At 37.1% G+C, this 138,999-nt stretch overlaps 1 protein-coding gene across 1 annotated transcript; it reads right to left on the bottom strand.

The window, feature by feature from the left end:
- Positions 1-18,242: 18,242 nt before the first annotated feature.
- NETO1 (neuropilin and tolloid like 1) lies at positions 18,243-120,424 on the bottom strand. The gene is made up of 10 exons (XM_046672320.1): positions 120,397-120,424; positions 118,300-118,353; positions 117,931-118,068; positions 111,612-111,860; positions 56,182-56,223; positions 55,936-56,063; positions 45,808-46,036; positions 25,193-25,306; positions 19,276-19,834; positions 18,243-18,303 (listed from the first exon to the last, which is right to left on the bottom strand). Exons 1-10 carry the CDS (start codon positions 120,422-120,424, stop codon positions 18,243-18,245), a joined length of 1,602 nt encoding a protein of 533 aa, XP_046528276.1.
- Between the last annotated feature and the right edge of the window lie 18,575 nt (positions 120,425-138,999).

The raw sequence follows: 138,999 nt of genomic DNA, 5'->3' as shown, positions 1-138,999 counted from the left end.
AATTTAAATTATATTATGTATTTATATTTCTGTATGGTTGAATCTATGGTACTATAATTAAATATTTATTTGTCTTTCTCTTGAGAACATGAATGTTCATATTTACATTTCTGGATCTCAATATAAATGTCTGGCACAGATCCTGCACTTTATAAATGTTACTTTAATGTGTGAAGCCATGATTGAAGAATTAAATAAACATATATTTTTTGAAACATAAAAATGAGAAGGCTTTTACATGAGCATAATTAAATTACTTTATGGCAAAACTTTATTATAAAGTACAATAGCTACATATATCATTATGTATACATTATAACACTTCAAATATTTACCATAAAATTTATTTTTTGTTGTTGCTAGTCAAAAGTCAGACTAATAAACACTCTTAATTTCTACGAAAAGCCTGAGAACCACACAGCTAACCGTCAAATTGTCGCGAAGCTAGGTAAAGCCTATGTATTCAGCGTTAGTTCTATTTGTTAATTTAAGTTTCATATTTTGATTTTAGTTTAGATTCGTTTCAGAAGCAATCTGTCAAATTATTTCAGGTTGGAAGATGGCACACACAGACACTTTATTCTGAGATGCTTTGAAAGACTGTGGGTGGAAGAGAGGGGAGATTTTTCTTCAAGAAGGAAATTGAAAAGTTGAATTTCTTGCTGCTGGTAATTACACTCTTATATAAGTTTCTCAATACTTTTCTTATGAAGAAGGATATAGGGAAATACTGAAGGAATGACAGAGACCTAGCTGATCTCTAGAGTTAAAAAGGAAAAACAAAACCACTCCTTTATTTGTTTCTAATATTGTAGGTTGGAAGAATAGATTGCCTGAAGGAAGACAGAGAAAGCAGCTGAAGCCCCAGGACCTGGAGGTGGAGAACAAATCCCAGCTTTCAATATCAATGCCAGTTGGTGATAAGTTAGCTAAGGTGTTAAAATGATAGGAGAAAGATTTCACAGAGTCAAAAGTTACCGTGCAAAGCGATGAAACTAAGTGTTCATTCCAGCATAAAGATATTCAAGAGAAAGGAGCGGGAGGAAGAAAGAGACAGAGCAAGAGCTTCTCTAAGTCTGGAGCTGTGCTTGGTACTTTTTTACATGTTATCATACCATTTCCACAAAAACTTTCTAAGGTGGGTATTTTAGCTCAATTTTTTGCATATACTGACGCTAAGATTTAGGGAGGGCAGGTAACCATGAATCTTAGAAAGACCACAGATATTTTAATTGTAGGGCTCAAATTAAATGTGTTGGATGCCAAAGACCTTTCGGATTTCTACCATTGTAATTAACAAATTCTGGTCCCTGAATGTCATACTTAAAATGGAAGTACCTTTCTGAAAGATACCTCCTTTACAGGATCAATTTTATGGAGAGGTGAGCTGGATTGTATTATTGTCTCGAACTGTTTGCTCCCCCTTTCTTTATAAGACAATTTTACACCCCTCCCCACTGATTCTGGGTTCGGCCATGTTACAGGTTTGGCAAATGTGGCGTAAGCCGAGACTAAGCAGAAGCTTCAGAAATATCACTTGAGTTTCCTCTAACTCTTGTTTTTTCCTCCCCGATGGGAATAGCATGTCGTCAATAAGGTCTTCTCCTTCAGACTAGCTTCCGTAATAAGAAACATGGGGAGCAGAGCTGTTGGAGCCCCTGACATGTAAGGAGAGTGAGAAATAAATGTTTGTACGTATGAGCCTTTGAATCCAGGGGTCACATCTTACTGCTGCCAAGCTCACAACTATACAATAAAAATGCACTGGTGTTGGAAACCACAGACTAAAGTTAAATATCTTGAAGTCTTCCTAGAATATTCAAAATGCATGCTGATCTCTCGACATGAAAAACAAAAAAAAGAAACTGAACATAAATTATTATTTTTAAGCGTATTTTCTCTAAATCACCTATATATTCATTACCAAATACACACTGAAAGCCTGCTGTATTCCTGGAGCTATATTAGACACAGTATATGGAGCCAGAATTAAAAGGTATAAAGCGGGGCCAGCCCTGTGGCCAAGTAGTTAAGTTTGCGCACTCTGCTTCGGCAGCCCAGGGTTTTGCCATTTCGGATCCTGGGCGTGTACATAGCACCACTCATCAAGCCATGCTGAGGTGGCGTCCCACACAGCAGAGCCAGGAGGACCTACAACTAGAATGTACAACTATGTACCGGGGGCCTTTAGAGAGAAGAAGGAAAAAGCAAGAAGGTTGCAAACAGATGTTAGTTTGGGTGCCAATCTTTAAAACAATAATGAAAGAAAAAAAAAGGTATAATGCATGGTGCCTGCCCTCTATGGAGTTTTCGGTCTAGCAGGATGGCTATTTTCTATCCTAATTGCTGGCTCATTGGACTAATGTTTAGCTCAGTAGGGCGGTGGACTGAGGAATGCAGGAGTGAGAACCACCCAACAGGAATACACGCAACGGGGTACTGAGAGTGACTGGAGAGCAGAGACAGATAGTGTCTTAGCCAAAATGAAGGTTGAATAACACGATAAGCAGGAAAAGTGGATATTATAGAAGCTTTAAATTATAAAATTAAGTAACCAAGATAGAGTCTCCCAAGAACACAACAACAACTTTTTTGAGACAATTGTTTTATTTTCTGGGTTTATACATTAAAACTTGGCATAACCTTGTTGAACATACATGGAGGCAAACACCACTAGGTAGGTTTCCTCCTGGGCATCTGTGCAGTTCATCCCCACTCCTTGTGATGGTGTAAGAGCTTCAGCATTTCAAGTAAAAGAGGCAGAAATTAGGTACTTTGTTGTCATTGTAAGTGATAGTCTCGATTGTCATAGGCCCCAGACATGTTCTCTGTGACACAGTGCGGGAAAAGTTCACTACACATTTACCATATTATACATCTAGTTCTTTTTCATGCTGTTCTTGGAGCATGTATTATGCTTAATAAAGTAGATTTTGAATTCACAAATCAGTATTCACTCATGTTCACAAAACATTGTCTAAAATCTGTGTTATTCACAGATTGGCAGCATGGCATGTAACTGTTTTGATCAAATTATTAAAAGTCAAATAAAATATTTGTAGATATATCGATAGTAATGCCATTCAATAACAAATTCACAGCAGTCCCATGAACAAAGATTCTTTATCCTTATCCCTCAGAGACACAGAGAGAATAGAAGTGAGTAACACCTGTAACAGAGAGCAGGCTGTTAATCTTGATTTAGTGGATACTGATGGATGGGGCTAGATCTCATAATGGTAATTGCATCGAGCACTTAATAGCAGGACTTGTTTTCAAAGGACTTCTTCTGCATTAATCTTTATGACAGCATCCGTGACAGTCCTATCATTTTATATGTTTAGGTTCGTATACTGTGCACACAAGTTGTTTTTTTCCACCGTATATAATTTAATATGCTGCCACTTGGTGCATAGTTAGATCTTATCTTATGATCTATGATCAAAAACTCCAGGCTTTTAAAATATATGCTTACCTGAAAATGTTGTTTTCTTAATCTTGCCCTACATTACCTATCACAAAAAATGTTATATATTTTTTATATATAAGAAATTATATTTCTTATAAACTTGATTGGCTCAAACTTTGTATATACTCAATAAATGGTAGCCATATTAATAATAAAAAGTGAAATACATTTTCTAGAGTACAAACTTTTAAAATATAGTCAATATTTAATATACCAATATCATTATGCATATCAATAGCACATGAAATCCTTAGTCTCATTCCTATATAGTAAGACTACTTACTATTACTATAATAAGACTACTGTTACTATTTCTGTTTTTATGATCTCAAAATCCTTTTTCACATGCGTGTGTGATCCACCTCATGTCAAAGCCAACACACATCATTACTCTTCTCTCGACAGCACCACTTGGCCTGTAAAAGCAATTAGGGTCATGCATTCACCTTATCATTTCCACAGGCTTCTTGGTACATGTTGATTATTTCTCTGATGCCTTCTATCTTTTTTTCCCCCACAATCAACCAGGTAGAATTAAGGAAACATTGCGATATATTTAATTTTTTAAAATTTCAAGTGTGTTCCACCAAGGACAACTCTTTTTCTTTCAGGAAAGAATCACTGCCCCTATGATGGCAACACCACAATCTGGAAGAGGCCATGGGATATCTTCCACTGTATTATTCTGTGCTCAGTCAGGAAAGCAGAATAGCATCACAAGAATAAGGAATTTAATATAAGACTTGGGGATTCCATGGAGAGAAAAGTCTGGAAGACAGCAGCTGAAGGATTGGAGAAGCGGTCCAGAAGGACTTAAGACTGGAGCATGGGGACTGGAAAAAAGCCACAGCTCACTGAGGTGCTTGGAGTCTCCACGTCCGGTCACCGCAGTGGAGAACTGTGAGCTTGTGGAGGCGGCCAAGAAGCTGCTGCATCCGCCCACCGTGACTTCCTGAGAAGAATGACTTCCACTCCATTCCTCCTTCCAAATCCTGTCTGAGTGCCCTTCATTGACAAACTCTAACCCAGAGCCAGAGAGGGAAGGAACACCACAAAGCCTAGTTTCTGGTCCTGGTAAAGAGTGTTGGTGGTGCTTCATTAAAAACAGACAATCCAAGAAAATTCCCATAAAGAGAAACCAAATAAATAACTCACTGTTGATGAGAAAAATAGTTTTTATAGAGATGAGGATGCTTGCATATTATCATTGTTGGTTTTTTACCCTCCAAATGGTTTTAAATCCTAATTAAATTAGTCATTTAAAGTCACTGAACATCAGTTCCCTCAGGAAAAGCATGAGGTTGCTTATACCAACCTGATAATGTGGTTATGAGGACTGAATTAGATAGTATTATCAGTATTAGCACATCTCAGGGGTTCAATATGTGAAGTCATCCTTTTGGCAGAAAATGAGTTTGTCATCGGGAAACCTAGATTAAAGCCTGGGAGTCCCTCCATTTATTGGCTCTGGGAATTGGATAAATCAGTTGACTCCTTTAAGACTCAGTTTACTTACCTGTAAAATTGAGAATGTCATAATATCTTCCTTCAGAATTACAACGAGGATACAATTAAGCAAAACAACATGTGTCCAAGAATCTTCGTTACAGTCAACCCGATTTTATTTTGTAGAAACGTGTCATTTTCACGATGGACACTTACTCTGAGACATGAGAGAACTAGGTGTCCATTGTTGAAAAACCAGACCCTTCTAACAGATGTGTGTGTTGTCTGCCTTTGCTGTGACTCCAGCTGCTGCTGTGCTCTCACCTTCCTGGGACCATGAGGTAAACTGAGACTGCTCCATGGAGAACAATGGCATCAAACCCAGTTTGAAAAGGGTTTTGTTGTGTTTGCACTGTTGTGTTTTAATAAGTACAATTTCCAAAATATTTTATAGTCTTTAGATCTATCCTTTCAAAACTTGACAAGAAGATTTAGCTGTCTATCTATAACATATTGCAGCAAGAAATGTAATGGTATCTGAAAAAAAATACAAGCATATCAATTCAATTATACTTGGTAAGCCTTGAGGAGCCTATATATCTTGAATCATTTTTTTCCCAAGTCTATCATGAATATTTGAAAGATTCCCCTGATAAAAAAAATACTAATAGAAAAAATAAAATTGTCTATTGAAAATGTTTTGTAGCTGTTTTAAGCCTGGCTGTGCTCTGCACACATTTTTACAAAAAATTCCTGCTGCTCTTTCTGCTATTTTTCTGCTCTTCATGTCCTGCCCGTAATGTCCAGGACTTCCTCCACAAACTCTCTCAAATTCAAATCATAATTTTACGTGGATCATTTCTCTCAGTGTAGATCACTTTACTATATGCCTTTCTACTTGCTCATTGTGATTCTCTTAGCATATTAGCATTTAATTTGCCCTATGATGAATCTTCTTATTATGGAAAGGTTTTTCATTCAACCAAAAATTGTTTATCATGCATCCAATATATTTCAGGAAAGACTCTATATTCTGGCGATACAAAAATGAAAAGGATTTCTACTTCCCTCAAGAAGCTGGTACACTAGTAGGAAAGAAAGATACAAAAATAAACAATTTAATTATTTAATTAGTTATGTACATTGGGGTAGACTTCTACTTCCAGAGGATAGACTATGACCATATATTTAGCTTCCCTCTCTACCAAGCCACTGAGAAATGAATGACATATAAAAAGATTACACTGAAAGCAATGCTACAAACAGGTAACGATTCTGATTTAGGGAATTGTAGAAAATATAAATTAGGGATAGAATTTGTCAGTGATAAGCACTCATGTAAGATTTGGCAGACGGAAGAGGTGGAGAGGGCATTGTTCTCTACAGGCACATACAGCCAGAAGCATGGGCACATATGACATTCACATATGTGTAGGCATGTTCTTCAGAACTACCCTCCCCACTCCGTTTCTGTAGACTCAAATAGTTCTGTGGAGTTTTCCAGAGAATCTTGAGAATTGCAGAATCTTCTAGGCATCAGACCTACTTCAGCCTGATCCTTCGCAAAGCTTCTCTGGACCTTTGCTCCTTCAGGTTTGCAAAGCTTATTTAAGCCCTGAATTCCTAGATATCTTTCCACTGCCCTGATATTTAGAGTGGCTTGGATTTTTCTGACTGCCCCTGACAGGTGTGCCACACTTCCCTCATCTCTCACCTGCACTATTATCACTCTCGTTGTTCTCTCTGATGTCACTCTCTCTCCTTTATACACTGTTCTCAACCACAGCAGACAGGGAAAACCAGGTGAAGCACAGCCATACCCTGTCACCGCCCTATTAAAACCCTTCAGTGGCTTACCATTTCCGTCAGAATAAATTTTATTTTTTTAGCACTGCTTGATGATCCCGACCACATCTCCTCCCCATCTACTTCTCCCTTTATCTCCTACAGCTATCACTCTCTCAGTCCATTCCTACCACTCTGTCTTCTCAAACACATCAGGCAGACTCCTTTTGCCAGGAAATCCTTCCCTGAGATAAAACACATGTCTCAGTACTTTCCTTCATTAAACTTCTGGTCAAACATCACACTATCAGAGATGCTGCTCTTTTCCACATAAAATACCAATTCTGTATCTCATCACTCTCTATTCCCCTAATATGCCTCATTTTTTTTAATCAAGGCACATTCATAACATGACATACGATTTTTCCCAACTCTCCAGGTCCTTTATAGCTGCAGTAGCAACCCTGCCCCCACTGCTTCCCCTCACCCTAACAGTTTAAATCTAGGAGCTCTCTAAGTGGTGTGTGTCGGGTATTACTTATACAAAGAGAGATATTTCAGTGATGAAACATTGTCATTTATTACTTATTCACATGCTGACTCTAATAGTTTTAAATAGGCCTTATACCATAAATCCATGACTTCTAAATTTATTTACCATAAGCAACCTAGACAGACTAGGTACATCATGCTAAAATCGTTCCATAGACAAAGATTCTCCATTATTTTTCTCCAGTAATTCCCAGCAGGAATTCCTAAAGCATGTTTTCAAGGAGAATTGACTGTCTTTTGTTCCTTGTCTCTCTCCTCTGTCTCCCTGTGTGCTCAGCAGTTTAGGAAGCGTGGGTTTCCAATCAGTGGCTAAGATTTTCCTTCCCATTTATTAATTTTAATAAGTGGGTAGTCAACTAGAAGCGGTATGATGCTTGGTTAAGTCTATAGATCCTGTACCCAAACTTGCGAAGTTTACGCCCAGGGCTTACAGTTGATTAGTTACATGATCTTGGGAATGTTATTTAATATCTTTGGGTCTCATTTTCTCACCTGTAAAATAAAGCTAATAATAATTACCTTATAAGATTGTCATGAGGGTTAATTGGGTAAATACCCATAAAATACTAAGAACAGTGTCTTAACAAAAACTGAACATTCAACAGTGGTTACTTATTTTTAATACTTCAATGCAGAGCTACTGTCTCTCAGGTTATCTCTGTTTTGAAATGAAGCCCATTCTTCTTTTCGTCCCTTCAGAAATGGCAAAATTTGTTAGATGTACTAGGAAAACAGGAATATACATGTGAATGTTCTGGTAAAAGTCCAAATTTAAGTAGTGTCAAGAATATTTTTTTGTATGAAATGATTCTATCTTAACAAGCTAAGCTTTCATCTGATTAAGGCAAAAAAAAAAAAAAAACAGATCTTTCCCCTTGTAAAATCACAAACTGGAGGGAGTTAGTTACAATTTGAACAGAACACAGACTGAGTCAAAATCACTCAGTTCACCTATCAGCCTCATTTAGTTGTCTCCCTGTTCCCTTGAGATAAAAGTTTGATGATGGTTGACTTTAGAGATATTAAAGTTCTTTTCACCAGTGATTAGATCTGAAGTCATTCCCTGTAAAATTAAAGTTATAAAAATTTAACTTCCCAAGCTCTGTGGCTGATTAGGCAGAATTTAAGTCATTAACCCTCCTAGGAAACGCTCTGAAACTTCTAATAGGCCGGGTCGGGGTGCCTAGGCTCTCCTGAAGGCATCAGCAGGCTCATACTGGACAACCATTTGAAAAGAACTTTATTTCTAGAGAATAAAGTAAAACTTAGAGACATGCAAGAATTAATTGTGGTCCTCATAAATGAATTATGAAGTTGCCTAGAGCTGGCTAGGTCAGACACGTAAATTGGAAAGAGGATCCACGATGCTTTTTCATTTGAATATAAATGATATTCCCCCCTTTTAAATCCTCATGAGAATTGAGAAATACCCACCCCACAAAAGTGAACACCTGCTCACTAAAGTTATGTATTATAGTCATACAAAATTTAATGTCTCATGCTATAGAACTAATATCCAAGAAATAATTTAGCCAAATATTTCTTTCTAGTATGAAACTTAATTAGGCAAAGGTGTCAGAAGTTAAGCAAGAGTCTCAGGGAGGAATTTTAAAATGCTCTTAATGAGGAAAAAAATTCCAGTTAAAGTCCATCATAATCTTCTGGTCAGTAAAACAGAAAACAGACTCGATCCGTCAACAGAGGGACCATGATAAAGGGAGTCTATTACACGGGTTGGAAGGCTGACAAACCAAAAGGGGATTAGGAGGCAGCATGTAGATAATCAGCTTTACAGAGCCTGACCAGCCTTGAGACTGAGGAAAAACTTGGAATAAATTGGGGTTTTCAGAATCTAGAACCTAGAAAGTGTCCATTAGTGGCAAATCTGGGAGCTTCAAGGAGGACACAGCTGGCTGGTGCAGATACCTCTGAGGGGTGGTAGGAGGCTTGGTCTCCAAGTGCTAAAGGAAGCTGCAGGCTACTTGAATCCAAGTGCCCTTTCTTGGACGATGCTGACAAGAACAGGAAGCGAACGAAAAAGCAAGTCCTTTATGTCCCCTCTGTCTTTCCGTCTTCCTCTACTCCCCTCTGTTAGGAAATCTGAAGAGGGATCAGCTGGCAAAGGAAATGATTAGTTTGCAGAGTCCCAGCCATAGTAATTCAGAGCACAATCGATTAGAAAGTGAGATACAATACCTTACCAACTCACACAGTCCTTAAAAAAATGATGCTTATTTACAAGTGACCAAAGGAGAAGCATGTAGTCAGAATATAGCTGTATATTTTATGAAAGTCTCCAAATAGTTGGGAGGAAAAGCTCTGCTAGAGCAAAGGAGTAGAGAGAGAAAGTGTTCTCCCCCAAGATCATTAACATTTTATAAAACATTTTAACATTATATGACTATTTTACTATCACCAATTTAATATTATCAATTAATAAGAATTAATTCATCTTTTTAACACATAAAGACTATCCTTTCAGAAAATTGGGTAAGTATATTATATGAAATGTGTTCATAGGATGCATCTTAACAATAGTGATCTACTTGGAAAAGCTGCTTTTTAGAGTGATATTTAAAAACGACACTTTTATTCATAAAGTTAGCAAATGAGAAAAGCTAAAACTCTGGAAGGATCGATAGTTCCTAAGTATACTAAATTGATATTTACTTCAAGTAATTCTATTTAAATGTTATTCTAAGCATTTGTGCTTTAAACTTAATATTTTGTGCTTGTTTATTTTGAAAATACAACCTGAGAATTAATTTTTTTTAAAAAAAATGAGAAAGATAATGTTCCCATAACAATGATTGTTAAATGGTACTTATTCAGGCTTACTTTAGAATCTGGCTTAGTTCTGTAGTTTCTAGAAGGAAGGACTAATACATATAAGCCAGGTGTCAGGTCAGGACAGTGCTTCTGTGACAAATAAAGGAATTTATTTACTTGTTTAAATAAAATTCTTCTGCTCATTTCCTCATTTAACAGACCCATATTGACTCTGCATTTAGTTATTTTGAAGGATACGGAAATTGGTCATTCGGATACCCAAACTGTCTTCAAATACTTAGGTTCTAGAGATTAGCAATTCTCACTGACACATTATTAATAGCATATCTCTGTTGGTGCCTCTTCCAGTATCGCTCTCATTGATGCCAAATGGTGGCCCATTAAGATCTAATAGTTAGTGTCTGACCCCTATTCTTCCACACCTAACACCTACATTCCTTCCATTTGGTCCTGTGGTAAGAATCCCTCATACACTGATGTCAGCTGACTCGTGCCTATGAAAGGTGAGGTCTTTTCCTGGGTTGTCTAGACCCATGGGGATCACAGAGATGGCATGCTCCACTTTTGTCAGCAATGCCTGGTTCACAGATATAAAAGCATGGCATATAGGAGACACTATTCCCTCTCCGAAGCAAAAACTGGTAAAATACAAATGTAAAAATTAGAGCCCCCAGGTTGGCATCACCGATTTCTTGCTGTTTGTTTATGGACACAATCTCTCACTGTCACACAACTTTCTTCATCAGGTATAGGCTCTCTATTCTACAGATAAAGAAAGTGAAGCTCACAGGAGCCAAACAACTATTTTAAGAGCACATAAGCAGTATCAAGTGAAATTAAATTTGAATTTGTCTTGTTGAACAGCTCTTTTTTACTGCATTGCACCACATTTTTACGTCATACTTACAGTTCTGAGATTACGGTTATCTGGATAACTATAGACATACTTGCTTATCCAATATTATGACATCATGTGAATTTGTACCAAACAATTGTCTGGGATTGAAAAACAAGACTTTCTTTCCAGTGTTGGTATTTCTGTGTACACCTGATGGCTAGGGCTTTTGGGGTCACCCAGGAGCATTGGAGTTCAACGTTGTTCAATAAGATGATGAAATAAAATAAGCATTGGTGAAAATGTCATTCATTTGAAACAAGAATTAGTAGGTTCTGGAAGTCATACATTTCACTGTGGACAAGAGAAGGCTGGAAGTTATTCTTCATTACTGCTCTTTGTAGACGATGTGTTTGCTCCATATCGATTATAAAATGAAGTTTACACAGGACTTAGGAAAAATTGTTTATTTATAATGTATTATAGGGTATAAAAAATAACTTCCAATGCATTGTCATTTGATCCTCAAATGCCATAGGGTGGAGAGAAGTTGCTATAATACATATTTTTACAGATGAGAAACACAAAACCATGGGGTTACTATGAGCAAGTATCAGCTTCTTTCAGTGAAACACACTATGTTGCGTAGTCAAGGGTTGTACTGCACGTCAGTGAGGCTGCTGGCTGACTCTGGGGTTAATCGGCTTGGGTTCAGAGCAAGATTTGTCACACCCTATTGTGCAGTCTTAGAAAAGCTAATAAAACTCTCTTCCGTTTTCTCATGTGTACAATGGAATAACAACAACAACAGCCATAACAACTAGTATTATTATTATTAGCCACAGAATTGCTAAGATGACTAAGGAATTATTTACATGTAAAACACTCCGACTGGTGTTGAGTGTGTAGCACTCAACATGTTCACTAGTTAGCCAACCATAATCTTGAAATAATAAAACATGATAGAAAATAAATAGAAAAGCAAGACAGATATTTCTGGATATCTAACAAACCATCAGTTATTCTTTCTTAATGTCTTTTTTCTGTATTGTATTGATTTCTTTTATTTATTCCAGTCTCATTCAATTTAGCAAACACACTGCTGTCAGAGGATTCTACTTAAAGTATAATTTTTGAGCCATACTCTGCTAAGAGACATGAAAATACGCTCCTTTGAATAAAGTGTGAACTCTTTTGGATGGCATTACATGCACTCAGAAATCATGATGTAACTGCCAACCTATTCTTCCAACTACATTTACTATCACTCCTTTTGTCTACTCCTGTGCTCCAGCCAACTCAAATACATGGTCTTCCGAGACTGCCCCTGCTCCAGGTTCTCAGGGTGGCAATGCTTCCCTGAGCCACTATTTGACAATGGTCTCCAAACTTCCAGACCTGCTTAGAAGGGTAAGTGTTCATTAAGCCTCTCTTGAGCTACTTGAGAATATATTTTTATCCACATATTTCTGCTTCTAACTTCTTTATTATAAAACATCATCTGTATTATACTCTATTGAAAGTTGAATATATTTTATCTTCCATACAAGTTTGTGAAGGAGGTAACTAATTAGCTTTTCAAGATGGAAAGCTTAGCAAATAATTTTGGACTTTATATTCCTTATTTAGGGCCTTCTAAGTGCCCTTCCTTCTGCGAGGATCCAGGATTAAGCTCCCCACTGGACTGCTGCCTTTTCTTTTTCATCCCCAAAGCACTTAGGAAGAAGCCTGTTATATATAGAGATTGAACAGGCTCAAAAAAGGCTGGCTATGCTGCTATTAAACTTAACTCATGGGAAAGTGAACAAAGAGTACAAATGTTATAAGGTGATATAATAAGAATGTTTTCTTTTAAATAATTTACACATCGTGTTTTCAGGTCACATTTACATTTTGTGTTTATATCTGTGACTACTAAGAGGAGGGCAAAAAACTTCATAATTTTTCAAAGAATGAAGTACTGTAAAGTGACTTGACTCAGAGTCCAGAGAGGTGGTAGATGTTGGGGAGAAACAAGAACATGTTGACGGTACAATTATCATGGATATAAAAAGGTGGTTTAACTGTATGATCATATTGGTTCAGGAATAAGAACCTTCTGGAAATCAGCCCTAGTAAATGCCAGAAGTCTGAACCAGGTTGAGTTTACTATTCCTACTTCTGAGGAATTAAAGGCAAATTAAGGGGACTTTTACTTCTTTAGTCACACACAAGGAAGTACAGAACCAGAAGCCACAATAAAAAATGATGAGATGTTATGAGCGACACCTGACATCGGTCGCCTATATTTACTATTTTATTTATTTTATTTTTTTAAAGATTGGCACCTGCGCTAACAACTGTTGCCAATTTTTTTTGTCCTTCTTTTTCGCCGCAAATCCCCTCAGTACATAGTTGTATGCTTTAGTTGCGGGTCCTTCTAGTTGTGGCATGTGGGTCGCCACCTCAGCATGGCCTGATGAGTGGTGCCATGTCCACACCCAGGATCCAAACCAGCGAAACCCTGGGCCTCTGACGGAGCACGTGAACTTAACCTCTTGGCCATGGGGCCGGCCCCAATATTTGTTGTTTTTATTATACTGTTGGATTTACTTGAATGGTATAATTCAGTTAAAGAAATTTGCAGTACAATTTAAAAAGATTCATTAATAAAATTAATCAGGATAATTCTACATTAACAAAGGGCATCATACTTACTGAACAGGATTATTTATAAAAACATGTCTGGTGATTTAACATTATACTTTATTTTGCTAATTTATTCAATCTTTATGAGAGAAATGGGAAATATGAATTAAATGGATGAGATTAATAATTATTTCAAGTCCTATTTATTTTATTCTTTTGTATATTTAACAATTTCTTGGCTGACCATCTGTAATAATAGAAGTGAGCACAGGGAGGAAAGAATTCATAGGTTGACATGATATAGAAAGTAACTCGCTTCAATGAAGTTGGACAGAACTGAAACTCACTCTTCAGATCAGATGCATTTAGGATCCAGAGGATTTTAAAGATTTTATTTAATCTGCCTCCAGAGTTGGAAACTGACAGGACTCATTTTCGTCATTGAAATATACAAACTTCATAATAAGATAAAATGCTATTATTTATTCTATCACCAAAACATCAATAAATTATTTGCCATTATTTTGATTAAGGTAACAGGAACCAGTATCATATTTTGCAATTTATTATGATATTCTGAGGTCAAGGAAAATCCATTCAAGGAATTTTTTTAAAAAGCTATCAAATTAGAGGAAAACCCAAATTCTTAAGGGACAAGTGTAGAAAAAGTTGATGCAATAGCTTAAGTGAATAATCAAGTAATGTCGAAGACCTAACTTTATTAAATATCGGGAATAACAGCTTATGGAGTCGGTTAGACTCAGTGAAATCATTTTCACAGAAAAAAATAATGTGAAACAGAAAAACCAGCATCTCTACAATGTGGATTATCCTCCTTTAAAAGCCCAAAGACATTGATCTCCAATTAGATTTATAGCCACATTTTAATTATCTAATCAAGTGGAAGTTAATTATGTCAAATCAAACATTATATATGTCTATTTTGTAATATGATGTGTAAAATGGCATGTATATAAAATCAGGCACAAAAACTCCTATTTCCAAATCAGCACACCAACCTTGAATTTGGCGGGTAAACTGCACTTGGACAGAAGTAAAAAATTTAATTCAGATTTCATAGGTGTTGCCCATAATCATGATACGTCTCCCAGACTTGCAAAGTGAATTCAAACAGAGAGAAATGAAATGAAAAGAGCTATTTTCAAATTAACTTACATAGTCTGTAATTATGCCATTGGAAAACATCTTATGGAATTAATAAAGCACTTGTGTCAGTAAGATTTGAATTCACTTTATCAAAAATATATTTATTTATTAAAATAACTTGATTTGAAAGTCTTGAAGCATCTCATTCCTTATCTACATGTATCGCCCCGTGTGAACGTAAATCAAAGACTGATAGTCAGGTGATATGATCTGACGTAACCAGTAGATAGAAGTTTTTAATATATTGATAGATTTCCACACTGGCTGTTAAAGAGCCTCCTCCAGGGGCCTCCCAGGTATGGTGGAGCCCCACGTTCCCAAGATCCAGCACCCAGAGTTACTGCCAGGGACGACAGATGCCTCCCGGTCCCTTCCCCGGCATCAGCACTGTCTTCTTTTCTGATGAGTCAATGCCCATTTTTACATATTTTTGGTATTGCCACTGAGGAGGCCTATTTCTATTTGAAATATTTTTGTTTACCCATGGAGCTGTTGTCTATTAAATACATGTAAGCAATCCGTCTTTATCATTATACTTAGTGAAGTTGGATTTGGTTTTAAAAGTCTCCATTAATGGATCTCTGGTGCAAATATCTTTTAAGCAGTGAACCAGCAGATCAGAAGCACTCTATATATTTAGGAAGAGCTGGAAGAGATGGAAGGCTGTGGACAGCTACAGGACAATAAGCGGTTCACCTAATTTATTTTCCTGTCATAAATAAAATGTCTTGACATAAATATCATACTTTTTTGAGATTATTCCTTCAAAGTGTAAGGAGTCCTGTGAAGATTTCTAAATAGAGACAGTAGTATAAAACATAACTAGCACTTCAAAAAAAAATCTCTGGATGCATTAACTTTGAATTAAAGGGCATAAAAGTAGGCATGGCAATAAATAAATCAGTCAAGTCAAACAAAAAAGGCTAAATTTTAACATAAGCAATGTGTATAAAAATATACAGCAAAACAGTAAAAATACCATTTCTTTATCGTGTTCAATATATTTTTTCTGTTCACCAGTTTATCAAATTCATGCAAGCAATTCCTTCTGTAGATTAATATTTTTTCAATATATATTATTCAGAATTGCTATGGTAATTCTTTAATTTTGTATCATAAAATTTTCTTTCTCATTTATTTGTTTTTGTAACGTGTATGAAATTGAATTCCTAACAGAGGTGTATGTGAGCAATTCACCTATTGGATTCGTGAAGCCTGCTGGAGTTACGAGGTTTGGATTGTGATAGACCAGACTGCTTTGCTATCTAAAGGACAGAACCTCAGAGAATTCAGCAGTTTTGGAAATGCTGGTAAGCAGATTTATACTAATTCTGATTTTTCAAATTTATTTTCTAAGAATACACATTCAATATTTTAAAAGTGCCCACCCACTAAATCAAACTTTATAGAGTGTATATATAATTCAACAGCAATTAAACATATTATATCATTTTACTTTATTTATATTAAACACACCATAATTAGTAAGCTTTCAGGTATTGTATGTGTGCCTGAGTATGAGAACAACTCAGAATGGTATAATTTGGGTCATAAATTGGCCTGGTTTTTTAAAGCATTTAAAAAGGACTTTCCTATTCTAAAAGGAGAACATATTCCATAAAATTTTAGAAATCAAATTTTGGAGAAGTAAGCCTCCATACCAAAGGACATCCTGTAGCCTAAAATATGGAAACAGTTGATATAAAGTGTGTATTTATGTGAGTGAGTTTTTTATCACTCTAATAGAAGAAAACATTTCTCTTAACTCAAGTTAGGAAATTATTATACATTTTTATATATCTTTATATAAAAAGTTACAAGTAGCAAGCATGTGACACAAAGAAATGGAAGAGTTAACAGCAGTATTCAAGAATGCATGCTTTTTACAATGTGTCTAATAAAAAGGATATTTTTCCAACTCAAATATCCAGTACTGACATGCAATTCAATCCTATTGCTAAGTATTTAATCAAAAAACATTTCTATTCAAGGGTATGAATGGTAAAATACCTAATTTCAAAAACTACTTCTGAAACTCGGTATCTTCCTTTGATATAAAACAAAAAAGAAATCGGGGGTATATAGGAAAGGCCAAAAAAAGAGATTTTTCTTATTGCAATCTAGCAGTTTTACTCATTACTTTTGGCTGCGTTTAATCATAACACAACAATAGATGCTTCTAGTCCATGAAACCTCTAGCTGGTGTCTCCATGGTCCATGTTTTCATTTTTCACTGGAGCATGTTCAAAATCACTCAGGAACGCACTATTCTCAATCAGTCTATATAATGAAAACAATGTACAAGTAACATAAAGTTCATCCCAAATTGTGTTTTTTCACATATCACACAATGTACAATTATCTAACAAAGACATAAAACAACATAGAAACAAAGTGAAATTGACAGTAAAAATAAAGTTGGGAGAGTCTTAATCAGGAACTAATTTCTTCTTCAAGTTTCCAGTAAATCTCAAAATGTATTTAAAAACTAAGGAGCACTTGGTGGCCAGCAACCAAATTACGAAATGAACATATCATTGTGCAGCGGGGATGTCTTGCCGAAGAAATAACAAATGTCTGTAATTCTTAAGTTTGGATAAAGGCAGTGGAATGAATTTAGAAATATGTCCACTTTTCACAATTCACTATAGAATTTTCTTTTCACAGTCCCCATGTTTGTATAAATAGTTCTTCTCTGAAAATAAAACACAGTTAAAACATTTTCTCCCAATGAAAAATGCATACAAATACACCAATTTATCAAGGTAATATAGAGCACGGAAATGCATTCACCTAATTCAAGAATAGTTGGTAGGCTTGAAGAGTTTTGAAGAGATTAGCTGTCAAGCAAATTTAATTGGAGACGAATTAGTCTAATATAGATATAGACTTATCAAGTGGTAAAAGTAAAGCCATTATGATACCCGATGACAAAATAGATGTACACATAGACAACTGGTATTTATGGAACATTGTACATTATCAAGCATTCAAATTTTATCTCATAAAATTTGACATAACATGCTGCATTTAATTTTGATGAAATAAGCTACATATTCATGCAAAAATAAGAGTGCGCAAATTGTAAAAGTACCACCAAATACTTAGTGTATGAGTTTTGAGTAAAATATTGCCAAGTTAAATCAATAAAATTATTACCGGTTTTATATATTGACTCCAGTTATATTGAGACAACATTCAGATTTTTTATTATGAAAACCTTGGGTTTATTCTGGTATTTCTTTGAAGAGTTCACTAATTTTTTTCCTTAAAACACATAAAATTTAACTTGTTAATTGAACATCCCTTTTAATGACCTTGCAGTACAAGGCCTGATGGTAAGAATATTAACATTTATTTTAAAGATACATCTACTAAAAGGCATCTCTCCATCAGCATTAAATCCATTATATTTCTAATTATAAAATGTTATGAAACACACATCTCAAGAAATGAATAAATAGCACATTCCCTAAAAAACTACAAGACATTGCAACAAAACAAAACATAACAGAATACAACAAAGGGAGAGAAGGAACCGAGGGCATTGGCTTACCTTGAATTTTCTTTTTAGACCCTAGTTGTGTTGTATTCAGATTCATGTTTGCTTAGAGACCCAATGAGGCAGAACCTGGAATGTTATGGCTATTTCATTCAACAAAGTAATATTTGCACAAAAAATAAATATGCATACAAACATTTACTTAAAAGCATTCTTAAAAATTCATAGAACTGAGGAGATAGATTTTTTTCCATCAGCATGCAAAAGTACTAAATCAACTAAAAATAGTTTAGGCTTGGAAGATGTAGAATGAATTGAGAAAGTATGGACATTTATAAAACAAACTAAATGCTAGGAAACATGCAAAACAAAACACAAGTAGATTGGATTGGGAGATTTAAAATAAATTTTTTCTAAAATTAAATTTTCTTTCCTCAAAAGTTTATTAATTTTAGGGCTAATAATACAATACAGATAACATTGTCTTTATATTAAAAGGAAAACATTTCTACTAATTCTTGCTACGTTTAAATATAAATGTTTAGTATTTTAGCATACTATGTTGTCAAATGCAATTTGTAATGTAAGTATTATGTGATATGTGGAAAAAAAGTTTTTCACTTTCATACCAAAAATATAATACATTATATTGCAAAATATGTTATTTTTACATTAAAATTATTCAACAAGATGGCTTAACCATCTTGGTAAGGCATTTATGTCCAAATATCATTTCATATCTTAAAATATATAAATATTGATTAGAGCAACATTCATGACCATGTGGAAGCAAATTAGCAATATAAATTTGTGATATAAATTAAAGCCATGATTTCTGAATAAATGTTATATATATAGAAATAAATGAACTATCTTTGGTCTGTGTGTGCTCACAGACATACACATATATACATATATGGGATTTAGGAAGAGTATGGATAGCACTGAGAAGGAAAAAGAAGAGGAAAAAGTTGAGACACTATGGTTTAAATCATTAATAAAAAGAGAAACTGAAATATGAAGACAAAATACAACACAATATTCTGGAAGCATTTCAGTCCTCAGGTTATAGTTGTCATCAAAAAATCGATTGATACTGACCGCTGGACGGCTTTATCATGTCGGGACAGCCTGTGACTTGTGGTGGGCACCTCCTCAATCTCATCGATGTCACAGGCATCTGCAGCATCTTGTGAGTAGTTGTGTTTCATGACGAGGATATTTCTTCTGTTCATGGGCGGGATGAGGGGTTTGACGGGCTGCGGGGGCATCTCTGTCAAGACAGAAGCATCTCTTGTGCTGAGGTTACTGCGGCTGCCTTTCGCACTGGACAGTTGTGATCCACAGTGATGGTCATGAACGCATTTGGAAGAGGACCTCCGCAGTTTATGGTAGTTTTCAAAGTCATCTGCCACATCTGCAAAGTCAGCTGTAGCTCCTGTCCCTCTCAGTGTGCATAACTCATAATGAGGAGGTTCAAACACCTCCTGGAAAACTGTCTGGTCAAAGTCCGATTTCCTTTGGACATATTTTTTACGAGGCTGTTTGATCTGCACAATGACAGAAATGATAATAAGGATGATCACAATGCAGGAAGTCACTCCAATGACAGTCCCACTGGTGTTGGTCAGCTGGTCCAGCAGGCTGGCTTTCCTCTTTTCTACAGGTCGAGGAGAGTGAAAACAACAAACAAAACAAGAAACAACCCACCACGTATTAATATGGCAGTCAAAGTGTATAACGAGAACTTTAAAATGAAATAGGCTGAGCACAAAATTTTTATAGGCTTAAAGTAACATAAAAATAATCTTTAAAAATATACAAAAATTTTCACTTTTCACAAAGGCTTATCTTCTAGCCTTAGAAACAGCCCTCCCATTGCCCAGCATCCCTATTTTAAATGTAAACATATGTTTGGAGAAGATCTTGTAAGACCTTTAGCATGACATTTGGGAAGCAACCGGCAATGTTAAAAACAGTAAATTCTTTCTTCTCATAGGTGTAAGAAAACCTCCAAACTCCACTATTGAGGGTGCTAATATACCTATATTGTTCTGATTTTCTTCCTGATGCAGATAAGTCAAAGTAGCAACAATATCCTGATACCAAAAGATAATCAAACTTTATGACAGACACTTCTGGAATGGTGGCCCGAGGGCTTCTGTGGGCCTTTCCCCCAACGAAACAACCATAACTAGTAAAAAGCATTTACAAAAAAAAAAACCCAACCATTTAAAGTTTCTGGAAATTGTCCTAATGGCATACAGCTAATAGAGGTACAAGAAAATCTACTAAATTTTTTTAAGAATAGTGAGAGTTTGTGGCTTTTGAGCTCCCCCAACTCCAGTTTATCATGATGGAATGTCTACTCAGGGAAGTTTCACACAACACAGGCCTCCTCTCCCTGCAGCTCCCAGCCTAGAGTTACAGTATCTCCCCAGGAGGACCAAGCCGCCAGCAGTTCTCAATGCCCACCAAGCCCAGATCCATACCGCAGATGCTCTATTCCAGACAAGAGTGGCTGAGATGTCAGGGGCTCCCTTCCTCCTCCCAGCCCCCACTGGTAGGGCAGAACGTCTACACCAGGCACAGTAGGCTGAGAATGCTTGGCCGCAATCACACTTGCCCCAGCTCACTCAGAGAGCAGAACTGCCTGGAGAGGCAAGCTGAGCAAACCAGATGTTGCCACCTTCACCCAGTGCCCTATTCACAAAGCAAGGGTGTTACTCTGAGAAACTGAGTCACTTCCCTGCCCCCTCTTCACCCAAAGCAGTAATGCAGACATTATGCCCATGAAGAGAGGCAGGTCACAAAAACAGAGAGCACTATAGCTTTCCCTAAACAAAGTTACTTTACTTGGAACAGAGTGTAGAGAAGTTCAAGCCTAAGGAAATCTCAAAACAATGGAAATTTTCTGGTAAGCAATTAGGAGGAGGTTATTAGCTCCTTAGTAGCCACAAGCCAAACCTCAGAACAGCTAGAAGGTTAACATAATAAACCAAGAAAGTAACAGCCAAGAAGAACCCTCTTGGTTTGGAACAAACCAAAAGTTTGGACTCAAAAACTACCCCTGCAAAGAAACTGAATCTAACTGGATCAGATCATAGAACAATTTATGTTTCTGGGCATTGTCAAAACAAGACAGCAATCATCCAGCAACTAGTGGAGAGTAATAGCTGGGTGTGATACCAACAGAGGCAGACAGCTAAAGAGAGAGAACAGGGAGAGTCTTGTTAAACCATGGTCACCTGAGGGTGAGAGTAAGGTGCTCAGGGCCATGGTCTTCACGGAGCAACATCAGGGACAGAGTCACCAAAATAGGCCAGCCAAGTCTACACTTATAAACAAGTAAATAAGAAAACAATGATAAGGAGCCCTGGGGAGGGAGGAATCAGTATCCAGAGTTGTTACAATATATTATCCATGTCCAGTTTTCAACAAAATGTTACAAGGCATGTAAAGAAACAGGAAAATACAAGCCTTTGAGACTTTGCAGACAAAGATTTCAAAGCAGCCGTTATAAAATAAGTTCAAGGATCTAAAGGAAAGTATGATCAAAGAAGTAAAGAAAAATATGAGGATAATGCCTCATCAAGTAGAGAATATCAATAAAAATAGAAATTATAAAAAAGAAAAATGGAAAATCTAGAGTTGAACAGTACAATCACTAAAATGAAAATTTCACTAGAATGAGGATATTTCAGCTGGAGGAAGAAAGTATCAGCAAACTCGAAACAAGATAAATGAAAACTATGCAATCAGAAAAAGAGCAAAAAGCCTCAGAAAAATGAGGCAAAGTATCAGATGCACCAACATAAGGTAATGGAGTATAAGGAGAGGAGAATGAGAAAGCAACAGGAAAAATACTACAAAAATAATAATAAAGGATGAAAACGTCCCAAGTTTGATGAACAAATTCACATCCAAGAATTTCAACTAACTCCAAGTAAGATAAAGGCAGAGATCCACACTTTAACATATAGTTGGAATGTTGGAAGACAAGGAGAAAATCTTAAAAGAAACGAGAAAAATAATCACGTAGACAGGAACCCCAATCAGATTAACAGCTGATTTATCATCAGAAATTACAGAAGACAGAAGGCAGAGGATGACATACTCAAAATTCTGCAGGCAAAAACAAACCGAAAACTGTCAACCAAAAATCTAATATTCAGCATACCTAACTTTCAAAAATGAGAATGGAATAAAGATATTTCCAATAAACAAAAATAACATAATTTAATGCTGAAAGACTTGCCTTAAAAGAAATATCAAAACAAATTTTAGGGATTGAAAGCAAATAACTGCAGACAGTAATCCAAATCCACATGAAAAATTTAAAATGACAATAAATTAAGCAGGAAAATAAATGTTGCCAATAAAGGCAATTATGTAAATAATGACAAAGGGCAGTATAGTTGCATATTCTTCTGCATTCTTCCCTTAATTTTTTAAAAAATCAATATTATATGTATAAAATCATATTGTTGTGCTTATAGGTTATAGAAATGTAATATAACAGTACAAATGAGATGGGTGGGAGGAAAACTCCCAGAGTAAGGAAATGACATTGGATGGTAATGTGAATCCACCAAAACAAATGAAAAGAATCAGAAATGGTAAATAATAAGGGTTATATAATGAATTATATTAATATATATACTTGCTCTCCTTTCTTCTCTCACCTTCTTTTAAAGACATAAGTTTACATAAAATAATAATTATAGCAATGTATTCTTGGATTTGTAACACACATGGATATAAGATGTAGAAAGTAATAGGTAAAAAAAGAAGAGATAATAGAGCTATTAGAATAATGTTTTTATATCTCACTGGAATTAAGTTAGTATAAATCTGAAATATATTTTGAGAAGTTAGGCTCTCGCCGTAAAGCAACTACTCAGGAAATAACTAAAAAGATACACTGAAAAATCACTGAAGGAATTAAAATGTTACACTAAAACATATTCACTTAATGCAGAAGAGACCAATAAAGGAAGAAAAGAGAAACAAAAAGTACATGAAACATATAGGAAACAGAAAGTAAAATGACTGACGTAAACTCAACTCTCTCAATACCAGCATTAAATACAAAAGGGTTAAACACTCCAAAGAAAAGGCAAGGATTTTCAGAATGGATCAAAAAATAAGATCCAACTAATGCTACATACAGGAGACACACTTTATATTCAAAGAGACAGATAGACTGAAAGCAAAAGGATGGAAAAAGATTGACCATACAACTCACAATCATAAGGAAGCTGGAGTGGACAGGCTAACATCAAAGTATACCTTAAGACAACAAAAATTTACTAAAAATAAGGAGATAGTTTTATAACAATCAATAGAAGAGTCAATCCATCAGGAAGATGGAACATTTTAAAATATATATGGATCCTAACAAAAGCTTATGCAATTGAAGAAAGAGTCAAACAATTCAGCCAGAATAGTTGGAGAATACAATAGGCACATTTAATAATGGATAAAACATGGTGGAAAATAAAAATAGAAATAGAAGATCTGAACAATCTCATAAACCTACTTCTAGAACAATTCACCTAACAACAACAAAATGCATTTTTTTCAAGGGGACGTTTTTTAGGATACGCCATGCTGGGCCATACCTATGCTAGGCCATAAAACTAATTCCAATAAATTCAACATGACTGAAATCATGAAAGGTATGTTCTCCCATCACAAGACAATGAATTAGAAATCAGAATAGTGGTTGTGCCACCTGGAACAGATGAACATGGGAGTTCATCATGCACCTCCATTCATATCTTCTTGATTACTGTCTCACGTCAAATGTTCCTGATACGTGTGGGAACAAAGCCACATTAGCAAACAAAGCTGCTTGCGACTACTAAGCATTAGTAGTGCTGTATTAAGATGCTGCACAAAATATTTAATTTCCATCCACTCCAAAGGGTTTCCTTGGACACAAACTGATCATTGCCCATATCCCACCATCAAGATAGTTGATCCAGGATCTGCCTTTCTTATTGACTGTATGAACCAGGGCTACTGTGGCAATGCCTTTCATCTTCTATCCACAGAAGACATTTTAGTAGATAATATTAGACTTGCATGAAAGAGTTATTTGCCTGTTTCTTTTCCTTTGCAAATTGGCTAATATTGGATCTGAATAAAAGAGTATATTGGCATTTTCAACTTAACTAAAAGATGCAACGTTTATAAGCAAGCCAAGGATTGCTGTCTACATAAAGAAACCTTTGTGTACAGTCTACCTAAGGGACTGAGGGGCGCTGGAAGCTATTTTCATTGGAAAGGAAGAAATGCATTTTGGTAACAAAATTTAAGTCAAGTTCAGTGGCTGGAAGTACTTGAAAGCACAAATGTTCCTTCAATCTGCTTTATCTCTAGAGTATGTGCACAATGTCCAATGAAGACAAACCAGAATAAGTGAGAGGTGCAGCCACAGATTAAGGGGCACCGGGTCTGAGAGGAAACAATGCACTACACTGAAAGATGCGACTCCCTTTCCATGGTTCTGCAGGCTCGAATAAGGAGATGTCTGGGTTTTTTTTTTCTTGGAAGACGGTTTACGTTTTTTTTTTAAGACATAACAGCAGTTTATTTATTTATTCATTCATTTTATTGAGGTCACATTGGTTTATAGTATTGCGTAAATTTCAGGTATACATCATCATATTTCAGCTTCTGTATAGACTGCATCGTGTCCACCACCAACAGTCTAGTTTCCAGCCATCGCCATATATATGTGCTCCTTTACCCCTTTTGCCCACTCTCCATCCCCTAGGAGATGTCTTTAATGAGCATTCAAGTGTTAAGGATAGTCCACTGTGTATTAACGAATGAGGAAACAGCACAAACAAAAGCAAAGAAAAAAGCTTATAAATGGATGATAAAACATGCATGAAGTTCATAAAAGCCACTCTACAGTCTGACTGTCTGATACATATAAACATTGGAATCAACTTCTTCCCACCCAACAGGCAGAGGGATTTTTAAAATTTCAAGGACTCATCATTACCTTTACAATGATTTTCATCCCAAGGATATACACAGTTCTGGAGTCCATTGCAGACCAACGTATTGTTAATACACATGTTACTATGGCAGAAGAATGTATTGCCTTCACAGGGAGCTAAAACAAGAAGAAAAAGACAAAGAAACAGTGTTGCAACTGAGGCGCAGTAGTAAATCACTCATATTACAAATCGAAAAACAAAAAGATTACAATGATAATTTGCTGTCAAATCAAATGATCCGACATCCCATTCTCAGAAGTGCTGCTGTAGTGGTAATTACTTCTTGTGTTACTAATAGAGCTGGCATTCCTCTGGCTGTGCTCAGCTTATAAAATTGGCACGGGGATGTTTTCAATTGTAAAAATGAAGTATGTCACCCATATGGGTTTTTTTTCACTTGGTGCACTCATTCAGCAAAACTTCCGTGCCCACCACATGCATAACAGTATGCTTTACACTGAAATTCCATGTGTATAAATTTAGTTGTACTGTGCAAACATACTTAATTGAAATACTGAAATAATTTTGAAAAGTATATGCTTACAAAATACTAATGAAGAAGATATATATGAAAGGAAACTCTATAACATTATTTAAGCGTATGAAAAAAACAAAGAATGCCATAGAAATTCAGAACGGGGGAAATTAATCCTGAACAACCTAAGAAAAACACATATCATTTTTGTCAACATTTAACATATTTGTGGTGATGAAATTAGCCTACTTTGTATATATTTCACACATTATGGTAACTTTAGGTATGATGATCCATAATCTCCAGATTATGATGCACATTTAGGGCACTGGGAGGTAAAATAAGAACTCCAAGAAGGTGCACAATTTGGCTACACGAATATGAGAAATAGTGAAGAGTTCAAGATAGCAAAGTACGATGTTAGATATGACTTCAATATTAGGAAAAAGATTTCTTTCCTTATCAGAGTAAGAGGATACTTAGAATAATCAGTCTTAGAGCAATACTGCATTAGGATTAGAGTTTCTGACAGTGCTTTAAAGCTAAGCTTTGTTTTTACCTTTGTAATCACCCCACATATCTCATAAAATGTAATTTTAGTGTTTATTTTTTTCAATAATAGTTCTGTGAGCCTTTTAAGGATAGGCATTCTAGAAAAACATGTTAGACACAAAACAAAATTTACAGTGGTTAATCAATCAGTAAAGGTTTATTAATGATCAATATTATCTAAATACAGCAGTCACAGTATAAAGGATTTTTCACTTTCAAAACCATATATGGTAGACATTTTAGAAAGCTCCCTTCTTTAAATGTATATGCGATATTAACCAAGATTGTCAGGAAAATGCTTTGCATAAGGCAACTTAGTTTATTTTAACACACCTACAGGAATCCCCAACAAAAACCCCCAAACACTCAAGTTTTGAAAATCAAGGTACGGTAAAGATGTAGCTAACTCAAGCAAAGTGAGTCTTGCCGGCTCTCTACACCCGTCTCCTCCGCCCACCTTCCCGAAAGAACAGAATTTCTTCTTCCCTTCACTTGGTTTGACTTTAGGTCCCTGGTTAAAGAGTGAAAAAGTTCTAACAGTCATTTTGGGAAAAAAAAAAAATGCATTGAAGAGTAGAAAAGGGGGCCGGCCCGGTGGCGCAGCGGTTAAGTTCCCTCACTCCGCTTCTCCGCAGCCCAGGGCTTGCCGATTCAGATCCCAGGTGCAGACATGGCACCGCTTGGCAAAAGCCATGCTGTGGTAGGCGTCCCACGTATAAAGTAGAGGAAGATGGGCATGGATGTTAGCTCAGGGCCAGTCTTCCTCAGCAAAAAGAGGAAGGTTGGCAGCAGTTAGCTCAGGGCTAATCTTCCTACAAAAAATAGAGTAGAAAATATACAGTAGTCATTTTGAAATGGATAATGCTTAGCATTTTATTGGGCTAGTGATTTGTTAAGCATTGTACAAAACTTCCATAACGTAAAATTTAATTATTTGATAAATTATTGAGAAAATCTGCTTTTTAGTAAGGAAGTAAATTCAAATTTCTGTAGCCCACCATAATGGCTTTTGCGGAATTGATATGGTCTGTTAAACAGATAAAAACTGTTGTCAAAATGTGTACACAGAACAAAAACGTGTTTTCTGCAAATAGATTAGAATGACTGCAACATGCTTTAGTAAAAAATTCAAAAAACATTTAATACCTAATAAATTGTGGTGGCTTTGAAGTTACAGTTAACCATCAAGTACAGAATATGTTTAAAAGAGCATATTTAAAAGAGCAATATTGACTTTCCAGAATGAATTGGAAAAGTTATTATAATTACTATTCAATAGGATGGGTTAGTTAAAAAAAATTAAGGTGGTTAAAGTTTTGCACGCTCCGCTTCAGCAGCCCAGCTTTGTGGGTCCAGATCCCAGGTATAGATCTACTCCACTCACCAGCCATGCTGTGGAGGTGTCTCACATACAAAAAAAAGAGGAGGACTGGCAGTGGATGTTAGCTCAGGGCAAATCTTCCTCAGCAAAAAATAAATAAATCAATATGTAAGTAAAAATAAAATTGCACTCTGCAGTTGAGTGAAGTACAATAATATGTTGCTAAAAGCACTGAGATTTGAATTCCAAGTTCTCCAAATGTGATTTTGTTTCTTATTCTGCTGCTTAGTAGTCATGAAAACGTCTTATAAACTATCAGCCAATGTGCCAGAATCAGTTATCATTAAATATTGGTGGTCTGGGTAGGAATGTACCCAATAATCCAGGACTGTCAATAAATCACATTCCTGAAACCTCGTGACACTAAATAATCATGCAAATGTGCCAGTTAACTGAAATGATTCTTGCTTTTTAAAAAAATTATTCCTGGTACTATTCTGCATCTCTTCTCCCTTACTTTCCTTAATATTTATAGACTTGCTAGGCAAACGTCAACAACAACTAAATAAACAAGCAAATCTTGCAATGGCTAAGAAACAAATGTATAACGACTTACATTCTTTGAACAAGAACACATTTTGTTGCATAGATGCTAAAAATGAAATCTATTGTATTCTGAATTTTCTTGGTATGGTACGTCTTTAACCTGTTAGCATTTCTAGGCTTGTAGTAAATATTCAACAGGTATTTTTAATTGATTAGTATTACTGAGCAAAAGTTTAACTCTGGCCAGGCTGCATACCTGAGTACCCCGGAGAACGGAAGACTCGACAGGTGTGTTTATTGATGGAGAATGCACCTGCAATGCCAGAGTCTTCAAACACAGTACATATTGTGATACTCCCAGAAAAGAAAGCTCAGCAGCATTTTTTTTGGCTCTCTTACTTTTGCTGAGAAAGCACATATTCCACCAATTTATAGAGGACTTACTCTGCTCAGAAGTTCGTATGCATTGTCAAAAGCCATTGCCTCTTAAAAAGCAGCTGCCTTATTTACTAAGGTTATCTAGAAGCAGCCCAAAGTTGAGGTTTACTTATAATAAGGTTGCAGCTAATGAAGCAATACTCAAAATTCAGAGTACCTCACACGGGCAGTTTCCATGATCAGAAGAATCTACTTATTTCTGAAACTAGGTCTTCTGTTGCTTTCAGAATAGCAAATATAGCTTCACATTGATGTTAAAAAATTAAGCACACAGAAGAAACTACATATTTGTCACTGCTTTTCGTCTCCGAACAATTTTAAAGCATATTTAGACATGATGACCACAGCTATTGCAACTTCTCTTCATTGGAGGTTTATCAAACATCACTATTTTATTATCCATATCTAATGCCAAGTGTTTCTTTTTAAGAAAAAAAATGAAAATTGAAGGTAGTGAAATATTCTAGTCAGCCAAAAGAATGTCATATGTGCAAGCACAGCCTTGCTCTGGATTTAAATCTTTCAGGGAATATACGAGATGGAAATGATAACAGCAAAGTGAGTCTTGCCTGACTGTCCCTTCCTCCCTCGTCACCAATACAAACGCTTTTGGCCAAAGCATTCTTTTCTGGCTGTGTAAGAGACTGGACGTGAAAATGAAGCTTAGAGAGGGCTTCTGCAGACCCTTTGTCCCAGGATGGTAGAGTCCTGACAACTCTATGGAGGGCGGAGCTGCATCTAGGCCGGTAAGAGGGATAATCCTCAAGGACAGATCTCGACTTCCATGAACACATACTCAGTTACAACATGTGTAAAATAGGGATAAAAGTAATACTTACCTAAATGATTTAATTATGCAAAGACTGTAGGATAGTGCCAGCCGTACCATGCAGCTGTAATTGTAAACTGTTCTAGAAGGAGAGTATTGCACAGGGGTTTCGGAGTCAAAATGTCTGAGATTGAAACCTTTGTCCGCCACTTCTAAATTGCGTGACCTTGAGCAAGTTTTACTTAAATTTTTCCAGTTTCCGCTTGCCTCTAGATATTGGGGATAATCTTAACTACTACATAGAGTTGTCATGAGAATTAAATGTGATAAACTTTAAAAAACCGTAACAGATATTGTCATATGGTTTATGATAAATACACATAAACTGGTTTTGAACTACTACAGTTACAAAAAATCTTACAATGTTTGAGAGATATGAGATATAAAACTTAAGTGACTTACTATTAAATTTCCTAATTTATAAAGTAAGGATTGTCATTCACAGAGCTCTTGCGAAAACTAAATGAGAACGCAAATTTGAAAGAACAGAGTAGACACTTCATACATAGTAGTGTGCAATAAATGCTGTCTAAAAAGATGAGTTATACATAGAAGCGTTTACTCTCTCATGTAACAAAAAAGCATAGCTGTTCTCTAGCTAGCACAATATTGTAATAAAAATATAATTAAATGGGTTTCAATACATAGATCTATTAACTATTATGTCTAGCGGTAATATTTAAAATATTTAACGATCAGCACTTCACCAAAACCCAGCAATCAGAACAGATAGACGCTAGCCAACATGCCATCCAGCATATTGCACCACACCTGAATGCACCAGCTCTAGAACGTCCCACGTTACAGCCACTTGGAAGAAATTGGAAAATAAAGGAATCTGTAATGACACATCTTTTTTCTCAAAAATGTCTGGAGGAATATTTACTTTAAATTTCCCTAGGATGTATTTCTCCAAGCCCTTATGCTAGAACACCAGGCATTCATTTCACAGAGCTTCAATCCGAAGTGCTAAGCTGATAAATCCCTTCTCTGATTTGAAAATGGTTTTAAATTAATTCTGATATTACGTGAAGTAACACAATGAAAGGCAATACAAATAGTTAACCTTACAACTTGCAGAAATTGAAGTTTTTACCCCTTCTCTCTTCTGAAAGTAATTATATGAATTTGTAATATATTTAATGTGAAAAAACAAAATATATTTAATGTGTAATGTATTTAATGTGAAAACCGGAGAGCTGCAGCTCCAAGCTCTTTGCTTCTGTTTTGCTGTATTATTTACATGTAGAAGGAAAAAACCAAGTCAATAACCAGTCTCCATTTTTTATAGCCAAGTACACAATAAACACACCTTTCTAAGAAATGTCCAGAACTTTCCTGAAACTAAGATGTCCTGACTAAGTTATTTTAATATCTTGGGGAGTATATTCCTTTGCTACAGCCATGCTCAGTGTACAGTATCATTAAAAATCAATTCTAAAAAAGAAACAGAAAACAGAATTTATTAACGTTAAATACAATGGCAAATGCAGATTTTAAAGTGCTTATACTAGTTTATAGAAGCACAGCTTAGATGTATATGATAGTTGTGATATTCCTTTATTCACAGGATAACAAGACCATCAAGGTAACATGCATTTTCTAACAACAAGTTGTAAAAAGAGATATTCAGTTTCCATCCTGGAAAGTCAAAACAAACAGTGTGTACAAGAGAACAGATCTTAACCTTTTGGCTACAATATAAAGTCCACGAAAGCTTTTCTGAAGGTTTTAGTGATCCTATAAAATTGAGATTTGGCCGAAAGTGACAGCATTGTCCTACAACTGTAGTAACAAAATTTTCAGAACAGAGAAACACAATACACAGATGCAGATTTTGAGATTATCTACCGGTACTTTAAGCTCAATTTTAAAATTCCAATTTAATGCCTTAAGTGAATACTTATCCAAGTATTTTATAATAAATTTTTTTGAAACACAAATTTAATATAACATTTTGTTCTAGCAAGGAAGAAGTGTACTGTGTACTAGCGAGACTGAGAAATCCCGTGTGCTCCTACATGTCACCATTCTGGTAATTTTCAGGGTGTTGTCCAGAGAAGTTGCATGCCAAAGAAGCCTGTTTAACTTTGCTTAATCCAAACATCTCCAATTTTATTTGTTTACCACTTAGACAAAACAAAAACAAAAGCTTGGGAAGTATTGCCCCAGTGTTCAAAAATCATTATAGGGGAAGAATTGCTAATTCTTAAGGTATCATACAATACTGTGGGAAATTATAAAGTTGGGTGAAAAATTAGGGTACAAATTATTTTACATTATAAAATCTCACACACAAAGACACACATGGAAAATTTTACCAGAAATACTAAGCCAGCATGTTAGTGACGGCTATTTCTAGGATATTTAAAAGTTATATTTAAATTTTATTGAGAAATTTTCCATGTATACACATACACGTAAAAGTATGGCTATAGACATATGTGTCTATATATATACGCATACACACACAGTTGCTGTTTATAATTGGGGAAAATATAACTTTTCATGAAGAAAACCAAATATTAATCTAAAAAGAGTTTATTTTCTCTTTCATATTTTAACCAGTAAAAGAATAGCTTTTACATAGCATTTGTATTTTATTTAAAAATAATTAACGAACTTAGTATGTCACTGAGTTCATTGCCTTCTTTGGAGTTCCATTTTTAAATCCTCATATATTCCCATTCTTACCACTAGGTGGCAAGCATGCACCATACTCCTGTGAAACAGTGTTTCAATCCATCACGATGAATGCATCTGAGACAAACAAACCTTTACACCTATATTGCTGATTCTTAAGAAATCACATCAGCAGAAGATAAGCATAACAATTTTGAGCATAGCTGAATTAGATAAGGGAGGACAAGAGAAAGAACAGCAGCCACAACATAAAGGAAGTTTTATTTAAAATTTTAATAAAGAATCATAAAACATATGTTATAATCTTAAAAGTTTAATCATAGATATATCATCATTTTTCAGTACTGTGTTACGTTTATAAATATTGCTGCAATTCTGTAATTAAAAGGTTTTTAATTTATAATTGCTTTTTAATGCTAGTCACTAGCTCATTCTATTAGGGTTATTATCACCCCCCCCAACCCACCCCTCGTCCCCCGTGCCCTGCCCCCTTTCTTTTTAAATCCAGAAATCTTCTAAATACCTCTCAGGAAATATTAAAACAAAATGGAACTAAAACTGGCACCTCTCTGAAACACTGATATTTCAAATACTTGAGCTTTGTGGTTAGTAAAACTAACATGGGTAGATTAGTTCAAAGTCAAAGAACATTCGTGCTTTATCAAGAAAATTTGGAAATAGAAGTGATGTTTGATCTTATTTTCCTTTAAAAATCCTTATATTATCTAAATAACAGCTTGGGGCTTAAGATCAGATGCTTCCCTTCAAGTCTCTCAGCCTCCAGCCCAAATCTTGTTCTTTCTCACACATTCTCCTTGCTGCCCTCAAATTCTTTCCTTTTAACTTTAATTTGATGTTTATCAAAAGCTCCCCGGCTCTGTGCTGGCCTGTGTGGGCACAGCCTCACACACACGCACACACACACACACACTCTTTCACTCACATCTTTGGTTCTTCTCCAGCTCTTTTTTATTCTCCATTTTTCCTCCCATCTTAAATTGGAATGGTCACAGAAATGTGTGGAGAAGCAGCAGGAGGAGGAAATCGCTTGGAGCACATTTACATGTCCTTGCTTCATTTTCTGAATTCAACTTTCATCAGCCTTGAAGACACTGATTTATTAAACCTTTCTGACACTCAAGATGCTCTAGAGTCTATCACTTCCTTGCCTGAGAGATGGAAATAAAGCTTAAATTTATTGTAAATACGTAAATATGATAGATATTTACATTATATATTTAGGTAAAGAATTCATACTAAATAGCAAAATCCAGCATACTTAAAAACTCAGATGCTTTTTTTCAATAATACTTTTAATCAATTCAGGTGACAAAGCCAATAATTTTCCCCTGACTTCTCAGACACCGCCCCCCCCCCCCCCCCCCCGCCCCCGGGTCCGGTTCCTGGGGCCGTGGGAGGTCCTTCTCTTCTCTATCCACAACCTTTTCCTGGGGGATCTCGATCAGACTTAGAGCCTCTGACATTGTTTCCTTGTGGGCTCACACTTCCCTCTCTGACTCCTGTCTGACATCCGGATCTATCCCGCACTTTCAAATTCCTCTATAACATCTCCACGTGGACTTCTAATTACCATCCCAAATAGAATATGCTTGATGGGCTCACAGAAAATCACCCTACTCATCTTAATCACTCCTTCACCCCACCTCAACGCTCCCCCGACACACCTTCCTGATGTTAATATGAGGCACGACTATCCCCATCCTTTCAGCTGTTCAGGCTAAAGGCTCAGGATCATCCTTGAGTCCTTTCTCCTCGACACCCATATCAAACTGGCCTTCAGTTTTGTCAGCTCTATCTCAACTCTGAGCTCTTGGGAACGTCTCCATTGGTATGAATGAGCCAAAACTACCTTTCACCTACTGGTCTCCTACATGGATCCAAGGACACGGCGGCCAGAGGAACCGCGCTCATTTTTAAGTGTGAATCAGACTTTGTTTCACTCCTGTTTAAAATACTCCAAAACCTTCCTGGGTAAAGTTAGACTAAATCCCCAGCTTTTTAGTATCCTTTCTGCTTGCCCAAAATCTTTACCCAGCTTCCTCCTGAACTCCAGTATCACCCACCACAACCCCAGGGCACTCATATCTGCATCCTTTTCCGCCACACTAGCCCATGTTGGGTTTTTTTCCCAATACACTTATTAAGACTTGAGTGCGTCCTCTTTAATTAACTAACCTGTAAATCGTTTGCCTCCTCTTATAAGAATGTGAGGCAAGGGAGTTGTTCTATCCCCGACTTTATCACTAGGGCTTAGAATAACACATGCCATTTTGTAGGTGCTTAATAAGTGTCCACTGACTAGACATCAGAACAAAAATACTTTAAGCAGTAAAAGGAATATGACACGCCATCTTCTCATTAAATTCTGACAACGATTTTAATTTCTAAGGAATAGATAAACTTTTCTCAATGAATTTGATGGAAGAAAATATGCAAAACATCAGAGATCTTGGTTATGAGTAAGCATCTCAGTAAGGTTTCAAAGACTTTAAAAACTAGATTCAAAAATGGATAGCTTTTGCTGCTAAGTATCATTTTTAATCATAGTATTCTAACTACAGAAAAAGAAAATGTAAAAAAAATTAAATATATTTGGCCATCAGAATTGCCCCCAAAACAAATGTTTTGTTTTGTTTTTCCCAAAATAAATGGAAAATGTTCCCCTACCACCAAACTTTAAACTTAAAATGGCCCTTGGGCTATGCAATTAGAGAAAATGTCATTTTATTTGAAAAGTGCTGACCAGATTTGAGGCCAGAAATAGATTTGTGTCTCTTCTCTTCATCGCCTTTATCATCTTCATATATGTTTGCAAAGATCAATATCTGCTTCAAAAACTCTATGTTCCAATGTTACTTAGTTATCAGTCAAAATATCCAGTATTATTGAGTAAGACATATTTTAACCTTTTTTAATACAAGAAATTCTTGTTCACAAATTTCTATTTAATCCCATTCACATTTATTGGATTCTCCTCTTTCTGCTAAAATTGCACATTCTACTATTCCAAAAGACATCATATTAAGCAAAGAGACACATCTTCATGAGAAAATTATATTCCATAGATAGACCATTTCTTTCTGCACAAAGAGTATGAACCACATCATGATTTATGCATTCGATTTGATTCTAAGAAACTATCACACATTTTTATACTATGATTATGTCTGCCTTGGGTCAGCTACACAATGATTTATTCATTGTATGCAATTAGACAGGACGCCAATTACAATAAGGTGGAGATGACGCTTCTTTGGGGTCTGCACTCTGATCATTAATAGGACTTGGACGTGTGGCCCGGGGTTTGCTTTCATGACTGATGTACACATATCTGCAAGAGTTGGTTAGTTTAGACACTCTGTTCTATTAAAGTTACTATATTTGGTTTCATTGTTGAACATGCCAAGTCCCAAAAGGGAGAATTGCAGTAAATAAAGATTAGAGTTGAGAATAAATTGAACACCGTAACCTCAAGCTTGTGATTCAGCTAGTTCAAATGCTAACTATTCAGAATAATAATTTTCTGTCTCCATGCAACAAACATATACTGCCTACTTTCAGTGACAGACATTAACTACAGGAGCTATAAAGTCAAAATCAAAGAGATTAATATACATTATCCCCAAGGATCCTACCAAAAATTACAAGGACTTTGCTGCCTTTCTTCTTGTCCACAGGATCCCTGGAAGACCCACACTTTAACTAAAGACACTGTTGATCTAAAAAGTTCAATGAAAATCCCGCAAAATTTTCTAAGTAATTCAACAAACACACATAAAAGTCAAAATTATTTAAGACAATTGTTTTAGTCTAAAAATTTACCTGAGGAAACTAATTTTATATCTTAATTATTCCACTAAACTATATGTCTATATGCATAAATTTTTTCAATGTTTTGAGTTAAACGACCAAGTCAGTAATCAATGTCCATCACCTTCAATATTAAGATATTTCTGACTGTTGTTTTCTTTATGGTGCAATTGGACTCAATCAAATGCTTAAAAAGAAAGAAGGAGGAGTGAGTCCCTGGCAGATTATACAATTTTGTATCACTGTCCTTTGCTCAAAAACTGTCATTATATTTGAAAGTGAGAAACAACTGACTAAAAAGTTTCTGTATGTTGCTTTCCCATTAATAGACACAACAGTAGCCATCACTTGCTCTGTTCCAGACACATGCATTTAAAACTTACAGCTGCCATGTAGTGTCTCCTCCATTTTCTGGGAAAGGAATTGAGGCTTAACGTCAAGGTGTTACAGGTAAGAAAGTGGCAGAATTAATTGACCAGCACCAAATGGGTACTCTTACATATTTTCTCACTCTATTTCAATTTTTTTTAACAACAAAACAATTTTTTCAAGTGACTTATTTGTGGTTTCATTTCTGAAAATGTTTAACACGAATTTTAAAATTCTAAACACAGATATACTTGCCAAAAATTATATATTTATGTTTCTTTGTTACATTCCCTTTCTGTGTTTTTTCTATCGTAATAAAAATATTTTATTTTTAAGTAATTTCTTTATATAGAAGCTATTTATTCAATAGCAAGGTCTATGTTATAATTGGTAACATTTCTCCCTCTAGCACATACAATTTTCTTTTCTTGGCAAAATTCACAGTGAATACAATGTCTTTTGATCTTAGCATTTACCCCAAAATTGTAAATGTGTTTGGCCTTGCTTTTTCCAGAGGGAAAACTAAATTTATTGCGAGTTTATTATTATCAATATTTTTTAGTGTATATTCTCAGCATTAGTGAACTCTGAGCACTTTTATATTAATCATCAAATTACAATCTATTTTTTCCCCTTAGGATCCATCAAGTTTACTTTATTAAGGTGACAGATATGACAATTTTACTTGTGTATTACAAAATAAGGAATTTGCACTCTCCAGGACAGAAGGCATACTGTATACACAAGAGGCAGATGGCAGGCCAAAGCATGTTCCAGACAAGACCAGATTACAAAACTTAAGAGTGAAATAACAATCACTGTGCTCTTCTTGCGGAAGAGCAAAGATCCTATTAATATAAACAAATGATAGAGGAAAAAAAAACTCTACAAGAGAATTGGGCTCCTTAAAATACAGCATTTCAGTGGATAATTTACTAATGCAAATGAGAAAGTTTGTGATGGCAGTGTGGGACACAGTGCCAGATAGAAATGAACATCTTCTGAAGTGAGAAACACACTTGAATTTAATTTGAATGAGTGTAGTAGCACCTTACGAGGAGCAGCCATCTTACTCATCCTTGTGCTGTTAGAGCCTGGCTGCTTACATGTTTACTGAAGGACCAGAAGCATGAACGGAGGACTACAAATAAGTCTCAAAATGAAAACTTATTGATGACTAGGTTAATAAAACATTAGTAGATACTCAACGTTTAGGGTCAAGCTGAGGTTTGGAGGTTTTTCCTATGTTGCCTACAATTATTTCTTGCCACATCTCCTAAACTACCAAATTTAGGAATAGTAATTAAAATATTAATAAATAATACTGTATTAATTAATATATTTTAGTGATATCTTAAGTAATCCATTGCACTAAAAATCACAAATCATCACCACAGAAATATGTTTTAGCTTTCTATCGCTGAATAACAAATGACTACAAACCGACTGGCTTAGGACAACACCCATTTATCATTTCACAGTTATGTAGATCGGAAGTCTGGGTCAAGTGGGTTCTCTCCTTAGGGTCTCACAAGGCTAAAATCAAGGAGGCAGCTGGATTGAGTTCTCATTTAGAGAATGGAGGCCTTTTCTGAGCTCATTCAGGTTGTTAGAAGAATTCAGAACCTTGAGGTTGCAGGACTGAAGTTCCTGCTTTCTTGCTGGCTGTCAGCTGGGGAACATTCTCAGCTCCTAAAGGTCACCCACCATTCTCTGCCACATGGCCCTCCTGATAGCATGGCAGTGTGTTCCTTTAAGGCCAGCAGGAGTATCTGCCACAGCTTAGAATATCTGACTTCTTCCACCCCTGACCTTTAGACCTTCTTTGAAAGGGCATAAAGATTATTATCAATATTTGTTGATAATAACTACAATTCTATCTACTGCATCTTATGTCTGCATATTATGCTTACATGCTATAATCATACAGTATACCACTTTCACATGACTACAAGTATTAGAATAAAGTAAAATTATAATGAGGTTCTTCTGTTCTGGAACATACTAATCTGGGGACTAATGATACAAATAGGAATATATTTTCAAATCATCATATTTTTACATTTGTATCTGAATAAGTTACAGAAAAGGGAAAGAATGAATATACATGAGAGGCACAGAAATTCTTATTACAAATGTCACCGGACTTTTAGGTTTCATATGTATGTTAGAAGCATTTTGTAAAGTCTGAATTAAATGCCAACATTTGCGGGGCCGGCTCCGTGGCCCAGTGGTTAAGCTCTTGCGCTCCGCTGTGGCAGCCCAGGGTTCGGATCCTGGGCGCAGACATGGCACCGCTCGTCAGGCCACGTTGAGGCAGCGCCCCACATCCCACAACTAGAAGGACATGCAACTAAGACATACAGCTGTGTACAGGGGGCATTTGGGGAGATAAAGCAGAAAAAAAAAAAAAAGATTGGCAACAGTTGTTGGCTCAGGTACCAATCTTTAAAAAAAAAAATGCCAACATTTGCAACAACAAAATATATTCTATAATACTGATAATAGGAAGAATATAAGATCACTGAATAGAAGTATTTCCCTTCAACTGAGACTTGAGGAAGGCGTCCTCCCACTATTGCTCCCATAAATATCATACTTCTGCCTCCTACCCTTGCTAACTCTTCCCCTCAGCTTTGTCTGAGCTCTGCCAGAGATCGCTGCCCTGATTAATGATATCATACTGTCTGTCGTTGGCTGCTGCTAAAAAATGTTTGCTTCAGGCGAATAATATCCAGACTGCATCTTATAGAGAAATTTTGAAACCTAGGGACAAGGGAGAAAAATCACTATTACCACCAAAGGGGCACTGTCTTATTTAATTAGGTTATAGTCTTTTTAATTTCCTAAATGGCACTGTGCATTTGGATTATTCAAAATGCTCAGTTCACTCTTAAACAATTTATCCAATGGAGATGAACTCACATATATGGGTACCCCAAGAAAGACTTCACAAATTAAGTATTAATTTTGGCTTATATACTCTAAGAAAGATGACATTTAACATCCAAATATATTTTTAGACTAATGGCAAAATTTATTAACCACTGTAACTAATTTGCTTTCTTGGAGCAAAAATCAACAAATATTAGGGAAAATCAGGTTAAAAACATACTTGCAGATAAAGAAGAATAAATCCAACTTGAGAAAGATAAGTGATACATTGAATAATTCCTACACTGATTATAGGAAGTGTGCTGTATTTTATCTTAGTTACTCAATCTGAGTGACTATAATATAGTTTTACTTATTTGCATCACTTTTTATAAAGTCGTTGATCTTGCTCTAAAGAATTACCCAAATTTTAAAAAATTTTGATTATTTTTAAATTGATTATATTTAGTTTAAATTTGACTATATTTAGTATAATTTCAATTTTGAGTATACTTATTATATATGAAAATCCACAATCAATTATGATAGAACTGAACATGGAAGTATTGAATATACAGAATGAAGACATTAGTGAAACGTGCTGTTCACATTGAGTCTTCTGCCAAATTCCTGCCAAATCTTTTTTTGGGTTACAGGAATTTGCAGTACCTAGATGGATGAATAACGTGAGTAATATCTAGTTTTGACTTCTGAAGTCATACCTTCAGCTGCTCTTCTGCTCTCATTTAGAGCTTTTGCACAATAAAGTCTTGATCACTTAATATCTGATTAATGAGCAGCAGACATGCAAATAAACGGAGACGAAAAGTAAATTGTCCACTTTAAGGTTGTGGGGAAATTGTCTACAATAATTTGCTAAAATGAGATAATTTATTTAGTTTCATATTAATTTGTAACCAAAGCCTATTTATAATATAGAAATACACACACAGTAACATTTAAGTTCAAAGAGGAATTGAGTTGGAGGATTCTGAGGAAGGGAGAATTCTGAGATGAATCAAGATTCCTGCCTCTTGGTGTGGAAGTCTCTTAAAACCCTCTCCCCTGGAGATAAGCAGAACCTGTGACTAGCTTGGGATATCATTCAGTGATTAAATTACGTTATATGGCACAAGTTATTTTGCAGATGTAAATAAGGCCTTTAATCAATTGACTTTGAGTTAACTATAAGAGAGATTATCTTGGGTGGACTTGACCTAATCAGATGAGCTCTCTAAAATAAAGTGAAGCATGAGTCAGAGAGACTGCAGGCCGGGAGGAAGAAAGCAAACAGGTAGGTTGTGAACTGCCTGCCTGTTAGAAAGGTGGACTCCTTGAGCTGAGAGCATCCCTGGCCGACAGCTAACTAGAAAGTGGGACCTCAGTCCTCCAACTGAAAGGAACGGAATTCCACCAACAGCCTGAATAAGCTAGGAAGAGAACCCTGAGTACCAGATGGAAACCAGAGGCCCAATTAACACCTTGATTGCACCTGGTTAGATCCTAGCAGAGGATTCACTGCTTGGGCTTCTGAAATTGTGTGATAATAAATGCGTGTTGTTTTAGGATACTAAATTTGTGGTGATTTGTTACACAGCAATAGAAAACGACCACAGATTTTGGTACTGAAAGTGAGGTGCTGCTGTAACACCCAAAATGTGGAAGGACCTTTGGCATCAGGCAGTGGCACAGGTTTGTTGAATTTTGAGAAGCATGGTAGGAAAAGCCTAAATTTCTTCGAACAGATGGTTAGTAGAAATCTGGACTTGGAGGGCTGCTGGTGAGGGCTCAGCTAGAAGTGAGGAACATGTTATGAGAAACTGGAGGAAGGGAGATCTTTGTTTTACAGTGGCAGAAAGCTTACCAAAATTGTGTCCTGCCAAGATATGGCAAGCTGACTTGTAAGGGACAAGCATTGGCTTTATAGCTAACTAAATTACTGAGAAAGCGTTGAAGGTGTAGCCTGGTTTCTCTGGCTGCTTAAAGTAACATGTGGGAGGGAAGAAATAGTTAAAGGAAGAACTATTTAACAAAAAGGAATTAGAACCAGATGATTTTGAAAGTTCTCAGCCTCTCCGGGTGGCAAAGATGTTAAAAATCAGAAATGAGTGCTGAAAGGGTGGCAGAGAGGAAAGGCTGAATGTGTGACTGTACAACCTTTGGTAAACCATCAGAGCATCAAAGGATCATAATGTCGGTAACTAGAAGGCCCTTTCAAGAGGTTAAAGAAAGTTGTGACTTACAGACCCTCTGAGTCAAACGAGAGGTCCTTTAGGAAGGTTAAGGGCAATGATGTTCAGCCATCTCAGGAGGAGCCAAAAAGAAAGAAAGGATTATCCTAAAGAGATTTATGGTTGTGGCATTTGTCTAAGGGAGCAAAAACCAGTGAATTTCAAACCAGGGCCACAAGGTTCTTGAGAAAATCGTTTCAGCAGAAAAATGGTCAGCTTGGACTGAAAGGAACAGAGAGTACCGAATGAAGAGAAGTTGTTGGAACCCCAAAACTCTAATGGCATGAAGCAAACTGATAAAACTACTCAGCTGCAAGCATATGCTGTCTTCCATGAGAAAGGAAAGATGACTCAGAGAGCAGAACCAAGAGCCTAGAGGGCGAAGTCTGTAGCTACAGAGGATTATTCCTAGAACTGGAAATATAATCAAGAAAAATCCAACATTTGCCCTGCTGGATTTCAAAACTGTTATGGACCAGGACTCCTGTTTACTCTCCATTGTCCTGTTTTTGTTTTTGTTTTTGCTTTTTTTGATGAGGAAGATTGGCCTTGAGCTAACATCTGTTGCCAATCTTCCTCTTTTTTTTTTCTCCCCAAAGCCCCAGTCTATAGTTGTGTATCCTAGTTGTAAGTAATTCTGGTTCTTCTATGTGGGATGCTGCTACAGCATGGCTTGATTAACGGTGTGTAGGTCTGCACCCAAGATCCAAACTGACAAACCCTGGGCTGTGAAAGCAGAGCATGTGAACTTAACCACTCAGCCATAGGGCCAGCTCCCCATTCTCCCGTTTTTGAACCAGAATCTCTGTAACTGTTATCCTATGCCTGTCCCACCATTGTGTGTTGAGAGTGTTGGGGCAGGCAACTTGTCTCTTTGATTTGATGGATCCACACACAGAAAGGAATTGTACCCAAGGGGCCAAAGTTCAGAGTCTTTCAAGGACTCACCTAGGAGCTTCATCTGCACCACATTCAGAAGGTTAGAATTTGGACTTTGAGTCAATGCTGTAATGGGATGCTCTTGGGAGCTTTGGGAAATGATGAAAGTGTTTTGCATCTGCAGGGGAAGTGAAGCATTGGGGGTCACCAAGTGGACTATGATAGGCAGAATTTTGTGATGACCCCAATATTTTCACCCCCTGGTATACAAGCCTTGTATATATTTTTCCCCTTGAGTGCAGGAAGAATCTGTGAATATCACAGAATATCACTCCATGATCATGTTACATTATATGACAAAAGGGATTTTGCATAAGCAGTTAAGGTCTTTAATCAATTAACCAAAGGGAAATTATTCTGGTTAGTCTTATTATCAACAAATATTTTGTAAAGTATGTAAAACAATGCTGACATATATGAGCTATATGAGTGATGCATAAGGTCTACCTATTGTTATCATCATCATCATCATCATCATCACCTTTAGAAAATGCGAGCTCTGTCCCTAACTCAAAAGTGGCAAAGTTATCCACAAGAGACTTTATGAGGCTGGAAGTCAGGCCTTACATTCTTGCCTCAGTGCTGTCAACAAATCATTAAGCACAGGGTTGAGGGTGTGCAGGAAAAGCCAGTTAACTTCCCTGGATCTTTTGCTTTTCTGTTTGAATTCTGTTTGAAGCCCAAAATGTTTGGGATTGAAATAGATGGCCTCTAAGCTCTCCTCTAACCCCTAAAAATATCTGATGGTCCCAACCTTAGATTTTTACTCATATTAGAATATTGTCGAATATGCTCTAAGCATTTCTCAACAATGCAGTGGAGATACTATCTTATAAATGTAGGAACCAAGAAAAATATCAAGGTGGTTTCTTATTACTTGAGTAAGACAAAGCTGGTCATTGCTTTCACATCTGTAATCTTTACTCTATATGTGTGTGGGTGTGTATGCAGTAAAGATTAGAACCACCCATTTCTGAGTAGTAGCATTGATTGAAGTCTATTTCTTGTTTTGAAATTTTCATCTCATATCTGAATATCTTGATTTCAATGCAAAAGAAATTGGTCTACACCCACATACTTCATCACAGGATGACTTTGATCTTAGGCATATAATGGTAGAATTCTGCACAGTTGTAGCCAATGCAGAAAAAAGCCATAACAAAACTGCATAGGAACCGTGACACAGAGGATAAATCTGTTTCAATCATAAATGTAAATTTGTAAATTTGTGAGATAATCACAGAGAATGCCATTGTAATACTCATCATTCAAATGAGAATGATAATCCATCCACTGTGTAGGAGCATAAAGGGTAGGGTGCTTTCTTCCTACGGAGGAAGAATGCCCTATTTCTTCTTCTGGATTAGTCATTGACAAGTCCACCCATGTGAATGACTTAATCAATTAATTAGTTACATGGCAACTTTATCTTTCGGCTCAAATAGAAATATTTCTAATGATATGTGCACAGTACGCTATACGACATTTCTTGTATAAATAGAATTTTAAAGACTCACAGCACTCAATCAATCTTAGAGTTGAAAAGGATCTTAGAGGTTAGCCAGTCCTTTCCCCTACCCAACATAGACATTTTCCCTATGCCATTCATGCTAGATGATAGTCCATTTTTGAACCGAATCACCCCTCTATCCAGAGTCAATATCCTTGATGGGAATCTATTCACTTTTGGAATATCACAGCTCCCATGAGCTAGACATTTTTTCCTAAATTGCACTTAAATGTATCCCTACAATTAATTTAACAAACATTGCCCTTTTTTCATGATTCTAGAAGCTTCTGCATCCTGGTCAGCCTCTTCCAACTGATTCCTCTCCTCCTCATTAATAATACCCAGAAAAGAACAGACTATGCAATATGCATTTGACTAGTGCAGCTTCCCATGAGATTACCTTCTTTGAGCTGTTTATTGCACTTTCCTTAATATAAGCTAATATCGCATAAGAAATTTTTCGTCACTTGTACAGAAAGTATTGGCTCATATTGAGTTTGAATGAAATAAAAGTTTAAGAAGTCCTAAGAGTCAGGGTTCCTCTATACTATTGCTGTTTACTTGATATTTGAAACATAAGAATATATATTATAATTTAGCCCTACTATATTTTATGGTGTAGCTTGGATAAAAATTGCAGATTTTTGTGATATTTTTAAAAATGTGATTATATCACCTAACATACTAGATTGTTGTTAGTGCTGTCAAGTTAATTCCGACTCCTAGTGACCCCACATTAGCCCATATTAGCTAGCCCTTCCATTTTTGTGTCATTTAAATTAGATAGAAGTTCTCAATATATTATTATCCAAGGCTGATAAGAATATTTAATAAAGTACACTCCAACCCCTCACCAAAGGCACGATCTGTTGGAAACAGTAGAGCAATCAGCAGTGAAAACACCAAATGTGCTATCCTACAGGCTGAATCTCTTCATATTCTAGTCAAGAAAATGACAAGAATTTTGGGGGACAAATACCTTGCTGAAATAAAGACACACTTCCTCTAACACTTTGATCAACTACTGGAATAGAGACATAGATAGCAACATGCTGTTTAAATCCGCAATAATGCTGGGAGAATATTTAACACAGTCTATGATGGTATCAAGATTGAGAAAGACTGAGTGACGTTCAGTACTTCTGTGCCCTAGAATTCTCCAACTGCATAATTAGAAAGGAATTTAAAGACAAAACTTTCTATTCACTATATATGTAAAAGAATTGTCTAATACATTTAACATTTATGAATTGAAAAAATATTGGCTACTATGCCCATCATTGAGAAATCCTTGAAATTCTAAAATATTTTGTCTTTTCTATTTAACAAATGTATAGTTTCAAATTACAAGGTGCTGATTCCTTAAAGATGCATTTCTCAGGATTATTTTTCATTTGTATAAATTTATTAGACATGAATTATTCAAGGTTTCTAAAGAACACTCCAAATATACATCCATTAACATGACTCATTATTTGTTAGAACACAATTTTTGAAAAAGTGCTGTGCTTTGCACATAATCCTGAGTATAACCCATTGTGCCATTTTAAATATTTTCTGAAGCTTTTTCTATTTACTCTCTTCCCAAGCAATTCTCTCTCTTTGCCGACTTTAATTGGAACTCTGCAGCCACAGACCTACTTCAAATCAATGGGACTGCAAGAGAAGCCTACTAAAGAGAACCCACCAAATATTTTTAGGCAGGTTTTTAAGATTCAAACTCAAACTTCATCACAAGCTGCTGCATCAGTTCCATATGCTTTGTAAGAGTGAAACCAAAGACAAACAGAAGTCATCCTGTCCCAGTTGAAGGATGTGATCGGTCTTTAGCAAGGCTGTGATGCATGTGCTGAAATCAGGAATCAAAATGTAACATGGAACTCCCTCCCGTCAATGGATCAGAATGAAGGACAGAAGCTCTCAGTGATTTTAACCACTTATTAAGGCACACCTTGCTGTGCTCAAACGACATAAAGAAAACACCAGGAGCAACAGCTTATGAAGACTTATATCCTATGACACATTTGAAGGACAAATAGTCAAATGCAGAGAATCTTACGTTCTTGAAAGGATGTGAAGAGCATCTGAAATCGGCTGTTTCGACTGCCCTCATCTGCCCACAGGCGGATTACCCCAAGCCCTGTGCGGAGCATGACATCGTTAGCCACCGTGCTACAGAACTTAGCTTTCAGATCCTCCACAGAACTGCTTCCATCATACACGGCCACAAAATTCCTTTTGCATTCATTGGAATTCTGCATCTCATAGTCCAAGAATCGTAGGTAGATCTGCAAAACAACAACAAAGATATTGTAATTTCCCAGAATCAAAATATGAAAGAGTTCAGTAAGTACCAGAATGTCCTTTCTCTTTCTCACTGTCACAAGACAGTCTTGATTGCAATCAGTCTTATTATTTTTCCCCTGTGGTTAGTAAGAAGTAAAGATGTAAGACTAAAATCAAATTGTGCTTAATATTTTTTCAAATGTTATTATTCTTTCTTTATTTCAATATACCATTTCCCATAGTGGAGCACTTTTACTCAAATGATCCTTATTCCTTCTCATAACTTAGTTTTCCTTAGTTTGTTTAAGTGAAATAATGTAATGTGAAATCAGAGACTATCTTTTGATACTATTTGTATTAATACAAATTATTTATTTCCATACATTTTGGAAATAAATTAGTAAATAACTACACTGCTTCATTTTTGAGGCAGAGTACATAAAAAAACAAACAAAACAAAGCTAATCCATCATCATTCTCACTATAACATAGTCAAGACATTTAGCTAAGTCCACATAAATGACATTAAATTGACATTTAATGAATAAAAAGTACTGTGCAACTTACTTTATAGATTATTTTTAATTACTCCCAACAACACTATATGCTTCTATTGTCATATTGAGATGAAGAAATTCAGACTATGATGGTATAAGTTGGAAATGAGAAACGAGGCCCATCTGACTCTCTAGTCCATAATCCTCCCACACTATGATACTGCTTCTGACATACTGTTTCACGATCAGCAGATGTTATTTGACTTTGTTCCAGTGTGCATTAAAAAGTCACAAGCAATTAATTCAAACAAATAGTATTTCAAGCAAATAATAAAATGTCAATTGTGGTAAATTATATGCAATAATTCACAAAACAGGGTATTCATAATATAAATCTGAACTATGGCATAAAAACATAACACAGTATGTTGCAGACTTACAAGGAAACGAAAATAAAATGTGAAGTCCCAAGTCAGGAAATCTTCATTTAACTTTGAGAAAGAACAAAAACAGAGAAATGTCGGGAAATAGACAAAACTGAGAAACAATATTAAGTGCTTGAGTTTCATTATGCTTCATGGGTGAGAAGGTTTTCATTGTAGGCAATCTGCAACATTTCAGATGGAAGTGTGGACAGCAATAACAAAATGGAGTAGCATACGTCAAGGCTTCTAAAATGGAGCTGGGAGGCCAGTAAGCAAGTGGGCTTATGCGTGTCTCCACCTAGAGGGAAGGTAACTTTTGAACTGTGCTTCACTGCTGTCACCTTGACCTTCTGTCAAGAAATATGCTTACTCCCATAGATAAGAACCTTTTCTCTTAGAGATGGCCGGAGCGACCAATCATGTAGAGCCGAGAAGTAACAATTGTTGCCTGCACCAATCGCAGATCTTGTAGAACAATCTACTTGATTTCTCTGTTTTTGCCTTTATAAACGCTCATCTCCTTTGTCTTCCTCAGAGCACATTTTGGGTTTCTACAAGAATCCGTGTTTCCCAAATTGCAATTCTGATTGCCCAAATAAATATCCACTGTTTAAATTGTAGTGGATTTTCCTTGGTCGACAGAAGCTGTCCTAAAATTTCCAGATACTTTGATGCTGACTTTAAATTAACGGCCATTACTATAGCCTTATACAACAACACACTAGGAAAGCCTGCATTTTATTTATTCCCAAGTTATTACTTTAGTTTACTATATTTTTTCATAGAAAAAATATTTTATTTTATATCATACAATTTTTAAAATTTAAAATATTTAAAATTTATATATTATTGTATATTTATTCTATCAAACGTTCAAATGTTACTCACATAGTCCATCTGTGATCTACCCTTCCCAAGCAATATTACATTCCTGAACAGTATCCAGAAAATTCCAAAAATAACCACTTTACAAGGCACATCTGAAAATATTAAATCTTTCATGTTTTTACTAAGTAGTTTGATTTTCCAGTTTTCACATGGATTTGTAAACAGAGATTGGGTCTTTCAGATGACCTTTACCAGGAATCTGGAGCAAAGGAGCCCAAATGACCTGCTTAAGGATAGTAAGCCAAGGAATGTGGGAGCCTTAAATTGGATTAAAACCTGTTAAGTCTTGTTTTAAGGCTCTTTTCACTACACCCCATCGCCCCATCCTGACTAAAAGTAAACAAATTGAAAACACTATAAAAATATAAATATGTGTAAAACCTATGTACTCATAAGGTAATAAACTTGTTAAATGCAACAAAAATGAAATAAAGTACATTCTATATCAAATAAAGAAGTATACTCTCAAATACTATCAATAAGTCTAACCTACTTTATTAGCCCTCAAAACAATATGCAATTTCAATTGTAAATATATAAAGTTACCAAAAGGAGAAAACGCTGACTAGGGGAAGTGAGACGCTTCCTTTTGAGTGTCATGTAAAGTAACCCCTCCCTCCGATGTTCTTACAACCAAGACCAAACACTTATAAAAACCAAATGCTATGCCCACAGGAAGAAAAACAATTCCTTAAAGTAATCATTTGACTAATTCAAGAAAGAAAGATATTTGAAGGCCTCATGTTTTCAGGTTGAAATGTTTCAGTGGCCTAATGTGTCTGAAGAATTATTTCAAGTTTCTTTCTTACGCTGCATGTGGCAAACAACTGAAAGTACTTATCTGTTATTTGGTTCCTATTGGCAATAACGTAAGTCTTTGTGCTAAGGCATTATTTCACTCAAATCTCTCAACAAGAGACACTTCTAATAACCACTTTAAGATGAAAACACTGAGGTTTGGGAAAACCAAATAACTTTCCCAAAGTGACATAGGTCGTGAAGTAACGGATTGGTATTGAACTCAGATCTGCCTGACACGTTGCTCCTTATTATCACGCTATGCAGCCTCACATAAAGTTAAAAAATATTCTCTGACTCATAGTCCAGAAAGAAAGTTAAAATCTTAAGAAAACAAACTAAAACAAAATAAATAAGCAAGCCAAGCAAAACCATTTCCATTTTCCTAAGGCAGCTAGGAAACATGTTGAGTTATCAAGATACAAATGAGATTCATAGAAAATGTGTGTCCCTCTGAAAGAAATGATTGCCTTAAATTTTCGTAAAAAAATAGGATTATTTTATAGAGGAATATTGCCATAGTTAGAAGGGCCATTTGCTTATTTAGCCCATGTTTTTTCATTTGACAGTTCTAGAGAGTGTCCATATTTTCCATGTGAGGTGAGGGATTTACGTTCTTCCATGAAGCACAATGACCGAAGTCTAAGGACCTCCTGTATTTAAAGGCCATTCTTATTAGAAAGAATACCATTTATAGAGGAAGTGAACAATTACAGTCACTAGATTTTATATATTCACTTCTGAAGCATTCAATTATTTTTTTAACTTCATTTTTTTTAATCCTTCAAGAAAAGAAATAAAATATTCCAGTGGGTCTTAGCTTTGCTGAGTGCAGAGCTGCTACTGCAAAACTTACACGTCATTAGCCAGAAAAGTGGTCTCCCACACCAGCTCTAGTACACATCATAGATCCATGATCATAGCAAAGCCCTCCCAATACCATGATGTAAATGATACTGTCTCATCAGTTAAAGCTTCTGCCATAATATCACCAAGGGGAAGAGTGCCATATGACAGGGTTTTTATTTAAGGTAGGAAACTGCAGAAAACTCTTTAGTTTCTCTGCTGAAGAAAAGGGAAAATGATAAACAGAATAATATATAACTCCAGTAAAATAGTCAGATTGCAATCTCTTCTCAGTGAATCACTTTGATGCATTCTTCTTTCTAATCAATCACAAAGAGTTTGAGCCGACACAATGATTTACTGAGCAGGACATAGGAAGCTTCAGAATACATAAGCAATTTCTAGTAATATCTGTCTTCCAAATCACACTAAAATGGAGAGCAGAATCCCTTTTGTATACTTAGAGCAAGTAAATCTAGCTAAGTAATATATTTACAAACATTTAATACCAACCATTCAACCTGGTTCCTCCCCTTATGTCACAATGATACGCAGATAACAGATATTTTGGGGGGCAATTATTTAGGACTTGCCAGAACAGGTTTCTCCATGATAAATAAAAATTACACCTACCACAACCCGAGAAAAACTGCCCATGGTTTCAATACTACTTTACACTTTTATAAATAAAGCCACATTCTAAAATGTGTGTAGTCCAGGACTTCCGTGGTTGCTGCTTTATTTGTGACCAGACATGCCAGGCCCTATAATTTTAGCTAGGCTATCCCATGAATTTGGAGGGTTGCAGCATCCTCTTTATTTGGAGGAGAAAACCAGAATATTATATTCTTTCCTGAGATGTTTATAAAACACACACTCTATGACAAATCTGAAATAACAATATAAAATGATTTTCTCTTACACATAAAGTATCAAAGTATTTAAAGTCCATCTGAGTAACCCTTCCACATCTGGAGACTGGTGAGAAACTGAGATTTTACTAAAAATACAAAAGTGGAACCATAACATTTTTATTGGTAATTACCTGGCCAGTTAAAATTTTCCTTTTGTTTACCCAATTTTATTCTCATTTTTGGAGATAATGAGGGCAGACTCGATCTTTAGAATCCTAAAATTCATGTTGTAATCAATTATAGTTTCTGCGCTTCATCTATTCACTGGTTTTCTCCTTGCTCCATAACCAAGTCCCACAAATTTAGCAGCTTTAAACACCCATTTATTATCTGCAAGTTCTGAAGGTCAAAAGTGCTTGTGGACTGGCTAACGGTGTTCTCTGCTAAAGGTGTATGAGGCTGAAAACCCAGCTCCTTCAGTTCTGGGACTAAGATCCCTGTTTTCTTGATGACCATTCACCAGGGATCACTTTTATCTCCTGGGAAACCTTCTTAGTTCCTCTGACTCTCTCACTTCACTTTTGCCCACAGCCAGAGAAAACTCCGCTTTTAAAGGGCTACTGTGATTAGATTAGGCTCATCTGGATAAACTCCCTTTTGATTCACTAAAAGTTGACTGATTGGTAACCTTAATTGCATCAGCCAAACCCTCTTTGGCCAGGTCACTTCGCATATTCAGGTGTGTGATGTTTTATCATAGTCACAGTCCCAGGGATTGGGCTGGAAATCTTGGGTGTCATCTCAAGATTCTGCCTACAACAATTAACTTCATCATATACCTTTAGCAAAACCTCATTGCAAAACATTGACATTATACTTGTCAAGTTTTCATGTTTATTTTATTCTAATTTTATTCAAAACATTTTTGAATTAACAACATATTAACTAATTTGAAATTTTAAATGGTAGGTAATTATTAAAAGCTAGAGTTTTATTCTCCCAAGAGCTTAATCATTAAATTAATTATCTTCACTTGTACTTTTATAAGCCTTTTGACTTATCTCTTTTCCTCTCTTAACAAATTTGACAATATCTCCAAATAGTGTGGTTCTAACATCACACTGGACAGGAAGTCAGGAGATGATCTTGCCTCAGCTCTGTTAGTAACCAGCCAAATATTTGGACAAGTCACTTATCATAGAGTCATTGAGTTTTTGTCTTAAAAGGAGTTTAATATTATCTATGCCAAAAAAATTACTTGATTTTTAAAATTATTATACGAAATCTCTGCCAAACTTTACTTGGATTCCTCCTGTGGAATCACATTTGATCTTTGGGTAGCTCATTATTAAAACAAAAACAAAAACCTTCTCTATATTGAACCAAAATGGTATTTCTCTAGAGAGGTTCAAGCATTCAAATAAATTGCAGTACTTAAAACCATGCAGATTAAGCCTTAGTCTCTTATTCCTCTGTCACATGACAGGGCTTCGCATGTTTGAGGATTGGTACCTGGTCCATTTTTCTATGTACTTAGCAGTTTATTTTTTCCATGAGTTTTAACTGAATGGCAGACATTTTGCTTGGCACTGAAAATCCAGAGAGAAATAAAGCCCAGCCTGCATGGATTGACATGCAGAGGGTCACCAGGATTTCATCACCCAACTGTCTTTTCTGGTAGTTCTTTTCTGGGCCATATAATCCAGAACTGGACCATAATACTCTTCTACCATCCTTGCTCAAGAATCTGTATAAATACTGAATAGAGGCATATTTCAGAGGCATATTTCTACATCCCATTGTTAACACATATAGAAACTCATTATCCTGACTCAGCTTATTCATCTGTTAAATGAACTAGTCAGTAACAAGTTTTTAATGTTCTTTCTGGCTTTGCTGTTCCAAACTCTAAGAAATCTGGATTAATCACTTTCTAATTAAAGGCAATTATCTATATCACTATTCTCAAACAAAAGAGAGACCAAATACTATATTTTCTATTTGTCAAAAGGCTAAGAAGCAATATATACTTGATATAAATTTTAATAGAACCCAAGTAAACTATTTAGCACTTTCATTGTGCAATATGTTTCAATTATCAGTTATCATTCAAATATTCACCACGAGCATTTCAAATGTAACCTGTGCTTTGATAGTCTATTCTCATAAGCTTCTAGGAACTCCATAAAAATAGAAAGCCCACATAGGCAGTCAGCTCCAGTTCTTGCTTTTCTTCCCAGTTATTCAAAGCCACTTCCTATCCTCTAACCTTTAATTTAGCAGAGAAACCCTGTCACAATAGAGCCATCTTTGTCCAGCTCTGCAGGCAGCTTCCCCTTTGGGTCATAGAATGCCAAATTCTGTAACAGACAGGTACACCGGGTATTGTTGGGTCTGGCATGGTACAAAAGACAGCCTATTTACCAGCTGGAAAAAAATGGTGTGTGTTTGCACTCTCATAAAAGCCCTGTCTTTAACACTGCAGTGACAAGGATGCTGGTTACGACAGTGCAGTGGGGCTTGAATGTTTCCTGTCGAAAAAAATGTAAAAAAATCTTTCATTCATACAGTTTAAGAAAAATGAAGAGCACTTGCCCATGAACCCAGAGATTATGTAAGAAAGCATAATAAACTGCAGTCTAGCTCCCTTATAATCTATGTAGTGGGTTGGGTTTTATGTCACTGATAGTGCTTGATTTTTTAAAAATTTTTTTTCTTTTTTCTCTCTTTTTTTTTTTTTTTGTGAGGAAGATTGGCCCTGAGCTAACATCTGGTCCCATTTTCCTCTATTCTGTACGTGGGACGCTACCACAGCATGGCTTGACAAAGGGTGCCTCAGTCCGTGTCTGGGATTTGAAGCAGCAAACGCTGGGCCACCAAAGCTGAGTGTGCCAACCTACCTACTATGCCACCAGGCCAGCCCCTGATAGCCTCTGATTTTTTTTAAAGGAAGAATCACTGTGTCTTTCTTCATAATAATTCATTTTTTCAAAGATTTGTTCAGATGTAAAGAGACCTGCAAGTGGCAAAGCTGGAACCTGTACCATGGTCTCTGAATTCCAGGAACTGGGAGTTTGGGGAATGTGTGGCACACTTCCAAATTATATGCAAACCCCAGAGACATATTCATGGGAAACCCAAGTGAAGAAAGACAAAAATATTTCCTGACATACCAACTTCCTCAAGGATAGCTCTGATTTTTCCCTCTTCCTGAATATTCAGCCACCAAATTCTACTGTATCTATCTTGAATAGTTCCTTCGTCTGTCTACCATCATGGCCTGGCCTCAGTCACAGTGTCACTGCTACAACTTCCTGGTGAGTCTGCTGTTTGCCGTGTTAACCCTTCTCTCCTTACATCACAGGCAAAAACTATTTTTCCAGGATGCAGATCTGATCACATCACCTTCCTGCTTCACACTCTTCCGTATGATGAAGATAATAAGAATAATAAGACGTTTTCACATTTTGAGGTAGACGGGGAAGCCATTCTGGTTTAAACCTGATTTGGCCTAAAACTTGTTTTTCCCAGAGCAGCCTGATTTATGGTCCATTGAACACGTATTGTATGTCCACTTCAAACATTTTCCCAAAGCAGAGATCGCACTCCTTAAACACAGGGATGAACGTCACCCTTCCTCTGATGCCAATACCAATACTTCTTTGAAGAAAAGCTTTTCTTCCCAGAAAACCGAGGTCAAGTTGACCTGCTGTCTATGTGGTAAACTGCAGCAAAACATCTTGTGACATTGAGAAGAAAAAATTGTAGTCCTCTCACGTATGTTCTTTGTTCTGAAACAGAATGTAACCACGCTGCAAACCACGCTTCTCTGGACTGCTTTCTTCCCTGGTGGAGACTGCACTTCCGGGCTAGTCCTCAGCTTGACTCAGATAAATATTACCGTATCTTTCCAATCTATAGATTGGTTATTGATTATTTTCATGGACATATATATCACTAATGCTCTCAGGATGAATCCAGGCTCTTTAACGGGGACCTACAGAGCCCTTTGGCTTAATGACTCATCATCCACTTCTATACTCATACTCTTACTTGGTCACATGCAATTACTTCAATGCCTGAGAAAGCATAGTGTCTACTCCATGACTTTATAGATGCCACTGGCTCTACCTTAAGAGGCCTTCCCACCTTGTCTACGTGATACAAGACTAGTTCTCATTAAGATTCACCCTGACTGCTGTCCGATTCTCCCTTCGGCTTACCTTACCAGGTGTATGTGGTCATTTCCCTCTCTCTACGACACCTTATAAACACATCAATGATCTTGTCTTAGTCCTTCAATTATTTTGTTACAGATCTATCTAAGAATTAAACTGGAAACATGAGGACAAGGGCAAGTATGCTTTTTCATTTCTCCAGCAGGAGGATTGAGACTTTATGGGGTCACTAAATCTATTAATTAACTAACTAACTGTTTCAACCTCAATAAATAGTCAACTACAAATCTAACAAATCAGTAATGCGTGGTTGTAACTATGCTCAATAACTGAGGAATGACAATAAAGGGAGAGGGATAAGCAGAGAATCAACACTCCATATCTATGACAGCTACCAGTACAAAACTATTCATCCCCAGTATTGCTTAAGATACATCCATAAGAGGATGAATATGGTTGTTCTAAAGAAGTCTTTGCAAAGTAATGGCCTGAGTCTGGTCCATAATATATTTCATTTAATACATATATTTTCAATTTTCAAAATTTGTTGCTAGCATTTTTTTTTTTTTTTTTTTTTTGCTGAGGAAGATTCACCCTGAGCTATCATCCATTGGCAAGCCTCCTCTGTTTTTGCTTGAAGAAGACCAGCCCTGAGCTAACATCTGTGCCACTATTCTTCTATTTTGTATGTAGGACACCTCCACAGCATGGCTAGTGACTGGCATAGGTCTGCACCCAGGATCTGAACCCATGAACCCAGGCTGCTAAAGCGGAACACTTGGACCCTTAACTGCTCGGCCATGGGGCCAGGCCCTGAAAGCATTTAAAAGTAAAGGATCAACACAAAATCTGGATTCTGAGCATGTTATTAAAAAATAATAGAGGACTCAGTTATGCTGGACTGACACTTTCTCCTGATTACAATCAAAAGGAGCTTGATAGGCTGTGAAGCACTGGCTGGCCCCTTTGCACGGGCACTGGCTGTCCTAGGTCCTGCCCAGCACTGTCTCACAGGTTTATTTTATATTCCAGAGATACGTTATTTTGTAAGTCCTGGACAATTTCATCTGTAAATATGATTTTAGGTTAAAAAGCAAACACACTGCAGATGCTGACAACAAGGGCGTAAGTATAATTATACTTAGAACCCATTTCAGTCCATTTTTCAGAGAGGTAGTTACATTAGAGTCTCTCGTCCAGGTTATCAAATGATCTCTTCAGCCCTCTCCGTATTATCCATCACGCTGAAAGTTACATTGGACAAGGGAAGACAAGTTGCATTTCAAAACCAAAATAAAATGATAGCTTATGTACTAGTGTACTAAAACATGTCCAGTTGGCTCAAAGCAGCGCACGCCATAGGCTATAGACACTTCCCAAGTCAATCGCGAAATTTGTTTCACCTGAAGACTGACCTTGGATCGTGGAGGCGCTCGGATGTACCACTTGCAATCAACGGCCTCGCTAGCAGAAGCTTTGCCTTCCTTCATAATTTGTATAGACTCCACAATTCCTTCAGGACCGCCCATCTCAAACTCACACGCTAAATAACAAAACGCCAAACAAACATACAAAAATGGAGCTTGAATAATAAACCAAAAGTATATTTCGTAGCAGAAAACAAAGGCCTCTGAACATTATTAAATATCTATTTTACCAACCTGGTAATGGTTTCAAAACTCCGAGGTCCTTAAAGTCAGGATCTTAAAAAGTGAGAAGAAGACAGTTAGTCTTATTCTGCATTGATGTCTTAAAATGATGCTGAGTGATGTACCATTAAATTATTCAGGAATCTGCCTAAAAAACTGCATGAGGGGAAAGTAAGTGGTTAAATAGAAACTGTGTGATAATGTTAAGACTGAAATGTTAATTTACAAAACATGTTATCATTACTACAGGGGTTTTATCAATACAGAAGAAGCTATTTTTAAAACTTTCCAATCTCATTCCTTCATCTAATCATCAAATAAAAATCTTACTCATTATCTCTAACTCCAGAATCAGACAATAGAAGTTTTTGTAAAATGTATCCATAGGTAATTCAAGGTTTGGGTAAACTTTTATCTATTCTAGATACAATTATTTTGTCTGATTTCAAAGATCCTGTAAATTGCTGAAACAATTTTCAATGGAAATATTGGAAGCACGAGGTTAAGACATAAAATCTAGCGTTCCTCTCCCCTGGCAGACTGCACTGTCCTGTTTTCATCGAATCTTCTTTCCTAACTTTTCATGCCACGCTAGCCTTCACAGTATTCCTCAGTATTTTGTGTCCACTCAACAACCACTCTCCTCCTGGTCTTCCTCTCACTCTCCCCCAGGTCCAGCTATCTGACATTCTCCACTCAAGTACGCACTTTGGGGGAAACTTGATTTTTGAGCCTCAGACGTGTCCTCACTGCTATAAGCCAAAAATGGTGGACCCATTTCCATTTCTGGAAATGATGTTGAGATAGGTATACAGCCAGTGAAATAAGAAGGGGGCCCTGTTGGAGGGCTTCTGAGAAAGTTTTTCCCGATAATAAAGACAGGCAAATCATGTCTAGTTTTCCCGGCTCATGTCATGGTCATGTTTGTACTGGACCCTTTGGGATCGTGTGCAGTGGCCAACTTGTGATGTTGACAGGTGCTAATCTGAGAAAATGGAACTCTTATGATGAGCAGAATGGAAACACGAACTGAGTCCTTACCTATATCACTGGGCACCTTATTAACCTAATCTGGAGTTGCACTTCTCTTGGCTTTTTGCTTTTTGAAATAATGCACATCCTTATAGTCTCAGTTACATTGCATTGGATTTTCTTTTATTTGTGGGCAAAGGCATCAGAGGCTATGATTTATCTTGGAGACACATGTATCCAATTTAAAAGATGATTGTGAAATTTAATTTCTTTTCACTATTATGGTATTAGCTATAAATTAACAACCTTATAAAGTTAGAAATATTTTGTGAGACTGAGCAACAGTGATCTAGGACTGAAATATAAAAGGGCAGCGCTTTTTCTGGAGGGAGTTAGTTCTGGACGTTAAGACTGTGTGCATGTGCGTCTGTATGTATCCAAGTGTGCCTCTTCACACGCCTGTGTGCGTGGATGCACTGAGCCCATAACTGCAGGCTGACTGGATTAGTGTACTTATCTTCATTACAGTTCTTTTATTTTTAAATTTTGTTAAACAGTAATGTGTACTGATCTGTTGAAACTGAAAGGCCTGGACCAGCCGTGCTACCGTTTAGTTCTACCAGCCGTGCAGATTCACTTTGCTATAGGACACAATCAGAATGTGGTGATACATTTTGAATCAAGATACAAATTCCTTTGCATAATTGTTTTGAAAACAATTTTTTTACCTTTTTGGAAAAATAGAAAGAAGGAAGTACCTGTATGCACTTTCCATGAAAGAAGCAGAAGTGAGGACAACATAGCCAATTTGGAGGAGGATATCCCCTCGTAGGGGTTCTCTCCTTCATCTATCACTCAGATTGGTTTTCACCATGAAGCAGCTTTATTGGTATTGAAGAGACCCATCCATATTTTCCTTCTTTTTGCATCAAGCTTGTCCACTTCAGTTATCAGGGTTCTTTATTATTCATTATATCATTTTTACTACTTTGCATAATGCTTGATAGGTATTATTGCTACTCACTATTTCCTTTTGGATTAGAATGTTTCAGCCTTGCATGGCTGTTCCCATGATTCTTGTGGAAATGTAGCTGGTATTCTGTTTTCTAGTTTGAAGGCCAACATTTGTTATTTTTATAACTCATGCGAGACAAAGTTGAGAGAATTGTCAGTTCTAGGAATTGAAAATGCATTTTTGACTGTGCATTATTGGTGAGAGCACTGATGCCTTAAAGAAAACTAGGAAAAATTGGTTTCTGCAAGTCTGTTTGAATTAGCTGCCTGTAATATCACAACCACAAATATAGATGGCTGACATGACCTGAAAAAATAAACAACACAAAACAATAATTTCCCAAAACAGCCTTCATTGAATTTAAGAATATTAAGATCGATCTATTGCCCCAGGTTACTTGGCAGAAGCACAATGAACTTGGACTTAGTAAGCTATCTTCTACTCCAGATCTCCCCAAATCGATTCTCCATCAAGCAACCTGGATCAACTTTAAAAGACATAAATCCAATCATGATACTCACCCGCCTTTCCATTGCCCTGAGAATAAAACCATGACTCTTAATGGACTCTAATGCCCTGCATGTTCTTGGGCCTGACCACTTCTCCTCTCAAAATGTGCTGACCCTTTCTGTTTCTCCAATGCTCAAGGCTATTTCCATCCTCTGCACTTGGAGCTTGCTCTTTTCTCTGTCTGCCATAGCTGTCCCCCAGCTGTTTGCATAGCTGGATCTTTCTCATTCTTCAGTTCTTGGCTCAAATATTATCTTCGCAGAAAGCCCTTCCTGGATGACCCTCTCTAACACAGAATTGTGTCCCACTTTCTTCTCTCCGTTCATGGTTTTTTAAATCACAATTCACTATTATTTTGCTATTCGTTTACTTTTTTTACTGACTGTACTCACCCTAGACTATAACGTAGTATGCTCTCTAAGAGACGTTATGTCTACTGTTCCTCTCTCTATCTGGGACCTAGAATACTGCTTGGACATGGTAGATGCACAATAAATGTTATTGAATTTAACATATTTCTCTGTATATAAAAAAATACAGTTATTTTGCACCAAGTCAATTTTCTTATATTGTTGATGCATTTGCATTTATACCTGTGGCTTTCCAATCCAGAGGTTCTGACGGTAAATGTATCAAATGAGATGCTCTATTAGAGACTGCCCTCCTGTTTACCAAACCCAAATATTTTTCTTCCTGGGCACACAGTGACTAGGTTTCCCAGGCACCCTTGCAAGTGTGGGTAGCGGTGTAACTGAGTTCTGCCCAATGAAATGAGGAAAAAATGGTTGAGCTTTACTTGAAGGCTGGGCTCATAAAAAATTCTCCACTTCCTTTTTCTCTCTTCCATGGGCAACCTCATAAGCCATAGTTCGAAGATGGTGGACTCCATCAGCTTCAATTCCTAAATGAATATGTGGAACACGGTCTCCTCCTTGACTGATTAAACTACATGAGCAAGAAACAAACTTTATGTGAAATGAATGAAGTGCTAGATTTCGTATGTTATTATAACTATGACTCCCATTACTCAGAGGTGTTCAAGACTCAGGGTGTGGTCAGGGGCCCTAGGGTCAATGAGACCCTTTCATGAGATCCAAAGGTCAAACTGTTTTCATACTACCACTAAAATGTTGTCTTTTTGCATCCTCATTTTCTCAAGAATGTATGGCAGAGTTTTCCAGATCCTACAGGACGTTTGATGACATCATCACTATTATGTTTAATAAAGTGTTTGTTTTTGTTTTCAAGAATATTCTAAGGTAATAAGCTTAGGATATAAATGATATATATTTTTCAGAAATTAACTTAGTTTATTCTCAATGATTTTATTGGGCACTTCCTGGCTATCTTCAATTTTCTCTGCTATAATCCTTGTAACTCCATTTGTGTCCAATACATTCTTATTTTGAAATCTTGACTTTTATCTTGAGCCTACATGGAAGCACAATTAGAATTAAATACATTTGCTGTCTTATTTTATAATTATATGTATATTTTTCAATTTTAAAACTTTTCTAATTTTTAAAATTTTATCTAAAAATATAAGTATTATGAACTTTAATAATATTTCTCCTGAAATAAAAAATATATATTTATAATATATTTTTCTTACTGTGAAGGATGGACATTTGTCAAAGATGAAGGAGACGGAAAGACTTGCTTTCTCCACCACATTACACTGTCTATGTCTAAAGTTGTAGAAAAGGATGAAAGTGATATTTTAAAGGGGTCCCTTCCATACCAAAAGGATAAATCTACTTCCAATAAAATGGGAAAGCTGTACATAAAAAGTGAAAACATGACAAAAGCTATCTTTCCTTCAGCTTTATAGATGTTAATAACTTACCTTATTGTGATTTGGGCAGAAAAATATGTTCTAGTAGTTTTATTGTGAGAGTTTGACAAATTATTTTGAAACAAACTGTTTAAAAAGTATCGAATATTTTAAATGTAGACGTAATTTGCTCTTTAAAAACTGAAAATTGTTACACTTTTCACACTAAAAATAAAGTCACCGAAACATCTTACAAAGTAAGCTAATGTATTGCATTAACTGGAGAAGCACACACGGAACAGAGACTAATAACGCAGACACGGCTGGCATCGCTACTGTCTACCGGATGAAAAGTTGGTAAAAATCAGGATACTCCTGCTTTCCAACCAGACGGTAACTTGCTGATTGAAAGTCTGAGCTTTAAACAAGAGGACAGAGTTAATATTTTATCTGCAGAACTTTACTTTTGTCTAACAAACAGACAGATGTATAGACGTGGCTCAGCTTGCTTAGTTTGCTTGAATTCGCCCAGTGTCAGCATGGCCCAATCATCAAAAATCTGCTTTTATGTTAATTCTTGGCAACAAGTGCAACTAGTGCTGAAATATTCAAATTGTTGGATAACTTTTGAGTCATATGACATACTGGAACATCTGTGTTGACATTTGTGTTGATGGTGCAAAAGCAACGGTGAATAAAACTGCTTGTGCCTTAGCACGAACCGAGACAATGGCACCAAACCTGAGCCGTTAGTATTCATTGTATAATTCATCCCCATCTGTTTCTGGGGGTAAAAAACCATTTTACTTAAAAATCTCCTTGACGAAGCAGTAAAAATTACTAATTTTTTTAAAATCTAAAATTTTGAGTACATGTCTTTTCTGCAGGAAGAACAGAGTGAATCTGTTGACTTTAAGGAAAACAACTGATGCTATTTGTTGCCAATGCTAAAACTCAAGATTCAAGCAAAGGACAATGCGTCCATCACTGTGTGTCTGACAGCTTCTCAATACTTAATGCATTTTTAAATGTGAATTGTTGATGATGTGAGCAAATATGATTTTTGCTATTGAAAAATGAAATGCGTCAGCATCTGGAAGATCTGCATAAAGTGATCCAGTAACTGCCACATAGTAAAGTCTGACGTGAAACAATCATGGCTCGGTAAAAGAGCCAATCGGAGAGCGAGACACAGTGATAGACGCCAATGTAACAGAACACAAAAAATCACTGATACAGTTTCACCTTCCCCATTGCAGCTAACCTTTAAGAAACGACCACCATTTGAGGTTTGGGGTAGTATTCCTCTAAAAAGGCCATGAAAAGACTCCTCCCTTTTCCAACTACTATCTCTGTGAGGCTGAGTTCTCTTCATATACTTCAACCATAAGAATCTACCGCAACAGGTCAGTGCAGAAGCACATGTGAGAATCTAGTTATCTTCCAATAAGCCAGACGTTAAATAGATTTACAAAAAGTGAGGCAGTGTGATTCTCCTAATTATTATTTTAATATTAATTAATATTTTAATGTTAATCAATGTTTTTAAAATTTGCTTTTTATGTAATATATAATTGGTTTATTAGTGTAATTTTTCTATGAATTAATAAACAGCTATTTAAAATTTTATGTTTAAATTTCTAATATGATAAATATTGAATGATATTGCTATAGAAGCCAAAGCACTTTGAGGTCTTCAGTATTTTTTGAGGGAGGATGGGGTTCTGAGACCAAGATATTTCAGAAATTTTGCCCTAACCAACCCCATCTTTGTATCATGGACAAGTGCCTTCTCCCAACAACACTCTAAGTTACAATTTATCAACTTGGGAGTACACAATGCATTTATTTCATATCCCAAATAAATGTCCACAATGCTAGCCATTTTGTAGACGGGCTTGCAGTAAATTATGGTTTATCTGGTTAGACTATGACGGAATCAAATCAGAGGCATTTTCCTTTTATAAATGAGCAAAATGGGAGTTCAACAACTTACGAAAAATGCAACTTGTTTTGACCTAAAACTTAAATAGCTTTATAGCTACCTCTGTAACTGTGAACAAATCATTAAATATTTCGGAACCTTATTTTTCATTATCTGCAATGAGGACATTGTTGGTTTAGACTTTTACAGCTCAAGTATGCCGATATACTACAGAACGCTGAGAGATTCCTAGAACAGTAGTTTATGGGAAAATGTAATTGCTTGACCTCGCCATGTAACTATATCTACAAAACCCGCTGATTCTAGGAATCAAGTCTGATACTTAGATACGTTTGCAATGCACAGCTCAACTACCTGACAGGCTAATCTTAGAGCAAGTTAATCAATATTTTCCTCAAATTTCCACAATCTCACACATCCTGAATTATGCCATGAGCTCCATAAAGTCTCCACTTCTTATCTCTACTTACTTTTGAAAGCCATGTAATGTCTGTGGGCATATCTTTATTAAATCAGCTCTTACATTGAAACTAAGTGCCCACTTCAATGGCCACTTTCCTAGTCCCATCCTTTGTTCCCTTTGTTACCTCCCATCACAGTGCGGACACCTTGCTTTCTACTCAAGATTGAAAACCTCTGCATTCGTAGTTTTTGAAATCAGTTAACTGAATTTAAGATGCTGTTTTAGAAATGAATTGTAAAAAAATCTTGACAGTACAGTACTAAAATAGCTTGCATCATCATATTATTTTAATAATCTGACTTCTTTCACTCTTTGTCTAGAAGCAACATCATTCTAGTATAAAATTCATAGCACACTATTTTAAACTTCTTTCTGAGGTTCACTGTTATCTATAAGTATGAGGTTGGCAATTATAGCTTCACACTGAGCTTTCCTTCCTAAGGGTCTTAACATCCGCACAGAGTTTACATATCATGACTTCTTTTTGCTAGTTTAGCATAAAACTAACTCATACATGAATTTTAGAAATCAAAACTTACCAGAATTTCAGGAAAGAAATTTGCAAGCCCTTTAAAATATTATTGATGTTTGCACAGCTTGTACCAATGTTTTGCTTCCTTAATTAATTACTTAATTAACTTTTTTTTTGAGGGAGATTAACCCTGAGCTAACATCTGCCACCAATCCTCCTCTTTTTGCTGAGGAAGACTGGCCCTGAGCTAACATCCATGCCCATCTTCCTCTACTTTATATGTGGGACGCCTGCCACAGCATGGCTTGATAAAGGTTACATTGGACAGCACTGGGGATCCAAACCAGTGAACCCCAGGCTGCCAAAGCAGAACGTGCAAACTTAACCTCTGTGCCACTGAGCTGGCCCCCTTCTTTTATTTATTTATCTGTAATATATGAAGTTTCCTCATGATGCTTTTATTCATATTTTTAAATAAATTGAGAAAATGTAACTTTCTTTAAAAATGAATGCACAGAAGTTGCATTTTGCTTGTGTTCACAGTAAATAGGCTTTTACAATGGTTGTTTTTGCTATATAGTCACAAGGCAATCATATTGTTCTATGGGGAAAATATGCATTTACTATACAGAATAAAGGAAAAATTTGAGGGAAGGAGGGAAGAAGAAAACATCACAAGACCAAAAGAACAAAAAAGACAATAAAAAAAGCCCCTAAATTGTGTAGGGGCTGGCCCCGTGGCCGAGTGGTTAAGTTCGCGTGCTCCGCTGCAGGCGGTCCAGTGTTTCGTCGGTTCAAATCCTGGGCGCGGACATGGCACTGCTTGTCGAGCCACACTGAAGCAGCATCCCCCATGCCACAACTAGAAGGACCCACAACTAAGAATATACAGCTATGTACTGGTGGGCTTTGGGGAGAAAAAGGAAAAAATAAAATCTTTAAAAAAAAAGAACCTAAATTGCGTAAAACTGGGGTTTGGTGTTTGGGTATTTGAATTAGCTATCATAGAACATATTTTTTTTCTGTTCAAGGGAAATCAAGGAAGTTCTTGATTGATTATTAGCAAACCAGCCCCACCCCTGCAATGCTCTCAGAACTTCACTCATGTGGTAAGTACAACCTAAATCACACAAAACCTAAAATAAAGTCCATCTTCTCAACCAACTTTTCCACCAGACTTGGCTTAATAGGACATTTCTTGCTGATACAACTGTGGTGCCAACACTGTTGGTGAATAAAATACCTCCAGTGCCCTCCTCTTTCTCTCAAATACTTCACATTCATTCCTTTCCCAATATCCTTTAATGTTTATTGATATGCACAAAAAGTGTTGTTTAGTAACCAGGAAGAAGAGAAGAATTGTTGACCATAGAAGAGTTGTTTGTTTGTTTTTTTTTTTTGAGGAACATTAGCCCTGAGCTAACATCTGCTGTCAATCCTCTTCTTTTTGCTGGGGAAGACTAGTCCTGCGTTAACATCCATGCCCATCTTCCTCTACTTTACACATGGGACTCCTGCCACAGCATGGCTTGCCAAGCAGTGCCATGTCTGCACCCGGGATCCTAACTGGCAAACCCTGGGCCACGAAAGCGGAACGTGAGCACTTAACGGCTGCGCCACCGGGCCAGCCCCCATAGAAGAGGTTTGAGCAAATACCTGGCAGGTAGAGTGGGACTTGACCTGAGGTTTTATGCCTAGAAGAATGAAAAAAAAAAATGACTTTTCATGAGAGTGATGTGAGAGTCTAGGAACAATTAATGGCATCGCTTTGGGACCTGTGTGTGTGGCAAATGGCTACAGAGAGTAGAATGCTCATGGGCCTGACATGCCAAGAATCGAAGGTAGGGGTGGCCCCAATTTGTGTGTGTGCAGCTTGTGTGCGCGTGGTGAGGGATGGCATTATCTTCACATTAGCCTCTTTCATCCCAATTATGTCACTCTATACTAAATAAATTATATCACTGAAATGAGAAAATAAAATTTTTTATAAGAAAACGTTATATTGTCCTAATTTTATTTAAAAATACAAACGCAAGTATCCTGAGGAAGCCCTATAAGTTACAGCTAAATAAATAGACCATGGACGAAATAAAGCTGCACAAGCCATGCAAGCGTAGCTTCAAGATGAGATCTTTTGTGCTTCCAGTGAATTTGATGGCCCTTAGCCCCTTCTAAATAAAGCTGGAACAGCCTCTAATTGGAAACTTTAGGAACGTCCTCTGTTGGTGCCCTTGGAAAGGACACTAGAGTTTTCATGCCAGGTATTAGCAGTGCACATGGGCAGGAGCCATCATGGGACTGGAAAGGAAGAGCAAATGCAAAATGCCAAGTGCTGCCCTGCCTACAGATTGGGCGGGAGCATGCACAAAGTTCCTTGATAAATCTTGGAGAAGCCCATGGAATGATGTGAACAGGATTAAGTTGTGCCAAACTGGACAAGGGGCTGAAGTTAACATATTCTGTCTTTAAAAATAACTGTGTTCTTGGGGCTGGCCTGGTGGCGTAGTGCTTAAGTTCATGCACTCCACTTCAGCAGCCCAGGCTTTACGGGTTCAGATCCTGGGCACAGACCCACACACCACTCATCAAGCCATTCTGTGGTGGCATCCCACGCATAAAATAGAGGAAGACTGGCACAGATGTTAGCTCAGGGACAATCTTCCTCAAGCAAAATGAGGAAGATTGCCAACAGACATTAGCTCAGGGACAATCTTCCTTACCAGAAAAAGCAAGTGTGTTCTTACTTCTAAGTCCCAAATCTCATCTCCTTTCACCAAGGTCAGAATCTTTGAGTTCTAGCCATCCTTCTTCTCTTCAAATCCATAAAATCCAACCACACACTTTTTTATAAAAGCCACGTGCAATGTGTAGTGATGTGGAAAGATTAAGATTAAAAGAACGCAAAATGATATGCTAATCAAGTTATAAAAAAAGGAAAAAAACTCCATGATATTATGTTAAAGATACAATCAAAAAGCAGGCAAAATATTAATTTCATAAAAAAGAATTCACCAGAAAGATTTAATGCTGCTGGATATGTATTATGGTAACAACAATTATTGACAAAATTTCACCTGTAATTTCATCAATTGCCTCCTTTTTAAATGATTAAGATAAAATTATCAACTGGGCTTGGTACAAAGCAGAGGCCTTGAGAATATCAACCACATAATGGATAGGATACAGATTTCCTGAAATATAAAGTGGTACGCAAATGTAAGGTATCCCATCCTTGTACAATTCAAAATTTTAGCTTTAATTTTAGATTAATTTTAGATTAAAAAAACACACCTAAAATATTAACTTTAAAATATTACTCTTGCTCTAAAATTGTTATTTACAAATCAAATCCCATTGTTGCAGCCTCACTGTCTGTTCTTCACACTGCTCTTACTTTCACTAGACGGCATTTAACTTTGGGGTTAATGAGGAGGAGTTCTCACTTTGTCAAATGCCTGAGCTCGGCTGGAGAATTCCCACAGAAAATTCATACCATAGTACTGACTGCATTCTTACAAATGTCCAAGTAGTGCTAGATATGTGGTAAACGTTCATATATCCACTTTTCTCTCACTATATAAAAACATAGACTAGGTAGAAAAAGCCCTTTTATGTGTATTTAGCTCAAAGATTATACCCAAATTTTAGATAATGGTAAAATTGAGCTAACTTAAATATATATGAAGCTATTTTAAAAAAGCCTTGTGTCTAACATCACAACTGGCAATGTCAGAGGTCTTCTCCTAGATGTTTGCAACTATCTGACAACCAAAAGGATCCTCGTTTATTTGTTTTCTCCACTAGCAAGTCACCTTGCCTCATTTTAAGTATAGGGGGATTAATTACAAAAACATTCAGAATCCTTCCATCTCCAATTGTCACATCTCTTTTCATCCCGCTGGTACTCATTTCCCCAATATCACAATGTTCAGAAGGTTTGAATGGGTGTCTGCAACTGGCGCTTCTAATGAGTATTCCACTTGAGAATACAAGTGATCAGATTCAGGTATCTCCTTTTGAACCACACGTTAAGAAAGTTAGACTAGAGCTCCTTGAACCCCTCTGCCTCTGAGAAAGAATTATTTCTAAACAGTGTAACCTCCATCTTGGGGGCTTGGGGAGAATTATAGATGCTGGAGCTCCAGCCAGAGCTGGACTATCAGTGTCCACCTGGCCCCCAAATCTATCATCTCCCAAGGATTGTAAGACTCACACACATTCCCAACCTGTATCAAGCACAACTCGAAGTGTTCACTGAAATGTAAGCTATAGTTTTTAATGCATTATAGTCACATTTATTTCTGTTGGAATTTAAAAATATTTGTGAAATTGTGAAAATGGTGTTGCATTATAAAAACCTTGAAAATGCCCTTGCGCTGCAGTTTAAGACACAGCCGTTTGAGACATTGTTAAACCTGGACTCCCTTTGCTCATTTTCCTGTCATTCAAATAGAAAAGCACCTAAACCTATTTCATTAAAAGGTGGGAAAATAATCCAAGGTTTCCCCAAGGTAATGATCTAAGCAATATAAATCAATATCATAACTTTTAGGTTGAAAGGAGAGAATTAGGTCTCTCTTGTTTAGTCAGAGAGTATGATTGATGAGATCCCATCAATTTTATTCCCTTAGACTTCATTTTTATCAATCATTAGGCTTCTCCTGATTCCCTGTGCTGAAAACTCCAAAAACAAAATCAATCTGACTCCTTCCTACTTTCTTTTCATCAGAAAGATACCAAGAGCTTTCAATTATTTGACATATATTCAATTATGGAATTGAGATGTAATATACTCAATGATAAAATCTCTCACTGCCAACTCCCTTTCCCGTCTACCATGGCCTTCTTAGCACCAGCCTTCATCACGTTGGGGCATCAGAATCCTAAGTGTCTCTTTGCCTTAGTCCCTCCTTCCTCCAGTGCTTTGTATATAATTTTTGAGCTAAATTGACATAAAACGTAGAAATAAATCTTCTCATATATGGTCAAATGATTTTTGACAAGAGTGCCAAGACATTTGATGGCAATAGGACAGTCTTTTCAATAAATAATGCTGGGAAAACTAGATGTCTACATGTAAAATAACAAATTTGAACCCTTACCTAATATCATATACAAAATAGATCAAAGACCTAAATGTAAGACCTAAAACTATAGAACTCTTAGAAGGAAACATAGGTGAAAAAGTTCATGACGTTGGCTTTGGCAGTGATTTCTTGGATATGACACTAAAGGCACAGGTGACAGAAAAAAGTAGACAAATTGAATTTAATGAAACAAAAAATTTTATGCATCAAAAGATAGTATTAACAGAGTAAAAAAACCCATAGAATGGGAGGGAATATTCGTAAATCATATATCTGATAAGGGATTAATACCCAGAATATATAGAAAACAACAAAAAAACAAACAACACAATTCATGGGCTGGCCCTGTGGCCTAGTGGTTAAGTTCAGAGTGCTCTGCTACAGCGGCCCAGGTTCCATTCCCAGGCATGGACCCACACCACTTGTCAGCAGCCATGCTGTGGCGGCAACCCACATACAAAATGGAGGACGACTGGCACAGATGTTAGCTCAGGGCGAATCTTCCTCAAGAGAAAAGAGGAAGATCAGCAACAGATGTTAGCTCAGGGTGACTCTCCCTCAGCAAAAATGAACAAAAAACCAAATAATGCAATTCAAAAATGAACAAAAGACTTGAATAGACACTTTTGCAAAGAAGGTACACAAATGACCAATAAGCACATGAGAAGATGCTCGATATCACTGATCATTAGAGAAATGCAAATCACAACTGTAATGAAATACCACTTCAAAACCATTAGGATGGCTACTACCCAAAAAACAGAAAATAACAAGTGTTGTCGAGGATGTGAACAAATTGGAACCCTTGTGCACTGTTGGCGGGAATGTGAAATGGTACAGCCCCTATGAAAAACAATATGGCAATTCCTCAAAATATTAAAAATAGAATTAACATATGATCCAGCAATTCCACTTCTGAGTTTATATCCAAAAGAACTGAAAGCAAGGTCTTAAAGATATTTGTACACCCTGTTTATAGTAACATTACTCACAATAGCTACAACGTGGAAGCTACTCAGGTGTCCATCAACAGATGAATGGATAAGAAAAATGTAGTATATATATACAATGGAATATTCTTCAGTCCTAGCAAGCAAATTCTTCAATGTGCTATAACAAGGATGAATGTTGAGGACTATGTTCTAGGGGAAATAAGCCAGTCACAAAAAGACAAATACTGTATGATTCCACTTATACCAGATACATAAAGTAGTCAAAATCATAGAAACAGAGAGTAGAATGATGGTTTCAGTGGCTGGGGAAAAGGGGAAATAGGGACATATTGTTTAACGGGTATAGAATTCTAGTTTTACAATTTGAAAAGAGCTATAGAAAGGGGGTGGTGGTGATGGTTGCACAACATTATGAATGTTTTTAATACCATGTATTTAAAAATAGTTAATATGGTAAATTTTATGTGTTTTACTCCAATAAAAAAAATTGAGGGGCGAGCCTGTTAGTGCAGCAGTTAAGTTTGCACGTTCTGCTTCAGCGGCCTGGGGTTCCCCAGTTCGGATCCCAGGCACAGACCAATGCACCACTTATCAAGCCATGCTGTGGCAGGTGTCCCACATATAAAGTAGAGGGCCAGTCTTCCTTAGCAAAAAAAAGGAGGATTGGCAGAAGATGTTAGCTTAGGGCTAATCTTCCTCAAAAAAAAAATTTGAAAAAATAATTAGGTAAAAAAGAGTACACTCCACAGACAGGCTTCCAGGGCTGGAATTTGATTCTAGCTCTTCCAGCTGCAACCTGTGAGACCCTGGGCAAGTCCCAAACTCTTCTGTGGCACCATTTCTTTACCTTGAAACAGGACTAATGATTACACTTCTGTCATGGCATTGTTATGGAAGTAAATGAATTAATAGTTGTAGAAAAGAATTTAGAACAATGCCTAGTAATGTTTATAAAATGGAAAATGTATTTAAACAGGTGATAAATTAGCTAACATATGTATTGTGTGTCTATGTGTGCGTGTGCATGCTAGATAATGCCAAAATGCATGAAATGATTACATAACTTGACAGCATCCTTGGAAGTAAGCCTGCTTAAATCCACATTTGCACACAAGGAATCTGAGAATTAGAAAGATCAGCTGAGTTACCAAAGTCACAGAGCATAAAAGAGAATCCATTTCATTCAAAATGACTCCCAAGCCCAATTTCTCCATACCCCCTACATGTTATCATGATTTATCCACATAGCGACTTAAGAAACTATGCTTTGTGCTTGAAAAGTAGAATATAACTCAGCAATTTATTCTGAATTCCAAGCAACAATAAGTCCTCCAAATAATATCTCTCTTCTTAAGTTTCTCAAAATTTTGAGAATCCTCACACACTTAAAGATAGGCTGAAAAGCTCATTGAATTGATTTCATCTCTACTGCTTTTTAAAAGATAGGCAGAACGAATATGAAGGCACATACATATGTATATATACATATACGTATTTGTATAAAATATACATTTATATATACATATTTTATCTACATATATGCATACATATATATGTATATAAAATAAAACTTGGACTTTATTTTTTCTAGTTCTACTAATTTTTTATAAAATCAAATTTAAATACAAATGAAAGTAACAGGTATCTAGTATTACAGGCCTTAATTTGTTATATAAAAACTAAAACATAAATTCCACTATTAATAATATCAAATATAACAAATCATCACTTTCTCAGCTTTCACTGAAGTAAGAGAAGTTCAGATTTGATAAAGATGACAAAAATGAATATAAAATGAATCCAAATTTTTCCATATGAAACAAACTCAGGGAACATGAATATAAAATTTTCCATGAAATTATCAGTGTATAGTACACTTTCAACTCAAATTGTCCACCATGAGTTAATCTGAAGAAAACAGCTGCTGCTATAATTAACCCCCCTTGTTGTTATAACCTGTGTGGTCTGAGCCACAGGAAGTCTTGAACGTGGAGGGGGACCAGGAGGTAAGGAGAATAAAGAGAGAGCAGAGCTAGCTCTATGGATCCGCTTAATGCGTGGCTGTCACCCAAGGGGCCTACCCCAGGGCGTGTGAATTAAACGGAGGTATAGCATGTTGAGAAGCCCCAGAATTCCCACTCCATGATACGGATACCATGTATCACCAGTAATGCCACTGAGCAAGGCTTCTTCCCTGGTGTACACATCCACAGCTGAGCCACTGCTTGCCATTTGGTTACCACACCACAGGGAAAAGTCAAAGGAACTAGGAAAAGAATTCAAAGAAAGTACAAAAATGAAAAAGAAATAAGCACGGGAAGGTTTCTTTATGAAGATGTATACATAAAAAGGATAATTGAGTTTGAGAAAAGTGATGAGGATGAGGGGATGTCCTGGCAATGGCACAATGAATAACATAAAGATGATAAATATGTTCTGGGTTGACAGTTATCAGGATGTAAGGACTAGAGTACGTGCCTGGAAAAATAAGAGGCAGAGATATAGCTGGTGAATACCAATGTTTAATAACAAGAAATTCAAGCAGTGTGTAGATAAAACGATGAAAATATATTCACATTGGATTCATAGGCAAATCGATCCCTTTAATTTATAATCCACCTTATTTTCCTCCCCATCAAAAAGGGGTCTGAGGTTCCTATGAAAGGAAACAAGAAACTGGACTAGATATATCATAGCACCCAACTGAATGTAAGTGTCTTCCAATTCAAATCTTCTGCCCAAAGTAAACACCGTAATATATATAAAAGTTGATTTTATATATCCAAATGTGCTGAATTCAACATCCAGACAATCAACCCTATACTACGTTTCCTCCACATATTACCATTGCATATCCTTTGTAATTAAAAATCTTAATTTTGTCTTGCCACAGTCATCTTCATTTGTCTTGTGTGTTTGTGTGTGTGTGTGTGTGTGTGTGTGCACATGTGTTTGCAGATGTGAGGAAAAATATATTAAGAACTTCAGTTTTAAAGCACTTCCGGAATTTGTAAATTCCAAAAACAGCAGCATCTGATCTGAGGACGTAAGGTAAAGTGAGAAAAAGTTAACTGTCTTCCATCCTAATTAAGACACTTGGATGGAGAACTAGCTTTTTCAATGGGAAAAACAAAACAGAAATTCAAGTAGTTCAAATTTCTAACTCACATTATGAGGCAAAAACGGGGAAAATTATAATATGTATGGAAAATAAAGAGTTATCTTTTCTAATGGCTAAAGCATTATACGTGCTACCAGCAAATAAAAACTTCAATAGAAGAATAAGCAGAGGGTATGAAAGGTGATATAAATTGACAAACACCTAGAATATTGCATATCCTCCTGCGGAATCTATTCAACAAAATCACTAAACTAATTAATTACCACTTTTTGTATTAAATTAGCAATTGAAAAAATAAATACCAAGAATTAGAGCTAGGAAAATGGACTGTTATACAAAATTGGGAGAAGTAACAATTTGGCGGAAGTAAATTTTGATGTTTACTCTCTGCAAAGCAACTGGCAACAAAGGTATAGAAATGTGTTTAACCTTTGTTCCATCAATTCAATTTCGAGGATTTATCTTAATGGAATGAACTAAAAACATGGACAAGTTATTTAAGTAACTTTTTTTATAATCATTGTTTTTAGGACCTCACAAGTCATGTGGCAGAAGACAAAGTCTAGGACCCACGCAAGGTTGGCGATCTGGTGAGAGACCCACGCTCCACAGAGCAAGAAATGGGCAATACACCACTGTTTAGGTCAGATGAACAAGGGACGTCCAGCTCATTCTAACTCCCATCCCAGCCCTAGAGGGGGAAATAAAACAGAAAAAGGGCCTAGGCCTTGCTGCTGATCCGAGTGAGAGAGAAAAATACGCATAAGAAGTTTTAACAAAAACTTGCCATTCCAGTAGAAATACAGCTCAAATACAAATTACTTGGATTACCCAAATACTTTAAACCATACATTTAATTTACCAGGGAAGTGGATGTGCTGGTCACTCAGGCTGAAGCAAATACAGCTGCTTGCTGTAGAAATATAGCTTATCATAGGCATCAATTTTCACAAATAATTTTCCAAGGAAAATGAGCTGTTGATAGTAAAAGTTAACAACATGAAGTCAAGACCTGAGTGAGAAACACTGCAAATAAAGATAGCAAAAATAGAACTTCAAAGACTTCAGAAAATGGAATTATAATACACAGACTGTAAAGGACTATACTGATCATGGGGAAAGAAACTACAAACACTACTGAAAATACCTGCAGGAATAGCTAACTATCAAAAAGAATGCAATATTTTCGAAAAATAACCAAATAGATTTAGAAATGAAAATCACAATAACTGAAATTAAAAACCCAATAGACATATTTAACAGCAGACTAGAATTAATGCATTGAAAGATGCTAATCATATCAGATTTCCAGAAAGAGATAAGAAAATGGAGGGCGTGGAATATTTAGAGAGATCATGATTCACCGTTTTCAAAACTATTGAGAGAAGAAAAATCTTGAAAACTTCCAGAGGAAAAGAAAAGCAGTTTCCTTAAAGAAGTCAATTATATTGATACTTGAGTTCAATGGAATCCAGAAGACATTGGTATGATGTATCTGGCATGCTCAAAGAAAGTGCTAAACTGAGTCACACCTTGCAAGAAGATATTATCAACACACATAACTTTCAAATCACTACTATCCAGAATATCTACAGACTGATGGCATGTGAGAAACAACGCAATATAAAGTGAGCAAAAGTCCCAAACAGGTATTTCACACAAGCAGTCCAAGTGTCCAGGAAATATAACACTGGCTATTGAATCTTATATATAATCAATAAAAGGCAAATTAAAACAACACTGTGATCCAATCACACAGCCAACAGACCAGAGAGAAAAGAAAAAAACTGATAATATCAAGTTCCGGGAGTGTGTGGGGCAATGAGAACTCTCATCCACTGCTGGCCATAGTGGGCATTGCTATGACTCTAAAAAGAATTTCATCCTCTGCTTTGGGACTGGGTAGGGATTGGAAGCCAGAAAACTGTTGAGAAAACTATCAGTGGTGCCTGGAGAAGAGTCAAGAAAATCTTACTGGATATAACACAGGCAGCTGTGCTATTTAGAGGTGGAAAGTCAGGCAACACTATTGCCTGCACAACACGGAAGACATGAAATATATTAATGAACTTGGGGATTTTTCTGTGACTTCCAGGCAGAATGTTGAAAGCACCAAACGGTTTCTCTTGGGTGCATATGGTAGGGTACAGATAGAGGTCAACCTAATCAGACTTTTTAGTCAGAAGCAAGGGGAAACTTTTCCAATTTAGGAGTCTCTGTTTTTGGTTTATTTCCTACTTCTTCAGCCTGAAAATTATTCTAAGAGTAGAATAAAATCTGGGGGCAAAAATCAAATCAGATCATTGGCAGTGAACGCTGGCTTTAGGAGGAAGACCAGACCAGCTATAATACTCTTGGTTAAAACTGTGGAAAGATGTAAAGAAGCACCATAGACAACTTCTCAGCTCTGCAGTAGGCTTGAAGAATTTTAGGGGCTTCGACCCAAAGCATGCTGGAAGGTGCCTAATGGAGTGGATCATGTTGTGCCACACAGTAAACCACAAAGTTCTGATGACTTTTATAGCAGCTTTGATTCAAAGAGACAGAGATAATTTAAAATGAAAAGAAGTCCCTAAGGTGCCAATTCCCTATAGTCAGGAAGAAGGCTGAGAAACCTACTTACCCACAGACATGGGCCAAGGGACGGATGACTCAGAGAGCAGAGCTTAGAGTCTAGAGGGCAGGGCCAACAGCAGCAGAGAACCACAACAGGCACAGAAAAGGCCCAAAACAAGGAAAATTCCCTGCTGCCAGTCAAAGGAAATGGCAACTTATGTCAGACTGGATTGTAGAATGACCATGGACAGTCATTACAAGGAGCTTCCTGTTTATCCTCTTTCTAATGGATGAGAGCATTATGGTTATCCTTTCCCTGTCTTGCCATCACAGGTTGGGTGGGTGGGGGCAGATAACTTGCTCTTGTAGTTCACAGCTCTTGCCATACAGGGAACCACACTTGAAAAGTTGCCCCAATGGGGTGCTGCCATGTAGTCCCATTTGCACTTGGACCCAAGATAGATGACGAGATACTGGACATCAACCTGTGACATAACAGGATGACATTTTGAGTATCTTGGAAGAGGGTCAGCACCTGTAGCTTGTGGGAGGTATATGGATTGTTACAGCCAAGGGCACACTGAGGTAGCCGATCTTCAAAGATACTCTCCAGCATCATGTCTGCCTCTCCCTTTAGAGGGATGACATTTCCGTATCAAGAGGTAGAGGTTGAATCTCTACCTGAGCTGTTCCCAGGACTGCTTTAACCAATAGAAAGAAGTGCTGTCCTGGACTTCTGAGGCTAGACATTAAGCATCTGGCAGTGTCTGCTTCCTTCCCTCTGGAGCACTCCTTCATGGTGTGCTCTCTCTTATAGAACCCAGCAAACATACCAAGAGGAAATTCAGTTGACCACATGAAGAAGCCATGTGGAAGAGAACCAAGTCTCCCCAGCCAACAGCCCCTGCTGAATTCCCAGCTTATGGCCAACACCAGCTTCATATCATGGGAGTGAGGGCACTGCACAATGCCAGCGCTCATCATCAAATGAAACAAAACCAACTAGTCAGTCAACAAAAATGGGAGAAATATGAATAGTTATTGTTTTAATCCACTAAAATTTAGATAGTTTTTCTTTTACCCAACAAATGTTGATATAAATACCAAAAGATTGTTGATATTCACAAACCTATATACAGAGAATGAAATACTACGTAATAAGTATCCGCGAAGAAGGCCCTCAACGTTCCTCACTTCCTAGTATCTGTGCCCTCATGTCATTGCTTCCACTGGAGTGTGAGCCAGACCTAGTGACTCACTTCTAATAGTGACTTACTTCCAGCAATAGAGATGGAATGTTATTTCTAAGATATCTTAACAGAAATGGTGACTTCAACCTTGTTCTTTCTCTGTCTCTCCCTGTCTCTCTCTCTCTCTTTCATTTGCTCTAAGGAAAGTCAATTCTCATACTGTGAACCACCCAATAGAAAAACACACATAGCAAGAAATCAATGGCTGGTCTCAGACCAACAGCCAGTGAGGACTGAGCCAGGGTAAAGCCATCCGAGTGAGCTTCTGCATCCTCACCCAGCTGAGCCTGTACACTGTTATCCTGTACACTGAGCTATCACTCTTTTTTTCCTTAACATCAGTCTTGGGTTAGTATAGAGTATGAAAATCTAATTCTTATACCTGTTAATTTTGAGTAGTTATTACTGGTCAAAAATCCCATAAAATTATGAAAAATTAAACTAAACAGATACCTACACATTTAGCAGTAATTGTTTGGAAATTAGCAGGAACACTACATAAAATAAATTTAACCATGCCATCTATTCACTTTTAGAAGACCTGTGAAGTCAATAAAATTTTCAAGTGGAAATACAAAGTTCACTCATGCACTTGCCTCTTACAGTTTCAAGATATTAAGTACAATATTGACAATATCATATACGATGCATTCTGCCTCTGGCAATGTTTCTCCATACTTAAGAAACAGCATTAGGGCATGATGAACAGTTTGTGACATTTCACCAGGGGGTGTTCAAATCCTTAGGCCTCACAAGCATGGTGGAAAGAGTGTAGAAGTTTCTCATGTACCTCCTCCTCAAAATAAAAATACATATTTCCGTAATAATTAGTGATGTTGACCATCATTTCATGTGTCTGTTGGCCATCCGTATATCTTCCTTGGAAAAATGTCTGTTCATATCCTCTGCCCATTTTTTGATCTGGTTGTTTTTTGTTGTTGTTGAATTTTATGTGCTCTTTATATATTTTGGAGATCAACCCCTTGTCTGATAAATGATTTGCAAATATTTTCTCCCAGTTGGTGGGTTGTCTTTCCATGTTGTTCATGGTTTGCTTTGCTTTGCAGAACCTTTTTAATCTGATGTAGCCCCAGGTGTTAACTCTTTCTTCTGTTTCCCTTGCCCAAGTAGACATGGTATTTGAAAAGATGTTGCTAAGACCAATGAGACATCACCTCACACTGGCCAGAATAGCTATAATTACCAAGACAAAAAACAACAAATGTGGGAGAGGATGTGGAGAAAAGGGAACGCTCATACACTGCTGGTGAGAGTGCAAACTGGTGCAGCCACTGTGCAAAACAGTATGGACACTCCTCAAAAAATTATGAATAGAACTACCATATGATCCAGCTATTCTACTGCTAGGTATTTATCCAAGGAACATGCAAACAAAAACGTGTGAATATATATGCACCCCTATGTTCATTGCAGTGTTATTCACAATAGGCAAGACTTAGAAACAACCTAAATGCCCATCAAGGGACGAATGAATAAAGAAGATGTGCTGTATATGTACAGTGGAATACTACTCAGCCATAAAAAAGACAAAATTGTCTCATTTGCAACAACATGGATGGAGCTTGAGGGTATGATGCTAAGCAAAATAAGCCAGACAGATAAAGACAAATACTGCATGTTTTCATTCATATGTGGAACATAACAAATTCATGGATAAAGAGAACAGATTAGTGGTTACCAGAGGGGAATGGGGTTGGGGGGGTGGGTGAAAGGGACAAAGGGGCACATATGTATGGTGACGGGTAAGAATTAGACTACTGGGGGTGAGCACGATGAAGTGAATTCAGAAACTGATAAACAATAATATACACCTGAAGTTACACCATGTTATAAACCATTATAATCCCAACAAAATTACTTAAAAAATTTAAAAAATAAAAGCAAAAAATAAAAATACACAGTTTCATTTTCAGAACAAAACACTCCCTTTACCATTTTAAGCCTATTCTTTACAAAACAATACTTTATTCAGCCTACTATTTTCAGATTTTAAGATTAAACGTGACATTTTTTATCCTAGAGGATCCGTTGCTCATTGAGATGTTATGATGACAATGATAAAAAGGTTTATATTCCAATAATACTACTTATAATATTTCTTTGGGAAAATCCAATACCATAAAATGTTACGTTAATTATAACTTTATAAAAAGATTTTCTTGTTTATCTGTAAGTCACATAAAGCAAATAAGCAATATATTCTTTTGAAACTCCCATGATAGTCATTGTAATTTTATTATATGTGTAATTTTCTAATATTAACCGCACAGAAAATTAAAAATTAGCTAAAAATATAAAAATGGAAATGTACTTAATGCATATATATATTCTATTCCTAAAACACACACACATACCTCTATAATTAATTGTACTTTTCCACTGATTTAGATGAAAACGTTTTTGCATAAACTCCATAGAGTTGGCCTTTCTTTCATTTATTTCTTTTATCTGCCATTGTCTTCAAAGTCATGGTGAATCTAAATTATTGCTCCCTTTTCTCCCTCTGTCCGTCTCAACTTCCTTCCTCTTACTTTCTCCCTTTCTTTGTTTCTCAGCTTTCTCTGCTGAGAATTATTCTGGAAAACCTGGACATAAAGCCACAGAAAATGTGTGGCAATCACGTCCAGTGCAGCAGGGATAAGAGAGGTCTGCCCATAAAATTGTGCCACAGGAAAACAGTGACATGGTTCATTCCAATGATGTATACACACTTACAGTAAGCCCCAGTTTATTTATACATTTGATATCACTTCTTTTATAGAAAATGGTGAGCTTCTAAAGAGCTGTATGATTGCTGAAATTCTGAGAATTGATTAACCTTTTACAATGAAATAATGCTAGGATTTCAAAAATATTTGACATCACTACAGGATTTATTTTAAATAAAATATTTTCATAACATTCCTAAGTTTTGTTCTCATAATAAAGCCTTTAATTAATCTTTAGAATGCCAACACTAAAATACATATCAAAATCTGTATTTAAAGAAACTAACTTGAAATATTTAAAATTCTTAATAAAATTGCAGTTTAATTTCTTAATTTGCATGCTTAATTGTATATTTTAGCTGTGGGTCGTTCTAGTTGTGGCATGTCAGACGCTGCATCAGTGTGGCCTGGTGAATGGTGCCATGTCCATGCCCAGGATCCGAACTGGCAAAACCCTGTGCCTCCAAAGTGGAGGGCGTGAACTTAACCACTTAGCCACAAGGCCGGTCCCTGAAATTTCTTATTGTCATGAAAATTTACAGATGGTGAGACATATAGCAAAAATAAAATAATATTAATCATAAAAGGCAATGTTAAATGTAGAGAAATTTCTAAATGAAATATACTGAAAGTAAAAAGGTATACATTTTTAGTTACATAAAATTAGTTTTGAATTATATTTGATATGAAAATATTGTAATTTCAGATAACTTTAGTATTAAATTTAAATATTATATCAAAACCTGGTTTCTCTTAGCTCATTCTATCTAATGAAACCATTCTCCATTTCTATTTCAAAATTTATTTTATTGGTGAGAGATGCATGCAATGAAAACTCAAACTTACAGGTGGCACTATTCTGGCAACAGAAAGAACAGGTTTCTGACTTTGTTTTTGTACTAGAAAGAACTGCATATGTTTTACATTCGAGCTACATAAGTGGAAAAATTCAAATTTGTGAGCTACTCAAAAAAAATTTAGAGATGTCTTTTGACACATGGATGATTCATTAAGGTTCCTTAATCTTATATATAGACAATGAGAGAAGGTTAATTGATCTTTGTTTTTCATGTTTCAGGAAATACCAACAATCAGTGTGTGAAGATTAGATTTTATAAGCACCTGTTTCTCAAGCTTCAACTTATTACAGTGTACCTCGATGGCGAGCAGTTAAACAAGGAGATTAACACGTTGGAACCCACGCAGATTGGAAAACCAAACCAATTACAGAAGGTGCAGCCTTCCGTCTCCTTTGCCACATTTATCAACTACACAACAGAACTCTGCCCCTCCCCAGGCCGTTCCCTTTCCTACTATCACTGCTGTTTGTTCATCAGACATCTGATCTCTGTGAGGCAGCACTGAAAACATATATGATGGTGTGACGGTAAATTTTAGGTGCCAACTTGACTGGGCCGTGGGGTGCCCAGACATTTCCGCAGACATTGTGTCCATGAGGATGTTTCTGGATGAGATTAATCTTTGAATTGGTAAATAGAGTAAAGAAGATTGCCCTCCCTAATGTGAGTGGGCTTCATCAAAGGATTAATTGAAGACCCAAATAGCACAAAAAGGGGACTCGAGTAAGGGAGAAGTCCTCCCACCCAGCCCCCTGAGCTGAGACATCAGTCTTTTCCTGGGTTTGGACTCAACGTGAAGAAGTGGCTCTTCTTGGGTCTCCAACCTGCCTGTGTTCAGACTATATCTACACTATTGACTGTCCTGGTCCTCAAGCCTTTGGCTGCAGTTTGGAAGTGTCCCCATCAGCTCTCCTCGGTCTCCAGCTGGCTGACTGTAGATCTCTGGCCTTCTCAGCCTCCATAACCACGTGAGCCAATTCCTTATAATAAGTCTCATATATACAATTGATTCTGTTTCTCTGAAGAACCCTGACTAACACAGATGGCGCAAAGCCCCTTCATGATGTGCCCTTGTCTCTATCTCCCGCCCATCTCTTGCTTTGGAAACAGCCCTAAATCCCCTTGAGCTTTGCAAGCCTAAAGCAGCTTGCTCTGGCTGCCACACTACATGTTGTCATTTCTTTAGCTTCCGATGTTTTGTCTCCTGGAGCTGAGGCTTCTGTGTCCTCTCTGTCTTCCTCTTTATAAAAATACATCAAAGTGTGGAATCAGCCCAGAAGAATCATACAATATGTAGTGAGCCCCTCCGGTATGCCAGGTCCTGTGTAGAAACTTTAACAGTGATGGTCTCATTAGTCCTCAAAGCAATACCTGTCTCCTAGGCTGGTTATCATCCCAATTTTTAAAGTTGAAGAAAGTGAGATTTTGGGCGACTGAGACAATTGGTGAAGGTCATAGAGTGAACAGGTGTCAAAGCTGGAATTTGAATGCAGGGAATCTTATCCTAGAGCCCACCCTCCTAACTGTTACACGATTACAGTCTCCTAAGATTTAATGTGAAGGAATTGTAATGGAAAAGGCATGAAACATTAATAGGACACGTCGCTCACGTTCACTGCTCATCTAGGCGACACACAGAACATTCGCTGCTGGCTTCCTGTGAGTCTCCTAAATTGTCCCCAGGAAGGTGGCGAGGGGAGGGGGGGGCTTTGAGGAGCAGAGCAGGTAATATTTCACTCCCTGTTGGGGTCTGAGGGTTGAGGAGCGTGGCCCAGTCACCTCTGTCCCCACAGTTGCCGGGACCAGACCCAGCGAGGGAAGATTCTGTGAGAGGAGAACAGCAGAGGTCTCGTACTCATCCTTGACTTGTCCTCACAGCTAGAGGGGAGTTTGTGTGTGATCCACAGTACAGGGAGGATGACAGAAGTTACCTGGGAGCTTGACCGGGGATCCAGTTTTGAGAGGCTGGAGGTGGCAGGGTGCCAGAGAGCTAGCTGGCCATGAGGTGGGCAGGTGGACTGGGCAAGGGAGCCTGACTCCTATGGGCGCACAATGCCAGGAAGCGGCAGCCTGTCCAACCCGCCATGTAGGAGAGTGAGCACTGGGCACAACCCAGGCCACCAGTCAGACTGCAAAGACAGCATCAGCGATGTTATGACACAGATAACAAAGAAAACGAGGTCAGCAACAGTGCCCCCCTCGTACTCCCTTGCAGGCCTTGGGGAAGTGGAGCAGAGAGCAGGACCCATTTGCAGAGGAGGCATCAAAAGAACCGGGTTGAATCTTGAATACGACTTAAAAAAAAAAAAGAAAAGTCACTGGATATGACTAAGTTGTCTATTGCCAAGCAAAACCATGAGCTCAGAATCAAGAAAATAATTTTAGTTATGAAACAGAGTGACATTTTTCTATCCCTGAGTTTTGTGCATCTTGCAACTGTAAAATAGATAATAATTGTGCTACTATTATCAAAACAGCATAAATTGTTATAGGAATAGAAGCTGAAGACATCTGATGGCAAACACTGTTCTGTAAGCTTTTTTATAAATTATTAAAATCATATATATAATCACATTTCTAGAAAAATGAGAACAATGACAGCAGCAGTGGCAATAAATTCTCCAACCTCCCTCTTTCCAAAAAACAAAAATGATATTCAAAAAAACTTACTGTCCGCTAATAAGTTCTATTGGAACACATCCACATCCACTCATCTATGCATTGTCGGAGGCTGCTTTCTTGCAGAGCTGAGTAAAAGCCACAGAGACAGCGTGGCCTCAAAATATTTACTATCTGGCCATTTACCCAAGGTGAAGCTTGGCAGTGGAAGGACTCTGATGGAAAAGAAGATGGTTGTGTGGAGGAGTGAACCTGACTATCTTTTTAAAAGATCAATCTGGCTGTTACGTGGAAAATACTCTGTTGGGAACAAGGGCTTGACTTTATCATACAATTTTATGTGTCTTTTATAACATTTTGCTCTACAGTAATAATGCTTACTCATCCAAGACTCCTGATGGATTAGATATGCACTCTGAGAGTAGGTAGAATTGTTTTGGTTTGTTTTAATCTCAGTAAATATTGCTCCCTGAATTCCTAACATTTAGTGGGTACTCATGAAATAACTGTTAAAGAACCAACGCATTCAAATCATGTGCTCGGACTTGGCTGAAGAGAACCTTATTTCTAATTATATTTCCATGGCATTCTACTACTAATATGTTTCTCTTCTCATAAATTTTTGTTAGCCTCAATCTTAGAATTATGATCTCAGATGGAATTTATAATTATCTGGCTCTGAATACTTGGTACAGATGAATTAGCTGCCCCTTCTGAACAACAGAAAATGTTCTGGGAAATACTCATTAACTACAGAGGACATCAGCATATATGAATAGTTCCCAAATATTTATTTCATTTCTCGAGACTGGAAAAGCAACTTAAATCACCATACCAGAGATTTAGGATTAAATATAAAATTGTGTCTTGATTTTAGAATAAGAGAAGAAAAAAAGTTGCCAAATGTTCTTGTGGGAGTTCTAATAAAGAAATAAATCTCCAGGGGGCCAGTTAAGTTCGTGCACTCCACTTTGGCGGCCCTAGGTTCACAGGTTTGGCTCCTGGGAGCAAACCTACACCACTCAAGCCATGCTGTGGCAGTGTCCCATGTACAAAATAGAGGAAGATGGGCACAGATGTTAGCTCAGTGACAATCTTCCTCAAGCAAAAAGAGGAAGATTGGCAACAGATGTTAGCTCAGGGTCAATCCTCCTCATCAACAGAAAAAAAAAAAGAAAGAAAGAAAAGCAAATAAGAAAGAAAGAAATCTCCAGCCATGGAGTCATAAGTCAACCATAATAGACATGAAAAGAGATCACAACACATGGCTTTCTTTTAGTTTAGTTAATGCTTCTCTATCTTTGTATAATCCTTATTTTTCAATCTTCCTGGACATTTGCATGTATATTTTAATTTCAGGTGTGTCTCTTGTAAGTATTATGTTCCTGGATATTTTTCCTTAATCTAATCCACTTCTCACAATTTTTCTAATTGATGAATTTACTCTGTTTATATTTATATTGATTAGTAACATATCTGGGTTTATTTTTACCATCATATTTTGTGTTTTCTTTACCCTCTTTTTTTTTAATATTTCCTTTTTTCCTGCCTTCCATTTGATTTATAAGATTTCTGTATTCCCCTCCAATTCTTTGATTTCTTGGAACTAGAGGCTGTATTTCTAGATATTTGTTCTCAAACTTTTCAGCCACCTTTTTAACAAAACCTTCCAATATTTGTAAAGGCTCAGTCGTGGGTTTGCAGAACTTTATATGTATTCCCTATATTTTTTCTTGATATTTAATATATGCATGGTAAAATAGTTATTTGAAAATGACTCAGAGGACTTCTGTTTCTCGTCATGTGAATTGACTGGAGTTCTGAGAAGCACCACACATACGCACACACCCACGGACATGCACACATACACACGTACACACACTCCCCCTCAATAGTCCCTTGACAGTCACAGTCATGGAGGCCTCGCAGGTCTCTCTAGCTGCAGGATGACTCTCAGGCCCAAACGGTCCTATCACCCTGAGCTGAGCCCCTGCCACGCTGATAGAGCCTGGGCTGGAGAGACCTGCAGGAGCTGGAGAGAAACACCCAGAATCTAAGGCAAGTAGACAGGCTCAGAGAAGGGAAATCGCTCCATGTGAGAGCCAGCAGAAACCCCGCACAACAGATCCTGGGAGTTTGGAATCATCAAATACAGAATATACTTTCTGTAGATATCTGCACAATGTTTTGAAAGAGGCATTTGCAAAAATAAGTATACAATAAGCAATTCTAAAAAACAAAGATTTAAAATGGAATTTCCATATAAAAATTAGTTAAAGAACAGAATTGAAAATTGACAATATTTAAAGAAATAATAGCTACAAATTTTTCAGGATTGATGAAAATTTGAAGCCACTGATCTGGAAGATATAATATCTTCCATGAAAAAAAGTAAATACAAGGAAATCCATGCCTAGACACAGCAATGTAATTGCTAAACAAAGAAGATGAAGATAAAACCTTGAAGGGGACAAAAGAAAGGCCGCATCAACAAAAGGAAATGACAGTTAGAATGATTGCAGACAGTTCAATGGCAAAACATAAGCCAACAGACATTCAATGTCTACTAAGAGCTGGGAGAAAATACTGTCAACCTAGAATGTCGGTCAGCTAAAGGATCTCTCAAGGATGAAGGGAAAATGAAAACATTTAGAGAGTAAGTAAACACTGACGGATTTTATCCCAAAGAGATCTATTCTAAAGAAAATTTTGACCATGTAGTTCCAAAAAAAATCATTTGAGAACAGTCTTAAACAGAGAAAAGATCAGCAAACAAATTAAATGGTAATGAGGAACATTCCATATTGTCTGATCTCAATAGCACCTAAATTAGAAATTCATAAACATAAATTAATTTCATTTAGAAATTAACAAAACATTATTGTAAGAAAAGAATGGATCAGAGAAGAAATTTTAAGAGACTTAGAACTGACCGACTTAAAAGTGGTTAAAAGACTTGGAACTGGTAGAGGAAGACATCAGATAAGACCTAAACAGGAGGAGAGTCATACCACACACACTGTTCTCGAAATATAAGACTCGGCATGTTAAAAATGCTAGCTCTCCTCATCAATTTGATCAATAGACCAACCAAAATCCCAAAAGTGATTTTCTTTAATGGAGCATGGCAAGCTGATTTCCATTTTTTTGTATGGAAGAACAAAGGGCCAAAAATATCCAAGAAACTACAATCAGTTATTAAATCTTATTATAATGCCATTTATTATTATTATCATTGTTGTGTATTTTCACAGTCCTAGCACATTTCTGACACAGCTAATACGATTCAAACGTGTGAAATTTAAAAGTATATTTTAACATCCAGCTTCTACTTTAGCTGTTAAAACAGATCTATGTCGTTTTACTCTAGCATATGTTTACTTTTTAGAATACAAGCAAATTATTTGTTCCCTTGCCAAAAAGTAGGCTGAAAAGTAAATGGAATAATAAAGACAGAATAGGAACCCTAGGGAACAAAACAAGGTTTGGCCGGCATCTCTCAGACTGAGGCAGTGCCCACACTGGTGCTCTTTAGTTGGGAGCATAAGGTATTGCTGCTTTTGCTGTACTGTTCTATCCCATTAGTGTAGCTCTAAAGGCAACATGCCCGTATGTAGGGATGAACATTGCCTTGTTGTAGTTTAAGGCTAAACTGCATACCCTAGGCTTAACCTAGGCAGGTTAAGACACTTCTGAGTATATTTGAAGCGTATCCACAGGGGAAAAAAGTAAACCCCACTCCACGAAAAGAGAGACTCCCATTGTACAAAAGAGGAGAAGGGTGATTTGGAGGATCCATAGTGTATGTCTCTGAGATTGCCTCAGTCCAGTCCCCAGATGTACATATGTGGCTGAAATGAAAGAGAAAGCACTAAAAGCTCTACTGTTCTATCAAGCCATCATATGGTACATGTATGTCACCCACAGAATTGAGGAAGCAGCAGCATGGGTGAGGAAGCAGCCTCCACATGAGACAGCAGCAGTGATGCTGTATGCGGGGGGGTGCTTGAGAGTAGAAACTGTGCTTCTGGAATTGGCAAAATCTGTGGCATCTGCATCCACAGATTCAGCATCCTGGACCGTATCCAGACACCCGAAGCTGGGCTTGGCAGTTAGGCGTGAACTTCAGCAACATCAGTAGCACCACAGATGTCTTCAGAAAACCACTGCTAAATCAACTTCATTGGGCGCTGGAAAGGACTGGGGCCTCTAAACAAGAATTCCAAGCAACAAGCAGAAAAATGACAAAAATAACAAAGGTCATAGGGGCTAGCGGTTGGCTTGCAATGAGCAAATGTAATAAAATGAGATTGCCAAAATTTTTCAGGAACAGACTTCATTTGGGGGGTTGGATGGGTGAGGAGGAGGTGGATTTCACCAGCAAGGCATAAAAAAACCTGTCTTCCAACACATTCCTAGGGAAACCAAGACTTACATAAAGAAGTGAGGAAAGATCAACCTTCAAAATCCTCCCTTGACTCCTCATTGCCCCTCAAATTCAACCATCCACTTTTTCTTCATTGACGCATCACGTTACTCCTTTCACTGACAAAGTTCTTGAAAAAGTATTCCGCACTTATAGGCTCCAGTCGCTCAGTTTTATTCACTGCTGAGTTCTCTGCAGTCTAGTCTGAATTCTACCTTAACCACTGCAGGAAAATTGTATTTTATAGGAATATAAATTACTTCTTCTAATCACATAATCTGATTGGTAGTTGTATTCCATTTTATGCGTCACAAATTATGTGACTTGAATAGGTTTCTTTCCCTCGGTTACCAGGACCCGACTCCAGCACTTGAAGCCCACTTTGCCCTGCCACTCGCTAGCCACCCATTTGACGATTTATTTTAGCTCCTCAAACAGCAGCCTGTCTATTCCGTTGCCAGTACACCTACTCACATGTTCTGTCTTTATCTTTCTTAATATTTCTTCGCTGAGAAATGCCATCCACACCCGTGATTTCTGCTACCACCTCCATGCCAATGACGAACATATTTGATTCCACCGTCCAGATTTCTCTCATAATTTAAAATTCTATTCAACAAGTGGAGCTACAACAATGAATTAAAAATGATCTATTTTTTCACAGAATTACAGTCAGGTGTGTCAGATTATAAAAGACACTGGGTTACTTCACTTCTATGTATCAAAGATACCTCAAATCAAAGATATACCAACATAACTCACTGTCTTTTCTCCTCACATATAATCAGAAAATATACGCTATAAATTTTAACTTCTCCATAACTCTTAAAGCTCTGTCTTCCTTTTCATCTCCAGCACTACCACTAGTACCAGCATTAATTCACCTGGACATCTCTTGCAACTCCTGATTCATAAACAATTCCACTTTCTTCCAATTTACTTTCTTCTCATCCAGTGGTGTTTCTATGTTAAAAACTATGATCACATCCACACATAAAATCTTTTGATGGCTTCCATTGTTTCAAGACTAAACTCAAATATATTAGCATAGCAAGTACTGACTTTCATCTTGGGTGACTTTTCCAAACACATCACTCATGATGTTTTTGTGCGGAGCCTTTATTTCAACCAAGCCAAATCACTCGCAATTTCTTTGGTGGAAAAGCAATAGTACCATTTCTATCTTTGGGCATTATGGTCCTAGAGCCCGGGAGGCCCATTCATACCTTCCTTCTAGCTCGCTCTTCGAAGTGCTTCAAGATCAGGTTTGGTTTTGCCTCTTGATAGTGTTTCTCTAATGTCCAATCTCATCTGAGCCCAGGGCCCCCTCCTTCCATAAAGCAATATGCTACCCTTGTTTGGACATATATCACATTGTTCCCCCATCTCCCCAGGTAGGGTACGGGCAGGGTCTGAGTTCTATTTATTTATTATGTCCCGTGTCTAGCACATGAATAAATGAAGAACTGATAGATGAACTAAGTTATATCTTTAAAATTTCTGTGCACTTTACAATGTGATTATTCTTAAATTTTGATGCAATGTAAAATATTTTCTAGTTTTTAGAAAATAAAATGGAGTCCCTAAAATTGACTTTAAAACTTATTTCACAATATCCTAGAAATTTTAGTGTGACTCAAAATATTTTTAGGAAAAAGATTATTGTTTGCAATAGTTAATAAGGTCTCAGGTCTGAAATGAGTAATTTGCATCATTCTCATAAAGATCGAATTTCTTTGAGGGAAATATAAACACTTCAGATTTTATTTACTTACATTTATTCTTTAGAAAGAGCCACTTCTAAATTATACTGCAAAAGAATTAAGAAATAGGCAAGTAGTCTTCTTTAGGCTTTTATTAACCCATACACTGCAATAAGCAGATCTGATAACTGTCTCTTGAGTTCTTAGATAACATCTGGCAGTTGATGCTTATAAATGCTGTTACACAACATCTTCTGGCTTCTCTTGCGTCATCCAAGAGATTGATATGTGACTAGACTAGCCTAGTATATTCTGCTGGCTGCTCTCATTTACACAGGCTGTTAGATAGTAATGGATAGGCTAAAGTACGGTTTATCAATTCAGTTTTCTATTTAAAACTTTGTAGTTTTGGTGTTTATATGTATATTTTTACTTATATAGTAGTGCAATAAAAAACTGTTCTTAATATGGCTATATTTTTACTGGCAAGTGATATTATTTTATTCTATTTTTTTAATGTGAATTATAATGCTGGTAACTTAAAGCAAATAAAATGAGCAAAAGTTAGAAATGCTCTTAGTTTGTATATCGTTTAATGGAAATAACTGTTATTAATTTAAAGATTGCAGAAGTATTTATTCTGCTTTATTTTCTCTGATCATTAACCTAAAATCATTACATTGATTCCAAAGACCCATGTTAGGCACTGTGTAAGACACGGACTCAGATCAAGGGAAGGAAAATTTACGTTGAAATATTTAACACATCAACATGACAATGTACCTAGAATAACATGCAGCACTAGATAGCAGCTACTGCCAAATCCGGGGTGTAGTCTGCAGGGGGAATGCGACAGAAATTTAAAGAAAAGAAAAGTCACCAAGCTAGGAAGATTTGAGGAAGACACATTTTATGAGAGAAGTAGAACGTTTTCTCTCAACAGGGTAAAACGCAAGGAGAGCTGCACTTGTGAAAATTAATGGTGAGGAATCTGACAAAAATGAGGCAAAGGGTGGTAAAGAGGTTTGCAGAGAAAACAAAAAGCCACTATCTTATTACTTCCCTTCTAATTTTGTCTCTTTGATGGCCATGACAATCACCAAGTAAATTTTGATATAAAAAATCAAAAGAGGGAAAAATAAGACAAAATAATCACTTAACTGAATAATCAATTCAATCACCACAGAGACTTTGCAGGCTGCAGTTAGCTTTTAACTAAAAGTGCCTCCTAGAAATGTTTTCCCCGCCCTGGAGAAAAATGCAACCATGCTTCTTGCTCAGATGTTCACTAAAGATTCAGATGTTGACCTGGACTCTAGAGAAGAATGACGATCTCAATAAATAGCTAGTAAGCAATATATGCTATATAATGTACCAAAAACTTTGCATGCCTTGTATTTTAAATTGTCACAGCAACTCAAAAAGTTCAACTCTATTGTTCCCACGTTATAGGTGAGAGATCTTAAGATCACCAAAGTCCACATGGCTGCGAAGTGATGGAGCAGGATTTTAACCAAACTCTCTGAGGCGATATACTTCCCTCTGAAACACAGGTTATATTTTGCTGTAGCCAAATCTTTAGAACACCAGGTAAAAGGATCAGAACATGTGTAACTTTATGCCAGATCTTTAGTGTTTAACATAACCAGATCCACATAAATGCAGTCTATGCTAGCCAAAATCATAGGAAAAAATATTTGAGCCCAAGCCTCAATTTGACTTTTGAGTTACATATTTTAAAAATTTAATCAACTATCTGAACATTAATTTCTTTATAAGCAATATAATAATAATGAGAATAACGTAGTTGTCAAATTCCTAACATTGTTGTTCAGATTCTAATGAGGTTGGAGCTAGATAAAATTCATATTTTTTTAAATTTATTGATGTATGTATTTATTTTTGATCCTGAAATCATCTCCAACTTTCTCATTGACTGGAGAAATAAAATACTGTCTTGAGTTTTGACTGGCACATTGTTTGGACAAAAATATGTTATATATATGATAATTCCCAGGCACTGGTGACAAAAAATAAGGCATAATATTTGGGCTGAAGAACGCACAATATGTGGGGGTGGTGGGGGGAGAGTTACTACTGACATTATATATAATAGGAAGATCATGAACACCAGACCAGGGTTAGGAATGAGAAGGACCTCACAGAGGAGGGTATCTTCATCTGAGATTTAAGCTTGGAGTTGGAATTTGCTAAGTGTGAGAACTTTCTAGATAAAGCAAAAAGTGCTTCAGTGGCCATTTTCATTGGCACAAACTGTGGTGCACTGGGTGGTCTGAGTGTGGCTCAAGATGCTTTAGGTCAAAGCTCTGGGCACTGGAGCATCCAGAGAGAAGAATGGAGAAGGAAGAAGATCACAGATGCTCTGTATGTCCTGCTAAAGAGTTTAGATCTTATTCTGGAGGCAAAGAGCAGCCAATAAAGGAGTTTAAGTAGACCAGCTTCAGGATCAGGTGTGAATTTTAGGAAGTCCACTGTAGTGGACGTTTGGGTAACATGGGAGGGGCAATTCTGAAGTAGGAACACACTAAAAACCTGTTCTAGTAACTAACTCAGGTAAGAATTTAGGAGGGGCTTGAAATTAGTGCTGAGATGGAAAGGTAAGAGAGATTCAAGAAATAACTGGAAAGCAATTCTGAAGGACGTGGAGTTATATGATAGGCAAGAATAATAGATAATTGCACAGTTTACTGCTTAGGGAACTAGGGACTGGTCGCACCCTTACCCCAAATGTGAATGCAGCAGGAAAATAATTTTCTGGAAAGGAAATAGTGATATTCTTGAACTTGAAGAAATGGAACATGCCACTAAAAATATCAGTGGGTTGAGAAGTAAATGGATGAGAAAGAGGTAATATTTGAAGTATATTCTTCCATATGTTGACACTACAGCTCATGTTTGAAACACAAATATGACTCACAGTTACTTCCTTATAAATCTCACAGTTTCGTGGGAGAAAAAATATGTAAACAGATAATTACAAGGCAATGTGAAAGATCAACAAGAGAAGGATATATGTATACATATATATATATCACACACACATTACAGTGTTAGCCTTAGAAGAAAGGATTTTTCTCTGCCTTGAGACAGAAAAAGGGAAGGTGCAAAAGGAAAGAAATGACCTGGGGGCAGTATTTAGAAATGATTCATCAATGTTTTCACCACAAAAAAGAAATGGTACTTGGGTAAGGTGATGGAGGTGTTAGCTAACATTACAGTAAAGACCATTTCCCGGTATATCAGTGTATCAAATCAGCTTGTTGTACACCAATTTACACAATGTTATATCTCAATAAAAATTAAAAATAAATAAATAAGAGCTTATCTAGTAGACCAAGGAACCAGAATAATCTTTGTAAATTACAGATAAAATTATGGCACTCCCATATTTCTAACGTTTCAACACCTACCCATTTTCTTAAGATTTAAATTAAAATTACATCATACCAAAGCTACGCATAGTTTGGTTCTGTCTCCATCATCTTCCTCATCTTCTGCTACTTCACTTGAGTACTGTCCATACTTTAGTCACACCTGCCTTCTTTTAGTTTCTAGATGTGTCATGCTGCTTTTCACCTTTGAACTTTTGCACAGGCTCTTTCCACTGTCTAGAATGCTCCTTTTATCTCTGCAAGCCCATGATCCACCATTTTTCAGCCTGGTTGACTTCCATTGACCTACCAGCCTAAACTCAAAGACTGTTTTTCAAGGAAGTCTTATCCTATCTCATAAACCAAGTCAAGTCCCTTTGTCATATACTTTTTATAACATTTTCGTCTTCTCCTTTATCCCACTTACTTGTAACTAATTAACACTTAAAGTATGTTATTTAATATCTGTAACTAGACATTTAAGGTCTTTAAGACTAGGATCCATATTTGTCTGGATTATCACTGGATGCCCAGTGCCCAGTATAGTAGAACTTTACTCAGAGTAAATGCACAACACTTACTTGGTTAGTAAATGCATAAAGAAATGAAGGAGGTGAGAAAGACATTCCAGGCAGGATAAGCATATGTAAAGGCACAGAAAATTGTAATTGAAAATAGTTTTTTATGAATGGATGACTTCTGTCTAAAGGAGAGTGGTGGAAAAAGACTAGTTCTACAGACAGGAATCAGATTGTTAAGGTCCTTGATTGCCATGATAAGAAATGATATACTAAGCTACTGAATGGTTTTAATCATGGAATGGATACAATTTGATTTTTGTTCCATATAAGTCTGGCAGAAATGAGTTAGATAAGTGGGGAAAATTTATCTGAGTGAAACAAGATAGGCTATTATACTTGGCCAGATGAGACATACCAAGCGTGGGAACAAACATTATACAAATAGGAAGGAAGAAGAGAAAAAGCACAGGTCAAAGGGAAAGAAGCAAAAGTTTGCATGTTCAGCTGATGATATTTGTAGTTATCTCTTGAATGTTGATGAATCACTAAGAGTGGCTGGCATTTAAATAATGTTTCTCACACAAAGGTCACAGTTATGTGAGCAGTTTGGACTCTTCTTCAATGACACATTCTCTTTGACTGATATCTTGAGACAATTCTTATGACACCACTAGGTTTTATCTCCTTGATAGTCTGCCTGGTTGGGCAGTGACCACTTGGCCCACAGAAAACTTAACCATTCTTGCTACACCAAGATGTGGGAGTGCAAGCTCAACCTACTTCTCCCAACATACTTCGACCACCAGCACAGGCTGCTCCATTCAGACTCCAGCCTAAGAAATTCTCCCAGTAAAAGTAGGCACTGTTCCTTTTGCTAACATATGCTTCCCAACTCCAGGGCACAGAGGTCCCAAGAACTCTCTCGCCGTACTGCTCCAGTTCTTCCTGGCAGGAGATATTCCTAGTTCCATTTCTTGCAGGAATCCATAATTTCTAAGACTGATTTTCTTAGAGAATTCTTAACCAGGATAAAAAATTCTCCTATTTTCAGATTTTGTGAATTTCCAGTTTTCTATTTAATGAAGGCTATTGGGAAGTTGAGGGTGAAATTTGAAGCATAAGCTTGGTCACTTAAATTCCACATGGATATATCTAACAACCGTCTTTAGAGTTTTAGGATTACTTTTTTGCCTATTTCTCTCAACTGGAAGGTTTTGACTAAAATTTCCAGTCAGCAGGAAAAATTACATTCTATTATATTCATAGTAATGCTTAAGTTTTTAGGGTGATTGTGGAGGTTAAAGGAAACAATGCATAAAGTAGATTTTGTCTATTGTTATTATTTTTCTACTGTCCCACAAAGTATTGACAACCATACGATGTTTAACAAATTTAAACTTCTGTTATTATAATGTCAAAAGAAAGTAAATAAAAGAAATGATCAATATTTTCTTCTTGCAGAGCTATTGTTAAGAACTGTATGGCAAGGGAAGTTCTGCTGAATTTATAAAGTGAAGAACTGAATCTGTGGTCTCCCAATGTGAATAAAAAGAAACAACGTAGAATTCAGAGTTAGAAAGAATAGGTGGGATTATTAGCTCCTCCAGCTGTTGGTCATGTTGGTGTGAAAAAGGCACTTTGCTTTGCTATACACTGAATGTTTGTGCCCCCTCGAAATTCATAAGTTGAAATCTCCAAGATGATGGTATTAGGAGATGGGGTCTTTGGGAGGTGATTAGTCATGAGGGAGGAGTCCTTATAAATGGATTTGTGTCCTTTAAAAGAGATACCAGAGAGCTGGCTTTCCCCTTCCACCATGTGAAGACACAGCAGAAAGACACCATCTATGATCTGGGAAGTGGGTTCTCCCCTGAAACCAAATCTTCCAGTGCCTTGATCTTAGACTACCTCTTCTCCAGAACTGCCAGAAATAAATTTCTGTGTTTATAAGCCACTCAGTCTATAGTATTTTGTTATAGCAGCCCAAACAGACTAAGACATGCTCCAAAGTTCAAACTATTCATCTATAAATCAGGGGAACAGGGAAAACAGTACAGTTTTGTTTCAAAAAATCAAATGATTAATGTTTCTAAAAACAGTTTTAACGGACTAGCGAATGATTCTACGGTTTTAGAATGTTAGAGCTCCAGTAGTCTTGGATGACGTCAAGGTCTACTCAGTCTCTTTATAAATGAGAACACGGAGGCCTAAATGGATGAAAGAGTTGTCCAGGATCACATGGCCCACTCTGAATCCAGAGCCCACAGGACCACGGCATTAAGTGCCTTGAAGATGCGCTAACGTCCTCTCATTTCAGCAGAACACTTCAAATGCTTTAACATGACTGCTTCTTTTATTTCTTGTCACCAAAAAAGGACAGACTCTCTCTAAAGGAAGAAGAGTGTAAATAGAGAGATCCTGTCCACATTAAAGAAACAGAAAAGGGGGAAAAGAATAACTTTTCCCTTGGCTCCAATATTCAAGCATATTTAAGAAAGGTTATTATTAAGCAGTTTTTGTTTTTAATTCAGCCATGGCCCTTTGTATTTACCATGATTATGTCTGTCTGTCTCCTACTCCTGGAGGACAGGCACAGCCTTTGGATCTATCATTTCCAGTGCCTAACACATAGCAGGTGCTCAGTGAACACCCAGTTAACGAAGGCAGAGTCTATTAGCAATGGACTTTGCAATACTCTCATAGTCAGAAGTTGTTTCTCTCTCCATAGTTTGTCCTATTGCCTAGAAGTATAATCTCCATGCCTCGCTCCCTGGAGACCAGCAGGCTTTTCAGTTCTTGTAAGCAGTCATCCTTTAAAATGCAGATTGCCCTAGCCTGGGTGAATAAAATTCCTCCTCAGTAGAGGTTGGTTTATAGGGCCATTTTTCAGCCAGGACAGAACTCTAGCTCAGAATGAATATCTGCATGAAAGAGACATCAGATAGGTGTCTGTATGTCAGGATGAAATGGTTCGGAGAACAGCCTGTAAACATGCCCAAAGGGAGAGAGGAAGCTGCAAAGGATCCTATCAAATGGTGACACATACATTATCTTATTTAATCCTTGTAAAATTGGATCAAACAATAACAAGCACTTGGAACATGAGAAGTCTCGAGCTCAGAAAGGTTAATTGTTTTGTTTTAATTAGTAGCTGGACAGCGTCCTAAGTGCAACCTGAATACAGGCTCCCCTTTTCCCAAATCTGTGGTCTTTTAGCAACTATGTTGCCAGGCCCCTAAATCTAAAGTCTTAGGCTTCAGCCTGGCTGGCTCTAAAGCTGTGTTCTTTCTGCTGTGTCACATGGCACTTTCACCTGTCACCACCAACTAAAACCAGGGGTTGTACCACTTTGATGTTCATGGTCAAGAAAGTGCAATAAAGAGAAAAGATATGGATCTTTTTGAAATTTACTGAAAAGGTATAGCTGATTGATGTTATCTTTCCACTTAATAAAACAAATAAAATGTAAAGAGAAAAGGTTTGGAGGAGGAAGGGAAGATATTTTCACTGCATTTACAACTTTTCTCTAAGTTTGAAACTGTTTCAAAATTAATTTTTTAAAAGTCTACAGAAACATAAAGTAGTGCCTATGGGGTGGAAATATTCAAAATCATGATGGCTGAAGCCCGTTATTATTTCAGCATTTAAAATTGTTATTCACTTTTTTTTTATTACTTGGCAGCATATGGATTAAGTGAATTAATCATTTTCTATGGCAAATATACATTATAATGTGCTTCACAAATATGAATATTATTTTACTGGTTTAAAGTTGATTCATAAGATATAAACTATAAGCAGTGATATTATTATTATTTATTACTAATATTGCTGACTAATGATGAGGATGCCGATGACGAAACTAATAATATTATCATTGAGATTTTAGAAATCAAGGGGAAGAAATTTGCTTAATTATGATATAGGGACGAATGTTACTGTTGTATGAAAATGTTAGGGTATAAAGAAAAGATAAATTCTAGGATTACTGAAAATGTCTGAAGGCTCCACAATAAAAGCACAAAGAGTGAAAAGAAATCAATGTTTTTGAGATGTTAAAGCCCTGAAACAAATAGGTATTTACTTGTTGACAGCAGGGCATAATACCTAAATATACACACTTCCTGCGTTCAAATCTCAGCTCTGCTGGGGGGATGACCTTGAGCACAGCATTTAAACATGTTAAGTCTCTCTTTTTTTTAAACCTAAAGCAAGAATGACAATGATATAATGCCTCATAGGTGGGCTATAAAATTCAAATGAGATAATGCATGTAAAGTACTTAGAACAATGCTGGCATATGATAAGAACTCAATAATTCATTATTTATGTTAAGATGAATATCTTGTAACGAGATTATAGAAAGTGAGCATCATTGTCTAATTATATCATTATTTCGTTTGAATTAATTTTGAATGAGTGCATTTATCACATATTATTCTGCTGGACAATTACATGGAGAAATCTGGGAGAGAGGTGTTTTATCTAACAACCAAATCCAAATATTTTTTATAAGAAATAAGTTATTTTTGTATGTATGTATGTATACCTACATATCTATGCATATGTATCAGAATACGTGTATGTATCAGGTATGTATCGGAAGATTATTCAAAATATTTTCCCCTTAAATCCTAATAGAGAGAATCAAGCAACAGATAAAGCAGTAAATACTGTCTGCAGACAAGGAAATAACTCAGTGAACAGAAAAAAGTGACTCTTTTCCTTTCTCTCTTCCCCTTTTTAAGCTGGACCAAATGTGCTTCTTCAAATCTTGCAGGACACCTGAAATTATCCTGATAATAGAGAGATTATATTTCCAAAGTAGGTATAGATAAATGAGGTCATTCCCAAAAGGAAGTACGGCAAAGTCACACAGGAAGAAAAGCTCAACATGATTAAACAAAATATTATTAAATAACCTGGTCCTTTAATATGCACCACAACTCATGTCTACTCTGCGCCTTTCAAAAGTATTCCAAGCTCAGTTTTGTAACCGGCCTCATGGAAGTAGTTCTCTCCATAATTCAGGAAAAAGTCCCCACTCTTGGGGAGGCTCCAAGCACAAGAGAGAAGAAATATTCTTCCCTTATGTCAAAAAATAAATTGTATTACTAAAGTCCATCCAGACCCAAAGAAAAACTGATGCCAATTGATAACCTGCTAAAACGTCTATAAGAGAGATGCCAAGACAGAATAAAATGTGAAATTACAAAATACACAATTCTGTATTCTAATTTACTTAGACAAGAGTATTGGCTCAAATGCATACAAGGTTCTATTTTAATACGTGCATATCATAATCCGTCGGAGTTTTGTGCCTAATTCTCTAATTAGCTCACTTCTTCCCCTTCCCTGGCTGCTCTTCTGTGCTTTAGCTGTAAACTGCTAACAGACTGTGTAATATGTTCACAAAGATAGCACATTGGGACCTCTCTTTTGAAATCTTTAAAAGTAAACATAACATCTTCTGTTCTTTTATTCTCCAACATAAGTTATGACAGAAGCCATCACCAGGCCATTAAGGATAGCAACCTCAGTCATTTCTACTTCTCTTCTCAAAATGCATGCCTAATGAGTGACTAAGCTTTATTGAGCCACATTTGTTCTTTGGCGATATTGCCACACATACTACTATAATCTTGGCTCTCACAATTTCTTACCTGCATTATTTGAATTATTTTATTTTTGTTTTCTGTGCTTCTATCCTCTCTCTACTTAATCCAACCTCCATTCTGATAAATCACATGCCTGCAATAGATGTCTCAAAGCTTGCAACTGAATTTAAAATATTAGTATATTTCCCACTTCTCCTGAAATCATGTTTGTGTCATTTACATGGCTTACAGAGCCATGCATTATCTGAACCAGATTACTATTTCAGTCTTATCTCAACTCAACTCCTCTCCCTTCAAAGTCATGTACCTACTTCCCAAATGGTCTTGACTACTTGCTACACATTTTACCAATTTTTTCATACCTAGTGTCTCACTCATTCTATCTTCTTTATTTAACTCTATTTGTTCATTCATTTATTCATTCATTAGCTCAGTTAGATATTCATTCAAATAAATTTCAATAAGCACCAGCTAAGGCTAGACATGGATGAGGCAGTGGAAATTTAAAGACGTAAACCAAAGTTCCTTCCTTTTAAGAAGTTTGGTGTTAATGAAGAGAAAATATCTCTTGTAATGCACTTCACAAGGGCATGATGGAGCTATCCTTGAGTGAGCACAGGAGGACACTTGATCCATCCTGTGGATGCAGCAAGGGCCAGACAGGAAAGTGCCACTGAGGTACAGGTCTCATGTCACATCAGGTGACGCCCCCACTCATCCTCTAGATGCCAGGACTTTGTGCACTTGCCAAATTGGGTATAAATATTTATTTCCTCAAATATACCATAAGCTCTTCAAGAGTAGATGCTGCATCTCAATCATTTTTATATCGCATTTAGTGTAGAGTCTGGACCAATTATGGATCAATAATTTTTTATTGTTGTTGAATGAATCTATGAAATAATGAATCAGAGGCCTAGAGGTGATCCAGGGAATATCATTTCACATGTGAAGTAATGTCAGTATTTTGACTGTATCAACTGGTAGCAAAATCCATATTGATCACGTGTCAAGTGCTGGTCTCATGAGGAAACTGAAGCTCTAAGAGATGAATTAAATTGTTGTTGCCAAAAGTCACACATTAAGAAAGTTTCCAAGCCAGGATCTGAGCTTAGACAATTTGGCACCATAGCTCATGTCTGACCATGTTTCATGAAACTATGAGAGATATATAGATAAAATATGAAATTATTTATATTATGTGAAACCATATATTATTTGAAACTTCATGTATTACATAAAAACTATGAAACCATGAGAAAAATGGGTTTATGCAGAGATGAAAAACTAAAGACCTATATAAATAGACCATAGCAATGATTTGGCATATTGCCAATATCCTCATGAAGGAACTGAGTATCCTCCAGTATATTTTGAGGAAAAGGCTTAAAATCTTTTTAGTTGAATGTGTATTATAAATTATGGCCTCAGATGATTAGTATTTTTTTTCTTAATAAGGAAACATAGGTTATACTGAAAATAACTTGAAACCATTGAGGAACTTCTCTAGAACATGGGTACATCATAGGCATAAAAGAATACCTCGTCCATAGATAATGAGAAAAAATGCCAAATCACATTTCTATAGCCATTTTACCTTAAGTTAACAGAAAGTTGAGCTTTATTGTGGATTACTTTATGATCTAAAATAGAACGTGTAAGTTGTTCTTAGAAGAAAAAACTACATCCAATTCAAGCTGGATAGTGTAAAGTTTAGCACAATGAACATAAATGCCGACACTAGCATTTTGAACAGGGAAATAAATATCCTGTTTATTCATATAATCACTACATTTCTCCTATCTTAAGGGCTCATAAATAGTTCAGATGGAAATGGTATCTGGATGTTTTCCTCTAGAAAATGTGAGAGCAGACCAAAAATAAATGGGGCTGGCAGAGTCCAGAGGTGCCATGTGGAGCCTAGAGATTCAGCAGCCTAGAGAAGCAGCAAATAAAAGGTAGGGGGAAATGCATTGCCCAGGAGTTGTCAAGGAAAGAAGTATGCAGCCCTGCCCAGGTGACTGAAAGGCACTGGGGGAGAATGGGGGTCAGGCAGAAAGCAGAGCAAGAATCCAAGAGGATAATAAATGGAATGGACAGGATGGAAATGACATAAAAGGTAAAACAGCTGTCAACAAAAAGACAAGGACAGTTGTATTAATTTTTAAATAATCATTTTCTTTCCATTTAAAATTGAGGTGAGAATATTATTTGAAGATGATTACTAAAAGAAAGTAATATGCACATGCAAAAATGCTAGGAATAATTTTCTCATCAGTTAACCAATTATCTACGACAGCAGATCTCTACAAAGCTGATTCATTGTAATGCCCATGGAAAACCTCTATTTCAGACTTTACCTGTCATTGCCATGACAACCCTCATCTGTGCTTTCCTGGTTCATCAACACAGCCATTGACCGTGCTACAAATTCTACTTCGTTTGCCCGCCAAATTTGCTAAGGGAAATGCACTTTCAGACTGCACCAGCAAGCACAGGATAGTCTGGGAATGTTTTCAGGTAGTACTTATTTCTGTATCACATTTCTCTCTGAATCACTTAGAGAAACTCCTTGGGGCTTTGAAGTGCAAATTTTAGAAGAAAAGTTCCCAGGGAATAGTAGAGTCTTCTGATTTGGGTTATGATCAATAAAGAACAGTGTAGAGGTGACATACTTATGACTAATATGTCCTACTGCTTAAAAAAGTCAAGTTCAGTTCTTTTGGGCATACACGCCTTGTTGATTGTGAATAGTCCTACTGTATTATAATCACTCTAATTCCTGTGGCAGTCTAGTTGAAGTGAGGTGGCTGAAAGTAGTTGGAAAGGGAAAATGCCATAAGGATGTACTGAAGCAGAATTTCAAGCAAGTCAGCATCGCTGTGGAACGGTGGGACGCTGGCCAACCGAGCAAGCAAGAACAGACAGCACAGCTCTTTTGAAGCAAAGGCATCAGGCAGATACGCCATGAAGAGGCAGAGGCTTAAAGAGTGCCAGGTTCTACAAATAGCTATTATTGCCACAAACAAAAATACCACCATCCCATGCACATCTTTGGAAAAGATGGCAAGTTGTTATTTTGTTAGAGTTTCAGCCATATTTATACATAAAGATGGAATTCACACAAAATCGAATGATATATATATAGACATATACATCCATCCATATAGAAATAGGGTATCAATATATGTGCAGGAAAGTCTAGTTGAGAGAACTGGGTCTTCTGCATTACAACAAATTTGTTTTAAAAATTTGAACTGATAGACCCAAATAATTGCACTCGCTGTCCCACTGGTGAATTCTTACATCATTTGTTTACTTTCTATATCACTTCCCAAATTCTAACACATCTTTTAAAAACTGGTTATATTCTATACTAGTTTCCTTTTGCTCCTGTAACAAATTATCACAAATTTAGTGTCCTAAAACAAAAGAAATTTATTATTTTACAATTCTGGATGTTAAATCTGAAATGGGTCTCACTGGGTTAAAATCAAGGTATTGGTAGGGCTCTTCCTTGTCTGGAGGCTCTAGGAGAGAATCCATTCCTTGCCTTTTCCAACTTCTAGAGGATGCCCACATTTCTTGGCTCATGGGCACCTTCCATCTTGAAAACCAACAATGGCCATTTGAGTCTCTCTCACGTTGCATCAGTCTAACACTGACTCTTATGCCTCTCTGTTCCACATTGAAGGACCGTTCTGATCACATTCGGCCCTTCCAGATCATCCAGGATAATCTCAACTATCTTTGGATCAGCTAGTTAGCAACCTTAATTCCATCCACAAACTTAATTTCCCTTTGCCACATAAAATAACATATTCACAGGTTCCAGCTTTTTGGATGTAGACATCTTTGTGGGTCATTATGCTTCCTACCATGGTCCAACCTATGTCTCACTAAAATTCAAGTCCATCTCACAGGCAAAACGCATCACCCCATTCCAAGGTGCCCAAAATTCTCAACTCATGACAGCATCAACTCAAAATCCAAATCCCATCAGCTTAACAGTCCCACATCTCAGCATCTACATCATCTAAATCAGGTATGGATGAGATCCTGAATATAATCCACTCTGAGGCACAAATTCTCTCCATCTGTAAACCCGTATAACTTAAGAAACACCTCACCTGCTCAAAAAACACAATGATGGGGCAGGCATAGGATAACATTTATAGACATTTGTGCTCAAAAGAGGAGAAAACAGGGCCCAGACTAAGGGCATAAGGATTAAGTTTGTGTGCTCCACTTCATCAGTCCGGGGTTGCCGGTTTGGATTCCAGGCACAGACCTATGCCCTGCTTATCAAGCCATACTATAAAGTAGAGGAAGATGGGCTCGGATGTTAGCTCATGGCTAATCTTCCTCAAAAAGACAAAAGGAGAAAATAGAAGAAAAAAGAAATCCACCAGTCCCAAGCAACTTTGAAATCCAGCTGAAAAATTCCACTTGGTTTCAAGGTCTGGGAATAATTCTCTGTGATTCTTAGCTCTACTTTCTGGGCTTAAGGCCCCACTCTCTGGGTGTAAGGTTGTGCCCCTCTGAATCAGCCTTCCTTTTTTATGAAAGGTAGAATACATCTACCGCAGCTGAGTACTTTTATCAGCGTGTTTCTTGCTTGTAGATATTTAGGTGGTCTGACTATTTTCTTGTGTTTCATCCTCTCTCTCTCTTTCAGTTCAAGATGGCAATGTTTCTGCTGATATAACATTGTCACCAATCTCGTACTTTTCCAGTGTATGTCATGGATTCACTCTACTAGCCAAGAGTCTTTTCAGATCATTTCTAGATAATCCCATCCCTATTTTTGGCTTCTGCTGAGATGATGGAAGAGATTTATGAGTCACAGGTCTAATCATTTCAAAGAGCCTTTTGTGAGACTGAATACTCTGATCTTTTTATCTTTCTTAGAGATTAGCAAAAGGTTGTCTAGCTTTACTTTCACTTTTTTCTTTAGAGCATGCTTTTCCAATCTCATCCCAAGATCCCCTAAATTTCAATAGTTAGTGAAGCTCTTAATTTTAGAATCTTTTGCCATCTAGCCAGTCATTAAGCCTTGGTTCTTTTTAATTTAAAAGTCCTTCCTTCAATCTGTCACTTCCCTCTTGTGTTTTCCTATAAGCAACAAGAAGAAATCAGGCGGAGCCTTCAACACTTTGCTTGGAAATCTCCTCAATTAAATATCCAAGTTCATTGCTTAAAAGTTCTGCTTTCCACATACCCAGGATGCAATTCTGCTCAGCTTTCTGACTCAATATAAGGATTCTCTTTCATCCACTTTCCAGGTACATGTTCCTGATCTTCTTCTGAGCCCTCAAAATAAGCACCTTTAACGTTCATATTTCTACCAACAGTTTATGACAACTCAGGTATTCTCCAAGATCTCTGTATTTTCAGTACCATGCTCCTCACTTCCTTGTGAGTCCTCACTGGCAAAGTTGTTAACATCCATATATCTACTCACAGTCTGTTTAAAGCAATATAGGGTTTTTGTTTTCATCATACTTCTCAATGTTCTTCAAGTTTTTGCCCACTGCCCAATTCCAAAACTATTTCCACCTTTTTTCAATTAGTTTTTACAGCAGCATTCCACCTCTAGTCTCCAAAATCTGTATTTGTTTTCTATTGCTGCTGTAACAAATTACTACGAACTTCTAGTGATTTCAACAACACAACTTTATTATCTTACTGTTCTGGATGTCGGAAATCTAAAATGGGTCTCATTGGGTTAAAACAAAGGCGATGGCACGGCTGTGTTCCTTTCTGGAGGCTCTAGCGGAGAATCCATTCCTTCCTTTCCCAGTTTTCAGGTTTCCCACTTTCCTTGGCTCATGGGCCCTTCTTCCAGCCTCAAAGCTGGAAGTGGCCTTTAGAGTATTTTTTCTACCACATCATGCTGACACTGGCTTTTCTGCCTCCCACTTCTACACTGATGGACTTTTGGGATTACATTGGGCCTTCCCAGATATCCAAATTAATCTCCCTGTATTAAAGTAAACTGATTAGCATCCTTAATACAATCTATTAATGTAATTTCCAATTGCCATGTAACCTAATATATTCACAGATTCCAGGCATTAGGATATAAACATCCTTTTTGGAGGGGAGGCATTACTCTGTCCATTACACATGATTTTTCACTTCTTATAGGCTCTGAACTCATTGTAGAGAAGATAGGGTCTTATACATACTATAATTCAATAGTGTTAGCATAGTGGGTCGAGACATATTTACTAAATAAATGTAAGCAGCAAATACAGTCTGATGGAAATTAAGTTATTCTGTGCATTCACTTTAAGAATAGTTACACGAGCTCTACTTAAATTGCTATAATGCCATACAAATTCTAAAATAGAGAAACATTTTTAGCCAAGAAAATAACACTGTGAGGTGTTTTCCTGATAATGCCTTGATTTATTTTGCACATAAATAAAATTACAATAAGCTTCAAATTATCTGCAAATTGTTATGAAAGGAAATGTTTAAAAAAATGAACAGCCTAGATAATAATATTTTCTTAGGTAAAATATACAGGATGCTTAAAATTTGAAAAGCGTACTTCTTGAATATGCAATGATAAGTTAAATGTTAGAGTTTTCTAGGAGATTTTTACCAAGAAGCCTAGTAACTACAGACACCCAGAAAAAACGAGAATGTAAAATGGAGATAGAGCATATGCATTATTTCTTTCATTTGTTTTCTTTCTTGAATTGTCCTCTTGCTCAAATGATACAATGTCTCTTTTGGAGAATTTAAGTGAAGGTTGGATGCTGGTCCTTTGATGTCGGGACGACTGTGGGATTGAGTGCAGACGTGATGTTATAATTGATTGAGGCATGGCCTTGGCTAGTCCATAAAACACATTTGTGCAAATTAGTAAATAGTAATCATTTCTGGATATGACTCTCTCCAGGGCAGCTGAATGTGAATGGAATCAGCCCTTGTCTCTCCCTCAGGTGAGTGTCCTTAACGTGGACAACTATACACAGGCAGCCCTGGAGAGAGGGATGGTGTTGGTGAGTGGAAGCAACTGGCATCACAAGAAATTAAAGTTTCCCCTTGAGTATTTAGCATGCAAGCCACAGGTTTCAAGTCATGAGAGCATTATACATACAACTGACCATGTCAGTAATAGCAGACATTTGAGAAGAACAGGAAATGAATCATACACTTCAGGCTTAGATGGACTGAAAAGGCAGACTTTTATAACAGAGGCAGAGGGAGGGGAGACAAATCATTGCCTCTTTGGTCATTGTGAACTGAAAGACATTTCAGACAACATGGGGAAGGTGAATTTTTAAATGCACACACCAGTTAATGGTGAAATGTGGATGATATAGTATTATCTCTTAATTAAATTCTTGAATATAACTGTAGGAAAAGTGCTTGCAATATGTGATGTAATTAAAGTCATAATCTCTACCCTTTGTAGGTGCATCAGCACAGTGGTTATATAACTGATAAGCAGTAGCTTAACTTCTGCACAGAGTTCACAAACCTGAGCAATGCATTTTCTCAAGACCTTTGATTTCTTTATCTTTAAAATGAAAAAGTTGAATGAGATGAACTCAAAGATCTCTTTCAGATCTAAAGAAAACACACATCTATGATGGAAATACACCTGAGACCCCATTTGGTCCAGTCCCAGATGAACCATATTCAAAAATATGCAGTCCAGCAATTAACCACTAAATAAATACAGACACTCCTCAACACTATTCTCTGCCTCTCCAGGAAACAACAAGAGGAGGAAGGCATTCTTTCTGTACAGAAAACTTCTTAAAAATCTTCTTTCTCCTTTGCTACTGCTTTCAATATTCTCTGCACAGATGGGAGCTAATCCTGGAAATTTTCTCTCCCACTCTCAACTTCTCTCCTGAACACCCACCTAAACCAAACAGCATTTTGTCTCTCTGTTTATTCTTCATCCCTTCCCCTGAGCCTTCTATTGTACAGATCTGATCAACCAAGTCACAGGCTGGGTGGCAGGCAGTACGGAATAGATGAAATTGCCCTCACGTGAGTATCTTTGGTACCTAATAGGCACCCTGCTATGCCTCTCAAGTTTTTAAATTTCATTTCTTGAAAAATATGCCTCAAGAAAAAATGTGATTTTGTCCCATACGCTTTCCATTTGAGAGCCTTTGCTGGGGCTGAAATTAGAATATTTGGGATCCACAGTGAAAATATAATACAAAGACAACACAATACCACCTGAACTAAATTTATTCAGTCTTTTATTTCTGTGTGGAAAACTAATCAAATAAAGTCCTACTTTTAAACTTAACCTTTAAAACCTTTTATTCTTTCATCTTTTAGTGCAAAATCCAAATTAAATTTTAGTTGTTCAGGAAATGATATAGATAGATAGATGTATGATTTTTTTTTCTTTCTTAGCAGAGCGTATATCAGAACACTGGTATCTTGACCAGAAAATTTAACAACTTTCAACATGGTTAATACTCAATGGACATATACTTTTCAGATACAAAGAAGAAAAGCATCGTGTTGGATAACTAAAATAACATCGACTCCATGACAATATTGTACCTAAATAATATATTCCATTTAATACACATAGAAATCTTTTTAAAACACTCAGTTTAAATCAATGCAGTGCAGTGTATCCTTTCCACTGCTTTAGAAGTCAATCAGCATGGATTTTGAGAGGAAGCTAGGAATTGGGCAGAATGTTCCTAAAACACTTTGAGCTCCTCAGATGAAAGGTGCTATTTAAGTACAAAGTATTATAATAATTTCAACATATTTAACAACTCCACTCACTTCCATGCCAATACCTAACTTGACCTCACCTATTTGGTACTTTGAGATGCAATCCTTAAGTTAAATTTCTCCAATAGGGTGTGTGTAACTTCATTCCATAAAACTAGTTCAGAAAAAGTATCATCAAAAGAGGAAGATTCCATAAATATCACATTCTATGTCCGTAAATAGCAGAAAATCTCTCTATTAGAAAGGAAAGTACAAGGCTAACAGAAGATATTTGTTCCTAAAGAGATTGAAAGGGTTACTTCCTCCAAGAGTAGAGCATCCTTTCTTAATCTTGAACAAAGTCCCTGGTAATACCAGTGGACTGGGGGTACAGCAGATACTTTTACATATTTTCTCCTTAGTTTATATGTTCAAGTGGCAAAGAAAATTGAGGTATGCAGGCAGCTGGCTGTAGGGGAGAGTTATTTTCTACTCAAAAGGCATTCTTAGTTTGAGTAAAAAAAATTGTGCATTATGGAGAAATGGTATTCTCCCTTCTAAAAATTCATTTAAAAATTACCAACTACGATATTTTCTCTTTTTTGATTTTTTTATCTTAAATCATTTCCTTTACACAAGTAGTACCAAAAATACAATGTCCTTTTCAAAAATTAAAGCGTTATTGATAACGCTGATCAATTTTCAATATATCTCCATCTTGCCCCTCAATTCCTCCTCATTCCTCTCCCGTTCCCTACCTCTGCATAGGGTAACCATTGGTAATGAGTTTGGTGAATATTATTCCAGTATTATTAAAGTTCTTTCATTATAAAATATTTTCTTATTATTCATTTTTCTACAATACATTTGGCTTAAATCATTTTTTAAGAAAAAAGTCTAATTAAGATGAGAAAACAATATCATTCTTTTATAATGAGCAGTTTTATATGTTTTGTATAGTTTCTTATTAAATTATCCACGGATTATCAAATTTTCCATCATGTAACTTTCAACATTTTCGGTGATTCTGGAACTCATCTCTCTTCTCAGAAGCAGCAGGGTATATTGTTGAGGATACCTCACAAGCAACTCCGTTTACACAGGGAGAGGGTTTCCTTACAGGCTCATCCAGGAGCCGCCCACCAGGGCTCTGGGTCCCTTGGCACTTCGTCAAGCCTCACCCTTGTCCTTCATTTCTGCAGACCTCAGGGCTTAGACCAACTGACTTCTCCCTGACTATTGCTCAATCCCACACTCCTCCTTATGCATGCTAGACTATACGCCTAGGTGATTAATCACTGCATTGTGAGCCTGTGTAGTGACACTGTATCCAAAAATAACCATAACCCATGAAATAAAAAGTGAGGAATCATCAAAATGTGTCAGGAGATACCGGAAAAAAACACTTTAAGAATGTTTCCACTGCATCTTCCCTGGCTCTGCCCTCCTACCTTCCATATCCACACATGACCTCCAGTTGGCTAATTCCCATCTACACCAGTTCAGAAGCATAGCTATTGGGAACAGAAGCCAGGGATTAAAAGGCTATTTCTTTAAATTTAGTAGAAAAGAAAGTCAAAGAGACTCAGATATTATGGAATAGAGAGTTTTGAGGTAAGAGTTGACACAAATTAGTGTCCCGATCAGGCAGAATGGAAACTGAAGACTGGACAAGGGAACTGACCCATGGCAGTTTGAGAACTTGAGCACCATTGGACAAAACAATCCATGTCATGGAGATGAATCATCAAGCATCTTAGCTGGATTCTATTAAACATACATGTTGTATAATTAAGCTTCAATATTTGGATTCCACACTTGCTACACAATTTTCTGATTATAATCTGGATAATCATGTATGTTTGCTTACAAGAAAAGTTGACCTATATGATTCTAAGAATTCTTATTGAAAACGTACATATGTTTATATGTAGATGCATGTATATAAATGTATAAATACATATATTTATATTCAGTGTTTTTAACTTGATGAATGTGATTCATTCCTAAGAGTGGGGACATTATTAGTGTGCTGACATCAAGTTTCTGAGACTGTAAATTAAATTCCAGATTCCAGATTGTGGTAAATTCACAATAATAATAAAGACCACCTGGCTTCCCTCTGCTAGCTCTGCTCTGACATATTTTACGACTGCATCAGAAATAACTATAACTCCCACCTGGATGCCTAGGCGCATTTAAACAAACCTAACAAGGAAAAGTACCATTATGTAGGTATTAGTTTTGCCCATCTTCCCCAAAAAAATCAGGGAGAAAGTGGCCGTAATTTGAAAAATCTGGGACACATGTTCTCCCAACAAACTATACCAAACCTACTCCATTGTTCCAATGAAATCAATGAAACTGATGGGTACCAACAGATGAGATCTTATAGAAAGTGAAAAACTTCATAAATATCCATTGGTTGGCAATCAATCGATCTTCAAATAATCCTGTGAGGCAGTCAATATTATCCCTCATTTATAAATAAAAATATTGAGGCACAGAATACAAAGAAACATGTCCAAAGTTTACAGCAAGCCAGAAGTAAGAAAGCCAGGACTGGAAGCCAGATCTGATTCCAAAACTAGCGCTCCTCACAGCTGTGCTGGAGTCCTGTCTCAAGGTGACCCAATGGGCAGACCTTCCCCTCAAACGTGCAGTCCAGTCAGGGGCCCTGGTGATCTCGGCAATGCTTTATATCCTAAATCATTACATTGACTTGAGGAACTCCACCCGCTCAATTTCCCCAAATCACTACTTGAAGCATACTACCAAATCAAAATTAAGCCCCAATTAATCTGAAGCCTGCCTGATTACCTATTCCCTGAGTGCTGTCTGAATTATCACTAATCCCTGCCCCCTTCCTATTTCATTAACTAATTGGCTTCCTCAATACTGCCTCTTTATAGAATGAGTTGTAGATTATTGTGCCACTCAGGCAATGGCCTTGGGCCACAGAACGTCAGCTTCAGCAGTCATGGAAGTTTTACAAATCTCCTTTTCATGGTCCTACTTTTCCCTCATGTGCCCAGTGTAGGTGTCCCTGTCCTCTTTCCTCTAGTTTATCTGAGCGAAAACAGAAGCTTCAGTCCATCCTTAACTCATCTTAATATCATGGAATCATCTCCTCACTTTCCCTTCTCATTCAGTTGTTCCTGGCGAGTAATAAAATCTTCTCCTTCTATAGATGAAGTAAGGTGGCTCTAAAGAAAGACTGGGCAAAGAACAATGTACAGGGAACAAAGTGGCTTTTTCAAACCTAGGATTGCAGATTAAGCTCCACCATTTATGTTATCTCAAGTAGAGATAGAAATGTGACTAGCATTGCATATGTTGATAACGCATGTTAGTTGACGCTACATCCTTTATGAAACCACAGTTTTAAATCCTAGATGTTATTCCCATGATCACCAATTCCAGGATGAAAATACAACTTAAAAAAGCTTAGACCATACCTGATTATGCTCAAAATTATCAGATAAGAAAAAATACATATATTTCCATTTACAATTTTAGCACTAACGATCTGACAGATGAAGTAATCTCAGCGTTTGCACCTTTTTGGAACACATCAGCTTAGTTTGATCACCACATGTGAAATGGCCAAGATTTCTGTGAACAATCCAGTACTAGCAAAGCATAATTAAAACCACAATCTTTTAGTGATATTATGAAAATACCCCTTATGTTTAAGGTTAATACAGTTAATATCTGACTTATTTAACAGAAACCATAATCTCATAATGAAAGTCATCATTAATCTTACATTAATTATTTTTAAAATTTGAGTGCTTGAACTGAGCATCATAGCCTGCTTTGACGTTACCGCTGTAACATGCAACACAAACTTCAACAAATTTGACATATATTCCCACTTCATCTGTTGCCTGTTATAACCTAAGTAAAATGATAGGTGCAAACTGAAAAAATACGTAATTATATATAAATGATGTGCTTTATATAATTTGAGTCATTTTCCCATTAAAAAAATGACCACTTCATCAAATCTCAAATTGCCTAGCCTGATGTTCTTGCAGTTTAAAAATGTGATAACGGATTTTTATTGTAATAAATGATAGCTCATCATAAAGTGAGCCAGTCAACATCACAGGCCCTTTTTAATATTAGCAGGTTAAAAGGAAAATTGACATAAAAAGCATAATTATATAATTACAGATAATGTCTGCCAGACTTTGCAAATGAGTATTTGGCTGCTATGGGTCTCAGTCTTCCTTTCATCACAACTCTTAGGAATTTGCATTTCTAAAAAGAGATTAGACTGCTTTATGCTAAGATCCATTTGCTTTAAAAATTATAATTTTCAGAACAAACAAATTTTTATTCAAGTTCACCAAAGATCATTTTGATGGATACATTTTACAATACTACAACTGCCTTTTCAAGTTTATTGGGATTCAACATATAATTAGTCTCTTTATTACAGACTACCTCTCAAATCACACATTTCAGCATAATGGAAGTCCATTTAATTAACTGTATTGCTGATGATCATGTAGACCTCTGAGTCATTATACTTTACCTCGTGTAAGCTAAATTTTAAGGAAAATATATTTTTGTTTCAGAATTTGTGAAATTAAAAGAGCGTGCATTATAGGCTTGGTTTTAAATAGAACTGCAAAATTCTTTGAAAAATTATAAGGTTTCTTACAAAAGTTCTTGTACTGTGAAGATATAAAACTAGGAAGAGAAAGATATAGGGAAGAAACAAACCCCTACTTACCAGGTGTGAAATTGTATCGAGCTGAAAATCCCATAGATTCCAGCTCTCCATCAGCAAAAAATTTAATCCATAGAAATCTTCCACTGGATTTTATGACAGGTGGATTTTGTTGTCCACAAAAACGTCCAATTATTGGAGAAAATCCAAAAGGTCCATCTCGAACTTCAATGTGATCAAATTTGCACTCCCAAGACGGTTCAATAGAGTACTTCTCATCAAAGTAGAGTTCAATGCACTGTCTTGGGGCAGCTGAAAAGAAGAAAGATTATGTCTAGAAGGCCTTTTAAAATCTTTAGTTAGATTTTTCTGATTCTACTTCAGATTTTATCTGTACACCTTCTGTGAAACTTTGAACATGATATGCAAGGAAACGCAAAGCAAGGACGCCATACTTAGCACTCTAAGGGTTAATATTTCCATAAGAATGTCTAAGGGATGCTCCTTAAAATTGATGATGTTGCACAAAATATTATCCTGATATAAAATGACCATTTTGATGTCTAACACAGAACTAACCAAACACAGTATTTTTTGTGAAAGCCTGCCAGCTCAGGTTTAGAAAGTTGAGAGGCATCTTTTCGTGACTTCTCCTATATTTTCTGGAGTACCCAGTTTGAAGGTCAGAAACCACTTGAGAATTGTTCAGCATAAAGTTATACAACCATTCAAATAGTCTCAATCGGATGCCTTGATTAGATCAAAGTGCATATACAAGGATATTAAGAGTAATTTTTCTAGAATACAAATTTTATCATGTTACTCTCAGGTTTAAACTCATTCAGCAACTATCAGCTATGGGAAAACGATCAACATAATTTACATATAGGATCCTTAAGGGTATCCTATAATCCTCACTTCTGAGGTCTTCTCACCTCACCTGCAGACCAAGCTCAGACCACTTCAGATGTATCATGTTTCTAGGATACAACCTCTTTTGGACTCTCATGTATTTTCCCACTTTCTTGAGTATCTATGTACCTCTAATTTGTTAACTCTTGTTTATGGAGGCAAATCTTACTTAAAGGAAACTTCCTCTCTAAGTCTACTCACTAAAGACAAAACCTATTCACCTTGTTTTTAGGACTCAGCACAGTACTTGTCATTGAGGATTTCTCAAAAAAATCTTTGTTGGGTGAAATGTGAATGAGCTTGTCTTCATAAATGTTTTTATAGTCCTCCAAAGAACCATGGAAGAGACTTAAGGGGCTAGCAGCTCTGCAAACCTGCACTTGGATGCCCTGGCTAGGCCCCTTCCATTCTTCCATTGTCGTGTGTCCAAAACGTTCACAATTCTGGCATTACAGGCTGACATTCAGCCAGGATACCCCGGAATAGCCATAACATTTGTTGAAACATCACACACATTTATCCCAGCTAGTAAACAGCTGTTGCCTGGAGTCCTTTGAGTGTTTCCCAGCCACCGGGCCCTCTTCAGGGACCAAGCCCCTCCAGAAACTGGAAAGTTAAGACCTGGCACAGCAGAGCCTGCTGCCCATGTGATCAGCAGTCACTCTGAATGACTGCTGTCCACACCACACCATCATCCTTGATGGCTTTAAAACCAAAGTCTTGCAAGCATGGATGTCCAAAATTCATACAGAATTGAGATACATGATGACTTGGAAATTAGAGACTTATAAAATACAATGCAATCCTGATGTTCTGCAAGGATAAACTTGAAGATCAATTGGTTAAAGATCAATGCATGCTAAAAGACTACTTTAAGGATTATTTTGAATCTCTAAAAATGTTTCTGACTCTTTAGATATTGAAAAGAGACATTTGTAACTCTTACAAGAAAAAGCACAAATGGTTTTATCTGCCACTAAGGTATATCGCAGAGGTTAACAAATATAGTATCTACCATGAAGATAAATTTGAGGGAATTTCAATGAATTTTTAAAAATCTGAAAATTGGAAAATATCCTAAGAAATTGCCTGGACAACTATGTCTTTCCTCCTTAAGTATTTGTCCAAAAATAAAAAGGCAAATGCCTAAGAAACTGGACTATTTATGTATTAGCATTAAAGTACCATTTATATGTATCATTATCATATAGAATATGTCTTTGTTTTCCTTCTCTTTGATAAGGCAGTATGGTGTTTTATGAGCAAACAAACTATTTCGGAAAGTAGGATATTTCTTTTACATGTAAATAATGTATGGCTAGCAGACAGTAAAGCAATGAGAATAGCCCTGTGCTAATTTATATAAAACTCTAGATATAAACATGTATCTATTTTCCCTATCAGGAAATATTTGGCCATCTAACATGCATTCATTTATGCATATCTTCATTTTTCATTGTCACTTAAGTGCTGTCCAGCATAGATGAACAAGCATTTCAATGTTCCTTCAGGAAACATACTATTACTTGGCTTCTGATAGATCACGTTATACGTGGACAAGTCCTTTTCCTTTGGTCCAGGATGTTGAAATTAACTCCACACACTCAACATATGAAATTCCATAAGTTGAATTTTATAAGGTAATAAAATCACTTTTAAAAAGTAAGTATGTAGGGGCCGGCCCTGTGGCCGAGTGGTTAAGTTCACACACTCAGCTTTGGCAGCCCAGGGTTTCACCAGTTCAGATCCTGGGCACTGACATGGCACCACTCATCAAAGCCATGCTGAGGTGGCATCCCACATAGCACAACCAGAGGCACTCACAACTAGAATACACAACTATGTACTGGGGGGCTTTGGGGAGAAGAAGAGGGAAAAAAGTAGAAGATTGGCAACAGTTGTTCGCTCAGGTGCCAATCTTTAAAAAAAATATATTTCTTGTTGTAAATTTAAAAATGAGTGATTATGGTACATGTAAACCATTTGAAGCTATCTAGGTCCAACTCCTCAAAGTCACATTTCCTCTCCCTGCAAATCTGTCAATTCACAGTTGCCTTTCACTTTAACATTTTTCTATAAGCCATCATCGATCTAAAACAGAGGCTCCTTTTCTAGAGGTCTTAACCTCTGAGAATCACTGGACAAATTGAGAATTACGAGCACCTTCACCTGAATGTGCCCAAATATACAGAATACTGCTTCCTATTTGAGGGAGGTTTAAGAGCACCTGAAATCCATAAAAGGGACCCTCCTTTCCATGACTGACTCCACCTGTATTTATCACAGCCTAGCTTATCCCAAGAAACCTGATCAATTATTTATCTCTCTTTCTCTTGTATTTTAATCATACCTTTTTCTACAGGTTACTCTGTTCAGAATTTAACATGACAATTTACCCCATTAAAAGAAGAAAATAAAAGAAAGAATGAAAGGGAAAATTGCCTTTCTGCTGGTGGACCATCAACATCCCTCAGGTACTCCCGCATCCACAGCGAGCTGGCCCCCACCCGCACCATGTCAATGAAAGCACACATCCTGAACTTCCTAAAAGCTTCTTAATTGTCTCATTCAATAGATGCATTTGCTTTTACCTTATTTTTCTTTGCTGTAAAAACTAATACTTTGGCTCCTCCCTGAAAGTTGGTCCACTCTAGCTCCAGTAACATCTTTTACCTGGTTCTCCAGTTGACCACTCTCGACTTTCCTTCACAGTCCTTTTTACCTTTCTCCTTTCTCTGCCCCTCCCTGACATTATTTTCCAGAATTCTATTCTCCCTCTTCTTTCCTCTCTTTCTAGACCAGTGCTCTGGGTGCCACGGTGCAGTGGCATCGTACTGGAGAGCTATTATGATACAATGATGCCTGCAGCTCCATCTAAGACCAATTAAATCAAAATTCCTGGGAGCAGACCCAGGCATCTGTATTTTTTGAAAGAGTTGAAAAACACTGCTCCAAATACTCCCTCTGGATAGTTTTATTCATTCTAACAGCCTCAACAACAATCTCTATATTTATGAACTATAAATTATATTTTCAGCCCAGAACTCTTCAGTGAGCTAAAAATCTATATATCCAATCTCTTTATGAGACATCTTCATAAATACAAAATCGATCATATTATTTTTCCTTTAAATCCTCTTTCTCTACCTATATTCTTTATCTGCCATGGCCATTTCATCTAATGTCACCAAACCAAAATCTTTAGAATAGTCCTGGGATTCTTATTCTCTCATCCCTACATCCAGTCATTCATGATTCAGTTTCCTAAATAGCCTTCATTTCTTCCTTTGACTCCATCACCAATGTCACTTCTGTAGTTCAGGCTTTTACTATGGTTTACTTGGTTTTTCACAATAGTTCCAGTTAATATTCTTTTCCTTCAGGCACTTCATCAAAATCTCACTTTATTAGTTCTTTACTTGAATTATTTCAATGGCATCCCATTGTCTATAAGACAAAGTCCAAACTTTCATGGATGGAAGAGACCAGGTCCTTCTTTACCTAGACTGCCAACCTCTTCAGTCTCCTCAGTTGTTCCCCTCCTCACTCTATGCAGCAGGCCTTTGATACCCCATGTGGGTCTGACCGCGCCACTGCACGAGCTAGTCTATACACAGAATGATATCTCCTGGATCTTCTAAAAGCTAAGAGTAAGCTTCTCCTCTTATAGCCTTCTCTTCCTTCTCCCTACTTCAAACACCGTGCTAATCTTGGGGCCCCTTTAGACTGTTTTCTGAAAGGGGCGTATCCTCAACCATACTGAAAGTTCCATAGGGCAAGTACCATGTTTGTTTTATTCAATGTTCTCTACACTGTATCTAGAAGAGTGATTATCTCTTACTAGTTGTTCAATAAATATTTGTTAAATAAATACATGAATGAAAAAACAGCTAGTATGAACGATTTCCAAAAGGGTATAGAAGTGTCATTGATAGTAACAGGAGGTTCTGTTTATTTCCCAACTTCAAGTTTTGTCATTGACATAACTACAAATGAATGCAAATATGTGAACCATCCTAAAATGAAATGTTAGCAATGCTTTTTAATTATAAATAATAATAAACATGAAAACACAATTAACATGTGAAGATTTGCTTCTGAATTAATTCTTTAAATGAGAGAACTATTTGACTTTATTGTTTTAATAATTTGGAGTTTTAAAAACTATTGCTCCAAAATGCAAATTATGCTATGTGAATTTAAGCAAGATATTTAACTCTCTGTGCCTTAGTTTCCTTATCTGTAAAGTCGGGACAACAAAAAGTACCTACTTCCTACAATTAAATGTTTTAATATACGTTAAGTTCTTTGAAAGTTCCTAATATATATACAATAGATATGTAAATTAACTTGATAAAAAGAACAATGAAGTTTATCCCAGGATTTCCATATTTCAATTTCCTTTTCTATCAAACATGAGGAAGAAAAACTGTCAGAGCTCAGTTTTCTCAGCTTTATCCTTTTATTATGTGAGCTTATTGTTTTCCCTTCTTCTTGTAGTGTGCTGTATCTTTGTTAAAAGTTCAACTTCAAGCACAAAAAGGAGAGAGGAAAGATCCCTGGCCCAAAAATCATTTCCAGATAGAAATTCTTGAAACGAGTTAAACAGAAGGCTTTTTTCTTTGAAAGAGCTACCAAATGAAACTGTCCCTCATTTACAAGTAAATACTGAGCATTCATATCTTCTTCCTTAAGGTGGCTTGTCTGTCTGTATGTGGGGTGGGGGTTGGGGGTGAGTTTTGGGCTACCAGGTATTAACATTTCTATCAAAATCTTCTATCATTAGATGAAATGTTGATATTTTTAACAATTGTACTTCATCGAATGGTGTCTACAAGGGGAAGAGAAATAGGAAAAGTTCAAAAAGAAGTGAATCTTTTTCAGTACTATTTATCCTTCGAGCTGGGAGAAAATGATGAAAAGAGTCACCATAATTTGGAATCCCGACTTCGGCATTAAAGTATGATAACGTACCTTGTTAGCACAAACTAAGGCAACTGTCATTCAGACTGATGTTCAGAAAACATGATTATAGATTTATTTCTGACATTAATATGTTACTTGTGCTTCATATTATTAAATAAAAAATAACAAATGTATAGGTTATTCTAATAATTGTTAAACTGATAAAATACTAGTTTCCAAATTGTTACACATTAGGAAATATTATGCCAACTCTGCATTCAACATTACTTTAGAATTCCAAATCAATCAAATCAATAGCCAAATAAACTAAGTTGTTGTTTTGTTTTTATTTCCTAGAATTTACTTGTTCATAGCCTATTCCTAATAATTTCAATAATTATCTTTGATTCCAGATTTCACTGCTGTTTGCTTCACTCAGAGATATTTACATGCATGGTCTCAAAACCAATTTTTGTAATGTTTATATGAATATTGTGCAACAAAACTCAGAGATGGCCAGGTCCTGCTTAGCATGCCCTGGGGCTCTGGCACTCCCTGCCCTTACCTTCTATGATGTAGATGCACTCTCGGTCAGGGGGGTACTTGCTGGGATAGTTGGGAGAGGTAAAGATACCTCCCTCTGCATGTTTTGTCCAAGTTCCACACTGCACTGATTTCTGTGTTTCTGAGGTGGTTTGCTTTTCTGTAAGAAATTTTAAAAAGAGCCATTATCCAATTTGCTATAAAACTAAAAATAGAGGACATTCTTATAATATCCATTAGTAAATTAATTTCTAAATGTCATCTTAGTCAAAACCAATCAGTTATACACACCATAAAATGTTCAGACATTCTGGAATATTAAGAATATGGGAACAATAAGACAATGCAAATAATTAGAAGTCTTCCACTCCCATTTTCCAAAGAAACACACCTGTTCCTTTCTTGGTTGCCCCAGACAAATGCAGGATGATTAAACTTGCTACAACTGAAACAGAAGAGAAAAATTAGAAAATGATATTAATATACACTGAAATGATGAAATTCTATAACAACATAACATAATTTAAAGTTAAATGATATCAAATCAGATTAATTTTGTTATCGTTAACTGTTCTGAGTTGACTCAGAACTTGGAGAAACTGATTCAAAATGTACAAATCAGGAAAACTTAGGAATCCCTTCAGGAAGTAATGCAAGTTAAAAATGGATGAAACCCAAACTCCTAAAGCAAATGCACCCTTCAAGAGGCAATATTGTAACGTAATTCACATTACAATAGAATTTCAGGACCAGCACTGTTTCCAAGCTGCCCTTCATGAATAGCTTTGCTAGCATCTCTAAAGAAAGAGTGACAGCAGCTGTAAGGATGAAAAGGAAAAGCTAACAATGAGAAAGGACTCCAGGACTGATCCTAACACATTGCCAATGTTGTTGTATTTTAGAAAATAAATACTTAGGCAAATCCTATGGCCTGTGGGGGAGCGGCACAGGAGAAAAACAGATTAATGTGGATTGGAGGCATTAAGCAGCACTATAAAAATGTTTCTCATAAAAATGTACTGAACTCCCAAGTAATCCCAGTCTTCAGCATTTTCTAAGCTATGAAATTAATCTCTTTGAACCTTAACCTTGATTTAATATTTAGTATTATTCAAAAATAGATTATTATCTTGAGAAAGGTGATTTCTATGAGCATTTTATTGATTCATTTTTTCAGTATCAAAAAGAGACTGATCTGTAATAAGAGTAAATCTTCAAAGACTACTGTAACCTGAACTTCTGATTTACTGTCATCTTCTTGATTTACTCAACATTTTTACAAAACCTAAATCTAGAAAAGTATTAAAGCAATCTAGTCTTCCTGATTTCCGATTTTTCCTCCTCTACTTAATTTTTGTAACTTATTTTGTTGCCCAGTTACCCAAAAGCTCTAAGTTCTATTAGGTGTATAATCATATTTCCACTTAAAATGAATTTGGGGAAGGGAGGACATAATTCACGATGATTTCCTAAACTGAAGCTCGCTACTAGAGCTTATAAATTTACACTTGAAGATTATTCCAAGAAAAGTATGTGGGCTCTGTTATTAGCATTTGAGAAATTATATCAGTTATATTACTGTGTATTCTAGCCTGGTCATCTGCTTTCAGATTAAAATATTAGTCGCTGTTACTGTCTGCATTTAAAGAGGAAAAAAAATCTTATTTTAACTTGCCATACAAACAGGTATATAGCTGTCAGTGTCAGGATGTACGTTTGCTGTATTCTTTCCTCTATTTTTCCTAGTTTGGTGGAATCACATTGTGGAACACGTACTACGATGAACACATCAGGAAAGCTGATCCTTCAGCTGCGCGGCACAGGATTAACCTCTACTTTCTGCTTTATAATGTGAAATTCCCACCACACGTTTTCTTCTATTGGCTTTTACTTGATGACTTCCGATGCTATTTTCCTCCAATTCCTTGCCCCCTCAACTGCACGCGTTACCGCACACTCATAAAGCAACACTAGAGATCTGCCGGCCAGAAGAGTTGAGGTTGGCACCGCTCTCCCCTCAAGCGCTGCGTTCCAGTGCGCCCTAAACTACCTACTGGAGTGGGAACATGGCCCGCTGAGCTCCAGAAGCCCCTGAAAGAGAAACATTCCTCCTCATCCCACAAGCTCTCAGCCCCGCTCTCCCTCTCTCCACCTGAGCTCTCCTTCGGGCCCACTCCCCAGCCTCGTCCGCACGTGCCCATCCCTGAACTACTCGCCGCGCTCAGCCCCCAGGATGTCGCTGCGCGCGGAAAGGCTGTTTTCCTTGGCGGATCCTGACATCCAGCGACGACTGACGGTGCGCCGCCCCCACGCCCCGCTCTATTATGCTGCAATACAGAAAGTTTACATCTGCCCCAGACTCGCGGGGACTGCGGGGTCCGGCTGGAGCGCGGCGGCGAGGCTCGTCCCTGCGCGTTCAGCCACGAGGGAAGAGAGGGAGGGAGGGAGGGAATCCAGAGTGGACCGGCGCGGCGGGAAAGGTACTCACTGTGAAACAAACTGCGTCCATAGATCATGTCTGTTCGTTACACCAGAGGTTCCGATCTCCACAAATTCCATTTAGAGACGGGAAGACTTCCAGTGGTGGGGGAGAGGATGGAGTCGAGAGATTTTAAATATGCAAACCAAGAACAAAATGAAGGGGGGGGGGTGGGAGAGAGAGAGAGGAAAGAAAGAGATCCGAGCCCACACAGCAGCAAGATCCGAATTCGTGCGTCCTCCGCCCCTGGCTCGCTCTGGCTGGCTCTCTCACCGCCGCGAAGCCAGCATCCCCACCATGACGCTCGCATCACACCCGGGCGCCGATCGCCACCATCAGCACCGCCGGCGGCAGCACCCTCCTCCTTTGCATCATCGCCGCCGCCGCAGCTGTCAGGAGGACGCGCGGGCAGTCGGCGCGCAGGCGGCGGCGGGCGCGGGGCGAGCCCCGGGGTGCCCCGAGCCGGGGCCGGGGCCAAGCGGCGGGCACAGCGAGGCCGGGGCCAGTCCAGACCGACGGCAGCGACGGAGCGGGCGGCGGCGGCGGCGGCTGGGGCTCGCTCAGTCCCCAGTTTCATACACCACGAGCAGCAGGTCGGAGCAGCCTCCCCGGGAGGACGTCCAGCAGCAGCCCTCCTCTCTCCAACCCTTGGGGATCTTCCGCTGAGGCATTGAAGACAGGAGGAAAGGGTCCGTCATCGGCTCGCCGGGCTCCACGCCACCTCTGCGATCTTGCGGAAAGAGGAGCGGGTGGGTGGGTGTCTGGGAGGAGGGCTTGAGGGTGGTGGAGGGGAACGGGGGTGGCAAAGGGGGGCGGGGATGGGAGGTAGGGAGGGGAAGGAGCAGGAAGATGGCAGAGTTACCAAGTGGGCGCCTGAGTCATAGCCCTGGGATACGCGACCCTCCAAGAAGCCGGGAGCCGGGGTGAAATTGCGCTGCTCCGCGCGGCCGGCGCCCCTGGGGCTAGTGCGCGGCGGAATGGGGCGGCGGCGGCGGCAGGAAGGACATCACAGGCCCTCGGATCCTGGGGGGGAGGGGAAGGGGAGGGGGTGAGGACCAAGCTGGGATCCGTCACTTGGTCTGCCCGGGCCGAGGGGGCCAGAAGGGAACTGGCAAATCCGGAGCTGGATCTTCGTGCCGGACAAAAGGCGTGCAAGGGGGAGGGGCTATCATGTGAAAATCCCCTTCGGGGGTTAATTTTTCACTTTTTAAGGGTTAGAAATTGCAATCGATCTGTTTCCCATCCCTTATAGTCCAGCTATCTGAAGGAAGCGGATTCTATCTCTTCCCGGGGGTGAAGGCTCTGCCGTTTACTCAGGTCTCAGGCTGGGAGAAAAGGCAGGTGTGCGCCGAAGGCAAAGGCGGCAGGAAAAGTTTCGCGGTTTACCACCTGGCCTGATGTGGAGGTCGCCCCCACCAAACTGCTCCTGCACGGACCCGGGCTTCTTGCAGTTTGCCTTCATCCTCCCCAAGATATTTGAAACCCCCAAGGCAAACACAGATCACCTACCACCTCAACATGGAGAAACGCGCGCACGCAGGGCGTTAAACTTAGGGGAGAAAAGACAGTTGCTGGGAAACAGCCCCGGAAAAGCCCCGGCTTGTAAAATGCGAATAAATGAATCCGAAAGCACAGTAAACGCGGGGCTGGCGATGCTGGGCAGAAGCGCGCGGGGGTTGGGGGAGGCCCTCTCTGGACTCTGCAGCAGCACTCCTCCCCCCCGCCTCCGGCCCGCCTTCCCCGGCAGCTGCGGACCTGCCCGTGCCCACCAGCTGCCAACCGGACCTTTGGACCACGCAGAGGCCGTCGAGCCTCGGCGGCGGCCTCTGCGATCCCGGACCCTAGGGGCACTCAGCCGCAAAACCTCCCGCTCTCGCTGCACAGCCCAGACGCGGGCTCTGTTGGGGAGGATGGCGGTGAGGAGATGGGGGTAGGAGGGACTAAAGGAGGTAGAAGCGGAGGGACGCTTTGCTGCTAAAACTAGCGTCACCTCAGATGGCCGAGGAGAAAGGAAAGGGCCGTGAGAGAGGACAGAAAGGCATCTGAGGCTGGGCTGCTGCCGCTGGGCTGCCTGCCCCGCCTCCACCTGCCGGCACCTGCTGCTGCGGTGCCGGGCCGCCCGCGTGGGTGCGCGCGCGCGGGCGGGTGAGGGTGGACGCTTGCCACTGCCCTGCCCTCATTTCCCCCAACAAAGCGGCTGGGAGAGGGTGAAGGTCTCCTGACAATAATTTGAGACCAGGGATAATGAGATGCCCCCAAGTCTGGAGGGGATTCTGGAACCTCAGACGCAAACTCCAAGACTCCTTCCACGAAGCGTTTGGTTCCTTGATTCCAGGCAGCTGCAAGTCCTCGACGGTGCAGTAAAGTGATCAAGTAGAGGCGCGCGCGCGTGTGTGTGTTTCATTCATTTAATGAAACATGGGTAGATGCGGCAAGAGGCGATGCAGAAATAGAGCGAGAGCGAGCGAGAAAGGGAGGGAGAGAGAGAGAAAGAAATAAAGAGGGAAAGAGACTGCGTGCCTGCAGAATGCCACCTCCACCAGAACTCGGCGCCAGCGAGAGGAGCTACAAGCTTGAGAAAAGAGCAAGGGGTGAGCAGAGGTATGGAGAGTCATGAGGAGCGTCTCGGAAAACGGGTGTGTATCTGCCCACATGTGTACTTGTACAAGGATCGAGGGGGAAAAAGAGGCAGAAGGTCCCGCGGGAGTCGTGTGACCCACGTGCGATTCTTGTGCCAGCGCGGAGACTGAGTTTGGCGGAGTGGATGGGAGTGGAGTTGAGGAAGAAATTCCCCAACAGCAAAGACGCAAAGGCTATCAAAGAGTGGATAGTAGGTAGGTAGAGCGGTTAGCAGATGACAAAGGACACGGGTCACCAGTGGAGGAGGGAGGGTCCTCACCAAATGGCCAATGAGGCAAATTGATAGTGGAATGTTGAAATCTTTAAGATGGATAGTAATTATTTTTTACATCCAGAAATATGTCTTCTTTACGAAAATGATAAAATCCTGCAATGAAACAGTGACAACGTTGAAAATTGTCTTAAGGAAAATGACTGCATTTCTCAATTGCAATTTGAAGACGGAAGAATGAAAACCTGGTCTTTGCTAAATCTGTCCACTCAAGTATGTCTAACATTTTTCCTCTTCTTTGCCCAGGTCGGTTTCCCAAGACAGATTTTTTAATTTGTCCAAGGAAGTGGCCCCCGGGATTTTGTTAAATAAGTGGTTCTTATATCAGGAGCGGGTATCCAGGAAATTCAGGAAGGAAATCTCAGGGAAAAGAAGAAAAGGTTGGGGGGGTGGAGGGCTTCAAACCTTTTGTCATGTCCTCCCTCTCATACCCTAGTGGCCAGTCTGTCTGTCTGAAATCACATTCTCATAAATAGCGGCCTCTCTGATCTTTGAACCCTAGTGCTCCCCTGGCCCTGCCTGGGGCTGAGGGATTGCTCTTCTGCTCAAACCTCAGTGCTGAGGGAGTGTGTGTGCATGTCCTGGACCTGGGCCATGACAGAAGCATTCTCAGGGACTCTGTTCACTCACCAGGGGACTAGACAGACAGATGCTGAGGCTTCTGCTCTCTCCCAGAATCCTTCCAGGCTATGTTGCAACTTTTTCCTTGAAGGTTCCATTCATTTCCCCCGCACACACACATACGCACAAATACTTTTAACCAACCGCCACATCCTGCTTGTTTGGCAAACTATCTTCTCACTTTTGAATTCAGAACCACCACTTGCTGAGTAATGCTCTCTCCCTAATGGAGACCCACAAAATTTTCCTTTCTGAGAAAAACCAACATACGGGAAAAGTTCAGCTTCTCCAAGGGAAGGTTACGCACACATATGGTCAAATTTCAAGATGTGATTATTTTGAAAGGGTGACCTAATAAACTGATCGATTTTATAAGTTAAATGTGCTGTCCTAGAAGAGGGTATTTTGTCACAGTTCTCCAAGGGTAGCCCTGAAATAGAGACTACTTATAGAAGATAAGATAGAATTCACGCTTCTTGAACCAAATTGAAGAATCACTGGTTTCCTTTAAGCTACACCTCATAGCACTGAATGGTAGGGAGGATTTCCAAAACCCCAAAAAGAATTCATATAGGGCATTTGCTCTTCTGCTTCAAAAGCATGTAGTATTTGCTACTCAGCCATAAAAAAAAAAAAGAAAAGAAAAAAGATAAAATCGTCCCATTCACAACAACATGGATGGACCTTGAGGGTATTATGTTAAGTGAAATAAGCCAGAGAGAGAAAGACGAACTCTGTATGACTGCACTCATAGGTGGAAATTAAACATAGAGACAAAGATAACTGATCGGTGGTTACCAGGGGAAAGGGGGGATGGGGGGGCACAAAGGGTGAAGTGGTGCACCTACAACATGACTGACAATAATATACAACTGAAATTTCACAAGGTTGTAAACTACCATAGTCTTAATAAAAAGTTAAAAAAAAACAAACCATGTAGTGTTTGTCTACGTGCACATAGTTCTCTACAGAAAATCATGAGCTCCAGGTCCACTAGGGGCAATTTCACGAATTCTTCTGCAGGATTGGCATCTTCAAGGTCATTTTTCTACGACTAAAAGAGGTGATGTTATAAAAAAATAACCAAAATAAAATAGTGCTTCTGATACATTCTATATGACATTAGTTCCCCAAAATTTCTAAACGTATTTAAACTTTTTTTCCAGTTATGAGATGTAAGCTTGTATTTTCCATTTTATTAACTCAACAATATACAAGTGATAATATTGCTTATTTAAAAATTTATAAATAAACAATTTGCTGCCAAATATTGGAATTTTTTTTAAATATCTGTATTACTTTAACATGAAACTGGCTTTAAGCAATATTAGTGAAGCCATTTTCCTTCAACAATGCCAGTGTATCCTGACAGAGTAGAAAATCTTCATAAAATAAAAAGCAGTTGAAATCTTTGAAATCCTACGTTTAAACCAGACAGGATGTTTTGTGGACATGACAAGAGAAGTAAAATATGGTTTTCTTAGAAGTATGAATATACTGTATTGTTAGATATCTCAAGAACATTAGCCTCCTGTAGGCAAGGACTATCATAGGCCTGCATTACTCCACCAATTGTGATCATGACTTCTGCCTATGTAGGCATCACCTGTGCTGTTTCACAGCAAATGGCAGTTGTGCTTCAGGAACAATGTGTTATTCTCTCTGTTTGGGGAAAGGTGAGGGGGATAGAAATAATTCCATCATCCACCAGTATGTGCTAAAATTTTAGAAAAAGTTTATTTTCCTTCTGAGTAATATTTAATTGACAGCCACTTAAAAAATAACATCAAGATTCTTTAAATAAAAATCAGCCTAATTAATGCTAGTAATCTGTAAACCAGCATTAACTAAAGGAATATTATTTATAAAGAACTATTCTGAGATTGACAGGTGTACTGCTGTATAAAGGATCTGCTTTTGTACTGAGCATCATGTCAGAACGTCCCTCACTGTTATTCTGGGGAGAAAACAAGTTTCCATCCCTAACTGGAGAGGGGATGTAATCATATTTGGAAAATATAAGTTAAGCTGATGAATAAATCTACATATTCCGTGTCAAACCATCCATTAATGAATAGAAACAAAACTTACTTAAAACTGCTAAATCAGATATGTGAGTGTTACTTATGAGTTAGATATAAATTTTTTATGTTTGGTTAAAAAATTTAAGTCTCACTTGAATTTGCTTGCTTTGCCTGTTTAGGACAAATCATATTATTACTATGATTTATTGGATCCTATGCGGATGATGTGAAAAATAATAAAAGCCAAGATTTGCTTGTTGAAAATAACCCTGAATGTTAAAATAGGACAGGACTCATATTTGACTCATGAAATAATTCTGAAGAGGGAAACAATGGGAAATGTCCCAAATGTTTGAATTTCCTTTTGCAAGACAAGAAGAGAAATACGGAGTAGCTCTTTCCCCTTGTTTTAAGGCAGACCAAGTTGGAAAAACATACAATTTCAGAAAGGAGTGAGGCTGCAGCAGATTTTTGCCAAGCAGATATTGTTATGATAATTTTTAAAAATCAAGGGAAAATTTCATCCATTCTTTTTAGTAAATGTATCATTTAAAATAACAGTCTTCAAATTGTTTTCTAATTGACGTATGACGTTAATTTTTCAATGTATTTCTCTGGGAAATAAAAAGATTTATTAGGATTGTTCCAGGGCTATGTGCAATACATGATTCCTGTCACAGTTGCACTTCCTTCTAAAATGTTGCTTTCTAATAGAGTGAAAAGAAAAGAAAGGTTGTTGGAAATGACAAAAACCAATAACATTCTGAGGGGTACTCTGAAAGCTGTCTTAACACATTCCTCTGAGCAGAGTGAGCCTTTATCAAAGGGATAGACAGGTAGCTAAGGGGAAAAGAATTGTTACATATGCATAAGACACACATTTGAAGACTTTACTAGAAAGATGTTTGTTTTTAAGTTTTGCTTGAAGACTAGGATGAGAGGCAAGCTTTGGTATTACAAGAATTGGACATTCTCCCTAGGTCAGGGTATGACAACTGAGTTGATGTCTGAGTTAAAATCAGAGACGATTAGGTTAAAATCATTTTAACTCCCAATTGAACAGCACAGCAGAGTTCTTTTGGTCCAAAGGTTATAAGCTGATGCTTTTGAGTAATGTATTTTATTAAGTCCAATTCTGGATAATTCTTGCTTCACTTAAAAATCCTGATTGGACCACAATTAACCAACATTCCCAAATGTCAGCAGCCCTTTTAATCAAAATGAACGACTGATAATTCACTAAATCTCCACCACCCTCAGCTACTCCCTGACACTATTTTATCTCTGTCAACATCTTTATGACACTGGTTCTGACTGTTTAAGACATAGGATAGATTTACGGTTTGTTAGCCTCTATACACATTTGAGTTAGCAATCCTTGATCTTATTCCATCCTATCATTTTAAAAACGGAGAAAATGAGGCCAAAGGAAGTGCAGTGATTTCCACAATGTCACTTTATTTGTAACATAGTAAATGATCGTATCAGGTCTTCTGACTCACAGGGAAAAAAACAAAAACAAAACTTGCTACTCCATTTAGATTATTTCACCTGAATTCAAAGGAAAGCCCTAATACTTTTTGCCATTTTTCCACTTACTAACTTTTATCTAGAGTGTGTATGCCTCCAGAGCCATGGCTGGACATAGTGTGCTCACGTGGGTTAGCATAAAAAAAGAAAACTCTAGAGAGCAATTAAGGAAAATAGCAAATGACTTGTAGGAAAAAGCATAAAGACCAGAAATTCCTTGGTATATGCAACATAAAAATGGGGAATGGCAGAGATTGCCGTGTCGTTGTAAAGTTTTACTAAAATAAATGAGTAAATACACACACAGGCATATAGACACACACATGCAACATAATGAGAAAGCAGGTGGGTACCCATTGTATATATCCAAGCTAAATCACATACTACCTGTTAGAAGAAATAACAATTCCTTAATTAGATTTTTACAATGTTCAAACGTGATGTGTAGAATTTAAGAACTTTGGAATCAGGAATATCTTATTAGAATACCAAGTCTGTCAATTAGTAAATATATAAAAATTAAACTTTCTCTGCCTATTGCTTTCATCTGTACAACAAGAATAATAACACATAGGGCTCTTTAATAAATAAGTTTATTGACATATAGAGCACTGAGCACAGTGATAGATATATAATATATTGATATTCATATTTATATTCATATAAATAAATATTATGTTTTGTTAACACAATGATCTACCTACTTTTGTGTCTTTCACATGGAAGCAATTTCATAAAAATCTGGTACCTAGATGATATCTATACCTATTCCTTTATCTATGCATGGGCCTGTACCTATATCTGTATCTATCTATATCAATAGGTATAGTATAGTTATATCCTCAAGCCAATGTTTTTACGGTTTAATATAACAATGCTGATAGATATCTAAGCTGAAAAAGGTTGGTATATATCACAGCCAATCTCAATATCTGATAGAAATAATGTAAGAAACTCTTCAGGAAATAGAAGATAGCTGTGTCCTGAGTTGAGAAAACTGAAGCTTGCAGCAGAGATGGAGAAGGCTCGGGGCTGTGAGTGGGGGCTTGCTGAGGGAGAGCTATATAATGCTGTCAGAACTCTCCCTTGCCTTGCTCTGGAGGCTTCTGCCAATACACTTTTATTAAAAACTTTGGATTTCTTATAGATTTTGTTGGGGTCTCCTCCATCAGATAAAAACTATATTAAAAGTCTCTTTGAGAGATTTCCCTCTCTGCTAAGAGTTAGATGCTATGAAACACTGACTTCAAGACCATTGCCTGCCCTGTTGTCTGTTTGAGAGGATGTACAAGGTACACATAAGATTCTTGAGGCCTTTTCCTCTAGGTGAATTTTTAATCAAGGTTCTTATAGCTGCAACCTGGATTTGAACTTAATCTGAAACCCGGTGTCACTGGCCAGGCCCCAGATTTGATTTTTCTTTTGAAGCCATTTCTTAACTTTGAGAATATTTTGCCATCTGGAAAGACTCAAAGTGACAAAAAGTTTTATTTTTTAAACTTAGTGAGTTCTGGCTTCTTTCTGTTTTCTCTAAATTCTCTTTGAAAGATGAAAGTTTCATCTTTAGCAGTTTTCTCTCTAGTTGTACCTTATCATACACAGCTGAAAGAAATCTGTTGGCATTTTCTCTGTAAAGCTCCTTAGCCAAATCTATCACATCATTAGATATATTTCCTATTTTCTACATTAATGCAAGTGACAATTTTGTTAAACTTTCCACCAATATACAGCACGTCAACTTCTCCCCTGCCTCTGATAACAATTTCTGTATTGTCTTTTTCAGCGCCCACCAACAGTCTCCTCAAGGTCCTTAAGGCCTACAACTTCTGTTCTGTCCCAAAGCCAAGGCCACCTGTTTTAACTTTATTTTTACAGTAGCACCTTCTCATTTCCAGGTACTAATTCTGTTCTAGTTACATATTGCTGTGTGACAAACTAATCCAAGACTTTGTCTTAAAACAAACCATCAGGATGAGTGTGGAAGGGTGGCTTGTTTCTGCTCCATGTGGTATCAGCTGATGTGGCCAGAGCTAAGGATCAACTTCCAGGGTAACTTCCTTACTCATAAGTCTGACGCCTTGGTGCTCTTTGTTCTTTCTCTCACCTCTCACTCTTTCACAATGATGTCTCATCCTCCCATGTTTTTTATATGGTTTGAGCTTCCCACAGTGTGGTACTCTCAGATTATTTGCACTTCCTACTGTGGTGTCTACCTTACAAGTAATAGGGACTGGAAGCTGCAAGGCCAGTGAAAGTGTACACCTCAAGCGGCACATTATCATTTCTCTCTCATATTATACTGATCAAAGCAGTAACAGGGCCCACTCAGATTCCAGGGGTTAAAGAAATAGAATCTACCTCTTGATAGGGGAATGACATGGGCACATTGCAGAAGAGCATGTAGGACTGGAGATATTACAGAGGCTAACTTTGAATAATATAATTTGCCATACCTACTCCATTGCTACCCCCTGGCTGGAAAGAATCAGGGTGAGTGTGAGACTGAGTGCAATATCAAGGGAGCCCAGGGGTGTGGCTATTGTGGAGAGCTATTGGAACAGTGCAGAGTCACCGTCATCCATCAGTTTACTCCACATCCAATCCTTCTTGGTTTGGGCAATTACAAAAGAAGTTGGATGACATGGGACAAGAGTAGTTCTTGGGACAGGGGTTTTCTGAGTAAGGGCAAGGTATAGGGACAGGCTAAATCAAGATGAAAACACTAGAGTCTGTCTATCCTGAGACGTCCTCCAAATTCCCATCCCCTACACTCAGGTGGAGAAGAACAAGCTAGGACTTGATTTTTTGCTCTTTCTTTACGTGAGCATCATATCAAGACAGCTGCTAGTCCCAAGGGACTAACGAATGATTTAACAGTTACTGTGCAAGCGCTCTGAAAAGAAGATCATACGTAATACTTATATGAGCGTAAGAAAAAATACTCACCATAAGGGAAGGTTATTTAAAACTTTACAAAGTTATAAAAGTGCAGTGGATTGTTCTCATACATGGCTACAACAATTTCTTCCTATCTCTCTGCATTTTACAATATGACATTGATGCTCCTTCTATAAAGATGTTGGAGTTTACTTCCCTACCACCTAAATCTGGTGACTGACTTTGGCCAATGAGACATTAGCAAATGTGATGCAAACAGGGACTTGGCAAGTGTTTACAAATTGGAAGTAGACTTCTTGCTGGTGAGAAGTCTTCCATCATCGTTGGAGAAATCTGACAGCCTTTTGGAGGAAGATATCACCTGGAGCACAAATGAACCATCCAAGTGGAGGCTCTCAAAACAACAAACCCCCAACCAACTGCCACCACCATCTGCAAGGCCTCCCTGTGACATAATCTCACCATCCAGCACTAGTTGGGCCAGCAAATGACTACTGTTGAATGAGTGACCTCAGTTAGGACCAGCAGAAAAAAACCAACTGAACCCAGTGCAAGTCACTGACCCACAAAATCATGAGCAAATAAATTGCTTATTGTTTTAAGCCACTAAGTTTTGAGTTGGTTTATTTTATAGCAATAGATAACTGACACAGAAGGAGAATACATTAGAAATATTGGGTGTAACAATGATCACTGTTGAAATGTTAAAGGAAAAAAAAAAACATGAGTGGTTTGAAATGGTCAAAGTTGAAGTAATTTCCCAGAAGGCATCAAGAAAAATATTAGATATGGAGGATAGACATATTAGGTTATGTACACATCTCAGAATGAGAGAAGGTTAAAATAATAACAAAAAATAGGAGAACAATTTCAAGTTAACAATGACATAACTGAAAAATGTTTAGGACCTCAAACCAAAAACACATATGAATACTGAACAGAATAATTTGGAGAAAAAACAAACAACCAGAATCACAATAATAACATTTAATAAAATCGTTTGATAAACATTTAATAAAATAACGTTTAATGAAATTTAATAAAATGCAAGGAAAATTCTAAAAGATTATGAAGAAAGGATAAAAGGAAACAATAACCAACACAGAGCAACAGAAAGAAATACAGATCACCTCAGAAAAGAAGAATTATATTGACAAACAATCTTCTGAAAAGTAACGCTGGGCACAAAAAAGTCAATCGAGCTATACTGTCAGTGTTAAAGGAAAACACTTTGAAACTGAAAGGCAAATGCATGTAAACTATCACTTGAATTCAAGAGTGAAAAGAGAGATATTTTTAGCATACCCAATTTTAAAGAATGCTTAGATGATGCATTATAGCAAAAAGAAGAACTTCAGTAAGATGAATTGTAATATGGAAGTAAAAGTGAGTAAAGTCTTAGGAAAATGTATTCTCTAAATGAGCAATTGATGTATATTATGTATGGGACAGGACGGAAAGAACAGAGAGAGGTAGGTGGGTTCTAAGTTTCTTGTTTGGATAAAAAATATAGATATTGACTATCATTAGACACTGGTAGGGAATATAAACATAACTGTATATAAATAAGTTAGAGGTAATCACTATACAAATAGACAATGTAAATGTTCATGTCAGCTGGGGAATATTTAACCCATCCAATGGAAGATATACGTAAAAATGAACAGATAACTCAACAAAGCAAAACAAGATAAGTTATTACAATAGATATATTTTAATAATTTAATTTACTATGATAAACATATATGCATTCAATATTAATGAAAAGAGTGTTTCTGATTAGATAGTAAATGATATCAACTAAAGTGAAATCCTTCAACAAGATGTCTGGAAGGGATGTATATTTAACATATTTACAGGCATAGAATAAATGACTGGCAAATGATATCCCAGATATGTATACTGCGATGACAATTTTAATATTAAGCAAATGGAATCAAAGCAAAATAAACATCATGAGGAAAAATGCTGTTATACACTTAGAGAAAAAAAAGGATATGGCAAGTTGATATAATGTTCCTGAACATATAGGCACCTAAAATTTAACTTCAGATTAACGTTTTTTAAAAAAGGACAAATGAAAACATACTGAGAGAATTATATCAAATAATAATGGTAGTTGAAGATTTTTAACACAAATCTCAAAAACTGACTGATTAAACATTAAAAATTAGTAAAGATTGAGAACACTTGACTATAAGGTCAATTTATTTGATATAAGTGGAAATTTAAATTCAATAAAAATAATACATTTTAAACTCTTATTAAACGTTTATTAAAAATAAATACATCCTGTGCAAAACACAAAGCTGGTAAATTCAAAGAATTAACATCCAGACTTAATATCACAAAACAATAATATTAGAAACATATCGATTGTATAGCTTAATGTCACATGCCTGGAAACTAAAACAGTAATAACATTTTCAACAATAATAAAGTTATTTGTATTTAATACATGCTTCTTAGAGCAAAGATGAAATTAGAAGTTCAAAATCTAGAACTTGGTGACAAGTATAGCAACAAATGTCTAAGTTTGTGAGCTGCTAGACAGTAATAGGTAGAAGAAAACTCAGTTTTTAATACAAAAATCCAAAACCCCGATATGTAGAACAACATCGTAAGCTCAAAGGAAGAAACAAACAAAAAAAAAAGAAATAAAGAAAGTGCTAGAAATCCATAGAAGAGAACAAAAGAATCAGGATGACTATTAAACACAAATTCTAGTTCTTTGCAAACTATTAGATAAGTGCCTGGCAAGGTTGATCGAGAGCAAAAAAGGCAGTAAGAGTCATATAAACATCATAAATAATGAAAATGAGACATAATAGAGATATAAACAAAGCAGGGACTATTATGAACAGGTACATATAAACAAATTTGGAAACCAGTATGAAATGGATAAAGTTACAGAAACATATAAAATGCAAACACTTCTGAAGGCAAATTAAAATTTTGCGTACATAAATAACCATAAATAAATTGAACTGCTGATCCTCCTCATCACATCTTACCCCACCACCACTCAGACAAAAAATGAATGAATGAATGGATGAGGAAATAAACAAATAAATGAGTCCCTGGACAAGAGGATACTGCATCTAAATTTTACTTTATGAGAAGTTTTACCTCTAAGGACATGATAATCCACGTTTTATACAAGAGTTACCAGAAACTTTTTAAAAAAGAGAGAAGGAGACAGGAAAAGTTATAAATCTCATTTCATCAAGCTAGGAGAACCTTGGCATTAAAACCAGATATACTGAACTCTGGTGCTGTGTGTCCAGCGTCATTCTCTTAGCCCTTACCATGATGGTGCACACTAGCTTGAAATCCAATTGCTAGCACCTGAAAATTTTTCTCAACTCAAAGAATAAGAGAAATATTTGTAATAGGCGTTACAACTATGGAAACCTACAACGCATATTAGGGATGATTTCAGAGAATTCAGGGAAATAGTCAAATTAAGGCCAAATAGGTTAATTGTACAAATTGGTGGTCATGACAATCATCTTAGTGAATGGATATTTATCTTTACCTTTGTTTTGTTTTTGGAGTTTCTCCCAAATGATTTTTCAAATGACACAGTCCTTCAGGGAAGAGCAAAGCTCATATAAAAGACCTCCTCTCTTCGAGTTTTTGTTTTTTCCTTTCAAGAAGATTCTGTATTGAATAAACAGAATAGATTTGCAAGGGAGAGAGAAGAAGGTCGGATTGATTCATGACGACCTGGTGTGCTGTACTAAAATAACATGTCCTGCACAGCCAGAGGCTATGGTTTGCACAACCAAGGCCAACTTAACTAGGCGGTAATACTAACAGTATAGACTCATTTGGAAATAATAAAAGAGTTACAATTTTGATCCCCCCAAACAGGAAAAAAGCATTCAATAAATGAAAATAGATATAGGTAGATAGGTAGATAGGTAGATAGATAGATAGATAAAAGAGAAAATGAATGTTCATACGTTGGAATTTAATACCTTATTTTTATCTATCTAGAATTTACTTTCAAGTACTATTCTATACATCTTTTTGAAATAAACTATTTGCCTTTCTCTAGTAAAATCCATATATTATTTTAAAGATAGAATACATTGTTCTTGTTAACCATAGCAATAGGATTTTTATAATTTATTCTTAGTGTATACCTTTGACTCATATTCTTTTATTTTAAGCACACAAATCAGGATTCATAACTACATACATATGGATAGAGGTGCTTGAAAAGAAGCTCTGCTCCTCTGGAATACTGAATGTAAAATTAAAACCCGTCACTACAAGCAGAATTTGGAGAAATGAAATGAAAGATGGAACACAGTCTTTAAAGAGATGATTAAAATCTAACAAGTTTGCACTTTGCTTAAACAATATAAAAATATGTCACTCCACTCCTGCCTCCAGGGTCCAGGGTGATTTAGGGTCAGCCAACTAACACATTAAATTCTATGGCCAAAGTGACTCGTCAAGGATGAGCATGTGACCAAATCAAGCTAATGAGATATAATGACACTATTTCTGTCAAATATTCAGATAGGGTCCATTGGTCTAGTAGCTGCATGTAATAGGAGCCAAATGGATGTTTATCTTAGGGTTCTACGGATACGGCTAAATGATCTGTTGAGCACTATTGAACCCACTGGACTACTTAGTAATTATAATTTTACACTAACATACTGTATTTATCTATATTATATAGGATAATACAGATGTGCTAGAAAGAAGCATGCACGCTTTCAGGGCAGGACAGCTGGCCGAGAGGAAGAAGTGAGCCTGGGATGGCAAGAAGCCTCAGAAAAAAAGCCAGTAGAGAGAAAAGCAGAACAGAAACAAATTATTCCAAATAATTTGAGCTTCTGTATTAAATTGTGCCTAAAGTACTACTCCTGGGTTTTTCAGTTTTATGAGTCAATAAGTCCAGTTTTGCGAAAGTCAGTTTGCATTGATTTATTGTAGTTTGCACAGGAAAAGAGTCCTAGTTGATATAACATGATTTAAAGTAATTTTGTCTGATGAAATCTTGTTCCGGTCAGGTTGGACAGCAAGTGGAGAAGCACATAGCCTAACCTCTTAAGATCTTGGATCAGGGTAGAAACTGAAAATGGAAAATACATATCAACAGCTGATTGGTGGATAGTGTGGGAAATGCACCCAAAAGAACTCCAGGTTTTTTGAGTTTGAATTGATTGAACTGATTTTTTAAAATTGTGGTAAAAAAAACATAACATGAAATCTACCCTCTTAACAAATTTTTAAGTGCACAGTACAGTGTTGTTATTTATGCGCACATTGTCGCAGAGCAGATCTCTAGAACTTTTCATCTTGCCTGCCTGAAACTTTATTCCCATTGAAGAGCAACACCTCGTTTCTCCCTCCTCCCAGCCACTGGGAAATGCAATTCTACTCTCTGCTGCTATGAGACTACTGTGGATCCTCCTATAAATGGAAATAGGCAGTATTTATCCCTTTCTGACTGGTTTATTTCATTTAGCATAATGTCCTCAGGATTCATCTATGTTGGCACACACAGCAGGATTTACTTTTTTTTTTTTTTAAGGCTGACTAATATTCTATTGTGTGTATAAACCACATTTTCTATAGTCATTCATCCATTGATGGGCGTTTACTTTGTTTCCACCACTTAGCTATTGTGAATAATGCTACAACGAGCATGGGAGAGCAGAGATCTCTTCCCAATCTTGATTTCGGTTCTTTTTTCATAAATACCCAGAAGCAGGAGTGTTGGATCATATGGTAGGTAGATTTTTAATTTTTTGCGGACACTCCTTACTGTTTTCTGTAGAGCCTGAACCATTTTATATTCCCACCAGTAGACTATAAGCGTTCCAATTTCTCTGCATCCTCACCAACACTTGTTATTTTCTGGGGTTTTTTGATAGTAGCTATCCCAGCAGGCATGAGGTGATATCTCATTGTGGTTTTGATTTACGTATTCCTGACTATTTGTGATGTTGAGCATCTTTTCATATATCTGTTGGCCATTTGTACGTCTTGTTTGGAGAAATATCTATTCAAGTCCTTTGCTCATTTTTAAATTGGATAATTTGCTCGTTATTAAATTATGGAAATTCCTTATATACTTTGGATATTCATCTCTTATCAGATATATGGTTTGAAAACATTTTCTCCTATTCCATAGGTTGCCTTTTCACTCTGTTGATAGTTTCCTTTGCTGTGCAGAAGGTTTTTAGTTTGATGTAGTCCCCCTTGTCAATTTTTGCTTTTGATGACTGTGCTTTTTAATCATACAGAAACAGCTAAATGTGGCACTTATGAAAAAATATATCTTTTCCTTCAATAGTGTCTATTTATTTGTTTCTTTGTGTTTAACAATAATTCAGTAATTATTAGAAGCCATGAAATCTTCTAAGCAATTTACATATGTTAACTTATATAAAAATGATAACCCTATGAGGTAAGTACATTTGATCTCCTTTTTCCAGATAGAAAAACGTGGGCACAGTGAGATTGAATGACATGCCAAGAAATGGATTGAAACATAGGCAGTTTTGCTGCACAATCCATATATTTAAACATTAGACCATGTTGCCTTTCCACTATGTTATCATTTGTTCCATTGAATAAATAAATAATTGCATTATGTGTATTAATTAATGGTTAAATTAATGAACAGTGAATTGACATGATACAATATGACTAGAGATAATGTTTAATCTCTTAAAATAATCAATTATTAGAATTGCCATTTAGAAATATTTTAAGAGTAAGTCCTAACTTTGGAAAATTGGATTAACCAAAATATTCCTTACACAAATACAGAAATTCTGCTATTTTCTTATTTAAAAAGATAAAACATCATCTCTAAGTCTTAGTTGGTTATTTATAAATAATAGCTTTGTTTTATAGTAAAACCCAATATTAAGCCCTAAGATGATATAATTCATTATTTTTGTATTATGATATCAGCCCAGAGGCAAATCCACAGAAATTATAAACATTCTCATATAAATCTTTATAAGAACATGTTTTCCTGGGGATATAAAAAGAGATGGTTCCAGGGCCACTTTGAACATGAGGGAACAAGCTTAAGGCTAAATCCATATAATGAGGATGGCAATACGAAAAGATTGAAAGAAACTCGTTGTTGATGAAATCATTGGGCTGTTGAAATTGCCTCCAGAATTTTCAGTAAGTGAATAATATATGCTATTACTGTTTAAGTCATTTTACTTTTCAATAAAATACACAATAATATTTTTCCAATACACATTAAAATTTAGATTCTGATTATACAGCTTTTAAAATCACGTTTATATTGGGATTCAACATTAATGATGAAAAAACATTTCAGAAATATTGATGTCTTAAGAAGTACCCCATGACATGCACAGAAAAAAGGCATTAGATATTCAAAATACAAAACATCAAACGCATAATTGGCAGCTAGTAACGCCACAATTCACATCATCCTTTATCCCATCCTCTTTTTCCTAAATCAGTTTCAAAAATTATCAAATAGCAAAAAATTGTTTTTAATAAAGTCATCGTCACAAGTTGTATGTTGCAGAGACTTGCTGGGAGAGGAACCAGGTGCCTCAAGAAATGAAGCAGGTGGAGGAGCAGGAGGTGGTACCCACCAGTCAGGCTTAAAACAGTCTTGCAGTATTCACATGTATATGTTCATGAGAAACATAGGTGGGGTGGAGGCAAGCTGCAAGACCTTTCCTCCCTCTCTCTTTTCTTTCATATTCACTCTCAAGCTGTATGCTCCTTTGTGTGACGTAACACCTTCCTATTTTCTCATTCGAGGTTGCTGGTTTTGTTCATTTAAGATATATTTAGGCTGTAGAAAAATGAAGAGGAGCAGATAAACTAATTTTGATCTGTTTTCTTTCTTTGTCACCATTACCTAAAGTCAATTTCCACTATCTGGTGGGGAGGTGAATGATAGGACTGAGTATTTCATTTCATAGATGATAGAAGGAGCCATGCATGGACGCATAGATACAATGGCTCAGACCTCCATTTATCCATCCAATTTTCCATGTTCAGTTGTTGATCTGTGATACCCAAACTTGGACTGTGCAAACTTTGGATCAACAAGAATATAAGCCAATTGCCAGAACTCAGCATTGGTGGAATGCAAGAAGGAAAATGGTTACTTTGTTTCCAAATTATTTCTTGACCATATTTTCTTGAGCAAAAGCAAATTTAAGGAAGAACAAAAATTTACTCATTATTAAAAACTTGACATAGCATTAGCTGGTTCTTAACTTGAAAGCCTCTGGTTCTGGAGCTGACCTTGGACCAACAGAGACTCTTTGAGCTTATGTTTAAAAAATAAAGTTAATTTTACCCAAACAACGCATGAACATAGATAAAAATAAAACAATCATGAAAGAGTTTTAATGGAAAACAACCACTTTATCTTCTTTCCTTCTTTGCCTCTTTCCCTCCAAGGCAATAGATTTTTCATCCTTCGGCTTTTTATTTGGGTGGTTACTCCCATTATCTCCAAACTTACTTAGGCTGCTCTAGCTTGATTTCTCAAAGTTAGACAATACCCACTTACTTCTTGTTATGAGAGCTAAAGATTTAGCTACCTTTCACCACACGCTACCTCCCCTGCTGCATCCTTTGGTGAGA

This window comes from Equus quagga, chromosome 9 (assembly GCF_021613505.1).
Source record: "Equus quagga isolate Etosha38 chromosome 9, UCLA_HA_Equagga_1.0, whole genome shotgun sequence".
Lineage (NCBI taxonomy): Eukaryota > Metazoa > Chordata > Mammalia > Perissodactyla > Equidae > Equus > Equus quagga.
Note: the sequence above shows the minus strand (reverse complement) of the source record. Positions and strands in the feature narration are given on the sequence as shown.

Coding starts and splice junctions, on each gene's coding strand:
- NETO1 (XM_046672320.1), bottom strand. CDS start 120,424: ATGATCTATGGACGCAGTTTGTTTCACA. Junction 56,224..111,611: donor TCGATACAATTTCACACCTG/GTAAGTAGGGGT, acceptor TCACTTTTTAAG/ATCCTGACTTTAAGGACCTC. Junction 18,304..19,275: donor CATGATAAAGCCGTCCAGCG/GTCAGTATCAAT, acceptor ATAACATTCCAG/GTTCTGCCTCATTGGGTCTC.